This window comes from Aedes aegypti, chromosome 3, assembly GCF_002204515.2.
Source record: "Aedes aegypti strain LVP_AGWG chromosome 3, AaegL5.0 Primary Assembly, whole genome shotgun sequence".
Taxonomy (NCBI): domain Eukaryota; kingdom Metazoa; phylum Arthropoda; class Insecta; order Diptera; family Culicidae; genus Aedes; species Aedes aegypti.
The window spans coordinates 196,504,727-196,635,756 of record NC_035109.1 but is presented as its reverse complement, the minus strand read 5'-3'; the positions used below and the strand labels follow the sequence as shown (position 1 = coordinate 196,635,756).

At 38.5% G+C, this 131,030-nt stretch overlaps 2 protein-coding genes and 4 long non-coding RNA genes across 9 annotated transcripts; 3 read left to right on the top strand and 3 right to left on the bottom strand.

Annotated features, from left to right (window-relative positions):
• The first annotated feature begins 11,810 nt into the window (after nt 1–11,810).
• On the top strand, nt 11,811–13,333 carry LOC110679400. The gene is made up of 2 exons (XR_002502456.1): nt 11,811–12,229; nt 13,036–13,333. It is a non-coding gene; the product is annotated as an uncharacterized LOC110679400 (long non-coding RNA).
• LOC110679399 lies at nt 12,360–12,661 on the top strand. The gene is made up of 2 exons (XR_002502455.1): nt 12,360–12,530; nt 12,597–12,661. It is a non-coding gene; the product is annotated as an uncharacterized LOC110679399 (long non-coding RNA).
• Nucleotides 13,334–29,165: 15,832 nt separating the features above from the next.
• LOC5568996 lies at nt 29,166–96,454 on the bottom strand. Of its 4 annotated transcripts, none has more exons than XM_021853875.1 (12): nt 96,356–96,454; nt 89,981–90,027; nt 86,158–86,344; nt 85,848–86,048; nt 65,292–65,434; nt 65,150–65,234; nt 63,643–64,584; nt 61,864–62,500; nt 61,570–61,796; nt 58,159–58,820; nt 29,556–29,716; nt 29,166–29,481 (listed from the first exon to the last, which is right to left on the bottom strand). In XM_021853875.1, the coding sequence occupies exons 3-12, from the start codon at nt 86,257–86,259 to the stop codon at nt 29,294–29,296; spliced, it is 3,348 nt and encodes a 1,115-aa protein (XP_021709567.1). In that variant the 5' UTR covers nt 86,260–86,344; nt 89,981–90,027; nt 96,356–96,454; the 3' UTR covers nt 29,166–29,293. The 4 variants fall into 4 exon arrangements, 3 of the variants coding, with proteins under 3 accessions (XP_021709567.1, XP_021709569.1, XP_021709568.1); XM_021853877.1 differs by lacking the exon at nt 96,356–96,454 and adding an exon at nt 96,253–96,271; XM_021853876.1 differs by lacking the exon at nt 96,356–96,454 and adding an exon at nt 95,830–95,931.
• LOC110679398 lies at nt 62,633–63,329 on the bottom strand. The gene is made up of 2 exons (XR_002502454.1): nt 62,879–63,329; nt 62,633–62,820 (listed from the first exon to the last, which is right to left on the bottom strand). It is a non-coding gene; the product is annotated as an uncharacterized LOC110679398 (long non-coding RNA).
• Nucleotides 96,455–99,473: 3,019 nt separating the features above from the next.
• Nucleotides 99,474–130,682, top strand: LOC5568995 (C2 domain-containing protein 5). Its single transcript, XM_021849078.1, has 15 exons — nt 99,474–99,786; nt 112,488–112,603; nt 112,662–112,759; nt 112,817–112,903; nt 112,960–113,120; nt 113,182–113,366; nt 113,432–113,637; nt 118,154–118,312; nt 118,374–118,542; nt 125,236–125,637; nt 125,719–125,776; nt 125,861–126,411; nt 126,480–126,996; nt 129,921–130,193; nt 130,256–130,682. The coding sequence occupies exons 1-15, from the start codon at nt 99,610–99,612 to the stop codon at nt 130,316–130,318; spliced, it is 3,222 nt and encodes a 1,073-aa protein (XP_021704770.1). The 5' UTR covers nt 99,474–99,609; the 3' UTR covers nt 130,319–130,682.
• LOC110677758 lies at nt 109,039–110,557 on the bottom strand. The gene is made up of 2 exons (XR_002501172.1): nt 109,941–110,557; nt 109,039–109,885 (listed from the first exon to the last, which is right to left on the bottom strand). It is a non-coding gene; the product is annotated as an uncharacterized LOC110677758 (long non-coding RNA).
• Nucleotides 130,683–131,030: the final 348 nt, after the last annotated feature.

Below are 131,030 nucleotides of genomic sequence, written 5' to 3'. Positions count from 1 at the left end.
ATGGTCTAATCGCTTATCAAAGTGAATCCTTTGACCCAACGATCCTCCCCATTAACAAACATCCCTCCCAGTAACCTTTGTGGAGATGCAGAGGCAAACACGGTCTCCAAATAGCAAAGGTTACACACTAACATTCCTTCCCTCAATCCCACCTGACTGCAAGGACGTGGCCGGCGCCGTTATTGACCTTGTATAAATAGAGGCACTGAATTATGCACACTGATCCTATTTCTGTGGAAAAACAGCTTAGTAAATATACTTTCATAGCTGCCTGTTTCATTTTTTAATGCTGTGGGCAGCAAGTTAATTTGCTTCAAACTGACTTGCGGAAATTGACTCCAACGGCAGAATATGTGCTCTTCAGGATATTTCTCAATTCAATAATCTGATAGCCCTACTTGTTTTTTCCTTTTCTAGAAACCCTACTTCGATTGATTTAGTCTTAACTGATTCTAGTCACCTTTGTAGCCAACTGGTTACTCACGCTGATTTTGATTATCATCATGTCCCTGTTACATTTTAGACTGGCACACATATGAAACATATGTAATCTCGATGTTAATTTCATTGCAAACAAATCTTTCTATTGACAATGCTCTCGAAACTTTAACTAATACCATTGTTGAAGCAAGGGACATTGCAGTTCCCAAATGTGAAGTAAAATTCGATTATAGACGATGACCTTAAACTCTTGATTCGTCTTAAAAACGTGACGAGAAGGATATTTCAACGGACTCGCGATCCTGCTTTGAAAATCATATGCAAAAATATGCTGAAAACGGTTTTCTCAATTAAGAAACAAAAAATTTGAAAATAAAATTTTCATTTGAACTCTGGCTCTAATACCTTTGGGAAAATTTAATTATCAAAAATTTAAAAAAAAACCTCAGAAGCCAATTCCGGCATTGAAAGAGGAAAATAAATCATTACTTTAAGGACAATGGAAATTCGCTAAATTCTTGAAATTTCGCGCGTGACCATGACAATAAATTAAAAATTTCGCGGCCTTATCGTGGTCAAATAGTTTTGGCCTTTTTTACACAAAAATACACATTTTCAGTAAAAATAGCATTCAGGGAGCCGGATCCTATTCTTGACACTTTTAATTCACTGCGGCAGTGGTTTTTTTTTTAAAGCTACAGAGCCCATATTTGGCTCCAATATGCGACGGACTGAAGCGCTTCTTATTGCTAAGTTTCAGACAATTCGGACGAGAAAAACCCCCCCATGCCAAAGTGAATCATGGAAGTGCCTAAGTGGTTATGCACCCTATATGTGTAAATTCCACGGAATTTCATAAAATATAGTTTTCATTTATCGAATTCAGATGTTAAGTTGAATATCAGAGTGGTAAAGCAAAATTTAAAACGAATTTAGTAAGCCAGAAATACATCCAAGTAAAAACTAAACGATTATAAAACTTTTGATGGAACTTCGACTTGAAGATGAATAATCATTCTCTTAAGCAAAAAACTGGAATTCACTGTGATTTTGATATAAATTCTCCAAATTTAACTAATTTTGCGGGATTTCCTAAATTTTGCGACGAAGGCCAAATTTCGCGGATTTCGAGGCTTCCGCGAAATCGAGAATTTCCATTGTCCCTACTAATTACGTAAAAGCTCAAAAATTTGCTATGCAGTTTGAAACCGCGCATGATTTCAATTTAGGACTCACTAGTCCAATTCAAAAACAAGTTACTCAGGACTTCGAAAGCATTCTCAATCAGAGATCGTTTTTGAAAATTCCTGAGAAGAAGTGAGAACTATTATTAAAAAATTCAAAAGTTTGAAAACCCTGGCGATGATGGAATTTTCTACATCCTCATCAAGAAACTTCCAAAGCGAAGTTAATATATTAAGGTTGATATATTTAACAAATGTTTTCAATTCACGTACTTTCCTGGCAAATGGAAAAATGCCGAGGTTGTACCAGTTTTTAAACCAAACAAAAATCCTGCAGAAGCTTCTAGCTATCGTCCAATCAGCTTGCTTTTCTCTATCAGTAAACTTTTTGAAAACGTCATTTTGGACAGAATGATGGTCCACATCAACGAAAATTCAATTTTTGCCAATGACCAGTTCGGATTCCGACATGTTCATTCGACCACACATCAACTTTTGATTCGTTCCAACAAATCTGAAGGCTATTCTTGCTGGTCTTGCTCTTCTAGACATAGAACAAGCATTCGACAGTGTTTGGTTTCATGCATTGATTATAAAAAAACTTATATTTTCCAACATACATTGCTTGAATAATCCAAAGTTATTTATTAAATCGTACACTTCAGGTTAATTATCAGAACTCGAAGTCTGAATGACTTCCTGTAGGAGCTGATGTTCTTCAATGCAGCATTTTGGGGTCAATATTATATAATATTTTGACATCTGACTTACCTGAGTTACCTCAGGGATGTCAAAAATCTTTGTTTGCGGAAGACACAGGTCTCTCCGAAGGACGAATTCTGTAGGTCTTCTGTAGTTGATTGCCAAAAAGTTTGGATATTTTTTATTCATATGTACTTGCAAAAATGGAAGATTTCTCCTAATGCTTCCAAAACTCAACTTTTAATATTCCCACATAAACCAAAAGTTCTTTATTTGATACCTTTATGTAGACATGTTGTCACGATGGGAGGGGTTCCAATAAATTGGTCAGATGAAGTTAAGTATCTGGGGCTCATGTTAGATAAATATTTAACTTTCAAAAATCACATTGAGGGCATTCAAGCCAAATGTAACAAATATATAAAATGTCCTTATCCACTCAATAATATAAAATCAAAACTTTGTCTTAATATGTAATAAGCTCTTGATCTTCAAACAAATGTTTTTTTTTTTAATTTCCGCCGTATCCATAGGGACAAACGCTGAAAAACGTAGAGTAAAGTGGGGCAAGAGATTATTTTTTAGCATTTTTTAGATTTCTAGCACAATTCAAAACAAATGTTGTAAATGTCATGGTGGTTCTAATGCTATTCAAGTATAGAACTTTCACTCATCACTTCATTATATAATCTCACGGAAATAACTAAAATTACCTAATATCTACATATAGCATAGCATGCCATTAACGACTGTGCAAATCGTGAGTGTCTGTACAATTCTCAGCTCTATTGGTTTTAAGAAATCTATATGTAGTGTCGCAAAAAAAAAAACGTCTGGGATGAATGTCTTTTCCTACAGAAACAAAACAAGCATCACACCTGGCCACGTCCTTACAATCGCTGGGGGAAGGGAAGGAATGTTAGTTCAACGTCTACTTGAGACGATATAAGGAACCCACACTATCTTCATAGACGTCACGGGATAGGGACAATGTAGAGCATTATTGGTAACATTTGATAGGACATAAATATAAATTTTGAATTTACCTGGTATATCTGAACCGTTACTGAGAGAAAAGTTTTAATTAGTTAGATATAAAATAACATATAATTTCATTACACTACACAAACAACACACTATCACTATTGCACAGCACTATTTATGCGAACGACGCAACTGACACGATTAGTCCTGACCGCTTCACGCGTCCCCGCAGGAGCAAGCGTCGCGGTCAGAATCAAACACTACTGAATCACGCCACTTTAAAAATTTCACGGTTTTGCTTTGTTTTGCGAAATACTGCTATTTTGGGTATATTGCAATTGACCCTGTTTTTGGCATTTTTTTGATGAAAATTTAGTGTGTATCCTTCTTTAAATAAGTTTATGGCTGGTATTGACAATTCGAGTGACAATTAGAAGTTTGGCAGTCCAAACTTCGGCGAAGTTCGGCGTCGGCAATCTAATTTAGTGCTTCGCCGACGCATAAGAAATGCCTTTGTCGGAGTAGCATTTAGTTAGAATGCCGAGTCCAAAGTTCGACGAACTTTTGTTGGTGATATTTCATTTCTCTTATGAACTTCGGTCTAAAGTTAATCTACAGGGTGTCCGAAAATCATCCGTACAAACTTTGAAGGCATAGCTCTATGCAATCAAGCGGAATAAATTCAGTATTCTTGCATCCTATTATATTCTTAAGCAGTAAGTTCGACGCATTTCCGATTTCAAATATTTGTGAAACCAAGCTAAATGTGTTGAGTGGTCTTAGAAATAGCCATTTTTCGAGCTTTATGGCGGGAAAGAAATTTCCACAGAATTCACTGGATTTAAACCATATAATTTTATTTTTCCAGCCTAACTTGAAGCCAATGACCTGTAGGTTACTTCAAATAATAATGGGACATTCGGATTCATCTATTTTAAATTTTAGGGAAAAATTTCCGCTAATATGATCCTCAGGAAAATCGTCTCTGAAATACTTAAATTTGCCTATTTCTACAAGAAGCGATTATTATTTCGAAATTATTCTGAATTCTATTTTGTGTTAACATATAGATGTATTTGTGGGAAACGTGATTGCTGCTCTCGGATGATGATTGCACCGAACGTTGAGGTGCGTCCGATGCGTCCAATGGCTAACCGAAGAAAGAGGAAAAGTCATGGCCTGCCATGTGCTGATTGACAGTTTACGTTACGAGGATGCTAGTGTTATCTATCGTCCGTAACACATATGCTATGCACTCTAAATACCATATACAGGAACACAATAAAACATACTCCACACATTCCCCTTCTTCTCTCAGCAAAAACAGGAAAAAAAAACCTGCACTAAGGAGTTTATACTCTGTTTTTGAGTTCTATCTATTCATCATTCCATTATCGCGTAGTTAGGTAAACAAATGAGCAAAAAGCATTCCAATCCAAAATTTTGTTTAATCTTGTAGGGGCTAATTGCGCGACAGCCCGAGAGGTCATATAGGTATGCAATTTTTTCTGTTAATTCAGATGTAAATTCTATTTCACATGATATATTTGTCGATCGCATATTGCGGTTGAATAAGATCAAATATCTAAATAAATAAATTAAAAATAAATTTGGACAAGACATTCTCACCATTCTATAGATAGACCATGCATTTATTTATCTTTTATTTTTTCACTCGCTAGTATTCCACACAATTTTCTTACCAATATCTGATCTACTTAATCTTAAAAAAACTGCAATTTCAAATGGAAAATTCTCGAGACATCTTGTCTCCCACTATATTCACTCAGTTAACTTCATATCTGGGCTCAGACATGGCCGTTTACATTTTGTTATCTCTTGTGGATGGAAAAAGCTACCATTTTCGTGTGTAACGCGTTATTTTATCCTTATTAACGAGATTTTTGTAACTTACTTGAAATGAAAACAATTCAGAACATATATTGATTCGCCTTAGACCTTCAAGTTCAAGTTAAATGAATGAATACATTCCAGAACCTTACTTTTAAACAACCTAATCCATAGAAGCATTATTTTAGGTGGTGTTCTAGACGCGCCTGATTCATCTTTAATGCAGCTGAAACTAATTCACTTTATTGATCTTTGGTATATAAGGCACGTTTATGTTGCTTCCCAAGCCCACTCAGCCAAACTTCCAGCGGTCTTCTAGACACGCCACAATATCCAATTAAAACAAATACAGTCTAATTCCAAGAACTATTTGTTTTGGTATTTTCAGCCCAAAAGCGTGCATAGCGGTGGTTTTCTAAACACACCTTCTCAATCATCTAAAATCTCAGCTTGACATCCGACGGTCTTCTAGACGCGTCTTCGACATCCGAGTCGAAACCCATTCAGCGATGGTTTTCCAAACACACCTTTACTTTGACACCACAAGTCAACTAAGCATAAATTCCGGCGGTCATCTTAACACGCCTTCGACATCCAAGCCGAAACATATTCAAAGCGATGGTTTTCTAAACACACCTTATTTTGACACTTCGTGCTGCATGCTAACTCAGCTTGACTTCCGGCGGTCTTCAAGACGCGCCTTCGGCATTCGAGCCGAAACCAAGTGGTGTTCATCCAAATACCTTTTTCGAGTCTCCACCAGCAATAATTTCGACGGCCTTCACTGCTTCTGTGTTGAATTGGTTATCAATTTAGTTCCCGAACAAATCGGGACTAATTACTCACCATCAAAGATAATTTTCATCTGTACCGTTAGTTCTTGAATTTATTGCCAAAGCAACAAACCTGGCAAGGATCGCCATTGTGGGAAACGTGATTGCTGCTCTCGGATGATGATTGCACCGAACGTTGAGGTGCGTCCGATGCGTCCAATGGCTAACCGAAGAAAGAGGAAAAGTCATGGCCTGCCATGTGCTGATTGACAGTTTACGTTACGAGGATGCTAGTGTTATCTATCGTCCGTAACACATATGCTATGCACTCTAAATACCATATACAGGAACACAATAAAACATACTCCACACAGTATTGAAAAAGGTCAATGTCCATTTTTCTATTGTTTTTATTGTGAGATCATCTTTCGCATATTTTGCTGTTCGGATAATTTACGGACACCCTGTAAATGCACAATATAAAATATGTCAGTCATAAAAGTATCCATATTTTGTGTTTCAGCCAGCGAACTTCTGCCTCACACTTAATTCGAACTCTTGCCCTACCGGTGGGACAAAAGGAATGTCCACGAGACTGGTTGGTAAAACGTTTGACTCGAGCTAGACAAAAAGTTAGGCTTTTGCATGTTCAAATATTCACTATGATGAAATGGAGATACCATTGCTTTACAGTTATGAATCAATTAGTGTCGAATCTAATCTATTAAAAACATAAAATTTCAATATAAAAGCACGGATTGTATCGTTTCAAATTGGAACTTGAGTTAGTAAACTATTTTGTATTTAATATTTGCTCAGAATTGCATAAACATAAAAAATTCTAATAGTTTCTGAAAACACTATGAAATTGTGACATATTATGGATCAGTGTACAAAATCAAGAGATTTTCTACTCAATGCATTTGTATTGCAGTGATTTGGTGTTGGTGTTAACACAATGCGTCACATTTTATTGTAAATAGTAGAAGCGTTTGAGCTGGAAACAAGAATAAAACGTCTTTTTTATTAACAGTAGGAAAAAGAAATAGGAATGGATCTTTACAAAATATCTGAAGGCGCTTTTCAGATAGTTTACATTTTTGAGAAACCACGCTTTGACCGTTCTACCATGATAATTGTTATTGTTTTATAGTAATTATTCTCATTATAAGTTGCTGCATTGATTTTTGCTTGTGAATTGAAGTAACAGAAATATGAACCGTTTTCGCTCTAAACCAAGCTTCTCGCGCATTTGTATTTGTTTAAAATTGAAATTTACAACTCTTGATGGGGGCCCAGATAGCTGTAGCGGTAAACGCGCAGCTATTCTGCTTGACCATGTTGAGGGTCGTGGGTTCGAATCCCGCTGGTCGAGGTTTTTTTTGGGGTTGGAAATTTTCTCGACTTCCCAGGGCATAGAGTATCTTCGTACATGCCACACGATATACGCATGCAAAAATGGTCATTGGCACAGTAAGCTCTCGGTTAACCCGTATAGGCCTGAGTGAAAGCAAAAATTCTAAAACCCTCACCGCTCAGCGAATTCTTAATGGATTCAAATGAATTTTTGCCAGTATACTGGCACACATATCTACCCAAGAAACATTTGCCTATTCTATAAGCATTTATTAAGCATTTTTTCACAACTACATACTAAATAGTTGCTTTATTATATTACTTTGCAGCTGCTACGCACACATTGTTCAAGCAAATCTGGCGAAATTATTAGGCTACCTATCATTTAGTGACTGTAATAATATATTGAAATGATGTTTATTCAGGTTTCACTTAGCCTAATAAGGACTGATGATTTAACAACGCTAATTTAACAAACAACGTTATTGCAGTTTAATTCAGCATCATGTTTAACAACATTTTAATTATATCCATGTGAAACCTTTGTTCAGGCGTTGTTCACACAAATGTGGAGAAGTTATAAAGCGTGTCGTTGTATATTGACTTTATTCTACAACTTCAAAATCGCTTTATAAGCATTTATCTCAGCTTTTATTCAACTGCCACAAAATTAATTGAAAACAAATAAATGACTAAAAATCGCTAACACCGTATACATCAAATGCAGTGAACACTTTTACACCATGAATTAAAAATCACTTTCAATAATTACCTGGATACTGGATTCAAACTCGGGACCTTCCCATCGTCAGCGGTACACCTTGCCATCTGCGCCATCCTTGAATTCATATATCAGCCTTCCAGTGCCCAATATGAACCTCTTGTAGCTGAACATTGATCATGCTTGAGTTTCTGTTCAACAATGTCTAATCAACACGTGCTACGCTGATCAACAACTGAACAAGCGCATTACTTCTGCTGCTGTTCAGTACTGATGCGAGCTGAATTCAGTCGGCTATTTATAGCGCACAGTGAGAAAATTTATGTCAATGCTGGTCAAAAATAAAGTTTATTCACAAAGTAAAAACTTTCTGAAAAGATTAATCAAATTTCAAAATAATTTTTAACTTGTTAAAACTTTAATTTAATTGTTCATCTGTACTAAAATTCATTTATTTCATATATAATATTTTTATTAGATTAATATTTTGAGTATTTGTCGTGCTTTTCCATATATTAAGCATTATAGAAATATCCAGTACATTTCAACCATGTTAAATGTTAAATGTGCTCTTTTTGTTTTTCAAAATAATCCTATACCAGAAGACTGATTCAAAATATTTTCTGAACATAATTGAATAATTGTATTGAAAAACATTGCTTAGTAAATGATTATAAAATAGGCAAATGTTTCTTGGGTAGTAAGTTGATATTGTAATACATTAGGAATACAACGCAATTTTTAAATATTTTGTCCATTTTTCGAAAATTTGGCTATGGTGTGACCTCTTTTGTAAGGCTTATTTGATGCTGAACAATGCGTTTATTAATCATTATTTTGGCCTTCTTTGGATTAACTGCTCGGATGATATATCTATGTTGTATTAAGATTTAAAAAAATACCTATTCAGCTTCAAATTATGTTCATGTTAAGCATGGAAACAGCTGAAGTGCGAAGCAACCAAAACGTTAGTTCGTCTCCTGTATATCTGTTCACACAATTATATTTGTTTGGTGGAATATTGGCTCTTTAATAGAAGGAAAAATGACTTGTTCAACTCATTAGTAAAACAATCTTGACAAGTCGGCAGAGATTCTTTGGAGAAGTTTAATAAGTGCTGATACTACTGTTATTCATTCCAATGACAAATGTTGAACATTGTCTTAAATTTGGATCTAAATAGCATCTTCTCAGCTCTTTGTAGGGCATTTTTTTCTGCTGTCACCATTATTCAACAATAATTAAATATGTATGTTTATTTGTGACTCTGGACTGTAAGTTTGGTAACAACTTTCATGTGATTATTGTTAAATCATTATGTATACTTCGATTATCATTAAAAATGTTATGGTTAGCAACTTTTACTGATATCATTAACGTCGCAGATGATGATAACTACATTTGTAAAACTTAAATTATGGTGTTTTTAATCCAATTCGAACTTTACCCTCGTTGATCCATAGTCGCCTACATGTCTTAGATTTGATTTGAAAAACATTTGAAAAATTTGAAAATAACATAAAGAGATATGATATGTTTAGGTTGAATAAAAGCATACGCATATACTATTATTCGCATTGTTATTAAGTTTTACTAATCATGCTGGTCAACATTTTAAGTATAAGACACTGAAACTTTTGTACGATTTGTTGTTAATCAAATGTTCAATATTTTACTAAAGTGATGGCTACAACCTATAAAAGCTTTTAATCAGTCAATTGTTAAACTTAACTTATTTGTTGTTCTTATGTGTTGTAGAACAAAAGCTACTATATTTGCATTTTCGGAGGTTTATTCAGCTCTTATTCAAAACACAAACTTCAAGTGGAATAACAGCTTTTTTATAAGCAGAAATTAATTTTATTCAATTATTGATTCAACTAAAAATTTGTTCAGCAATGGTTGCTGCTATGCAGCTTGTATTAAACACGTAAGTATCTTAAGAGCTACCAATTGTTCCTTGGGTAGTTTCTAGAGGTGGACAGCGGAACGCGGAAATATTCTTGTGACCGGAGTTATTCCGGTGGATCACTGGGTCAGGTCGGGTGAGAAGGGTACCGTAATTTCGGGTGAAATTGATCATTTTTGACGGTTTTTCTTGTCCGTTTTCTATAATGTTCACAATGCCAAAAAATTGAATGTAGGAAAACAAGTACGAAGGTGAGTCTCATTGACTCATGTACCGAAATTTTCTAACGATTGTCATTTTAGTGCTAAGAAATATCTCTAAAATAAAAAATCGGGGAATCTCATTTCGGGGTGAAATTGATCACTTGTCAATGCGATTATTGTTAGTTTTCAAACCAACTCTATATAATAAATTTGGGGTCCCTGAATCCGAATATGGTTGCTGAATTCTTAACAATACAATAATTATAGAAATAATGAATACTTAAATTTCAAGAATTACGCGAAAAACGCCTAAATATATGCAATTTCCTAAGGAATATCTCGATATCTAACAGAAATTCAATTATTTCCACCGAATGACCAAATTGGTACGAGTTTTGGTTATGTAATCTGGTTTGGGGATATATCTCAAGCATCCTCACAAACTTTCAGGTTTATGCCATGTTAAAATTCTAGTTTAGAACTAGAAGTTTATGGATGTTTGTCAATATTGTACCGCACATGATTTTGGAATTTTACATTATTTTCATAGAAATAAACATTCTTTAACGCAAAAAACTTAACTACACACAATTCAACAGAAGTTACGACAAACAACGTTCATTCACTGCAGGTTACATTGATATTTGTGCTCCATTAGGAAGAAATAAAATCGAGTGACACGGTGATCAATTTCACCCTACTGATCAATTTCACCCGAATTTACGGTACTGTGCATTTGTGCCCCTGAATGTAGGCAAATTTCAAGTCACAGACAATTTCCAAAATCGGCTATAATGTGGCCACTAGAAGACGGAATTTTAGGAAAATTGCATCAGTGTAAAGATTTTGAGAAACGATTGAATTGGATAACTATGAGTTTTGCATGTGATTAATCCAATAAATGACCATTTTCGGGTCCCGGGACGCCTCAAACTTATGATAAAGTGGCCATAAAGTATCTGAACATCTGTGCCAAGCTTATGGGAACGCAGTTTTGTGCACAATTATGTTTGATTTTTACTTTTCGAGAATTTCAACGGTTTAGTATCCAACAAATCTACAGCCGGTTCTTCCGGGCATCACGTCTGAATGGCCACATCCAGTATATTTTAAATGCTGCAAAACTCTTCAATTATAATGTTGAATATCAGATCTTAATGATTCATGCAAATTAAAATGATTGTCAATGCAAATAAATAAAAGTGATTTGGCATGTCCCAAAAAATAGCCCTTTTTTACCCGACTTGACCCAGTGACCCACCGGAATAACTCCGGCCACAGAAATATTTACGAGTTCCTCTGGCCACTTCCAGAAACTAGATATGTGGGCCAATGAACTGACAAAAAATCATTTGAATCCGTTAATAATTTGCTGATCGGTGAGAGATTCAGTATTTTTGCTTTCACTCAGGCCTATACGGGTTAATAACTGTGGAAGTGCTCATTAGAACACTAAGCTGAGAAGCAGGCTCTGTCCCAGTGGGGACGTAATGCCAGAAAGAAGAAGAAGAAGAACCTATCTCAGAGGTAACACTGAGATAGGTCCCAATGTTTAATTTCTTCTTTTTCTTTTGTAAATATTTATTTTTCGTTTAGGTTTTGTCTTCTTCTTGTTAATACATATAAATAATTATCCCCTAACTATAAAATTTGTAAATATTTATATATAGCTATTCCCTAACTATAAAATTTGTATATACGAAATCTGTAAATAAAATTTGAATTCAAATCCCGTCCCATAAAACCCTACATCGTCATTCCTTCCTCTTGCACTAAACTAACATGGCGCACAATACCAACTGCGCAAAAACAAATCGCTCCCGGGAAATGTTCCGCGGACACAGATTTTGCAGCATCATGAAATTGCTTAAAAGCCAATGTTGGAGAAGGCAAAAGTCTCTTTTCGGTAACAAAGTTCGAATCGTTTAAACCGTACGTTGAATTTAAAAAGTTAATCCTCTTCGCAGGAACAAAGTTATAAGTTTTGTGCGACGCGAGTGGTCCCAAGTTGCTGCGGTTGTGATTGTGCCGATGAATCAGCCCTGGAATCCAGTGGGAACGTATCGAAGGAACTGCATACACTGAACCAATAAATATCATAAAAAGTATTAATAACGTCACATACATTTAGGATAATCGTAATCATATCAATGTTATGTTATTGCAATTCATTTAAAAAGTACATAAAGCTAATTATAATACCTCATCATATTTATGGGTTAATACTGTAAATTGTATATGAACAAAAGCCATGTAGGTTATCCGATAATGGTCATGTGATTAGCAGATGTGAAAATTAGTAGGTTTTCAAGATGGCGTATTTAGTTGGTTGATTGCATTTTAGCCGGTTGAGAGTTCAGTTTTCAGTGTATTTCTCCACAGTCATTGATTGAACAACAACGATAGGTAATTTCAATGTTTATATACAAAATAATCAAATATAAATTCGCTATTTCTATTTGAAATTTACAGAAAGATAAAGGAAATCCTTAGGATACCCAAGACTTCCGCAAGCCGCAGACGATGGATTATGGCAGGAAAACAGACTTTGAATCGCATATTTCAAAATCAATACATGCATTAAATAATTTTGGATAATAATTGAATAAATAATTTAGTACGCAAACTATGTGTTTGGGCCATTTTAGTAGAATAATCCCTAAACTATAAGATAATTCCGTTGAAAATGTATTAAACGATCATATAAGAATCATGAACAAAACCAATCATTTTCATCTTGATGTTGCATGGAATTCATTAAAAAGATCCAATAACTCATATATATCTTTCTGATCAAATGTATGTGTTTTATCTGATGAATGGAATCAAAATGAAATCGCAAACGTTCATGTTGTAAACCGATGAACCTTATGTGAAAAACTACATGGAAAAAAACTATATGTGTTTTCAGATAAACATGATATAATTACTTGGTTCAGTGTACCACCCCTCGACCCTTCGCGACGAAAGGCCGTTAGCTACCCCTCGCCCGGTACTCAGAGTCGACATCGAACCCGTACGTGATTCAGCGACAGGTCATCACGGAGTGTCCGAACTGCGATTCGCCCGACAAACCGACCAACCGGCGACCGACAAATGACCGCCAACCGGCGCCAGGTGATAAAAAGTGCAAATCCTTCCAAATAACCCTATTTCCCTTTCCTTAAGAAACCTAATAAACCTAACAAATGAATTTAAATTTTATATAATATTTAGAGTGTTTAATTATTTTGCAACGATTCCCTTTTTTCTATCTTTTGTTGAATTCCATTTTGCTGAATTAGAGTGGGAAGTGAGTCCGCCCAGAAGATAAACGATTCTCCCGGATAGACCCTGAGAGGGCTTAAATGTAAATAATTCTGTAAATTTCTTAGTGTTAATTTTTTATTAGTGTATGTTTTTATTTAAACTTTTTCCTTAGCTTTAATTGAATTTTTTTAATTGAATTAATTTGAAAAGTAATGTGTGAATTAGACAATTGTCTTACACCAGTCGATCAAGCTTACAGTGAACGATTGTCTAGTTTTCTAGATTTGTGCTTTTGAAAATCCGAGGTTTGGTTTTGTCAGACTTCATGCATATATTTGAGCGTCCAAAAATTTGGCCCGCCACACATTTTTTTTTCTGCGATTTGGCCCGCGGTTCAAAAAGGTTGGGCAAGCCTGGTTTATGACATAACATTTAAATTTAATTACATATGAGAGCTTATGAATGTTGATAACACTTCTTACAGAAAACGATGATATTTTGATAGCTCTGTAAGACCAACTCAACATTTGTCAAAAACATTATTATTTTGCAGTTGAATGTTATGCTTAACATTACAAATGATAGAAGACAAATAGTATTGTTATGTCTACCTATCTCGAGCGGTATTCTTTATTCTACCTTATGATTCTGGTACATTTACCATAGTCCTTATTTCGTTGCCAGGTCGGTTGCCGAAAATAACGTTCGTTTCTTCTTCTTTCTCCATTTTTCGTGGTGGATAATGAATTCGGTATGCTACCTTACCGGGGTCGCGCTACCTACATCACGTTGATGGGACTGCCATCTTAGGTGTAGCTGACGTGATACAGCGTTTCGTACTCAGCCGCTGGATACCAGAACAGACGCTATTTGAGCCGCACCTCCTGGTGTACAGACGCTCAGAACGCACCTCCTCACTCTAGCTGATGTCAGAAGGACAACAGTGCCCAGGCTGCACTACCAGCTAAGCGCGCAACCCTTAGCTGGCGGTCTTTGTCATCATTTGACCCGTGGAAGCGCGAGGTAGGAACTTGTGAGGACCAGAGCTGTGTTGGACGCTCCTTCCTGATTGTCGACTCACCATTTTGCGGCCCATTACTGAAAAAAGTTACGTCTTGAATGGAAACTCGTTAAATTAACGAAGCATATCTTGTCTTTAAATCCGGATACCTTGAGAAAATGTTGTCTTCAAATCCGGACACACTTGGTTCAAAAATCCGGACAACTGTATTTCATGGTCGAATATGTTAAAAATGTATACGCATGGTATTAAAACTTAATTGAATACCGTGACCTGCTGTAATTCCGTGTGTTGCATAATACCGTGTATTTGGGAATTATGTGGATTTTTAGCATATTATATTATTTATTTTTCTGAATGATTGTCACTCTTCGGAGAATCACCAAATCTTTAGAGCGAAACACGGAGCAGTTGGTTGTTAATCGCTTTAAGCTAGAACGAGTTCATTTTATTAGATGGGATCATTACAAAGAATAAGGCTAACTTACAGTTTTAGTGTTCTACCGCAAGGCTAGCTAGTTATAACGCACTAATGCAACGAAAGAGTCCTATTTAGGGCTATAATATATACAGTTATTTCAGTTATACAATGGCATTATATCAGAGAAACAATAAAAGAACTTACTTGTTTTCATGAAAAGGTAATTAACAGTGAATCTGATCGAATTGACAGCGCCAATATAATCGCTCGGTGCAACTAGTCCTAAGTTCAAATCAACGCAAATAATAAGTAAATATTTAGGTACAGACACATTATTTCTTACCGTGGGGGAATATAGTATAAAAATATAATTCAACTTTTAGAAAAAATGATTTTAACAATCCAAATCCACTAAAGAAAACAGCTCAATTATTCAACTTCTCAATTCTGCCAATCATCGCATTTGACATATCAAATTCTCCTCATCTCCGTTTGTGATAGGTACGTTATGGCCTACTCCCTATCCTATACAGATGCCCTGTTGTAACCACTTTGATCCGTTCGGCCGAGGGGCTTGCTGTGCGTCGCAACATCCTCCCGCCCGTAAAGCCTGGTCAGTTGATCCGAACAATCTTGACCTGCTTTACCAGTTATTCCGACGTCTAGCAACGCCAGTTTCACAGCCGGCCTTCTATAAGTCCCGTTGGCTGTGCGTACCAAAGCTTGACGCACGCGTCCATCTCGTCCCGGAAATACCTGGTTCGATTCTACCTTTCACATACTGGTTTCTTATCGCAGTGTCGACAATAAGCACCAAATCGCCTACTTGGACATCGCGTACTTCTTCAAACCATCTGCCACGCCTAGTGATAACCGGCAGATACTCTTTGATCCACCTTTTCCATATGATGTCAGTTAGATGTTGAGCTAAATTCCAGTAGCCCCGTAAATTTGTACGGCATGCTTCTATTTCCGACGGTGGCTGCTTTACTCCGGAAGAGCTACCCATCAAAAAGTGGTTGGGGGTCAATGATTCTTCATCGGCGGTCTCCAACGGTATATACGTTAAAGGGCGTGAATTTATCATCGACTCTGCGTCCAATAGTACAGTTTCGAGCACCTCATCCGTCGGTCGCGAGGAGTGTCGATGAGAGTTCCAACGGCATCTTTAACCGAACGCACTAAGCGCTCCCACACCCCACCCATATGTGGAGCACCCGGTGGATTGAAATTCCATCGGGTATTGGTGTTGGTAAACGTGCTAGCTAGTACTCCGTTCCTAGTCGCAATTTCTCGCCGCAACTGAGTGTTAGCGCCCACAAAACTGGTTCCATTATCGCTAAAAAACTCAGCAAGGTGTTCCTCTACGGGCGATAAATCGGCGAATGGCTAGAATACACGACTCGCTAGATAGGCTGTGCACTACTTCGAGGTGTATAGCACGCACCGTAAGGCACGTGAAGAGTGCTACCCAGCGCTTGACTTCGGATCGGCCAACCTTCACCGTCAACGGCCCGAAATAGTCCAGACCGACAAATGTGAATGGCCTCACGAAAGGAGTGACACGTTCTTCTGGAAGTGGAGCCATTGGTGGAGGTCTTGGGACAGCATGATCTATACGGCATTTGAGGCATTTTCGTGCCGTCTGTTTAACAATCGAGCGTAGGTTTGGAATTTTGAAAGCGCTGCCGTATTTCATTCACGACTGTCTCATGGTTTGGCATGATGATAGCGTCTATGGTACGAATCCACTAGAAGCGACGTTATTGATGAGTTTTTGGTAGTATAATTGGGTACCTTGCATCAAGAGCAGAGTACCAAGCGGCACCTATTCTTCCTCGCATCCGGACCACGCCATCGAAGTCAATGTAGGGCCACAATTTGTAGATTGGGCTGGATTTCGGTACTGAGTTATGACGAGCGTCTGGTGTACCTCGAGTTTCCAGCAAAATTTTTCGCTCTTGACCGTACGCTTCCATTTGAGCCTGTTTCCAGAGTTCTTGTTCTGCTCGCTTCAGTTCGTCCCGATTGAGGATTCCAGTCTCCGTCATTTGCCCGTTCTGCGACAACGAAGATTGTTGATGAATCTGCATACGTACGCTTGTGTTCTTAATTAGTCGCTCCCATTTATGAAAACGTGCAGTATCGATTAGTGGAGGAATAGTTATTTGGTGTGAGTTGAGCGAATGGATTAGTTCGTCGCTGGTGACGACACCCTTTCGTTTTTTGCGGCCACTCTGTTTCAGACCGGACGAGAAAGGGCGGTCCGCTGAACCAACGACTGCCAGGATCAAATTTCGGACCGTTACCCCACTTTGTCGCATCATCTGCTGGATTCTCCTTGCTGGGCACCCATCTCCATTGATTCATTTTTGTAGAGCTAGGATTTCTCCGACTCTGACACCTACAAACTTATGGTATCTCCTGTGGTCCGAGTTAATCCAAGCCTAGGACAGTGGCAGAATCCGTCCAAAGGGAAAGTTTCTGCTACATTGAAAGAATGGGCGGTAACCACAGACTCCGCCAGACGAGCACCCAACACAGCAGACATGAGCTCTAATCGAGGGACGGACAAGACTTTTAGCGGCGCCACTTTACTCTTAGCACCCACAAGGGCTAACTCTATTTCTTGCGTTCCAGACGACCGTAGGTACGCCCACACAAGCGTAGGCTGTGTCGCTGGCATCCACGAAAACGTGGCAATTGTTTAGTTCGTCCATTTGGCCTCGAAAATAGCATCGAGGGATTTTTAGATCGTTCAACAACGGTAGGAAGCTGATCCATTGTCGCCATCTTTGACACAATTCATCGTTGACCGGTTCGTCCCAATTAACTCCTGATGCCCAAACGTCCTTGAATGAGAGTTCTCCCATGGATTAGGTAGAACGTCACGAATCCTAGAGGGTCAAAAGACTCATGACGAGTTTGAGCATTTCTCGTTTAGTTGGAGTGTGTGAAGACTCAATTAATTTTTACGAGGTCTTGGCGAGGAGTTAAGGTATAGACGAAAACATCCCTGGAGGGGATTCCATTTCATTCCAAGCACGGATTGACTTTCTCAGCTCTGGAAAGACTCAACTGCTTGGCATCTTCTTGTGAGACACCGTCAATTGCTAACAAAACGGCGTCGGAGTTTGGACAGAAAGTTGCGTAAATTGAAACCTCCCGTTGAATGGATGAACTTTACTTGATTGACTTACCCGATTGCCTCTTTCTTCCGTCTCAAAGCTGTCCAAGTAATCATCTACATAGTGATGCTTGATGATCGCAGTCGCTGCTCTAGGGAACGTTCCATGTGTTCTTTGCGTTTGTGTTCTTCACGAATTGGGCCGAACTTGGGGAGCAAGTTGATCCAAAGGTTTGCAAACGTCAATTACGTATACTGACGCGCGTCTCTAGAATTTTCTCTCCACAAGAAACGTTGCGATTGGCTATCCTGGGGTCGAATGAGGAGCCTGAGAAACATCTCTTCTATATCACCGGTCACCGCTATTCTTGTGTTCTCGGAAGTGGTACAGGACGAAAAACAAGATTAGGAAAGCAAATCTGGCCCCTTAAGCAAGGCCGAATTGAACGATACTTTGTTGACTTCAGCCGCCGCATCCCAGACGATCCGCACCTTGTGCGGCTTTTTTGGGTTGACCACTACGCTCAAAGGGAAGATACCACACCCGTTTAACGTCGACAGAGTTTAGTTCTTCCGGGCTTGCTCGATGACAGTATCCTTTAGCCAAATATTCTTTCATTTTTTGATGCACTCGATCTCGTAATTCGGAATCTTTGGATAATTTCCTTTCCAACGATTCGAGTCTTCTGACTGCCATGGGAAAACTGTCTGGAAATTCTATGTTGTCGAGTTTCCACAGAAGAACCGGTTTCAAATCTTTCAGAACTCTGCGCGTCGTTTCTGCTATATTTTGCGAGCTCTTTGGTCCGCTACCGACTCCGGGACATCGAAGGAAGGCTTGGATCCTAGCTGATCCAGCGAGAAAAAATCGTTCAGTTGTTCGTTTAATTCATGGTCCACATCTCGAGCAGCTGGTACATGAAAAGTTTACTGAGACCGTTGGTGATGGCGCACGCTCGCCATATCCATAAACCGCCAAGCCCAGCCTACATTTTGCGGCGATGGGGTTCGTTGCCTGTCCTTCACGAACTTTCAGTGGAATGCACAATCTTAAGTTGTCAATTCCGATGAGAATTTTTAGGCTCGGCACGTTCATAGTCGGCGATCGGAAGTCCACGCAAGTGAGGATATCGCTCAGCTAGTGCTCGGATACGGGAGTGATTGCTTCGGCAGCAGAAGTCGTTCGACGGTGTGGGCATCGTGAACCTGAAACGCACTAGTTTCTTCCCGATTCCAGTGATATGGGAAATGTACCCGTTTGGACTTTGCTTCTTGACGTTCGACATTTCCGGTCCACTGCAGAGTTAAGGGTTCTATTGGGCCCGTCCAAGCCTAACTGTTCTGCAACTGACTTATCTAAAAGGGTGGAAGAGGACCCCTCGTCGATGAACGCAAATAACGTTTGCTGCTTGTTGGCAACGGATACAATCACTGGAAGTATTGCGGAAATTATGGTAGCGTCCAAGTTCTCACCGACGATTGTATTATGAGTGGATGATAATGCGTCGAATTGGCTTAGATGTAGGCGGGTGTAAGGGGAAGTGATGTTTTTCGCGGCATCCTTCGAAGATACATCCTTGCCAAGTTCGACATGGCCACTTTTGGTGGAAATTCAAGCAAGTACGGCATAGATTAAGTCGCCGCACTATTTCTACACGCTCATCGACACTTTTTTCCTTAAATTCCTGGCACTCCGCAATACGATGTCCCATAGTACCACATACCACACACGGTTTATGAGACTTTTTCACTGTACTGGGCGACCCTTGGCTTCCATTTCGAACGCGTCTATGGGCATGGACGTAACACCTTTTCGCCAGGTACCCTCGAATTTCTTCTGTCCTCGCCGTCAGGATTGAATCGGTCAGATCGAATGATACTTCACTGCGCCGCTTGGCATAAGTGCATTTCCATGAATTCCGACCAAATGCGACGTGAGAGCTCTGCAGGTACTTGACGAAGGATATTTGTACTTGGCCCAATCCAACTTTTCAACCTGGCCCGCCGAGCAATTTGAAACGAGCTCCTGTGCAACAATGCACCTGGATTCGTTAGATGGTTTTTCCTGTTTGGCTGGCTTGTACGAATGTACGATCCCAGGTTTATTCAACGGCTAGTCCGAAGTTTTCCCGATTAAGCGTGTCCAAGCGCTCAGGCTTAGGCGTCCTCGGATAACGCGAACGGAATCCGCTCAAGTAACCGAAGCGGATTGATGAGTCCCTGGTCGACCGAAACGCAGTTTGCAGCGTTTTTAATTTAACCGGTGCGGGGTACACCTGGGCTGGCATTCAATGGAGACGAATCCTGGCTACTGGTTTCCAGGGCAGTGTGCCCACGCAGCACATTTTGGAGCCGGACTAAATCTCCACGATCTGTAAAGTCCACAAGCGATCGTATGTTTCCTCATATGTCCGAATAAACATCGGCTCAGTCCTCCGGATTACCGCGTCTAAACATCAGGCAGATCCTTGCCCGTAACTTGACGGGTCCAGCGATTTGCCGATGTACGTTGGTAATGGCCTTGATATCATGACTCGATTGTCATCGTATCGCGTAACGAGAAGGTTCGCCCAATTGGAGATGCGGGTAATGCTGGCGTGGCTACCGATCTATTCATTTGACTGTGAAGCAAAGCAGGGTTTACTGGACGACTTTTCGACGTGGTAGATCCGTGGGGCATGGCTAACCAAATTGTCTCCCTCTGTCTGTTTGTGCCGAAGAGATCCCAATTCTGAATTCGTTCAGATTTTGAAATGTGGGATGATGAAGAAGATTCGCTTAACTCGGGCTTGCTGGCGCATCAATTCCTTTTTCTTCTCCATCGATTCTCGTTTTAGTAGCATCATCTTCTCCTGCAACGCCTTTTGCTTCAACAGTTCCGATTCTCGTAGTTTTGCTTCTTCCTCCATGGAGTGTTTTCTTCATCTCTAGCTTACGCTGCTCCTCAGCGAACTCCTGACGCCTGAAGCTCTTCTTTTTGTTTTAACTCTGCCTCATTCAAACGTTCCTCTTCTTCGATTAAGCGCATCTGGGCTTCTAAGGCAGCGGCGCGCGCACTAGAGGTCATACTGACTTTTGAGCCGATTGTCTTCCCGGTCCTTTTGCTACGAGACTTTGACGTTTTGCTACCACCAACTTTTGCCATCTTGCCTTTCAGCTGCGGGGGGTTAAGCAGCCCAGAAGATGTTCCAGATTTCACATTCTTGGCAGATCCAGCGGCGATCCTTCACCGTATGATCTACACCGGCGCACTTGAAATGGTGCCAGTTATTGCAAGCATCGCAGGCCACCATCGAATCCCACGACATCATGTTCGTTACATGAGTGGCAATTGTATCCCAGAAGTATTTTCTGCCATCCTTGTTGATAAACTCTTAAAGGTTTTTCTTCGAGAAATCACCAAATCTTTAGAGCGAAACACGGAGCAGTTGGTGTTAATCGCTTTAGCTAGAACGAGTTCATTTTATTAGATGGGATCATTACAAAGAATAAGGCTAACTTACAGTTTTAGTGTTCTACCGCAAGGCTAGCTAGTTATAACGCACTAATGCAACGAAAGAGTCCTATTTAGGGCCTTATATATACAGTTTATTTCAGTTATACAATGGCAATTATATCAGAGAAACCATTAAAAGAACTTACTTGTTTCATGAAAAAGTGTAATTAACAGTGAATCTGATCGAATTGACAGCGCCAATATAATCGCTCGGTGCAACTAGTCCTAAGTTCAAATCAACGCAATAATAAGTAAATATTTAGCGTAACAAGGACACATTATTTTCATTACCGTGGGGGAATATAGTATAAAAAATAGTAATTCAACTTTTAGAAAAGAGATCGCATTTTTAACAAGTCCAGAAATCACTACAGGAAAACAGCTCAATTAATTCCAACTCTCACATCCTGCCAATCATCGCATTATGATCCATATCCACAATTCTCCTCATCTCCGTTTGTGATAGGTACTTTATGGCCTCTCCTCATCCTATAACAGATCGCCCTGTTGTAACCACTTTTGATCCGATCTCGGCCCGCGGGGCTTGGCTTGCGTCGCAAACAAGTCACAAACGTTTAGCATCCATTAAGTAAGTCTTTAGAAAGCCATGAAAATTGAACTAAAAGTTGCACACACAAACAAACGAAAATAATGTTCGAATTCAAGCGCCTGGTGAAAACACACGGTATTAGGGCGTGGTTTGCTTCGGAGTTCCAAATACCGTGTTTCAGTTACCATTCCACAATGGCTGAGTAAAATAAATATTTATTTCCCGAATCAACAATACCAACCTCAAAGCGTTGTTTGATACAAAACTTTTGGTTATGATGCGTTTTGTCCGTTCATCGAGAGATGTTCAAAATGTCACCGGCAGTCGTGGTCAGATGCACGGTATTTGGAACAATGGTAATGTTCAACAACAAAACTGTAACTATGGTTAAAATTTTCTAATGGTGCGAATCATATTTTTTGTGCAAAATATATAAAACAATCTACCATGTGATACTTAAAAAACTTGAAAATAATCATACATTATTTTTTTCTAATTGATAGACATTTGAGTTTTTGTTAACCTCACGGTAATAGAGCATGTCACGGTATCACATTTAAATCAATTAACACAAATTTGTGCCATACAACGTTCTAGAGAGTTGCGCGTACGTAATAATTGTCATTTATTTATTTATGAACTAAAGCGACTTTTTGCTCGCACAGCATATTCGACAGTTTGAGCATGGAGCAATCCGGCATTGAGCAATATTCTGCTCACTTATAATGTTCTTAGTAGCAATGTTTGGATTCTTTGTACACACATTTACACGAGTTGTAGGTTTAACTTTCCAATTATTAACACAAACACGTAAAACATAGGACTTTTCTGTTATCTCCGGATTTCTAATCACTTCCCAAGCAACCAATAGTTCGGATTATACTTAAGCAGTGAACTCCAAAGATCACTTTTGGTGTAAATCTAGTTTCAGCGAAACTTTTTCGCTGGTTAGGAGAACACTACGGAACTTGAATCTCGAAGAATAGGCTGACCATACGTACCGTATTTAACGGGACAGTACCGTTTTCACGACCTAATCGGGCTGTCCCTCGTATTTGTGAAAATGCCAAATTTGTCCCGTATTTTCGGAAAAAGGTACATATCTTTGTTTTTAATACTTTTCAATTTGTCAATCAGAGCCATATTTGAGTAGTATCAAACACAATTATTTTATTAAAATGTTGCGTAATCCCTCTTAACATGACAATTGTTATGCTCATTATTATTATTATTTGCTTCATCTAAGTGGTTTTTAGTCTTAGGCGAGTGCTCCATTATGTTCTGTGCTCATATTTATGACATTTTTAATGAAATTTGGGTCTCATAATAATTCGACAAGCAGATATGAACATTTCCTAAATTTGGCCTAAAGCTTGAAGTTAGTTTCCTACAACTTGAGTATCATTTTCTTAGATGTGTTTAATAATAGATATTTGTTCGTATTCCAAACGTTTGTTGTTAATTACGAAACTTGATTCTAAACGAACTTGTTTCTGCGTTTTCAGATTTTCGGAAATTCAGAAACTCAGAATTGATGTTATTCTCCAATATAATGTATCACCAAGGCAAAAATAATTTATTGGGTTTCAAAAAATCCCCAGAGATAAAAATTGAGTGAAGAATGACGTGGACGTGAAAAAAACTTTCAAATCAAAGAGAAATTATCTAATAAATTCTTAACATTATATTAACAAACAAATCTTTTTTCATCATTGATTCATCATTCATAACAATAAATTCTGAAAAATAAATTGTTGGGTTCGTGAAACAATTAGGTTTCTTTTAAATTTTCAATCAAAATCATCATCAAAAAATTGTCTCAATTTTTTACGAATCGGCCCTGCTCTTTATGAAAATCAGGAGCATTTTTTTTATTTAAAATTCGAGAATTGTTACTCATTTTCTTACGGCTATACAGGGTGATAACTTTTTCCTGTTAGAAAAATAAATGATTATAGAAAATATATGCTTTAATGAATTCAATTTCCAATGTAGTTTCAGTTTTGTACACTTTTAACATCTGCCTTGAATGTTTAAAGGTTATAAACTTGTTTTTGACCTTGATTTCTAACTATATGTATTAAGCGGCGTTCCAATAAAATTTCATATTTGTGGTAAACGTGCGTGCCAGCCTTCGGAACACAACATGCGATCAAAAATTAAGATATATGAAAAAAAATCAATCTATATATTTTCGACAACTTTATAAATGTACAAAGCAGAATAGGTATATACATGAAAATTAAATTCATTCATGCATCTTTTTCATATCATCATTTACTTTACTGACAGGAAATAGTATTCACCCCGTAATTCTTGAAGAAGGCTGTTTCACATATTCTATTTCACCATTCTCCCAGCAACATAAACGAACTTTATGTTAAACTGTGAAGTTTGATTAACTACTTAAGAAGTAAGCTGATTAAGCCAAAACATGCCCTTTTATCCGAACTTTTGGTTCCTTGGGTTGTCTGTAAATCCGGACAGTCACTTTAAAACACAATTAAAATATATATTTTCTGCATACTACATGACTATAGTATCGTCAAACTGATTAGATATTAATTAATATTAACATAATGAAAATATACTTCAAGCACATTATCGTAAAACAAACTTTGTTCGTGTGTGCCTCGACTTTTTGACTGAAAGCACTAGTACAACGAAGACGTGACAATCTAATTGGAACATCGAATTTGTTATATTTTTAATAATTGTTTGCCATTGGTAACTAGATTACAAATGATACTTAAATGGTCAAGTTAAACTTTATGAATAAAAACCAAAGTTATAAGCTTTTATTATAACCTAATGAATTTCGTTGGAGTGTCCGGATTTTGATTCACCACGGTATGTTTTGAGCGTGTTATTCGATGTTGAGCGCCAAAGTGATCCATTGCTGTGGGTGATTCGTAACTGTGTACCGTGCTGCATCAATACCCGGACGCCTAAGGTGTATTTTCAGTAATTTCTTCAAACAATTGAATTTACCAAGAAAAGCATAGCATAGCATAGACTGACTGTACATGTCAATGGTTGCTACTCCGTGATTGATCGGAACTGGTAAGAATTGCACTACAATCCAAATGAATAAGGGATGGGAGTTTCCGTTTACTCTCGAAGTGCAATTTTAGCAGATCTAATATTATTGATCAATAACGGCGCCGGCCAAGTCCTTACAGTCAGTTGGGATGGGGAAGGAATGTTAGGGTTTAATGATTGTCGCTGCTAGAGACCGAGAATACCTCTGCATCTCCACAATCACCACGGGAAGGGTGTTTATTAGTGAGAGAGGAAAAGATCTGGGAGTCACCTCTGGTCGGTAATGCGATCCATGGACAAGGGGGAAAATATACGACTTATATTTAAAGCTAGTTTTGTATTTTTGTCTCGAGAAGTTTTTGGTAGAAGATTTAAAAAAAATACGTCAACATCTATAATGTCGAACAATTCAAAAGACGTTTTTATTAACGGCGAAAACTGAAAATTACATGTATATATTTTAAATTATATGAACAGAAATAATGCCGACACTTGTAGTGACGAACCATACAAAGTTTGTTTGAAAATTACATATGAGTATTACTGTGCATTTTGTCTCGATATGGTAGAAGTTTTAAAAAATACGTCAACATTCATAATGTCGAACGATTCAAAGGTTATTTTTTAATAATGTCAAAAAGAGAAAAATATGTGTATATTGAAATTGTATAAAAAGCACAATGCCGACACTTATAGTGACGAACCATACAAAGTTTGTTTTAATATTACATAAAAGTAACGCTTTCAAGAAAAAATGTGTTATCATAAGCATGAAACGAACTCACCAGTTGGTAATCCATCCTCGACTGAACACAAAACTGACACTGACAGCAAAACTTCTTGACGTCCCGAAAACAAACCGTCTTGCTTGGGCCTTCCCAAATACCTACCCAGCAAGACGCTCCGAAACAGGAAAAAAAGAGTTCTCCGGCGACGAAAAAACGCGCGAAACCGTGCAAAACCTATCCGACGACGCAAAACCGAACTGTCCTGCTTGGGCTTCACGAAGCACTACCCAGCAAGACGCTCCGAAACAGGAAAAAAAGAGTTCTCCAGCGACGAAAAAACGCGCGAAACCGTGAGCAAAACCTTTCCGACGACGCAGAACCGAACTGTCCTGCTTGGGCTTCTCGAAGCACTACCCAGCAAGACGCTCCAAAACAGGAAAATAAGAGTTCTCCGGCGACGAAAAAAATGCGCGAAACCGTGAGCAAAACCTATCCGACGATGCGAAACCGAACTGTCCTGCTTGGGCTTCACGAAGCACTACCCAGCAAGACGCTCCGAAACAGGAAAAAAAAGAGTTCTCCGGCGACGAAAAAATGCGCGAAACCGTGAGCAAAACCTATCCGACGATGCAAAACCGAACTGTCCTGCTTGGGCTTCACGAAGCACTACCCACCCCATTAAACATTAGACAGTTGAACAGCCGACTAAATTGGTTGAAAAATCGGTCGATTGTTGCACCGACGCTTATGGAAGATTAACACAGGGAACAACCGAATATCACCCGATTTAATAGGGTGGGCCGACATAATCCTACTAAATAGGTGGATAAATCGGTATTTTAAGTAAAATCCCAACAAGTTGACCTACTAAACACCAGATTTCCTCGGTCACCCGATTTAATCTAGCGATTAGTCAGTTGATCGCTGTGTTAAACTTCCATAAGCGTCGGTGCAACAATCGACCGATGTTTCAACCAATTTAGTCGGCTGTTAAAACTGTCAAATGTTTAATGGGGCAGCAAGACGCTCCGAAACAGGAAAAAAAAAGAGTGCGACGAAAAAACGCGCGAAACTGTGAGCAAAACCTATCCGACGACGCAAAACCGAACTGTCCTGCTTGGGCTTCTCGAAGCACTACCAGCAAGACGCTCCAAAACAGGAAAAAAAAGAGTTCTCCGGCGACGAAAAAACGCGCGAAACTGTGAGCAAAACCTATCCGACGACGCAAAACCGAACTGTCCTGCTTGGGCTTCTCGAAGCACTACCTCTTCAAAACAATTGAATTTACAAAGAAAAGACACAAAAAATGACTAGGACGTAACAAACACGCGATGAATTGTCGAATTTCATTGAGTAGAATCATCGTATTGTTGACTACGATGAGGTGTTCGCGCCAGTGATAAAGCTTGCGGACACTTCTGGCCATCGCTTCGAAATGGAATCTGGTGATGAAGCATTTTGATGTGAATACTGCATATATGTACGGAAAGCTGGAAGAAGAGCTCGATATGCGGCAACTAAGTACTTTCTTGCCATGGGGAATGCCTGCGATGATGTCGTGCGCATCGGAAATTGCTTCATTTAGCGAGACCCGGAATGTCCTTGCTGACAGATAGTTATGCACTATTTTCACCAGGTAGCTGGGAAGATTGTACTGGTGAAGCTTAAACACCAGGTCATCATGCCAGACATTGTCGAATGCTTTTTCAACATCGAGCAGAGCCATGGCAGAGGTTTTGGATAAGGACTTGTTCCGTCTGACGATGTTGGTGACTCGGGATAGTTGGTGCACGGTTGATCGACCGCGTCGGAAACCAAACTGATCCTCGAGTAGGATGTTATTTTGCTCAACAGAAGCAAGAAGTCAGCGATAAACTGCCCTTTCGAAAAGCTTTGATAACGCTGAGAAAAGGCTGATGGGGCGATAGCTTTTAGGAGAGGAAGGATCTTTGCCAGGTTTCCTGATAGAGACAACTTTAGATTACTACCAAGACGATGGGAAGTAGCTAAGCCGGAGACACTGGTTGAATATCACTGCGAGGGGATCGTAGAACTGGACACTCAAGTGTTTGAGTTCAAAGTTCATGATGCTGTCGAAACCTGGGGCCTTCATATTTTTGGAGGATTTTAAATAGGTCGAGAGCAGGGATGAGAAATGTACTGTAGCAAACATTTACCACCACGGCATTCACATTTTTCTACACGACCATCAAAATCCAAAGCAATCCATGACCGTTCAAAACAAAAAAATGTCACGGCTCTTCAAAACTGTAATCTTCTTCTTCGCAACGTTTTTTCAAACCCGAATGCGAAATGACTCGAGCGTGACGAGTGACGCGATTTTTCCGGTTTTCGGGGTTTTGCATTTTTGCTCGATAAAGGCAGCATGAAATTGAACTTGTTTATATGTATTGTGTATTTCTTTCACTACTGGACTGCGAAGTGCGGTCCCATAAGTGCGAAAGTGCGAATAAAAGTGCGGGATTGCAATGAATCCTGTTGGTGTCTTCAGAGCACTTATTCTTCGATTTACGAAGAATAAGTTCCCCAAAGACACCTACCCGATTTGACGCAATTGCGCACTTTTATTAGCGTTTCCGCACTTGTAAAAACTTCTGCGATAGTCCAGTAGTGAAAAAAATGCGCAATATCGCAACGGAATGATTGTGCTCTTGCTGTTAGAGCTAATAGATTTCAATTATTTGAAAACACAAGCGAAATATTAGCGATTGAATTATTTAACATTTTTTTCAATCATTCACCTAGAGATGGCTGCCCGAAAACGGTCATAGTGGAGAGACAAAAACAGTCAAGCAGTGTGTGAACCGTTGGCAGCGCAACACTTGATGGTATTGATGCTGCTGATGCTTTGTGTTTTGGTTGACTGGCAGAATCGATGAACTGTGGCAAATTGTGATCACAGTTCTCAAGTCTGGCTGCATCAAACTCGTCAGTTCGGAACGGACAACGAAGCGCTCGAGGCACATCGATACTCGTCAGTGTTTTGTGAAGAAGTGTGCGAAGCAAGAATTTTGGAGATGCTATACTGTTCCAAGGAACTCGGGCAGTTCGCTGATATGTTTATCCGGCGGAGATCGTTGAGGAGGAGTATTGGAAGTAGTCACGATCAAGATGCTCTTACCGACAAAGCTGTAGGGGAAAAGCATTAGTTTTCGACCTACAAGAATTTTGTGCCAATTTTCGGATTTTCCCATTGAAGTGTGAATATCGTTTCTAATTCATTCTTGTTATTTAGTTAATAAAGTCATTTAGTTGTTCTGCCAAGGGTTCTACAGTATTTCTCGTGTAAGTTTCCATTATTGAAAGACATTCCAATACTTTATCACCTTGAACACGAGCGAATTCATTACCGGGAATTTGGATATAAAAAAGACACATCATTGGACTGTAATGTATTTTTTTGGTATTTTTATTGTTATAAATAAAATATCATAAACATATAAAATAACAATTTTTAACGGAAATGACGATGTTTAAATTAAACTATATGTACAACAATTGCAAGTAACGCTTTTTATACACAACTAAACTTGATGCCATCTTCACTCGAAAAGCAGTTTTGACAGTGTAATTTATATTTCCGAACACGGACATCTGTACCGGAGAATCCATCGCCGAGACGAATGTGACAAACACAACACTTGAAGCAATCGATGTGATATAATAAACCTAAACTTTCGATAACCATTGCAGCTCCACGCCCTAAGAATAAAAAAAAAAAACAAAGAATAAATATGTACTAAAGAAACATACCTAAATAGTAAAATTATATTCACCTAATTCACTATTGCAGTGAGAACATTTCTTCTTTCCGCTTACACTAAGAACTTTTTCATCCTGATCGGATGAGCGTTGATGACTTTGTGAGTTGAATTTTTCAGGTTTTAACCCATTATCATTAGTCGCTTTGCGTGCTAGACAAGGTCCTTCGGGATGCCTGAAATTTAAATTAAATTAGGAAAAATCAAGAACGTTATTTTAAGCGAATTATTATGATTATCATCACAGTTATTAATACATAAACGTTTGATCACACGCAATCGAAGCCCAATTATTATTACATTGATTTTCTATTTTACCTCTAGAGCACAGAAACATATAAAGCGCAATGATCGTAGATGTTTGAAATAATATCTATCAACAATTTTTACCCAATTTAGGGTTGGTAGCAACTGAATGCCTTCTAAATAGGAACTTCAGAGACCTTATGCTTGAATAAAATAGACCAAACAGAACAAAAAAGAGACCGAACGGTTACCAACAATAAAGGATCATATAGAAAGCAAAAAGAAAAATAATCCAAACAGAAATCAGGAGATAAAGAGATAACGTTCTTTTAGAAAATCAGGTGAACATTTTTTTTTTGAATTACCAACTAGTGTTGCAGCTCGTATTATTGTATGTATTTTTCAAGGAGTTTCATCAGAAGCTAATGCAAGCAGTGCTGTTAAATGTCATTTTTTTTGTAGACATTTAAATGCATATAGCGTTCTCTCATGCGAAATCTAGCATCAGCAAATATGGCCAACCGATAGTAATTCAGAAATGGTCACCAGGAATAACATTTTCCGATGACTTTTTCCAAGAGGATGGAAGATATTCGCAATTATCAATTGTCAGAGTCACATGGCATTCGTGACATTTAACAAAACTGAATGCAGGTGTCTACTGAAAAAAATTATTTGATGATTCTTTAACGGCCCTCTTAAGGAATATTTCCATGGAATTAGTTTAAGATACCTTCAAGAATTCAATCTGGATTTTTTAAAGATAATCCCAGAAATTACTCTATAGACTCCACTATGAATTATTTTAGGAATTCCTCTAAATAGACTTTCACAAATTTCACAAGAAAATCCTGAAGCTCATCCAGTGATTTTTCAACCGATTTCGCTAGGAATTCGTCCAAAATTTCTGTGTTGGAAATTTTCAAGAACTACAGCAATAATTTCTCCAGAGATATCTCCACTGATTGCTTACGATTTTCTTCAGAATTATTGGTCGTTGCTCAGATAGACCGGACTAGATAATATTTTGCTTTGCTCATTTTTACAGTTGATTAGCAAAACATAAATAATTTCATTTGTATGGGGAAAGCAGGGCTGGTAGTGGTCAGACAGCAAAACAATACTGACTTTAGAGACTTTAATGAACATAAAGTGACTGAAATGTGACTTCATAACTACAAACGTCAGTTTAAAATAAAAGCTCAGAAGCTATAACTTGGTCTATATAATCAAAAGAAATTAACAAGCCTACACATTATGTAATATTGAAAATAAATTTATCTATAGTAATTTCGAAATATGCCTTAAGACGAAAATTACCGTATTCATTTTACAAATTTTCAAAACCGGGTTTTTCATTCAAAATTGCAACAGTGCTTAAATTTATGTGGTTTTGAAGTGATTTATAAACTATGTGTGAATATCGACAGCCGATAAATTGCGATGAGCGTAAAGTGGGTTTCAGCGTTTAGCAATCAGTCATCACTTTACTTGAAAGCCTTGGTGTATTAGCAATAGTCTAAATCATGTTGAGATGACCATTCAATTACTTTCAGAGCAACACTGCTTTTTTGCTGCAGAACATAGTAGCCTGGATTACTTTAGTAGGTGCACGGTGTACTAGATTAAGAAGGTGATATATTCCGGAAACTGACAGCTACTTGACGACGTAGGAATGACAAATTTGCGAAAAAATTGATCTAGTCGCCCGGGTGGTATATGGTACGATAGGAGTGACGTCACATGTTTACAGTCAAACTTGATGTTTACATCAGTAAAGAGCCTGCCTTGTCACTTTGTATGCCGTGAGTAGGTGAAGCAAACCCACTTTATGATGGCGAGTAATAATTTATCCTGACGTCAAATCAAAATGTAGTCTTCGGCAAAGTTGTAGCTGAAAGAATTTCATATGAGAAGAGTTTGTTCACTTTTCCATAAAATGTTATGACAAAGACATAGAGGGCTGAACATAAAATATTGGCGTTTTCCAGTGTTCTCCATATAAACTTCAAATGGCGTGTATACAGTCAAATTTCTTACGAGTCATTTCAAACTTTGGAAGATGCTATTAATCATAATAAAAATCGTTTGACACTTCAGTCGTCACGCTGTTGTATTTTGTACAACACTGTTGAAAAAAAAACTCGTTTTTCGTTCACAACAGCATAACTCTAGTGTACAACGATATGTCCCAGCGCTGTAACAAGCTGTAAATTACAAAAAATATCATTTAGAACAACATCGTTAGAGATAATGGAAATTCGTAATTTCGCGGGAGCCTCGAAATCCACGAAATTTGGCCTTCATTGCTAAATGAGTCGAGGTTTTATCAAAAATGTTCTAATCGTTTAGTATTAAGTTGGACGTCTTTCTGGCTCGCATCGTATTAAACATGTTCCAAAGTTGTGGACTTTGTGGACGTTAGTCGTTTAGTTGGATTGTGCCACGATGTGTGGGTTCGATTCCCGCTCGGTGGAAACTTTTCGTCAAACGGAAAGTCCATCACTGGACTACTGGGTGTTTTCGTGTTGTCCGTTGCCTCATGCTAGTAATCGTTCAGTCTGTGCGGCCTTTGGCTGAAGACGGTGTAAATTGTCTTTTAAAATGTTTAAAGAGGAAAATTAGTAGTTAAAACGAAGAAAATAAAACTGTTCAATGAGCAACAACAATAATAACTTCGAGACATTTGAACATTGCGTCCAGAATGTGGAATAACATTTTATGCGTGGTAAAGGTGGATCACATTTTTTGCGGTTTGTGCGAATCGGTGCACAGGTAATCAAATTCCTCACGCGACGCCTTTGCACTTTACGATATACTGGTGTATAAGCTATCATGGTTGCGTGTTTTATAATAAATAAAATATTACGCGTTGCAAGAAAAATTATGATTCCTGTAAATTCCTGAGAGATCAGGAAAATTTTCCTCCAAAATCATCATATTCACCGATGTTTAACTGTCACCGTGAAATGCATGATTTCAATGGATTTCGATGGATTCCTCTGTTTTCACATGAACCTTGCCTGAAAAATAGTAGGCCATGGGGATCCTGGTAGTTAAAATACCTTAAGATTATTTAATACACCATTACGCCATTCAGCTAAATTTGCTTAATGTATCTAAAACGAATGTTTAGCTCTCATTTTGGTCTGTCTTCGATAAACATGTGAGACGTTTATTGATACCACGTAGATGGAAATTATGTACAATCTGGAAGCGCTCTGATAAAGTACACACTTAAAAAATATTCGCGTGCTCGGCATTTCAAATTGCTGAACTCTCTCGGCATCTAGACTCTTTGCTGATAAATCAGCTAAAAAATAATCGTAACCGAGTTTCGGGAATCCATAAAACTGGTATCTCGGTTAACTTAATTTTTAACCCGTAACTCGGCATCTCCGCGTCCCGAGTACCAACGTTTATTACCTTTTTACCGAATTCAGTTATCTGAAATGCCGACATATCGATTTATCAATAAGATTACTGAGATTCTCAGTATTTTGTTCTACCGCCATATTGTTTTGCTTGTAAACGAAAACATTCGCCGGTCTTATGTATACCATTTAAAAGTGTGAAAATACTGTTATTTTTTGCGAAACCATGGAAAGTTCTAATACGGGATTTTAGTGGCTTGCACGATATTATCCGTAAGTATATTTTTAGCTAATATTTTAGTAATCAAAGTCGGCAACAATTAGGTCTTCTGTCGCATCCGGAACAGGCAATTCCCTTGGGTATCAAAGTGCAGATGCATCATTTCAAGCCAAGACATATTAACAAACTACATCATTAACTACTTTCTTTTGAATAACCGAAGACGAATATTTAAGTAGGATACTTAAGATACTGTTACTTAAAAAAATAAATGATGTAATAAATAATAAATACCTCAGAAATGATTGTTTTGATTTATTTGCTGATATTTCAGTTTTGAAAATACCGAGATTGTCAGTTTTTATCAGTAGTTGAATATTGAAACGCAAACCGAGTTTATCAGTTTCAACTAATAAACCGAAATCAATGCCGAGCGGTCGGCTGTGCGGATCTCGGTTTCAGAAAGCCGAGATTCGGCATTTAGTTCTAAGTGTGTAATAATGACACAATCCCTCATGTTAAGTGCGGTTGCTAACTGTGTACGTTGGTCTCGAATATTTTTGTAAATTACGATACGGCATGTACATGGTTTAACCATGGGTAAACCATATACATGCCGTATCGTAATTTACAAGACTCAAACATAATTCATATCCATCAAAAGTTTTAATTTTGTAGAATCTGTTAGAAAATGCTGTTGAAAAATGTTGGTCTAACGACATTCCACACTTCACACACCATTTGGTGCAAATTGTCAATGGTTTGAATTGTGCTCCAAACCGCAATGCTTACTATGGTTCATTTCGGGTCTACCACAAAAGGTCGAATCACATAAGGCCGAATCACAACAGGCCGAAAACACAAAAGGCCGAATCACAGAAAGGCCGAATCACAAAAGGCCGAATCACAAAAGGCCGAATCACAAAAGACCAAATCACAAAAGACCGAATCGCAAAAGGCCGAATCACAAAAGGCCGAATCACAAAAGGCCGAATCACAGAAGGCCGAAATTTTAAACTAAATTTTGGTGAAAGCCAAAGATGGTTAGAAGGAAAAAGATAACCGACTTCCATCTTTTCTGGGCGACATGAATAGCGCCGCTCTGGTGAGTCAAAAGCCAACGAATATGCAACGTTCTCCTAGTGACCACCAGATGTTGAGGTGTTCGTTTATGACATTGACGCTTGAAAAAAGCTACACAGCTCAAACGGGGATGTTCGATATTGCCAATTATCTCTAAATGGCATAAAATGTGAGAGAAAGAAGAAAAAACCAGCACATGAACATTTTTAGTACGCGTAAAAATTACTCAAATTTTGTGTTGTCCATAAAAGCCTGATATTATGTGAGTCGAACTCACTTCTGTGTAACCATTTTTAAGCGTGGTTGTTTTGATTTCTTCCACTTTTTGTTTTTTGGTTGCACGATGATTTAAACTTAGCTGAATATAATGTTTACGCGCTTTTGACTCAACAGATGGCAGTAGTGTTAATTGAATAACGTGTCGTCGGCAAAATATATGGCAAAATAAAGAGTCGGTCATCTTTTTCCTTTTAACCATCTTTGGTGAAAGCCACATTTTTCTACAATGGGGCTCTGCACAACAATGTACCTCTTCCATTCACTCCTTCGTGAAATTTGTAAACAATAAGGCCAGTAAAAGTCAAAATCCCATACAAAATTAAAACAGTGCAGAGGCCTATATTATGGACATTTTTACAGATGCACAAGTAACATTACTAGCTGAATAAAAGTTTATCCAGCTGAAAAATGGTTAATGTTAGCTAAGAATAGACCAGCTGACACACCCAAAAAATCTTTTATAATTGGAGCTTAAGTAGTCACGCTGTTGTATTTTGTACAACATAAGTGTAAAAACTTCGCGAAAACAGGAAGGGTATAAAGGGCCTGTTTGATTTTGGCAACATGCTAAAAAAATTCATGTTGTCTAAATTGAACCGTTCCAAAATTTAACGGTTGTTTTTATTAAAACTTTTATTATCGTAATAATGACCACGAATTAAATTTACCTATTATGAATATGGTAAGCCTTAAGAAGGCCCACAAAAACATTGAGATTGACAGGATTTGTGACTGACCATGATCCATTTTTTCGTGTACATGAACTTCTGTGTTGCCAAATTCAAATCGAGTCAAAATCGAACGGGCACTGTACGATGAAAAGTATTCTTAGTAAACTTAGTATTCTTATGATCACTTAAACACTTGTTATACCCTATCTCAGCAATCATTCTTCTGCTTGTTGCGTAAAAGACTATGTTGGCAATATACCGGGCAAACGCTTGATGTCCGAACTCGCTGTCGCTCGTCGGACCTAAAAGTAAAAAAACATCCTCTATTTGCATTAGGGCAAACGCTCCCTTAGTGGAGGTAGCTCCAATAGTGGAGGTAGTGTGTTATGGTATGTTTCGTACTAATAAATGATTATGTGATATTTTTCTATGATGCACGATGCAAAATTGATACAAGTAATCGAATAATATTCATGAATTTTAACCGTAAAACTATTTAAAACAATTATTTTGCTTAATTTGTTTTGCTCCTTTGCACCTATAGTGGTGCATCAGTAGTACTGACCGGTAGATTTCCAGACTTTTTTTCAAATATGAACTGATTCAGTACCCATAGTGGAGGGTCCCATAAGAAATCAATGGTTTGCGTCACTAAAGGAACCATTCTTAAAACATACCTCCACTAAAGGAACAGTGTTCCAATTATTGGTGCAAGGCTTTTGGAAGGGAAATTTAAAATGAATTGTGATTTTTATACATTTGAGTGATAGAAGGATTTGAGATCTATCGAATGATACATTGAAATCATATATTTCATGGTTTTATCACCATGTTTTAGCAGTTTTCCCTTAGGTGCACCACTAATGGTACACCTGCCCTATACCGAGCAAACGCCTGGATTTGCTGTTGGCATGACACCGAATGGATGCTACCCGGGTAGAGGTAAAGGTAAAGCCACAGATAACAGATGTTTATGCTAGAACAAAAATTTTATGAAAGCCTGTGTAAATATTCAAATTGAAACTCCTTGCAATCACTAGCGCCGCCACACAGCGAATTGCGTCAATCAGTGGTGAGTATCAGTGTCTTGAAATATTTCATATTCACCACTGACATCGTCATGGGAACTTAGTGATGACAACGCCACCACTAAGTTGCTACTTGTGTTGCCATTCAAAATGATCGTTAATTGTCTTACACAGTTTTACAATCGGACTTCAACACCTGTTATCTGTGGTAAAGCTTTCAAATATCAAAATAATGACATATTTTACTGTGATGGCGATGTTTGTTATTCTTTAGATATTTAATGTTTTTTTTTGCAAATAACAAATTTTACCATGATAGTATATTTTGTCATTGATTAGTTATTACACGACTTTCAAGTATAACATACCAATGAAAAATTTTGCTATGATTGTATGTTTTGCTATTGATGAGATATTTATGTCATATATTTAAAACATAATAGCATAGCACTGCCCATAACTGCATATTTGTAACATTCGACAAAAGTAGGCATTGAGTAAATAAGATACCAAGTTTGCATTTTACTGCAGTATGGGTGAAAACTAAAATTTCAAAAAATCGCTAAGAATTCAAAAGAGCTTATTTGAGGCTGAAATTTTGTACAACTCATATCGCATATTGGGTAAATGGTCAGAAAAAAATTCTGATAAAAATTTCGTTGCTACTACATTATGAGGCTCATGTATAATCTCAGTGTGACTGTTATGCGGTTACAATTGCTAATGTGACAAAACAACTTGGTATTTTTTTCGAATTTTCTAGAACAATCTCACAGATTTTAGTAAGTTGGTCGAAAGTATTTATCATTTGATGACTCTCCATGGTATTAACTCCAATTTGTCAAAAATGTCGAATGTGACTGTTATGCAGTTATGGGCAGAGCATAGCATAGACTGACTGCACATGTCAACGGTTGATTGATCGGAACTGGTAAGAATTGCACTACGATCCAAATGAATAAGGGATGGGAGTTTCCGCTTACTCTCGAAGCGCAATTTTAGCAGATCTAATATTATTGATCAATAACGGCGCCGGCCAAGTCCTTACAGTCAGTTGGGATGGGGAAGGAATGTTAGGGTGTAATGATTGTTGCTTCTAGAGACCGAAAATACCTCTGCATCTCCACAATCACCACGGGAAGGGTGTTTATTAGTGAGAGAGGAAAAGATCTGGGAGTCACCTTTGGTCGGTGATGCGATCCATGGACAAGGGGGAAAAATACAACTTATACTTAAAGCTAGTTTTGTATTTTTGTCGCGAAAAGTTTTTGGTAGAAGATTTAAAAAATACGTCAACATCTGCAGTGTCGAACCATTCAAACGAATTTTTATTAATGGCAAAAACAGAAAAATATATGTATATATTTTAAATTACATGAAAAAGGAATTATGCCGACACTTGTAGTGACGAACCATACATAGTTTGTTTGAAAATTACATATGAGTAGTACTGTGCATTTTTGTCTCGTGATGAAAAGTTTTTGGTAGAAGGTAGAAGTTTTTTTTAATTACGTCAACATTCATAATGTCGAACAATTCAAAAGATATTTTTAGTTATGTCAAAAACAGGAAAATATATGTATCTTGATACCGACACTTGTAATGACGAACCATACAAAGTTTGTTTGAATATTACATAAAAGTAATCCAAATGCGATCAAAATGAATAATGGATGGGAGTTTCCGCTTACTCTCGAAGTGCAATTTTAGCAGATCTAATATTATTTATAAATAACGGCGCCGGCCAAGTCCTTACAGTCAGTTGGGATGGGGAAGGAATGTTAGGGTGTAATAATTGTTGCTTCTAGAGACCGAGAATAACTCTGCATCTCCACAATCACCACGGGAAGGGTGTTTATTAGTGAGAGAGGAAAAGATCTGGGAGTCACCTTTGGTCGGTGATGCGATCCATGGACAAGGGGGAAAAATACAACTTATACTTAAAGCTAGTTTTGTATTTTTGTCGCGAAAAGTTTTTTGGTAGAAGATTTAAAAAATACGTCAACATCTGCAGTGTCGAACTATTCAAACGAATTTTTATTAATGGCAAAAACAGAAAAATATATGTATGTATTTTAAATTAGATGAAAAAGGAATTATGCCGACATAGTTTGTTTGAAAATTACATATGAGTATTACTGTGCATTTTTGTCTCGTGATGAAAAGTTTTTGGTAGAAGGTAGAAGTTTTTTTTAATTACGTCAACATTCATAATGTCGAACAATTCAAAAGATATTTTTAGTTATGTCAAAAACAGAAAAATATATGTATCTTGATGCCGACACTTGTAATGACGAACCATACAAAGTTTGTTTGAATATTACATAAAAGTAATGCTTTCTTGAAAAAATGTGTTATCATAAGCATGAAACAAGCTCACCAGTTGGTAATCCGTCCTCGACTGAACAAGAATATATTTTCGCACTCACACAGCGCGAACAGCAAAACTTCCCGGCGTCCCGAAAACGAACCGTCTTACTTGGGCTTATCGAAGCACTGCCCAGCAAAACGCGCGAAACGAAAAGCAAATTCCCGGCGACCCGAAAACGAACCGTCTTGCTTGGGCTTTCCAAAACACTACCCGAGAGAAAAAAAAATCATTCCGGCGACGCACAAACTGAACTCGCTTGCTTGGGCCTTCGGAAGCACACTCCGTACAGTGCTACTTTTTCAAGCCAATATAAACTATCAAGATTGAGTTTTATTACTTTGAAATGGGTTACATGCATGCCCTGATTCGCTACTCGCCACATAGTAACGCACATGCGCTAGTGTCTATGCACGAAAAATCGCTAAAAGGTAACACGAACAATATTTGTATGGCGAAAAGCATCTAACGAATTATTTCTCAAAATTATTAACTATTTTCGAAAAAAATTATTTGGCACCTGTTGTACGTGATGATAATGAGTATCACGCCTACCAAATATTTTTCCGATTAATGCTTTCATCTACGAGAAATTTGAAGTTAGATGCCTTTCTCCATACAAAATGAAACGAAATACTGATCAACTGTGGACGAGAGCAAAGCAGGTAATCCATTGCAAGCAGCAAAGTCATCATCAGTGTTGTGAAAAACTCAATTTCTCACAACTCACGCTTGAGATTTTTCATGCGTGAGTTGTCAATCACGCAACTCAGCAGTCAAAAAATCATGGATGAGTTGGATCACTTTTTTAACTCATTGTCTCGTATTTCCATAGTTTACTCACACACGGCAATAATTTCTTGTTAGTGTGGTAAAATTTAGTGATCCTTTATAGAGAGATAAGCGGAAATAAAATGGAATGATTTGGCAACAGACCAACAGTGCTGATTTTGCTCGGCGTCAAGAATAATATTTTAACACGGACATGACTTCTTCATTGCTAAAAAGTGTATTTTGTTTCGTTATAGATCTTTGAGCTACATATCCAAACTAATAAACAGCCGAAAACATCAACAACTAATAATCGCATTGACAAAAAATTTAAAAATCAAAAATATTTCATTTTTTGCTTCATGCAAAATTACTGTTACCAAAATAATTTCAAGCGGATTACATTACTCTTCAAGAAAAGTTCAAAACAAACATAACGCATGTTCGTCTGGCTCACACTTTGACAGCTCTCGCTGCTCGATTGGCTCACACTTTGACAGAAATGTCAGCTTCCGCGAATCTCTCTTATAAAGGATTACTAGTAAAATTATAGTAATCCTTTCTAACGTAAACAACAACATTCGGGTTTCACGAGAATTTGCCGGGTTTTGCGACTGAATCATTTTTTACGGTTTGAGTTGATTGAGTTGATTTTGCATCAAAATCTCAAGCGTGAGATTTGCGAAGCAGAGCTCTAATGAGTTTGCACTCACGGGAGAGCGTATTGATTGAGATTTGAGTGTGAGTCTATCAACACTGGTCATCATTGCTGCTAAAACGAATCTCGCTGTCGCTCGTCGGACCTAAAAATAGGAAAACATTCTCTGTTTGCATTATACAGAGCAAACGCCTGGATTTGCTGTTTGTATGACACCGACTGTGCATTCGGCCTTTTGTGGTAGGCTAGAATGTATTCGGCCTTTCGTGATTCGGCCTTCTGTGATAATCTCTTCATTTCCTCTATGCGGGGATTGCTCACTGCGCGTTATTTCCGCGAAGAAATCCAAATTTTTAAATTTCCCAGCATTACTGCTCCCTATAGTGTTTTAATTGGTGAATTCTAGTAAATTTGTAGAAGTGGAACGGCCTTTAAAAAATCCATGTTGTGCATTTGTAATTCTGTTCCTTAATTGCCCAAACAATTTTCTATTAACAATGGATTCAAAGAGCTTTGGAATACAGGAAATTATAGCAATTCCACGATAATTACGAATATCAGTTTTCTTCCCTGATTTGTAAATAGGTACTAAGAATGATTTCTTCCAAATTTTAGGAAATTTGCCGGATTTTAGTGACATATTGAACAGCCAAAACAAAGGAGATGTTAATTCAACAGCAAGCTTCTTCATAAATACTGGAGGGATTTCATCAGGTCCTGCACTTTTTGTGGCATCCAATCCTTTCAAGCCTGATAAGATGTCTTGTACACTTATCTGGTGCACACTAATGTCATTTGAGGAAGCAGGGAAGAATGAAAAATAATTTAGGTCCCGATCCTCTTCTGAAAATGTTGTATAGATTTCTTGGAAAAACGTTGAAAAGAGGTGGCAAATTTCTTCCGGGTTGTTAGCGTCTTTATCGTCAAGTTGCATTTTTGATGGTAGATTGTTTGATTTTAATTTTGTTTTAGTATAGTTAAAGAAACTTCTTGGGCATGACTTTATATCGCTCTCAATTTTTCTATTGTACTCTTCAAGTGCAGAATTTATAGCAATGTTCAACTGTTCACATAAGTCCAGGTATTTCTGCATATTATCATCACTTTCATGCTTTTTATAAATTTTGTGAGCCTTTTGCTTTCGATTTTTTAAATTTCTGATATTTCTATTGAACCAGATGGGATTTTTTGAATTACCAAAAAGTTTTTTCCTTTTGAGAGGTACCTCTTCACGAATAATTTCCATTAGTAAACTATAAAAGATATCAACAGCTTTTTCGACAGTATTTTCTTCTCTGATCAGTGATTGCCAGTCAATTAAATTTATTCTATTTTTTATGTTTTCATAATTTGCATTATCGTATTCATAGATATCCTCATATTCGCACACTGTGGGTCTGCAGTTATTGTGAATAAATAATGAGTATTCTAGTGCTGTATGAAATGCTTCATTTTTCCACAAGGGTGCAATACTTTCATTAACGTAGAAATCTTCTTGGATGTTTGTCAATAGATCATGATCATGTCATGATCAGGTGGAAAGTACACTGATGCAAATACATGTTTTTCGTTTTCTATATTTACTTTCACCCAAACATGTTCAAACTCTTTAAATTTCGAGGAACAAATAATTTCAGAATTAAATTTTGAAGAAACTGCAATGAGAACCCCTCCTCCTGATTTTCTTTGTGACATAAGAAAATCACGATCGTCTCTAAAAACGTTATAATCACATCCGAAAACTTCTTCGCTTTTTATAGATTCGTCCCAACTTGTTTCTGTGCCTAATATGATCGGAAAAGATGACGCTAATATGTTTTTATGGATTTGCTTGATTTTTGAAGATCCTCTCATACGATTGAAATTTTGACAATAAACAAGAGCCTCGGAAGCTTTTGGAAGGTCTACATCATGCCTTGCATTATCAGATTCATTTAAGTGTTCATCATTTAAATTTACACAATTCATATCACAACTCGAATGGTTGCCGCAGTCATTTGAGCCTTCGTCATAGCCTAAATTATTAGCAATACATTCATTGCTTGTTAAGGTACTAATATTACCTTCCTCTGTGAAGTGCGTCAATTCTGGCAAAAACACTGGCAGGAGCACCTTCCATTCAAACGTGCTGGTGCGGTAAAATGTGATTCCGAAAAATGATCAACACACTTAGCCTTCCTTATGAATCATAGCCATTTATGGGCAATTTCACACGGGTAACATAAGAGACTTTAGTCTTATGTATTAGGAAGGTGAAATTTGGAACATATTTTGATAGGAGGATATCCGAGAATACAACATCTGACATCTCGATGTAGTTATTTGCTGAATTACACAGCAAAAAATAATGTAATTTGCATCGACGTAATTCACCCGATGTATTGTAAATTTTGCACCCTATCGGACGCGACGATTTGTAATCGTCGCCGGTGAAACCATCGCCAAAATCGTCGCCAGCCAAGCAACCGCTGTGAATTTGACGTTTCACCAGTCTTACCAACACAAAGGCAAATCACCTCCTTTGATTGGTTTGCTGGCGACGATTTTTTCAGTCTGATCGAAAGTTGGCGGCGCGTTTTGTTGTGAAAGAAACAGACAATAATGAAAATCCGATGTAACAGCAAAAATCAGATGCATAATAACATCTTTTTGATGTCATATTACATCGCCCTGAAATTACACGAAAACAAGATTACCATATCCCCATTACATGATACTTGTGTAATATTCACATCAAAAATGTAGAAATATTACACAGAAACCGCTGCAACCAAGTCATTCCGACCAACGTTGTTATATTACACAGATTGAATTGCTATTTTGTATCAATAACTGGTGCGATAATAAGTCTCGCAACACTGCCCATGTTGTTTGTATCAACGAAGTTGCTGTGCAGTCCGCGTGTTTTACTCTCATTTTTCCGATTTTTCCGGCGCCATTAATGGAATGAGCCTATGCATGCTATAAAACGTTTGACTTTTACTGTGCGCTCTGTTTTCAAGTTGCCCGTGAGAGAGAGCGAGACAGCACCAACACACGGCGCACAGTAAAAGTCATGAGAACAAAAGAATTTATGGCACGTACAGAGGCTCATGAAATTCCGTCGCGAAAATAACTAAGAAAGTGAGCGTTTTGATAGTTTAGTGGTGCGATTTGTCTGCAAGACGGCCGCTGAGGTGTCCACAGGTGATTTTTCTTTTACTCCTCCGAATGCGGCCAAGAAAAATGCAGCAGAAGACACATCAACGGAATTGCTCGTACGTACGCGCCCCAACGGATGCTGTCATCTTCCTGGGGAATCAGGAATCCAGCCGAAATTTGTATTATGCCCATTCCGAGGCCTCAAGAACATCTTGCCGTATGGTTCCGGCGAACAGAATCCGCTACAACACGAGCTGTTCCAAAAGTTCTAGCACACCAGCCGGACAAAGACCCGCTGTTCAGCGCTCAGGCTGCCGAAGGAAACCGAACCGAGAATCAGGAACCACCGAAGGTATACGGATTTGATTCTACATGGGTTGTCGCGAGACGCCAGCTGCTTCGGTGTGTTGGGTAAGTGACGATTCTATAACATTCCCCCCGAATTCCAACCCCCGGATACTCAGAAAACTATATGAGGGTTGGTTGCGCCTGAGTTCAGAGACCGGATGCTTAAAAAAAAGGGAGACCACCATCCATCCGGGATAATCGAGAAAACCCGAGGAATGGCCGGGAAATTGTAGGACACCAGGAAAAAGTACTATGTGCAAAACTAGAAAAACTGGCATAAATCGTTGGTTTCCTGTTAGTGTTACTTGAAAGTTCCTTGTAAATCCGGATTCCTGGCGGTAGGCATAAGGCAGAGCTAAGGGGTGGTCCACTAATTACGTAAGATAATTTTGGCGGGTTTTCGAGCCCCCTCTCTCTCATGGTAAGATTTTTTGTACAAAATTTCAAAATGCTTTGGATGGCGCGTAAGATATACCAGGGGCTTGTTCATAAATTTCATAACGCTGAAGGGGGTGGGTGGGTATCCTAAAATTGTTACAGCTCATACAAAATGTGAAGAGTATCAATACAAAAAGCGTTACAAGGGGGTGGGTGGGTGTCAAAAATGGCCATTTTCAGCGTTATGAAATTTGTGAATAAGCCCACCAAACCTCCCTCCCACCAAAACTCCTTACGTAATTAATGGACGGCCCCTAACAGATTTTATAAAAATGTCTTGGGAGATCTAAGTGGATATATGATGATACTTTTGCTTGAAAAAGCTTTGTTTGCAATAAAAACGCAACAATAAAATGATCCACGACAAAGCCCATATGTGATCCCTGACAAGATTTTGTAAGAATTTCGTCATATTTATAGCAAATTCTTCTAGCCATTCGCTGAGATCTTTAACGGATGAATAAATGGCAATGTCCCTCAGGCATTCTTAGGCAGATTGTTGTTCTTGGTAAAATCTTCGAATACTTAGGAAGATACTTATTTGGATTTATGTCAAATATTTTGGCAAGCGAGTGTTCATATTTTCTTTGGTGAGATATCGTTTCAATCCTTGATTCCAAGAAGTGCTTGACCAGATCAAGAATTTCTTCAAGCACCATGTCTATCGTATTCTTAGAAGACATGGGTTATCTTTATCACAGTTTTTCTTGTTATGGAACTATACTATCAGTTCTTCGTGTATCTGAAGAAATAAAATATACCCCTTTGTGTGGTCCTTAGCCTTAGCGGTTATAGATCGACTTATGGAACGATACTAAAATAGAAATTCCATGGTTACTATGATGGTCCCGAGGGTGTCTACTACCTACTACTTTTATCGACATACCAAAACATGATTGATGTTTCTAATATCTCTTTATTGAATATGTAAGGATTGACATATCTAGGGCTGGTAGCAGGTTTCTTTTTAGAGATCACTTTTTTTTCAGGTCTTAAAAAAGTCTCTATTTTTGATGAATGGTCTATGAATTCTCTATTTTAGCCAAAATGGTCTCCAAAGTAACTTTCTTCCATATCTTGCTTGCAGATAATTATGATGCAAATGTCTTCTCGCATTTCTCGAGAACAGCTTCAGAAATTATCCTAGTGGTTTCTCCAGAGGTTTCATCTGGAACAATATCAGGAACTAATACAGGCTCTGTAGAGAAGCCTTCAACAAGAAATTCATCTACCTATTCTTTCAGCAATTTTTCAAAGGAAGCTTTAGGAATTTCTCTAGAATTTGCTTCTGGAAATCCTTGAACCCTTCAACGTTACTACCTCCTGTAATGTTCTCAGAGATTACTTTACAATTTATCCAAAGACTACCCTAGAACTTCTCCACATATTTTTTCACTTACTTTTCAACCGAATTCTCCGGTTGTGAGATCTTCCAAACATTTCCACAGAATTTATTTCAATAAAACCCGCAAGGTAGGCGTAATAATTATTATCAATAACGTACAACCGGTACCAAATATTTTTTCAAAAAAAAGTTCTAAATTTTGAGAAATAATTCGTTAGATACATTCTCCATACAAATATTTTTCGCGTTAAATTTTAGCGATTTTTCGTGCATATACACTAGCGCATGTGCGTTACTATGCGGTGAGTAGCAAATCTGGCCATGCATGTAACCCATTCCAGAATTTTTGGTAAAATTTATTCAAGAATTTTTTTTTCAAGAAACCCGACAAGAATTTCTACGATTATTAAAAAAAAAGCTCCAAAAATTCATTCGAGTGAATCTATTAAGAACATTTCAAATAATTGCTTCAATTCGACCTGTGTTTCATTTTTAAGTTTCTCTAGAATTTTTTTCAGCATTCCATTCAAGAATAACTGGAGTTCTTCCAAATTTTTATCAATGAATTTCTCAAATTATTCCCATGAAATATTTTTTCAAGAAATCATACGATCATTCCTACACATTTTTTTTAGGGATTTCGTCCTTTGTTTTTCCTAGGAGTTCCTTCACATAATCCTGCAAGATATTCTGAGATTCAACTGATTTTTTTTTTCAAATAATTTAGAAATAATCTTGAGAATCTTCTAAAAGTTCTTCAAGAGTGAGTCCTTCTAGAAATCCTTATTAATCAAGGGTGACTTAAGAACATACACTATATTTAACAGAAGTTGCCCTAAGATTTGTGTTAGGAATAAGTCACAAATTTTTCAACGATTTTTCGGCTTTCTGGAAAATTTCATTCACCTTTTCTTGGAGCAATACATGGAAAACTACTGGAAGAATGCTTTAAAAAAATTGAAAACTTCCTTGAGAAATCTCTTAGAACTATAGAAGGAATTCCCAACGAAATCTTAGGCACAATCTCTGGATTAATTCCTGGAGGTATCCTTAGAGAAATCATAAAGGAATTCTGAAGGACAATCTTGTAGAAAATCCGGAGAAATCCTTGAAGACATCTGGAGGATTATTCCAACATGTTTTAAACGGGAGTCTTGGAGGATGTCATAGAAAAACTGAATGAAATTCTGGAGGACTACGCTGCCCATTATCGCATAACAGTCCCATGTCGACTTTTGACCGATTTGCGATTTTTGCATAAATCAACTCAACATCGTCAGAAGATCGATAAAACCTGTTAAAAAAGTAGCCTTTGTTCCTAACTTGTACAAAAACAAACCCCATTTGTGTTGTCCCATCTTGAAAATATTCGCATAACAGTCACATCAAAGTCCGTACAGTGTTCGGGCTCAGAATGGGTACCATTTCCATTACTACATACGGTCTCTCGGTACTACTAGTTATTTACTGATGTGTAGAGAAGTAAAGAGAAATCAATTATACAGTGAAACCTCCATGAGTCGATGTTCTATGTCCTAATATCGACTCATGGAACCATACTTAACAAAATTTCATGGTAACTTTGATGATTCGCTCAAACAGCTTTCCAAAGCAGTTCTGTTTCATGGCTCGATGTTTCCATGAGTCTATGGTCCCTTCAGATATCGACTCATGGAGGTTTGACTGTATTTAATACACACTTGCTTACGGCATTGTAAATGTCATGTATTCACGTTGTTGTGGAGGTTTTATGTTTTGGTGAAACTGGCAACACTGATGAAGTTATATACGATTTCTATTATGATTTACGAGCAGTGTGAATTGAGAGAAAATCAAGTAAAACCTAAGTTGATAGTTGGAGAGTTGTTCTTCGGAATGTAAGAAAATACTATAATGTAAGTCCAATTGTAAATTTAGTTAACTTAATGTAAATAATTATTGAAATAAATTTCCAGCATTGAAGCTGATCAAACAGAATCTGCTGTCAATAAGTGTTGAAACGTTCCGAAGCTGAGACTACCCAACACACGTTGTTACGAAAATATTTTCAAATTAGTGGGTATCACACATAAGTATGTATTTTCAATTACGATGCATTAGAGATTTTTATTTTAGATGAGGTTTATACAAATATAAATCTTCTTTTATGTCCGTAGGTTATCATTTGGGTGGTACGAGAGGAATAAAAATAAATTAGCAACAAAAAAAAATATTTTCATTTTACATTTTTTTATTTGAATTTTTTAATGATTCTTTGCTGGTGCTTAGGAATATCGAACTAAAACTTATTTTTACGTTTTTCGATAACTGGTAAAATTGACTTAAGGAGTACTTGCTTGTAAGTGTGAAAAATGAAAACTTTTCAACGCGAAAGCAAGATTTCCATATAAACACCATTAGCAATTATCGTCTTCTTCATCTGCTTATTGGGAAAATACAGAAAGACTTTGGCTCGGCACATCCCACGAGCCAATGTATTTTAGATCTGCGGTCAAGGCTTACAGAAGTTGCCTGAAAAATTTGTTTCGTCATTCTGGATTTCCCACATAACAGATTAGCTAGATTCGTCCTGAATCAGGTTGTTCTGGAACATCTCGAATCACTTCCATCGGATTCCATTTCCGCATTATCCAAAAGAAGATCATCTGGGTCTCTCATGACTGGGATTCATGACTGTAAGCGCATTTCACATCATGACGTGTGTTTTGAGAAATCATTCAATCCGATGTTTTTTTTTATCTATCTGGTGATTTATCCATTGACATAAAGTATACTATCCGTAACTCGCTATTTCGTATCTCGATATCGAGTTATAGAATGTGTAGTAAATGTGGGTTTTCATGAATACCTCGATGGTCCCTTGACCCAAAATAACCCAGATTTTGTGTTCTTTAACACGATATTTCCCTGACTCGATAGTCGCCTTAATATCGAGTTACGGAGAGTTGACTGTACTATAACAAAATTTTTATGACCAAAGAACATAAATAGAAAATGAAACAACCAGTGCATTAATAACAATGAGTGTTTTAGTAGCTGTCGAACGAGCCGATGAACATGATGGGACTGGTATGCAAATACATTGGTATATTGCGCATTTCTTTCACCACTGGACTATCGCAGAAGTTTTTACAAGTGCGGGAAAGCTAATAAAAGTGCGCGATTGCATCAAATCGAGTCGGTGTCTTTAGCGGGGTTATTCACCGCAGTCCAAAGAATAAGTGCTCTGAAGACACCAACATGATTCAATGCAATCTCGCACTTTAATTCGCATTTTCGCACTTATGAAGCCGCACTTCGCAGTCCAGTAGTGAAAGAAATACACAATATTATATTGCATATAATCGCATAACAGTCTCGCTACGATTTTTGTGCACTTTAAGGCAAATTTTCAACTTAAATTCAAAAGAAATTTATTAGGTTTGTTCGTGTACTCAACAAACAGTGATATGTAGAAATTTAACACATTTTAGGCCAAATAGAGACTCAAAATGGAGCGAAAATGTTTCCACATTTCAATCGTCTTTTTCTCAGTTTGTCGTTTTCCAACATGGGACTGTTGTGCAAAGAGGGGCAGTAAGGTACTTCTAGAGAAAAATCCGATATAATATATGAAGGAATTCCTGATGTACAGGTTTTTATGGAATTTTTGAAGTACAGGTTTTTTTAACGTTCAACGCTCCGTCATCGTAATCATCGTCATCATCGAAACTTCAAAAGCAGTTTTTCTGATCAAAACTGAAAATTATTCGATGAAAATGTGTTCACTGTGTTTTGGTTGGAGAATCGAATACAGTGAAAACATTTTCCTGTAAATATTCTTGATTTTGAAAATTCCGAAATCAATGACGGATCCTGCCCCCTTAAATATCCATAACCAAATTTTTGGAAAAATTGTTTAAAAAATGTTTTGGAGAGTTTCCATAGGAAATAATCACTTAATGAACACCTGAAGAAACATGAAAATCTCTCTATCCATCCATCTAACATGGAAAAATTATTTATCGAAATTTCACGAGAAATTATAAAAAGAAAAAGTTTTAGAGATATTCTTAGAGAAATATCTGGTTTGATCGTTCTCTTTTCTCCTGACCCCTGTTAGGTTTCGTTTTGTTTTTTGATTACAATTTGATCTCTATTCGGTCTATTTTTGGTTCCTATTTAATTTCTTTTTTCAGGAAAATTCAGGGTTTTAAATTTCCTATTTTCACATTTTACACTCAGCCCTACAAGCCCTGCTCAATGCACAATTTTAAAAATATTTGATTGAAAAAAGATTTTCGAAACATAATCTGCAATTTGAAAAACTGTAAGCTAAAAATTTCGTAATAATTATGATTAATTTAGAATTTTTGAATGGTTTCGAATGAAATGCAAGAATTCATCATTTATCTAAATTACCATATTACAATGTTCAAGACGGAAGCGATTAACCGGGTGCTTGATAATCCAATTTGGCTTTTTTGCAGGTCAGAATTGTATGATACATACAAATACATCGGTAAAATTAGTTTTGGTTTTAAAATATTTCACAAATCCAAATAAAGTTTTATTTTAGCGCCCATAAAGTTGTTAGGTGTACAAAAAAAAAAACAATTAATTTGAATAAAAATTAAGCTTTGGTATTGTTAGCACTTTCATATTGGAATATTGGATATTGGAATTGATGATTTTACGAAGGAACAACAACCAGATGGCACTGCTGAATGAATGATGATGTTTTGTTCTCAATTTGTCAAAATACAAGTGTTTCGCAGAAAGTTGTCAAAAAATTGTCTTTCTTGGTGTAATTATTTGATTAAATTCTAAAACTATTTCTTGTATACGTTAGATTTTTGTTGCTCTTTGTAAATTTTTATGCGGATTGAATTACCAACGTTTGCAAGAGGTTTTTTTTTGCAATTTTGTGCTTCGTTTCTATGGCGGCTGACCGTGTTGGTGAAATGTATCGTGCCGTCTTGTCTCAATGTTTTTGCCGGATCTGTGAACTGCGGAACCCTCTCTGATCGGTCGGACGGAACCTCCTACATAATCGATTATATCGATCAGTTTCACATCCACTGGGAAATCATCCACCGATGCAGTTTAATTTGCTCCAGCCATTGAGTGGTCGGCTGGAATGAATAAAAAAAAACACAAACAAACCACCATAACCTCCTGCAAACTCTGATTTTTCGAAAATTTCCCGTAATTCTTGACCGTTTGAAATGCGATAAAACCGTAACGTTGAAGTAAAAATAAATTCTTATCTGCTTCAGAACTCATTTTACTGGTTATTGATTAATTTTGCGAAAAAACGCGATTTTTCCAGCTGTTCAGATCAGTTAAGTTATCAAACCAAACAACTATCATCATTTTTCGTTTCAATCCGCCACAACTAGGCGTCGCATGGACTGTTTAAGTTTTGCGACAAAACGTCAATAGCTTCAGCATACTTACAAATACAAATGTCTAGAAGTATATTAAAATTAAAAACACTTGGTCATTAGTTTTTTTAGCCATATAAAATTAGAGTATTTCTTGAACCTGGAATTATTTGTAAAACCTGGAAAAATCTGGAAATATCAGGGAATTACATATCGGTAAACGGGTGAACACCCTAGTCCACGGTTTCCCAACCGGTGGTCAACGGAGCCCTAGGGAGTCGTGACGACTTTTCAGGGGGTCCGCTAAGCCATTGATAATAAGTGACGTTTTTCTGATTGATAAAGAAATGAAAGATATCTCATACAGTTAAACCTCAATGAGTCGATGTTCCATGACTCGATATCGACTCATGGAACCAAACTAAAAATCAAATTTCATGGTTGCTATGATGGTCCCCTCAAACAGCTTTCCATAGCATTGCTGGTCCATGACTCAATATTTCCATGAGTCGATGGTCACTTCAGTATCGACTCATGGAGGGTTGACTGTAGTAAGTTTGTTACAAGAAAGCATATGATGTATTGAAATTTAACTTTTTTCCTTTTATAACTACGAAAATATTGATAAACTACTTTCGATGTCATTATCAATTGCAAAGATTGCACATGAGAATTAATTATTCAGCACAGTCGTTCTAATTCTATTTCTTAGGCGTCGCTCAATGTTTCTGCAGTGTGAGCTTGAGAAGAACACTGGGATCATTTCTAGGTGTATCCGCAGATAATTTTTGAAATATTTGCTGCCTAACCCTTGTCAGTTATAATTTTACAAGATTACTAATGAGATCCTCGAAAAATTATAATAGAACCTTTACATTATCTGTAGTGAATTTTAAACGTGATATTTGGTATGCCTGGCAAATGACAAGTACTTACATCTGACAAATCATTCTGAGATCTTTGAGAGGTTTGCATGAACATTGATTTCAAAAGCATTCATTTTTGGGGGTCCGTGGGTTGTTTCTAAAACTTCAAAGGGGGCCGCATCTTCGAAAAGGTTGAGAACCACTGCCCTAGTCCCTTCAGATATCGACCCATGCAGGTTTGACTGCATGTGACTCTGATTTCTCCATTTGAGATCATTCCTACAGGAGTTCTTCCAAGAAAATCCGTAAAGATTCAAAAATTGCTTTAAGGATTTTTTTCCAGGAAACCCAAACATTCTTTGAGGGGGCGGGCCTGGTGTAGTGGTTAGAACTCTCGCCTCTCACGCCGAGGACTGGGATCGAATCGCTTCCCCGAGATAGTCACTTATGACGCAAAACAATATAGTGACGGCTTCCTATGGAAGGTAAGTGAAGCCGTTGTTCCCGAGATGAACTGGCCAAAAACTAAAAATCTTGTTAATGAAGAAAGAAGAAAAAAAAAAGATTTTTTTGAGGTGATTCAGCCTTGTGCTAACAATATATCTCTCTAATTAAGATAATAATAATAACTTTTAAATAAGAATTTGTTTAGGAGATCCTAACCCCATTCTTTCTGTTATTCTTTCTGCCATTTTCTTAGGGATTCTTTGAAATAAAAAAACATATATACAGTTTATTCCCTGAATATAAGGAGATGAACCATCCATAGGGCTGAAAATCTCCTCAACAAAGATAATACCAATAATAATAACTTCTTCTTTGGAAGACAACAAAACACCTCCGGGGATTATTCAAGGAAATATATTACATACCTAAAGAGGTTCCTCCTGATCTTTATCTAGGAATTTATCCAGCTTTTCATGCAGGAATCACTGCTGCTGTTCTTCCAAATATTTATCGTTCAATGTCTCTAGTAAAGCCTCCATGGATTCTTCAAAAAGTTTTTCACCCGAATCCAATAATTCCTCGGAACATTCTTTAGAGATTCAATTCGATGTTTTTCAAAAAGTTAATTAAAAAAAATGGCGAGATATTATTTAGAAATTCCATTGATTGATTATTTTCAATAATTATATAATTTATTTAGAAAATCCTCCAAGTCTTCTTCAAACAGAAATATTTCCTAATTTTTTTCAACAATATTTTTAGTAATTTCTAAAATATTTCGGAGCCATCCCCGGAATGATTCCTTCATGAATCATTTGGACAAATCTCTGTAGAAATTCCTGAAGGTTCTCCTAAAGAAATATTTGTTTGTACAGCTAAGAAATCGTAGAAATTTAATTTGCGAAAACGGCCTTACAGTTGAGGTCAAAATACGCGTATCAATCAAATACTTCGTGTACAAATACAAGAGGTTTGGTTCCGGAGAGTTTACGGAATTCAATTCGTTTTTTTGGCAGAATTTTAAAACGAATTCTCACAAAATGTATACATGATCTTCTCATGAATTTGTCCAAATGTTAACGCTCAACGCTTCGTCATCGTAATCATCGTCATCATCGAAACTTCAAAAGCAGTTTTTCTGTTCAAAACTGAAAATTATTCATTGAAAATGTGTTCACTGTGTTTCAATTGGAGAATACAATACAGTGAACACATTTTCCTGAAAATTTTCTTGATTTAAAACGAAAAAAAAACTGCTTTTGAAAATTCCAAAATCAATTACGGATCCTGCCCCCTTAAGCAATTGCATAAGGTATTATAAAAATCAGAAGGAAATCTTGGGGAATGTTCTTGAATATGTCCTCGAGAAATTTTATAAAAAACATTGAAATGGAAATGGAAAAAAAATCCAGGAGTTACTCAAAGAATTTCTCATATTTTGAAATGAATGGAATTTATGGATGGATTCATTTAGGAACGCCTCAGGATAATCATGGAAAACAAACTCCTGATGTAAAATCTGAAAAAGAAAAACAAATACATTGCTAGAGAATTTCTAAAAGCTGATTGAAGAATTCATGGAGGGTCTCCTGGAGCAACATTATAAAGTACTTTAGGAGGAAATCTAGAAGAAATTCCTGCAGGAATCACAAAAAAAAACTAGTGAGGACCTTATGTGAAAATTTAACAAAGTTTGCTTGGATGAATTAATTTAAAATTTGAACTGAAACTTTTGAATGAAATGTTTTTTCTTGTAGTAAACTAAGAGGGAACTTCTGGGGCAATTTTATAAGTTATGGGAAGTATGCACTTCAACAGAAAAGTAATCGCCTATCTCGATGCACGGGAAATTTCTTGCGAGGAATGCTCAAGAAAAGCACTTTTCTTTGATCTCAGTATGCAGTTGAAAAGAAATGTCAATTCAAATGGAGCTCACTGTAGAAAATTTCTTGAGCATTTCTTCCGCAGAAACTTTTACTTGAGCGGAACAGCATACCTAGCTTTGCCCAAGAATGTTATTATATAAATCTTGGGGAAATTCCAGTAATAAGTCCAGAAGCAATTCCTTAAGAAACACCAAATAACAACGTTTTGACAAATTCATCAAAAGATCCTATGGAAATTCTAGTAGTAATCATGCGAAAATAAAAAAATATATATAAATTTGATTAAGTCCGGAAGCAATGTCACATAGAGCTAAAAAAAACTCTAAATCTGAGGAGAAATAAAAAATGAGGGATTTCAGAATAAAAACCTATTGCGAAAATCGTACAAGAACTGTTGAAGAAATCCTAAAAAAAAAACTGGATCAATTTTCTAAGAACGCTTAGAAGCATTCCACTTCTACTCCTTGAGAAATCCTAAGAGCCTCTTAGTAAAAGGAAATCTTGAGGGAGCGAACACATCCCGACCAACCAGTCTTCATAATTCTTTATAGCTCTTTGTCCAACGATGGCGATAACTAACGATGCAAAACGAATCGGTATCAATCGCTCTCGAAAATCCCTAAGTGGTAGACAGGGATACAGTAGATTAAATCCAAAAAGAAACTAGAGCAATGACAGAACTTATAAATAAATTAATGTGAAAGTTCCAGTGAAATTTCATAAAGTAACTTTGGCAATATTCAGAAGAAATCATTAAATAAAAGTATGCTAAAAATATATTAAGGAATTCATGAAGCAATACATGATAAACTTCTCGAATAATTAAAGAGATTTTCTAAAGGAGGAATCAAAAAGGAGTTCCTGACAAAACAGCTAGAAGGTAATAAATCTTCGAGCTGTTTAGTGGAATATCTATAAATAAATACAAAACCCGAATTTTGTACTATACTATTTAATTCAACAAATAGACTCGAACACTCGAGTCTAGTACACGACACTGAAGACGGCCTTACCTCGAAATACGTGTATCGGTTAAAGGATACAAACTCTAGTGGAGTTAAGCGGTATAGTACTAAATTGTTTTTTTTTTATTTCTTCTGGAAGGTTTTTTGAATGAATTACAGAAAGAACTCAAAAGCAACTCTTGTAGAGAAAAATAATTTGAAGGAATTCCAGGAAGGCAAAAAAGTAAATTTATAGATTTACAAATGAGGCTTCAAAAATAACACATTTAGATATTTTTTAAATATTTGAAAACAGTTAATTAAGCTTAGAAGTTCCGTTATAGATAATTAAAATAGTTTTTTAATAAACCTTTTGAGAAGACTGAATGTTTCTGGACAAACATTTGCGTCATCCAAAAACATTATAAACTTTTAGAAACTGCTGATGAAAGCTGAAAATTTTTGATAATGTGAATATAAAAAAAATCCTATTTATCATGAAGTGATGCAAATATGTCAAAGGCTACTTCTTGCACTCATAGTTGAGCGGGTTAGAAGCAAAGGAGTGTATACAATGTTTAGACAATTTACACCATCTTAAGTCAAAGACTGCACAGACTGATCGATTACAAACCCAGTAGCCCAGCGATGAATTTTTCGCTTGACGAAAAATTTCCACCGACTGGAGCGGGAAGCGAACCCACACCCCGTGGAACAATACGACTGACTCCGCTAACCGCACGGTTACAATGCCACGAGTGTAAGTGGCAGAAACTTAGTTTTGATAAAATAGATTTAGTTTTATATTCATTATATAATTATATTATATTTATTATATTTTTTTATTTTATCTTTATTAGAGAGATTTTCAGCCAAAGGCTGGTTCATCTCTGTATATTTATTATAGAATAGAAAGGTTTTTCATAAATTTTTCATTGCATACAAATTGTATGAGAGCTCAAAAACAAGCCAGTTCATTTGTAGTGGAATTTCCGAATCCCTCCTCAAAAGAAAATATACATAAAAACCTTGGCTTGGATTTCAACGGTATGACTAAAAGAAAAATAACTTGCGAAGTATCTGCATTTCTAGACGAGGAAACTGACAGTAGAATTCCGAAAATTTCAGGTGAAAGATTACCGGAAACGGGTTTGTTGAAATCTTTGCATCTAAGAATTTCCCAAAATCAAAGAAAGAATTTAAGATCTCGAAAACTGGTAATTCTGTATAATATTTGAACACAACTTTAGTTAATGTAGAAAACTAAAATCCTATTCAATAATATATTCTTTTCTTTTTCTAGATCAGCACGCAATACTTGAACGGGCTTTGCAGAGCACATGTGAATCATTCCGCTGCGGTTCGTCGTATTTATCTCCTGAAACATCCCAACCGTTATACTTCATCAGTCTGATAATGCAATAAAAAATGAAATAAATTATTTCAAGATGATACGTACAATAAAAAATTGTAATTCATATTTAATTGATTCTATATTGTGTCTATTAATAAATTTTATAACGCTAAAGGGGGTGGATGGGTGTTCCCAAAATGTTACAGCTCTTACGATATTTGAAGAATGTTCATGTAAAAAGCATTGCGAGATGGTAGAAGACAGTTCAAAACGTGCATTTTTGGCGTTATAAAATTTGTAAATAAACCTTATGTATTATTTTATTTATTTGAAACCTATTTAATCTTTTTATCATCAAATTATTTTCAATGGTTGATTAAATTGCTTTTATCATTTCAAGTTAAAAGATTCAATAATTCAATATGTGGGTAAACCCTTATTTTACATCATAAATATTATTGAAAAGCAAAACATGATAAAAAAGCAATTTAATCAACCATTGAGCAGAATTAGTGATCACTGTTTTTGCTAAAATCGCTTAGATTACATAGTTTTCATATTACATCGCATCGATTACATCGTATTGTGTACGTTGAATCTATTACATCGGAGCCATTACATCGGTCGCATTTATTACACCAATAACCCGCGTGTACGTCGGGCTGTGTAATATCACACAACCGAGGGAACGACTTGGTTGCAGCAGTTTCGATGTAATATTCAACAACTTTTTTTGCTGTGTACACGACAATACACGACAATAGACAATCAAGACATGCCATTTTTGTAGTATCATTACAATATCGTCGCCGTGTAATTTTACAACTGATCAAAATTATTCAAATGTCAGTATTCGAAAAGCGAAGCTCTGAGAATCATGATTTCTTGAATTATCAGCAAACCATACCAATTCATGATTGAAATCAGGCTTTAACCCATTTTTCGTGCAAATATCAACCTTATTACACTGAAAAAAATCCACACGTCAAGATCGTGTGTTTTACTTACATATTTGCTCAAAAAGGAAAATCACATGGCTCGAGTCGAATGTGATATCCATATAAAATTCACGCTATAATAACATGTGTATCAACATTAGATTGTCGTGTGAAACAAACATGAATGTCTAAAGTTTGAATAATGAAAACCGACAGCTTTACTTATTGAATATGAAATGTAGTGGCTTTAGATAGCCATGTGTGACAGAACATGAATATCGTGAGATTAAAAGAAGAAATTTGATTTGCACGCAAAATATGGATTCGAGGCACCTCTGTTTGTCGCAAACTCTCTGGAATGGTTTTTAGATGTTCAAATTAAAAATGAACCCCGATGGTTTGCATGAGGTACCGTTCATATTAGCAAATTAGCACATCCTGCACGTAAGCACAGAAGGTGATATTTTTTCAATTCAATGTTTATTATAAGGGCTGAGTAAAGCGAAAATTGCGAACCGGAAACCATATGGCTTCCAAAATGAATGATGGGCTACTTAGCCTTACATTTTTATGGTTTCATACCTCATAATCAGAGGCGAGCGCATCGTTTTCCTATGTGTTTGACGTTTCTCACTAGCGCCATCTGCAGACCAAGTTGCATATAATCGTATTTCGTGCAACATGGCCACCAGATGACGATTGTGTGAAGTGGGCGAAGGATTTAAAAGGAAATTGTTCTAAGTGTTACGTCTGTTTGTCCGCTGTGCTGTCTAAATGTTTTTATTGCTTCTTGAAAGTAATATTTGTACGTGCAAATAATGTAATACGTTGAAATGAATTAGCTTACCATCGTCGGTCGGAACCTATTCCCAGATTTTGCACTCGCTGTGTTATCGTCTGAATGACTGATTCTGGAAGGGATTTTCTGTTTTTGTTTTGAGAGTAACCTGACGCATAGTTGCCCCTTACTGCTTGCTGTTGTTGTTCGATTCTGCGCTGTTCAGCTTCCTGTACGAACCAGTGACGAGTGTATGAGTCACTGTTTCGATTGGCCGGTCTACTTGCCTTAACGTTCCATTGTGGCGAGCATTCCGTATAACTCCGCTGCCTTAGCATACTGTCGTGTAACGGATGTTCGTCCGTAGTGATGTCATTAGACTCGTGCGAATCTCGGTATTGTTCCCAGTGGATTGGTGATTTGCTTTTCGGCACACAGCTTGTTAAATCTAAGCCACTCTCAGTCACATGGTGGTTATTGTAAAGGCGGGTTTGATCACATATAGATAAAATTTCATTAGATGTGTTAATGTTATTGCATGCGCTGTGGAAAGCTATTTGGGATTCGCTTGAAGATACTGTGCTGCTAATCATATCGCCGTAGTCTAAGTTTGATACATTCGACAAAGATTTACTATGCTCGATGTATGCATTGTACTGATTGTGCAAGTATTGCGGAGAACGCAAAGGCTTCGTCGGTGGAATTGGTGGTGGAATAGGGAATCGTAAGTCCTGTCGAAGAGTATCAAATATGTAATACAATAATGGAATGAATCATATAATAAACAACTTCAGCTTTGAATTAGTTCTACTTCTTTTTCATAAAATAAACCAAAATAATTCCATGACAACCGATAATCCAACTATTAATGAATACAGCTTAAGAATTATCCTGCAGTGATCTTTTTTTCCTAACGATTTTTTTTATTATTGATAAATAAGTAAAGTTTCGTAAGATTTGTAGCTGAGCGCGGTTTGAACTGGAACAACAAAAGTCGAAAACATGTTTTCGATAAAGTTATCAATAAAACAGAAAATCTATGAAATAACGAACTGTTAAAAATTTTGCCTAACTTTGTTAGTATCATAATCTAAACAGTCGATGGATCTAACTTTAGGATGTGAAATAATCTACAGTATTACAGTACCATACCAAAATGAATGATGATCATGACAGTAATGCGGTAAAAATCCAATGAGTTGAGTACAATGAAAAATAAAAATAAATTAAATTTTAATACAGCTGAAACGAAATATGGTAAATGAACAATTGGCTAAAAGACGAACTTTATGGTCGGAAACAGACGTGATCTCTGACATGTCAGCAAGCTCAATTTTCAAGTCTTTTAATTAAAATACAACAACATGAACGCAAAAATGAGTGTTCCTTTTCGGGCGAAGGGAATGCCGTATCAAAAACAGAACTACACACTTAGAATTTGATACCAAGTTCGGTTAAATTTCTTACAGAACCATATCGGTCTCCAGCGCTAAACCGAATAAATCGTTTTCTGTCACATGTTTTCAAATAAAACCATTTTTTTTCGGTTGTGTTTATATGATATATAGTTACTTTTCTTTATATTCGGCAGCCTAGTTCTCTTCGTCATGGATGGTTTTCTGAAACCTCTTATGATCAAAATATGCATCAATGCTTTTAGCATGAAAGCGCATCTTACTGCCAAATTTCAGATTTGGCCGACTAAACCCACCATGACGAAGAGAACAAAACCATTGAAAATACGTAAGTTCCCCTATGCAAAAATACGAACTCGGTTCGCAAGGACCGAAAAAAATGGAACGCCAAACCGTAGTTCGTTAAACTTTGACGTTTAGCTGTTCAACTCTTTAACTCACTCAACTGGTAAAAATCAAAAAAACTTTACAGTTCCTAGCGTTATAAAAAGTAAATCGAAAAATCGTTCAACAAAATGAAAATAATGTTGTATTATATAATAATAGTAGAGACGAGCTTCGCTTCGGACTGAAAGTCTCTCTAAAGAATGGTAATAATAATAACTTGATTAAACAATCGAAAATTTAAAAAAAATCAATCATTTTATTTAACTGATTTCCCTATGCATAATCATCAGATTAAGTAGCATCATATTGCCCCGTATAGTGTAAAACGGCACACAAAATACTTTAACTACACTTAAAACTACAAATCAGCCTTATGGGGTGATCCATTTGTAATGCTTTTCTAAGCTTTTAAAGACATTTTCCTTAGGAGGCCCATACTGCCTCTAGCGACTCCAACAGAGCGGTGGAAGTTGTGGTTAGGTGGCGAAAGTTAAAAATCTTACTAGCTTCGTTTTGTGATTCCATAAATTAAACGTTATAGAAGTGAATATCTAGTTGGTTCAAATTGGAACGTGTAGAATTTCGTCTGCAGAACACGTAGGATCGATAAACTAAGTGTGTTTACTCCTCTGACTTACGGCTGTTTGAATAACTTTTCGAGTATTAATTGAATGTGTTCGTTGGAAAACCACCGCCCCATGACTAACAATTGTAAATATGCATGCGTTGCTTGAGCAGTTGTTGATCTATCAGGCATGATATGATCCCGAGCAAAGTCCAACAAAACAATGAAATCATTGCAGACATAGTTATCAATTTGCTTTCACAGATGGCAAACAAAAAATAAAATTGATTTTACAACACAATTAAAACAACAACAGACTGATTTATCGAAATCGCGACATCACAACATCATATATATAAAATCCCAGAGTTGTCTGTCTGTCAGTAACGCTTTGGAATGTTTCGTTGAGCATTACAATAGCAATTTAAGAGCACTACAACGGTCAATTTCAATATTAGAACATTACCATTGCAAATTGTGGAGCACTACAATAGCTCTTTGACAGAATATTCTGGAGTTCTGGAGTCTGTTCCAAGACTCAATGTTTCCCTGAGTCGTTGGTCTTTTCACCACATCAGCTATTCGGTAGAATATGCTAGAATTTTGGGTAAGATTCTACTCTCTAATTCATAGAATCTTCTAGAACTTTTGAAATATTTCACAACAGAAAGAACACTACAACAGCATATAAGGCTACAATTATTTCAGTTCAGAACAATACAACAGTATTGAGGACACGTGCTTCGTGAAGTATGGTCAGAGCATAAATTTAGGCGATTTTGGGGTCATCAGAATCAAACGATTTGGAAGATCTATGTATAATCTTTTCGCTTTAAAATTTCGTTGGAACGTGGCTAGCCACGTCGGGTAAGCTAGTTACAACATAGTTTTCAATGTGATCAACAAACTTTGATCGGGAAGTAAATGATCAAACTAATCAGTGTTAAAAAATAACAACTATAATTAGATACTCCATCTGATTTTAGTTTTAATGAACGAAATTAAGCTGTTTTATCACATGCACATTATGCGAATTACAACACCTACATATAAAAATATGCACATGCAATAGTTACTGAGAGTGCAAAGGAGTTGCTTTGCTGTATATCATACCTCAGGTTGAAGTAACTGGCTTTCTCTCGTTTGAAACCCAAATTCATCATCAGCATGCGGGAAACAATTATTCTTTGACGGATTCCTATCATAATCTCTATAGCTCAGGGCTTTTGGTTCTCCTATTTTTGGTTTTATGAGTTCCTCTGGATCATCTGAAGAAGTAGTAAATATGTCGCTGCTTTGGCGGGAGTGATTTTCCGATACTCCTGAATCTCGGCTTTCAGCTTAAATCGTCAATGGTATCTGTTAACTAGAGTCAAGAAGATCATTAATTTTCAAATCTGTACATACCTGCATCCGAATGATCGTACAGCCCGGTCTTCAAAAGATATTGCTTTTCGAGCCGTTTCCCTTCCTGTAGGATAGACGCCGCCGCCCTCGGCGGAATAGCTATCGAAAGGTTTGAAAATCCATCCTCATCTACGTAGTCTGTATCAATTCCAAGAAAGCTCGATCGCTTGTTGTGGAGCTCTTTTTTAATACGTTTGGTAGAATTAATGCGTTTAAAGTTTTCACTATTAGTATTACAAGTAAATTCACTGCAAACACCAACATCTGGTTTACTTTCTATGGGAGGAGGAGGCGGTTTCTCTTTCGGTGGTTGTTGATGATTCAAGCTGACGGTAAAATTAGTATCTGAGCCACCGTCGGAAATAATGGCAACCGATTGCATCATATCCACATTTTCGTATAGTGGGATCGGTTTCGTCTTTGGTACTTCATAGTATGGCTCTTGGGATTTTGGAACCTGGTAATAGGGTTCGTTTTCGGCATTGGTTTTATCTTCCGAGTTCTGTGACGCGATGTCTTCAATGTCGGCGATATTTTGGTAAATTGGCTCCTGAATGCTGGAGTTTATTGGCTGCAGGGCAGTCGTTTCCATGCAATCAATTTCTTGGAATGCCATTTCCAATGCATCGTCTAATATCTATGCAAATTCGAATGAGTATCAGTAAAAATTCTAGTGATCGTTTCAAAAAATGCATGCACTATTTACGATTAATCAGTGGACGAAGCGTTGTGTAGGTACGATGGAAGTGTATTTTGTGCGTAGTTTCAAATAAGCGAGATAAGCAAGTAAGTGTTATGCATGCAATTATAGAATGCGATAGGACGATTGATATTTGATCTAATGCAAACATTGAACTCTTCAATCCGTAACATTAAAATGATCTGTAGTTTTTTTCAGATATTTGGGCAGATTTCTTGTATTCTGCACACGAAGTCGAGCCACACTGAAGCGTTTTCCTGCGAAGGCAACACTAAATAACATTATTCGATACATGCTGCAGAAGAGAAGGCATACCAGGGATGAATACGTAGCGAAAAGGCGCATAATTTGTGTTGATGGATGTTTTTGTTCTCCTTAAGATATATGATAATATAACATTCCTTGAATAAAAGAGTTCGATTGCTGTAAAAGATTGCCTGTGTTGCAATAACTTCAAACAATTCAACTGACTTTTTGGTAAATATTGATTGCCAACGGATAATAAAGATTTGGACAGTATAAAACTTGTATTTTATCATCTGGGTATGTATATGATAAGATTGGACATTTTTCCAAATGCTGTTTTTTTTTTGTTTTTTTTTTTCAGATAATAGGTTCTTATATAGTATGCACATGATGTGAAGCTGCTGGAAATAAACGCACAATGGCATAACCGAAAGTATCTAATAAATTACAACGCAAACTACTTATATGTACATGGGTGTATTACTACTGATCATGCATATCTTTGCCAAACCACCCCTATACATACATCATATGGAATTTTATGCTGGTGCTAGCATCTACCTAACCGGAAGTAGTTGGTTTACTTTCAACCCCAAAGATAACCGATCCAATGGTATAGTAAGCCTGCGAGTAAGTAGTAGCAGAAGACATTAGTATAAATTTTGGCTTTTGTAAAGTAAAATTTCATGATTAGTTAGTTAACCATGTAAAGACGATCACCATTAGATATAGATAGAAATAAGCATAGAACGTGTATCAAAGATATTAGACCTAGCCAACCATCAGAACTAGCTTATTCCTTGTTACTTTCAAAAGATTGCAAAGATACTTACACTTATGTCGTTTGCTTCATCATATTCCATTTGATTTGAATCTTCTGCAGCATTCGATGGGTGTGGTTTAGCTTCAATCGGATTCGATTTATTGTTGGAATCATCGTTTGCAAGATGTTCAACTTCTTCATTTTGATCATCAGCTTGAGAGACAGAACAGGAAACGTCTGTAGTATGAATACCACTGTCTTCTCGATCTGTGTCGATATTCTCGTTTTCATCGAGAGTTTGTTTCTGCGTCAATATATTACTGTAGACATTAGGAAAGTAATGTGATTTTTCTAGTAGATCATCTTCTGGTTTTGGTTCATCCTTTGGCGTGGGAGCCATAGGCTCTACCGAACTTTCGTGTGTATTGGGTGGCGATGAGCTTGAAAGATCATCTTTGTCATTTGCAAGTGTTCTTATTTCCCTCTCAAAAATTTCCAAGCGATTTTTCAAATCCGTAAACGAAACGTCTGGAATAGTACGTTGACGTTTTTCTGACTCGCTCGTTTCTTGTGCTTGGTTTAGTTGTAATACTGATAGGCGTTCTTTTATGCTTAATGTATTAACAAAATCCGAAGACTGGCGTCTGGACTCGCTTGCATTTGCCTGTTCTTGTTCCTTTTCGAACAGTTCTTTTCGTTTTAGAAAATCAATCTTGGGAATATCAGCTACCGACACATCGGAAGGTTTTTTCTCTTCTAAAGTATATAGTGAAGCCTCTTTGCTTGAGTGTACAACTTGCACAGTGCCCGTCTGAGTTTTCTGATGTGCATTATTGTCAAACCGTTGGTTTTCATAATTAGCTGTATGTGTTGTCGTTCGGGAAATCCGACTCTTATAACCTTCGATTGCTCCTTCGTATGTATATTCGTTCAAATCCCTTTCAGCTGATCTTTCCGGGATAGTTTCATCCCCTGAATTTTCCACATTCGCATCGATTTCTTTGCTGGATACCTGTTTAAAACATATTACGTATTACAGTCATCTCTCCCTTACTCGATATTCTGTATCTCGATATTTCCCCTAACTCGATGGAATGCGCGGTCCTTTCAATTTAGCATGCTTTGATACCTCTGTAAGTCGATACCTCTCTAACTCGATGTTCCCTAACTCGATGCTATCTGTTCCAGTTTCCCAAGTGAGTTTACCTCTCTAACTCGATATTTTCATGAAAAGTTCCAAATGTCCTCTAAATGTTAAAAAAAATCAAGAATTTGAATATTATGACTAAATTGATAGTAAAATTGAGGTTTACTGGCTATTCCTGGGTGATAAAATTTTCAATTTTTGCCGACCGGTAAAAAAGGTTCAAATAGGTAAATGTGGTAAAATTGTATTATATTTCACATTTAAATTACTATTTTGAATGTGTTTTGTCAAAATAATTAAATGTTTAAAATTTGAAAAATATGTGTTCTGTATCTCGATACCTCCCTAACTCGATGGTCCCTTCAATATCGAGTAAGGGAGAGTTAACTGTATAAACAAAACTTTAAATTTTTATGTTTTCGATACTTACATCAGAACTATTTATTCCAAGATCACTCAAATCGTTGTTATCATCATCCGTGTAAATTGGCAGATATTTTAGCCGTCTCGAACCCCTAAAATATTAATTTATTTGCGTAAAAGAGAGAGATTTTAACATTTCCCACACTGACCTTTCTTCCATCATTTCATTGAATGTTTTGGATTTCCGTCTGTTACGATCATGTTCTTCTAGTTCGAATTTTTTCACCTCGACTACCCTATCTATTATGTGTTCAACTCGTTTCCTTCTCGATGATTTCCAATTATCTAGATTCTGCAAAAATAAGTTGAATACAATTAGTACTGACTATTTTTCATTAGAACTACTCATAATGTAGCAAAATAGCTTCAACGATGCCATACAGCTTTAACTTATAGAAACTAAATATGTGTACCAGTATAGCGCCAAAAAATATTTGAATCCGTTAAGTATTCGCTGAGCAGTGAGGGTTATAGTATGTTCGGTTTCACTTAGGGCTATTAAACCAAAATAAAACAAAAATCGTACAAGACCAAATGAAATTTAATAGCACAGAGCAACACCCAAAATGTGAACAGCATTTTGACTGCACTTCTTGAAAGAAAAAAAAAGAAGCCATACCATCCCTTTTTAGGTTTTGAAAGATTAAATAGTTAGAAATTTTTTTTTTTTTTTGTATGGTATTTAGTTGGAGCTGCCTGACAGCTTAACTTGTCAAGGCTGAACCCTCGGTCTGGCTTTTGCCAAGTTTCCCCTCTACCAGGACCAATACTCAGACGGACTAGGCAATGGCGCCCACATGAACACTGCTTTTTTATTAGTATTGTGACGTGATAGTTTTTGAAAAGTACCCATTGTTAATCGACGGAGCAACACGCAAAAGCGGACGAAGCCAACGACGAACGAAAACCGACGAAATTATAGCGAAAAACTGAATAATTCTCGGAATAAAGCAAGTTTGGAAAAATGGCGTGCTTTTCGTTTCGTATATTTTTACTTATAAAATTACATGAGGTTGATCATAGCGGAAGGCGACGTTTTTTTCTCTGCTCGATTCTCTTGATTGTTTTCTCTTCGTTCGTTGTTTTCTTGCACATAGTTTTTCGGGTTTGGCCAATAAGGTCAAGGGATCATATAAAGAATCAGCAACAAACACCCCGCCTTGAGGCGGATGCCTCAATTACTCGGCAACACCACCAACTTGTGAATAGGTCGTTGATATGTAGTTTGGCCTCTCTGTAGAGTCACGTTACGCACCACTCCGCTTCGATCTGGATGAACAGCAGTAACGCGAGCAAGTTCCCAATATGCTGGCGGAGTACAATCGTTTTTTACCAGCACCAAGTCAGTTACCTTCACATTTTCTACAGATGCTTGCCACTTATTCCTGGATTGCAGTGACGACACGTACTCAGTCTTGAAACGGTCCCACAGATCCTCAACTACTTTTCTTATACGTTGATATTTATCGAGGCGGTTCTCCGGGAGCAATGCCACGCCAGGTTCAGGAACAAGGTTCAGTGGTTGTCCAATGACGAAATGACCAGGAGTCAGCGCTTCGCATGAATCAGTAGATGAGGACAAAGCACAGAGTGGGCGTGAGTTCAAGCACGCTTCTATTTGTGTTAATATAGTGGTCATATCTTCGTAGGTTATCATTTGCTTGCCAAGGACGATTCGAAGATGCTTTTTCATACTCTTCACAGAACTCTCCCATATTCCGCCCATATGGGGAGCAGACGGTGTTATGAAGGTCCACTTTACTCCGAGACCACTCAAATAACGATTAATTTCGGAATTAAAGTTGACAGACTGCAGAAGATCTTTCAGTTGATGGTCAGCACCAACAAAATTCGTCCCATTGTCTGACCATATTTGGCTGGGCAATCCACGACGACTGCAAAATCGCTTCAATGCAGAAATGAAAGCACCTGAGGACAAGTCCATAACTGCTTCCAAATGAATAGCCTTTGTGCCAAGACAAACAAATACTGCAATATACCCTTTGATTGTCTTGGTAGTTCTCAGAGCACTAGCCTTCAAAACAATGGGACCGGCATAGTCGACACCTATGTTTTCGAAGGCACGCCTTCCTACGATCCTCACAGTCGGCAAACTTCCCATTAGCTGCTTTGCGGTTTTAGCTTTCCATCGAAGACATCGGACGCAGTTATTGATGATATTGCGGACGATTGTTTGACACCCAAGGATCCAATATTTTTGACTAAGTGTAGCCACTACCAGTGTCGGTCCGGCATGTAGGTTTTCAAGGTGCAGATTGATGATTAGGAGCTCCGTGTAACGATGTAGCTTAGGCAAGATTATGGGATGTTTCATCTCAAATGATTGGTCTGAGTTTTGTAGTCGTCCTCCTACACGAAGCGTTCCATTCGCATCCAGAAACGGAAACAAAGATCTGATCTGACTTTTAAGCGCTAATTGATCTCCCTTTTGCAGGCACTGTATATCTCGTTGAAACACAGCATGTTGAGCACATCGAGCAAGTTGAACGTTTGCTTCATGTAATTCCACCGGATCCAACTCGCCACCAATATGTTGACCACCACGTCGGCTCGCTAACAAATTGGATTTAAATCTGTTGATGTACGCCAGCACTCTTTGAGCACGATTGAGTGACGAAAAACGTGCTAACAGGTAGTTCTCCACGTCGTAGGAAGAAAACGACCCAGAACTTGCAACCATCAAACATTGCGTTGAGCACTCTTGATCCGTGAGGAAAGGATCTGGAACCATTACTGCGGGATGACGATTCCATATTTCGTCGGACTGATACAACCACGATGGACCTTTCCACCACAAGCTAAAGTTCACCAGATCTGCTGGATACAAACCTCTTGATGCGCAATCAGCCGGGTTATCAGCCGATGCTACGTGGTTCCAGGAGCTACGTGGGAGAAATTCCAAAATCATTGATGTGCGATTGGCGATGTACGTTTTCCACTTTCTTGGATGCGACGATAGCCACCCCAGAACGATCTCCGAATCCGTCAACGCGTAGCACGTAACGTCCAAATGCGATAGAGACTGCATAAGTTGCTTCATGAGGTCAGTAAGTAGTACCGCAGCGTTGAGCTCCAAGCGGGGAAGAGATACTTGCTGGATTGGTGCCACTTTCGTTTTACTTGCTACCAGAGAGACGAAAATCTTACCGTTTTGGTCGGTTGACCGAGCGTATACCACTGCCGCGTATGCAGCCTCCGAAGCATCAGCAAATCCAAACAGCTGTACTTTGTCTCCATGGTGGGGAATCCATCTGGGAATACGAATCTTCTCGATTGCTTGCAAGTCGTTCTTGATCTTGTTCCACTCGTCATCTATTGCCGCCGGTAATGAATCATCCCACAGCAAATCCTGCAACCACAGCGATTGAAAAAGGATCTTAATACGAACGATGATCGGAGCGACCCAGCCCAAAGGATCAAATAGTCGAGCTGAGTCTGATAACATTTGACGTTTCGTATTTCGCTTGTTGAAATCCATCTTTAACTGGTATCCGAAAGTGTCAGTGGCAGGACACCACTGTATTCCCAATGCCTTCACCGAGTCAGCATCTGGCGCCAAATGAAGTGGGACTGCAGCGTCGGTCTCAGTACTTTCATCGAATAAGCGAGGGTCGTTTGATGACCATTTCCGTAGGGTGAACCCGGCCGTCGATGTTACCTGGATGATGTCATTTCTTAGCTTGATTGCTTCTTCGAGCGTGTTGGCACCGGAGAGTAGGTCATCCACATAAAAGTTCTTCGAAACATGCTCTGCTGCTTCCGGGTACTGCGATTGGCAATCTCGTGCTGCTTGTCGGAGTGATTCAATTGCCAAGTACGGAGCACATGAGCTGCCATACGTGACGGTTAGTAGCCTATAATGCTCGAAAGGTTTTCCGGGCTCAGGAGACCAAATAATGCGTTGGTAATTGGTATCTTCCTTGCGCACCTTGACCTGTCGATACATTTTCTCGACATCAGCTGTAAAAGCGACGACGTAGGTCCTGAAACGGGTGAAAACCACCGGGACATCTTCGGTGACTTTTGGTCCAACTAACAAACGATCATTCAACGACACGCCGGTTGCTGTTTCACAGGAGCCGTCAAAAACAACTCGCAGTTTGGTTGTCAAACTTTCGCTTCGAAGGACTGCGTGATGCGGAAAATAATATCGTTGATCCGATGGCATCTCGATCTCTGCATCAGGAATTCGTTCCATGTGGCCCAGCTGCAAATACTCTGCCATAAAATCACAGTACAGCTTCTTGAAAACAGGATCGTTTGCAAATTTTCGGTGCATTGACTTGAGTCGATGAATGGCTGCTGGAAGTGACTCCCCTAGCGGTGCTGTAGTTTCATCGAATGGGAGACTTACGATGAATCGGCCAGATTCGTCACGTTGATAGGTGGCTTGGAATACTTCGACAGCTTTTTGTTCCTGCGGTGTTATCGGCTTCGGCTTGTTCACCTCCTCGACTTCCCAAAACTATCGTAGCGTATTATCAACGTTGAATTCGGCGCACATAGTGACAATAGCAGTGTTACATGTTAGATCAGTTGTAGCCCCGACTTGACCAGCAACAATCCAACCGAACGCGGAATTCAATGCCACTGGAAGCCCCATCTCATCTTTCACTTTTCCATCTTGAACTACGGACAAAAAAACATCCACTCCTAGAATCACGTCAATCTTTCTTGGTTTCTCGAAATGGGGATCGGCTAGTCGCAACGACTCAAGGCATTTCAAACGGCTAGCATCGATTTGTCGGCTTGGTAGATTCGTTGCAAGCTTGCTCAGCACGAATGCCTTCGTTCGGCATATCGGATTGTCGTCGAAGCGAGAAGAGATTTCCAAATTCACCACCCCTCTGGTGGTCTCCGTTGCACCGCTGCCAACACCTGACACTATCAGCTTCGCATTTTCTCTTTCCAAACCAAGGACAGTGACACAATGCTCTGAGATTAGGGACGATTGAGAACCGCTGTCAATCATGGCTCGCACTTCATGAAACTGCTTGTCTTTCCCTCTCACACGAACAACTGCAGTTGGCAACGTAGCTATGAAGACCGAAGTAGTTGCTTTCACATTTGCCGAACAAGAAACGAGTTCAGTGTTGTCTTCAGTTTCACTGGTTGTAGTCGCACCTTATCTTCAATCGTTGAGACGTTGCTGTTGACTTGCGCTTTGTCGGACTGACACAGCAGAGTATGGTGTCGTTGCTGGCAATCAGATGTGCGGCATACAGATTTTGACGGACACGATTTTGCGCAGTGGTTTGAACGCAAACAGTTGTAGCAAAGTCGCATTTGCAGTGCCATGTCTCGTCGTTCCTTCACTGTAGCCTCCTTGAAAGTGGCGCACTGGTAAATTACATGATCTCCTGATGAACATATTGGACACGACTGCTGAGTGACGCCAAAATTGCTGACTTCTCTCTTTACTGCTGGATTTTTCCGTTCTTCTTTGAAGATTTCTTTCTTGACGTAATCCGATTGCTTGCCGCTAAAAGCTGCACAGGTTTCGAAGGTGTCACATTTTCGCTTGAGGAATTTGAGCAGTTCTTCGAAAGTAGGGTTGTCGATATCCACGATGTGCGCTGCCCATTGCGATCTTACGTTGTCATCCAGTTTTTTCACAACGATATGGATGAGCCAAGGGTCTCTGGTCTCGTACGCAGCTCCCATGGCTTTCAGCTGACGAATCACCTCGTCGGAGGTCGATACGAGCTTCCGTAGATTCACGAGATTCGCTGTCTTGATTACTGGCTGGTCACAAAACTCCTGGACAAGCGCCGAAACGGCAAATTTCGGCTTGTCATACTGTTCGACCAGAGTATCCCATACCTCTTTATAGTTCACATCGGTAATTGCATAACTACTAACGAGGCTTTTTGCTTCTCCCTCCAAGTGAGACATAAGAAGCTGCAGTTTGAGCGCATTCGTAAGGTTTTTCTTATCCACACTGCTGACAAAGATGTCCTTGAACGATGCCCACTGTTTCCTGTCGCCCTTGAACGTCGGAAGATTGAATGATGGTAGTTGTGTGTCGATTGGATTTTCGCGCATATTACGAAACTGGCCAGCTAACTCCTCCACGGTAGTTGAAGCTGCAGCTTGTCTTGTTAACAACGCACTTTGCGTTTCCAAAAGCACACGAACAGCTTCCTTCAGTCCGCTATCTGGTTCAATGCACGTACCGTCGCTACTTCCGCAGTAGGATCCTCTCGGCCGCTCTACCTCCAGCATACGAGTAAACATTCCTTTGGTAATGTAGAACAGTTTCTCGTAATCCTCTCGCACATTCAGCACCGACGGCAGTTCCTCCTCTGTTGCTGCGTCTTCGATTTCGCACTGGATTTTGTCGAAATTCTCCTGCATTTCCACTAACTTTTGCAGCCGATCATTTATCTCGAAGGTTGGTGTTTCCTGTGTCACTTGTCTCGCACCTGCGTGTTCCCGTTTCAGCCGTTCGAACGCAACATTTCGCTTCTTCAAAAGCGCTTCCATTGTCCCGGACCGGTCGCGGATTCTCTGCTATCCGGAGCAGAAGGACCAAAATGTTACATGAGGTTGATCATAGCGGAAGGCGACGTTTTTTTTTTTTTTTTGGCCAATAAGGTCAAGGGATCATATAAAGAATCAGCAACACCCATATTCCCTTGCTTCTGAGAAAAGAAAGCATTGTAAAAATCAGCAGCTCCATCAGAATTTGTTTGAAATAGTAGTGTAGTAGTGTCATTACTAATACTGTCTAGTCGAAATGGTTTTGAATAATTTGTCATTCAAGTGCTATTCTGATTACTCCTGTCTTTTACGTAAGATTAGAGTCTTAAATGTCAATTGTCGTCAAGTCTTAACAAAATTAGGCTGTTTAGTAGTAGTTCTAGTAAATTTCATTTTTTGTTGTTAAAAGTATTTATTGGTCATAACGTTCATATGTCGTTAAAGAAAAAAGTCGCTTTCCTTGTCTGTTCAACAATTTTTCGGAACTAGCAAGTGTACCCTAATAATCGATCTCAGCGTCTTACTTTCCATAGTCATTTTTATAGTGAATATTAAAGAGTAAAGTTACCTTAGGCTTCTATTACAGTCTCCTACAAGATTCACTTTTCGGTGGCAAATGCAATGCTTCACAACGCCTACTTTCTACTTGTAAATTTTGCGAAAATGAAGCTGGAATTAGATTAATTATACCGCTGTTTTTTTTTTTTTTTTTTTTCCTCATCTGTAGAGCCTTTTAACCACCGCTGTTACAAAAGAGGTATTTCTTATTATGGCTATGTAAAAACCATATTAAAATAAGATTGTCGCCACTTATTTCTACTCAGTGAATCTACTAGTCATTTTCCTAAGAGTTCCTAAGTATTCCCTACGTCGTATATGATAACGATGTATCTAGCTAGCTAATAGTAAGAGTGGCTACGGATCATTCTGGTTAGCAAAAGGCAAACTGAACGTCACCAATAGTATTAATGTCCACTTCGAATAGATATGAATCATATGGGCTAATGTATTATGCCCTCCCATCGCGGCAAGGTCGCATAACCAAGGGGAAGGAGATAGTTAGAAATTTGGAGTTATTCTCTTTTCAATTTTTCATTGATATGGCTACATCTCATAATAAACTATTGGGAATTTCTCACTGCAACCTTCGGACAAATTCTTCGCACAAAAATGCACAACCTCTGTGAAAAAAAAAATCGTAGTGTTTTGGTATGAAAACTCAGAAAAATAGCATTTTTTCACTTACTTTAGTCATTATTCATAAACTGGTGATATTTTAACATGACTGTCTTCCACAAAAATGTGCTCTTATTTAATACAAGCTCAACATATTAACACTTCAGTATTCGTGTTGTTGTATTTTGTATATAAACAGGTAGAAACCCCTCGCTCTCCATCATACTCAGGCATCAGTGCGATAGAATGAGAGTTAACGAATTTTATATTCAATTTATGCAATTCAAAGCTTTTTAACGAATTGGCAGCGTGAATTCATTACGTAGCGATAAATTTGACAATTGAATATTCTTTGTTCTCTTCAACGGCAAGTATGGGACATCTATGACTTTTGTATGTGACAGATGCAGGAGGGTTGTCCTTAATTTGTATTGGATCCTTAACACATCCATGTTATTCCCGAATTGACGTTGAAAGATCCAACATATGATTTCCATAGGATTCTGGTTAGGCTAGGTATCAATTCGACTTTATTATAATTAATATTGCATGAATGTCTGTTTGTCAAAAAGATTTGTTCGTGTTGGATATCTCATAATTTGAAAAAAAAACAAAAAAAAACGACGAAAACCTGCTCATATTGATTGGGGTATGTAACTGTTTAGAAGTTCCACTTTTGTTAAGATTTATAGGTATATCAAAAGTAATTCATTTATTTTGTTAATGTCTACACAGATAACACTGAATCAAAAATTTCACGCCACAATACTAGGTTCGTGGCCGCATTTCTCTATCCTCGGTTCTGCCTACCTAGCTCGCTGCGCTCCACGTCTCTTGTGCCAACCGGACCCGATGCGATTACCATCTTTGTAGGGTTACTGTCCGGTGTTCTTGTAACATGCCCTGCCCATCTTATCCTTCCAGCTTTGGACACCTTCTTGATACTGGGTTCACCGTAGATTTGGGCGATCTCGTGGTTAATTATTCGCCGCCACACACCGTTCTCCTGCGGTGTGCCTAGATGCTTACGATAATCGACCTGATGTTCGAAGATTCCAAGTGCTTGCTGGTCCTTCTCGAGCATCGTTCACGTTTCATGCCCGTAGAGGACTACCGGTCTTCATGAGCGTTTTGTACATGGATTGGATGGATGTTTTTTGAGCGCAGATTCTTGTGGAGGCCATAGTAAGCCCGAATACCACTGATGATACGCCTCAGTTTTTCTCGGCTAAAGTTATTATCAGCCGTCAGTAATAATCATGGACTTCTGTTGTTGCTATTGCTACGATTCCCGCGTTGTACTTAGGAGTATAGGAGTTTTCTCCCTTGTCCGTCCCTCTTCCGGCCACCAAAGACTGCCAATACCGGGGTGGGGTAGACGACCGCACTGACGGGGCCTGGACTACTCGGTGGTTCCACCGGGGATGTTTGCTGATTCTTGAAGAGCTGTGGTTTGCTATTTACTGGATTATTTAGCTTGGATGAGGGTTTGCTAGTTTTCCTGCACTGGGTTGAGGTTTAGGATCGATAGTGGCTGGATGCGAAGACATTGGACTGGTTAATGTTCGTTATTTTTTGAGCGGAGGAACAAGAGAGGACTGGAAAAGTGCTTTTCTTTAAGAATCTGATATGTAACCGGATGCATTCAGCATCGACTCATCTCCAGAGGAGATTTCGATATCACTGCTTTCCGCCGAATAGTTAATCGACGTATTCATAGGTTCTGAAGCATCTATTGGAGAGACACAGTTTTTCGAGCGCTTTTTTAGTAGCCCGTAGTCATCAGTTTTAACGACATTCTTTTTAGTGCTGTTTTTTTTTGCTCATTGGGTTGGTTTTATTAGCACAGGGTTCAGAAACTGCCGCAGGGGTTTTTGAGTTATTGTTCGCTGTGATATTGAGGAATTTCTTGGGAACGTAACCGTCTCTCATTACTGCAACTTCTTTCTCTTTTTTTGGGCCAGCTTAGATTCCAGGGTGCGTATCTTTTGGACCATATCCTTTATTGTCCCGTGTTCCTTTACCATGGTCAGTCTTTCTTGAGGAGTTAGTTTCAGTGCTGCTTCTAGCCTTTCAATATGGGCATTTTTGTTTCTAATTTCGTTTAGTAGAATTTCTACCCTGTCATCCTTGCTCTTAACTTTCTGTACGAGGTTATCCACTTTGGCGGAGAGTTCAGCGAAACGCTGATCATTGCCAGCCGCCACAACGTATGCCATTGACTGTGGGTTGTGCCTTAAGTCGTGTTGTCTTTTAGCTGCTGGGTATAAAATTCTCATGTCGACACGTATGGGTTGAATTTCTTCTTCCTTGATGTAGGCGGAAAAAGATTCACAACCGCACCAAATGTACCATGTACAAAACGCTCATAAGGCCGGTTGTCCTCTACGGGCATGGACGAAGCTCGAGGAGGACTTGTAACATTTGGAGTCTTCGGTCGTGGTGTTTTGCTTAGGACGATCTTTTCGTTACGGCGAACCCAGTATTCAGAAGGTGGCCAAAGCTGGAAGGATACGATGGGCAGGGCATGTTGCAAGAATGCCGGACAGCAACCCTGCAAAGTTGGTGTATCGGATCGGATCCGGTTGGTACAAGAAGGCGTGGAGCGCAGAGAGCTAGGTGGGCGGATCAACTGCGTATGGATTTGGCGAGCGTGGGGCAGAACCGAGGATGGAGAGATGCGGCCACGAACCAAGTATTGTGGCGTGGAATTGTTGATTCAGTGTTATCTGTTTAAATGTTAACTAAATAAATGAAAAATGAAATGCATTACTTTTGACTTTGGACCTTCTGCTAGGTGTGTTCCGAGTGGCTTGCCAGTAGAAGCGCAGACAGACGTTCAAGTTAGACTCAGCCACTTGTGTAAAAACATGGCCGCCACAAATCGCCAAGTGGCAATAAGCTAACAGATGGCGTTAGTGGCGTATGCGTCCCGCCACCATCCTGATCACATTTCGTTGACAGCATGACACACAACCGCTCCTACAGTCCACGTGCTTTGCCGTGTAGTTCCGGCGTCCAGAATAGAACTACGGACAACCCGTTCCGGTGGTAAGAGTCCACCAAACGGGGTAACCCCAATTCAAGGTGTGATGCGAAAAACCGTGCTGAGGAATGAATGGTCGAAGGGGTGAAAAAGACGTTCGGCCATTAACGGAGCCTGTGGGGCACCTGGGCACCCCTCACAGTATTTTGTCCCTTACCGCGTTAATGCAGGGCTCTGGCGTGGTGGACCTCTTTTCCCGTGCTACTCGTGGGATTCAAAAATGAGTACAATATCTAATCAAAACAATAGTAGTAGTGCAGGTAGTAGCAGTAGTAGGGAAGCGAACCCCTTCGCAAGAAGTGGGCTAGCTAGATCTCCGTTGAGGAGAGTAGAAGCAGGAGGAGGCAGCAGTGCACGTAGTGCCAGTGCTGGAACCCATATTTCATCCCCGGCTAACGCATCGGGTGAAGTTATGGATGGAGCGTGGTTGATGAGGGCCATCAATAAAAGTAGAGATGGGCTCTCTGCGATGGAAGTGGCTGCACAGCAGCTCGACTCCATAATTGACTTTGCGTCCTCGAAGTCTAACATCAGCAAGGACCTCAAGCAGGCCTTGCTTAGACTTCGTAAGTCAATGTTGGCGGCCAAGCAGAACCATGCTGAACCCATGGTGACTGTGGCTGCGGCAGAACCCGTGGAACTGAAGGTGCCGAAGTCTACCCAGACGGAACCCTTCGTTTTCGCGGGCAGCCCCAAAAGCGTGGAAGCGAATGCTTACAGCAAGCAATCGCAGAAGCGCGCGAGGCAGCCGTCAGGGGAGGAGCTACCCGGCGGCGCTCGTAAGGCCAGGCGGATACTGACCCCGAAAACCGGCAGAAGCGCCGGAAAATCGGACCCCAGCCAGGCGTCCCGGAAAGCCGAGAAGGGTGGGCCCGAAAAGGCTGGCCCCTCACGGAGTGATGGGAACAGGGGGTTGCGACCTTTGAGAGGTCCTCCATCACCACAGGTCAGGGCGGAGCAGGGGGGGGGACGCCCCCTGGACAACCGTAGTGAGGAAGAAGAAGAAGAAGAAGAAGAAACAGGAGAAACAGGAGCGCAGGGATACCAGACCTAAGAAAGGTAGGAGGGTAGGTGCCAAGCGCGAAAAGGGTGATGCGATCATCATCAAGACGGAAGAGTCCAAGTACTCGGAAGTCCCGAAGGCGATGCGCAGTGACGCGAAGCTTGCGGATCTAGGAGCCGACGTACGCAGTGTCAGACGCACTCGTACAGGTGAAATGATCCTCGAGCTTAAGCGCGACAAGGAGCGCAAGGGCGCCGCCTACAAAAGTTTGGCGGAAGAGGTCCTTGGCGCTGGTGTTGAAGTGAGGGCTCTGACGCAGTCAGTGACTCTGAAGGTGATGAACCTTGACGAGATCACTAACGCAGAAGAGCTCGTCACGGCACTGCGGCAACAGTGCGAAGTGCAGGTGCCCACCACCGCCGTTCAGCTACGGAAAGGTCCGGCAGGTACTCAGGTGGCCTTAGTACACCTACCTGTGGCAGACGCAAATAAGTCCGCTAAGGTAGGTAAGATCAAGGTTGGTTGGTCAGTATGTTCACTGAACATACATGAGCAACCAGTGATCTGCTTTAGGTGCAGGGAACCTGGACACAAGTCCTGGGGCTGTAAAGGCCCTGATAGGACTAAGTTGTGCAGGCGTTGTGGTGAGGAAGGTCATAAGGCACTAGGCTGCAAGAACCCTCCCAAGTGCTTGATTTGTTCCGGCAAGTCCGTGAACAACAATCACCCAACGGGAGGCTCAAGGTGCCCGACCTTCAAACGAGCCATCAACGAAAAATCACAGTGCAGGTAACGCAGCTGAACCTGAACCACTGTGACGCAGCTCAGCAACTGCTGTACCAGTCAGTTGCTGAGTGGGGGACGGACATCGCCATCATATCGGACCCATACCGAGTACCCGCCGGCAACGGCAACTGGGTCGTGGATGGAAAAATGGCGGCGATATGGACAACGGGTAAATACCCTGTCCAGCAGTTGGTGTCTACTACCTACGAGGGCTTCGTGATCGCCAAAGTAAACGGGGTCCTCTTCTGTAGCTGCTATGCGCCTCCGAGTTGGTCGACCGAGCGGTTCACGCAGATGCTGGACTGTATAACGACCGCGCTGACAGGGCGAAGGCCAGTTGTAATAGCGGGTGACTTCAATGCCTGGGCCGTGGAATGGGGAAGCCGTAACACGAACCAGCGAGGTCAAATCCTGCTAGAGGCACTGGCCGTGCTAGATGTCGATCTGGCTAATGTTGGTGCCAAAAGTACCTTCAGCCGTAACGGAGCGGAGTCGATTATCGACGTTACTTTTTGTAGTCCTGGCCTAACGAGTAGTTCGAACTGGAGGGTAGACGATGCCTACACTCACAGCGACCACCTGGCGGTTCGCTACAGTATCGACTACAACAACAGCAGGCAGCGGGTTGAGGAAGCGGCTAGGTCAAGGCCAAGCCCTCGTAGGTGGAAGACATCGTACTTCAATGATGAAGTACTTAGGGAGGCGCTCCGCCGTGAGCGTAACCTACTCGGCCTAAGCGGGGACGAACTGGTAGCGGTGCTTACGCGTGCATGCGATGCGACCATGCCTACACGCAGAAGAATTTCCGTATGTTAAGATTACAATCCTGTCAATTACTTTTACCTACGCACAAATAGTTGTTTCGAAATAAAATTAACTTACGCCAACACTAAATTAACGTCAAATCAAATAAACACACTTCTTTGATTGAGCTATCCACTTGTACTTAAAACAATTATAATTTTGATAATTATCACTATTCGGAAACATTCACCTCCCTAGAATTCAAGTCATGCTCACAAATCTACTTACTTCTAACTTGCAAGGAATAGTGTAGGTGCTAAGATGACCACCTCTCACGCAGGAGACCACATATCAAGTTTGTCGACTCGTTCTTTGTTTTCATTTTTGCAATGTTTTTTTTAGATTGATAAAGCAGCACCGAATCTTTTCAGATATGTTGATAAAGCAGAACAAAATGCTGAGTAAACATTGCAAAATATTGTAAACTCAATAAAATTCACTTTGAGTCAATAAAAATATAGTTAAATTTTGACGTTTGACGTTTGTAAATTCAATCAAAAATATAGTTATCAACAACTATATGGTATAGTTATGTTTAACAATATAGTGTCAATTCAACTATATTTTTAGTTATCTCCAAATTAACCTTAAAATATAGTTAAATTGACCGGAAAAATGATTACGAACACTATATTTTGTTCTCCGTGTAGAAAAGTCCACCCTAGGAATGGGAGACCACCGACATACTGGTGGACTCAAGCTATTGCGAACCTGCGCCGTGCCTGCCTACGGGCCAGGAGACGGATGCAGCGAGCACGTACCGAGCAGGAGCGTGAAGAACGACGGGCGGTGTTCACCGCTGCCAAAGTCGCGCTGAAGTCTGAGATAAGGGCAAGCAAAAAGGCCTGCTTCGAGGGACTCTGTCAGAGTGCCAACGCGAACCCGTGGGGTGATGCCTACAGGATCGTAATGGCGAAGACAAGAGGTGCAATTGCTCCTACGGAGCAGTCTCCACAGATGCTGGAGGGGATCATCGAGGGGCTCTTCCCGCGCCACAACCCTAGCCCATAGCCTCCTTTTGTAGGACAGCCGGGGATTGGGGCTGGTGATGAGGATAGAGTAACTGATGAGGAACTTGTAGGGATTGCAAAATCCCTAAGCATGGGGAAGGCACCAGGTCCGGACGGAGTTCCAAACCTGGCCCTCAAAGTCGCAATCTTGGAGGCTCCCGGTATGTTCAGATCTGCTATGCAGATATGCCTGGACGAGGGAGTATTTCCAGATGCGTGGAAGAGGCAGAGCCTGGTACTATTGCCAAAGGCGGGGAAACCACCCGGTGACCCGTCGGCGTATAGACCAATATGCTTGATTGACACGGTGGGGAAAGTGCTCGAGAAGATCATCCTCAACAGACTGTCGAGGTACACCGAGGGTGTAAATGGTCTCTCAGGCAACCAGTTCGGCTTCCGGAAAGGGAGGTCCACTGTAGACGCTATTCTGACGGTTAAGAAAACCGCTGAGATAGCACTCCAGCGTAAGAGGAGGGGTATTCGCTACTGCGCAGTAGTGACTCTGGATGTAAGGAATGCATTTAATAGTGCCAGTTGGGCGGCTATTGCTGATGCGCTCCTGCGTCTGGGGATACCCGAGTACCTGTACAAGATTCTCGGAAGTTACTTCCAGAATCGGGTATTAGTCTATGACACGGAGGTGAGTCGGAAGTGCTTTCACATAACCTCAGGAGTCCCGCAAGGTTCCATCCTGGGTCCGGTGTTATGGAATGTCATGTACGACGAGGTGTTGAGATTAAAATTCCCGGCGGGTGTGGTCATCGTTGGCTTTGCCGACGATATTACGCTGGAGGTCTACGGTGAATCGATCGAAGAAGTGGAATTGACTGCAGCCCACTCGATCGCAATTGTGGAGGAGTGGATGAGCTCCAGGAAACTGGAATTGGCTCACCACAAAACTGAGGCTGTTGTTGTCAACAACCGAAAGTCGGTGCAGCAAGCGGTGATCAGTGTAGGCGACTGCACAATCACTTCGAAGCGCTCCGTCAAACACTTGGGGGTGATGATCGACGACAAGCTTACCTTCGGTAGCCATGTCGATTATGCCTGCAAGAGAGCCTCCACAGCTATTGTGGCACTGTCCCGGATGATGTCCAATAGCTCTGCGGTGTACGCCAGCAAGCGTAAGCTTCTGGCCAGTGTCGCTTCGTCCATACTGAGGTATGGTGGCCCGGCTTGGGGCACGGCTTTGAGTACCGATAGCTACCGTAGCAAGCTAGAGAGTACTTATAGGCTAATGTGCCTGAGGGTTGCGAGCGCGTACCGTACCGTGTCACACGATGCACTTTGTGTCATCACCGGTATGATGCCTATTGGTATCCTTATCATGGAAGACATAGAGTGCTTCGAAATGCGCGGCACAAGAGGCATACGCAGGACTGCCAGACTGGCCTCCATGGTCAAATGGCAGCGTGCGTGGGACAGTTCCACCAAGGGAGTGTGGACTCACAGGTTGATTCCGAGGTTAGATATCTGGGTCAATAGGCGCCATGGGGAACTAACATTCCACCTAACACAGGTCCTTTCGGGTCATGGATGCTTTAGACAATATCTACACCGTTTCGGTCATGCGGGTTCTCCCGAATGTCCAGTTTGTGCAGGTTTAGAGGAAACGGCGGAACACGTTTTGTTCGTGTGCTCGCGTTTCCGCACAATGCGTGACCGCATGTTTGCCACATGCGGTCGGGACACGACTCCGGACAATTTGGTCCAGAGGATGTGTGCAGACGAGTTTGGCTGGAATGCCGTTTCATCGGCTATCACCCACATCGTCTCGGAACTCCAAAGGAGGTGGCGTGTGGACTCGAGGAGTGACTAGTGCAGACGCTAATCAACAGGTGGTCCAAGGGTTCGCAGTCGGCTACGTAGGTCATACCGGTGCCCTACGGTCGAAATCGACCCTTACAGCGATTAAGTGGCCGCGGGGAGAACATCCTGGTAGCGCTGCTGTCGTGGCGCCGGCCTACTGGGTGGATACGAGCTTTTGGTTGTTCGGGGCAGGTGGAGGCCCCTTCGTCAGCAATCCCAGCTCGTGCTAGCTGATAGGGCCTGAGCCTTCAGTAGGTCAAATTGCGAAGCCCGCAGTATCAGTTCTTGATACCTGCGGTGCAGCTGGGCGCGGGCTTAGTGGTCGACCCTGCCCGCCTTCAGCGGACAACGGGAGGTGAGGACCACCCGGGAAGCTGGCAATGCGCCAGCATGCTACCTTGGTGGACCCCTATAAGCGTGTCATCGATGTTCGTTGCTGCATGGCTACGCAGCTAACCTGGAGGATGCGATGTGCAATAGCCCCTCTCCGAAGCAATGCCTTCTAGGTGGTCCCGGAGAGACGAAGGGTTTGGCGGCAATGGAAATGGTTTAGTGGGTCAGGGGTTTAGTCCTGTTTACTGCTTGTACGTAGTAAATGGTCCCCAACCCCACACTCCCGGACCTCGGTCCGGAGTCTGTTGAGCAGATTATCCCCCCATTGCTTAGAAGGAAAAAAAAAAAAAAAACAGTCCACGTGCTCAACGCTAAAAACTATGCACTTTTTTTTCGCGCTGGGTGGGTGATGTTCCCTTTTGGTTCTAATTTCTCATGTAAAAGTTAATTAAATCCATTGTAATTTTTACCACAAGTTGGCATTTAATTTACTCACAGATTCATGCTAGTATAACACCCTTGAATGATCGTAACTCATGTAAAATAAATTGGCGTGAAAATATCACAATTGTGTGAATCATTTTTAACCCTCTAATACCCAAATTTTTGTTTTCGATCTAAATATTATTTTTCGTTATCTAAAATCATTCTAAACACGGTTTGGGCAATGATTTATTTTTCTTCGCAAATTTATGAATTTTGGTTTTTGATTTTTATTATTTTTATTTTTGAACATCCCTATCCTTTTCAATTTTTTCTTGAAGCCTCTTCTGGTTACTGATTTTTGACAATAATAAAAATTTGAGTTTTTACTATACTTTTGAAAATATGAATTTTTCATTTTTTTTCTGGAACATTTTTTATTTCCCGTGTAACTAACGGAAAAAACAGATTTGAAATCATTTCAATACCATCAGGCTCTTCTTCTGTGATAGGTTGATCGTAGAAAAATATAAAAGGTACGATTTTTTATAATACACGTTAAATGAATCCCAGGCATTTGTAGGTTATATAAGAATACACTTTTTCAAACAATTTTCAATAATACAAAAAAGTTTCAAAAATCATAAAAAACTTTTCTTATATGCGTGTTATGAGTCAAGGTTTAAGCCAAAAATAAAATCATTTTAATTTCCGAGCTACGAAAAAATACACAAAATTCCAAAGTGTACCCCGTCTAAAGGCGGGGTTGGGTATTAGAGGGTTAAAGTGATTGTTTTGATATTTTTGTTCAGTGGGTGGTGGACTGGGTGGTAAGCGAGAAGATAAAGCCACGTGCTTTTACGAACTGTCACTGTACTGCAGCAATTTGCTCCCTAGGTGACACCACGGTAGAATTTACACAGGAATTTTGAATAAATTTGTTCCTGCTTGAACGTCTGTCTGCGGTAGAAGCATTAACCTAAGAATGATAATGTCGCTACTGTTCGTGTTACCAACATCTAGTTTGCCACGCGCTGACAGCTTGAGTACCGATCCTCAAAGTGTCAAATAAATGTTTAAATCATCCACTACAACATGGCATCGAACAAACAATGAAAAGATAAGTTAAAGGTGATAATAAACTAATTCAGTTTTGTGAGAACAGCACCATTAGCGTTCTACTACTAATATTTCTATTGGCTTGCCCCACATTACTTTCTAAAGCAAAGTACAGATCACGTAGTCCGTATGTCGGAAGACCCTGCAGAAGGAACACTTAAAGCGGAAGTAAAATTAAATCAAATTAAAAAAAAAAATGAAAGAAGTTCAACACATTGCTCGACAGAAGGAGGAATTAAGGGCACCTAACGTTCAGGGCGATTGGGACAGATTGGTTATGGACCGAGTAATCAGTAATCCATCCAGCATAGACTTAACGTAGCGCATTGTGACTCATAAGTATCAAGTAAGTAGGCCGAAACCAAGAATTGAGCAAAGCGATCACGAATCAAGTATTCTGACGTTGATTCGATAAAACAGTGGTTTTCAATCTTTTTAAAGCTTAATTACAAAACCATTTAGCAAGAAATCTGGTCAAAGTTCACACCATAAACTTAACAAGGGTCTGAGAAAGAATCTACCGATAATTTCACTCGACGTTCCACAAGTGTTTTGCAACGACCCTAAAAAAATAAGATGAATCTACGGAACCGTAATGCATTTAGGAGTGCAACATGGAGCTTCTTCATACCTTACTAAAATCTAGTCGTTTAGAATCATGGTAAAATTCAAATAAGAATTCAAATTACCAATGTTATAAACCCCCAAAGATTTCCACAAAAACAGTGAGATAAAATATTTGACAGAACTTACCCATGTTTCACCCTGATTGTGTAAGAAATTTTCTATAATACCTTAGATAGATAGAAAAAAAAACCTATAACTTCGAAATAAAAAATCCAAGAACTCCGAAGAAAAAAATGTTTTGAAAGCGAGCCTTTGGCATGGAACCGTTTGGCATAGGTTATGGACAATTAACATAAGCATAATTGTATCCTTCCTTTCAAAAGATGCCTGCTCTTGATAAAACAATGTTATGCCAAATATCTTTGATGCAAAATGACCGAGACACAAATATATTTTTACACATTTAAGGGTACCGGGGGCAGTATGAATACCCGGGGCAGAATGGACACCCCCTGTATCTTTGCATATGCGAATAATTTTACACTTTTAATGCAAACAATATATCAGTTGCCTGCCAGAAGAGCAAATTATCCACTAAAATTTCAGAAAAAAATGTTTAAAACATTGATTTTGAACCGAAAAATTGAGCATGATTTTATTAGGTTCAAAAATTATAACATTCACACCTCACCAAATAAGGTTTCGGAGGCAAATGAGTGCAAGTTGACCGATAATGTAGCCCGTGATTGAATATTCAACTATTTATGCTATATTCAAAAATATAGTGGATTTTTTTTCTGCTACTTTAAGACATCAAAAAACTTATATGAAAATTTCTTATACTGTTGGGGCAATATGGACACCGGGTGACAACGTACAGCTGACACTTTTAAAGATAAAGAAATATAACTTCAAACACAAAATAATCCAAAAACATTTATCATTAACGCAATGATTATGATGCGGAACCACAAATCGGTTGAAAATAATCAATTTTCTGGATTAAAACTAACCTGGAGGGAAAATTCAAAACATTTCTACGAAAAATGTCGTAAATTGGTTTCAATCATGTTTTCAGTGGCACAGTAATCACTATGGTTTCTGAATATGTTCATTTTTTTGAGGTTCTGGGAACGATCGCGGGACAATTTTCCTATAAACGTTAAGGTGTCCATACTGCCCCGCTGTGGGTGTCCACTTTGCCCCGCTAGCTTGAAGGTGACTACCAAATATAAGTTTTTTTTTAACCTTTTTTTAGAACCACAAACTGGACTATTATGATTGAAAATCAAAATTTCATCAATAGAACATTTCAATTTGGGGCCTTCCTTAGCCGAGTGGTTAGAGTCCGCGGCTACAAAGCAAAGCCATGCTTAAGGTGTCTCGGTTCGATTCCCGGTCGGTCCAGGATCTTTTCGTAATGGAAATTTCCTTGACTTCTTCTTCTTCTTCTTCTTTATGGCGTTACGTCCCCATTGGGACAGAGCCTGCTTCTCAGCTTAGTGTTCTTATGAGCACTTCCACAGTTATTAACTGAGAGCTTACTATGCCAATGACCATTTTTGCATGCGCATATCGTGTGGCAGGTACGAAGATACTCTATGCCCTGGGAAGTCGAGAAAATTTCCAATCCGAAAAGATCCCGACCGGTGGGATTCGAACCCACGACCCTCAGCTTGGTCTTGCTGAATAGCTGCGCGTTTACCGCTACGACTATCTGGGCCCCTCCTTGACTTCCCTGGGCATAAAGTATCGTCGTACATGCCACACGATGTACGAATGCGAAAATGGCAAATTTGGCAAAGTAAGCTCTTAGTTAATAACTGTGGAAGTGCTCATAAGAACACTAAGCTGAGAAGCAGGATCTGTCCCAGTGAGGACATTAATGCCAAGAAGAAGAGAAGAACATTTCAAAACTTTTCAATAACTGAATAGAGCAGTACATTCGATTTTTGCTGCTTTGCTGATTCTGCTGCTTCAGATATAGGTAGCGTGCATCATAATTTTAATTATCCAATTGTAGAAGTTTTGTAAAAATATTGATAGCGCAGATTGATAGCATCTAATTTTTCCTTCTTTATATAAGATTTAAAAAAGCCGAACCATGTTTCGGTATCATACTTACACATTGCCATTCTTCAGGTTCTTCCTTCTTTTCATCTTTCACCTTCTTCACTTCATCTGCTTTCTGCATCTGAGCTTGGGCGGTCTTTACCAAGCTGCATGGTTTCAATTGCACAAATTGGAGCGGATCATACGCCGGTTTGGGAGGTTGTGCTCTGGTCACACGTGCTTTTTGTATATATTCAGTGGGATCGTATGACATCTAGAAACGAGTTAAAGTACGATGGTTAATGAATTTATTATAATATTATTTAGTATATAACTTTGAACTGTAGTTAACAGCCTTTCAACAGCTTCTTGTTTTCAATTACCGTAATATTAGCATTCCGTGTGTCTTCATAGCTATTGATTGAATAAGCGACGTCGTTTCGTTTGGATGGAGGAGAAACTATTCCTTCTTTATCGGTAGACATATCACGTGCTTTAGTACAGATTTCTGTATGATGATGAGACTCGTTGAAAATAAAATCACATTTTGTGACGCTCCAGCTACTAATACTGGAAATGAAAAGATAGAAGAGAAAAAAGTGTTCAATAATATTATTATTAGTATTGACAATATTGGATTGATTTGTTGGAGTAGGCAGAGCTTTAAATACACAGCGTAACAAAAATGACATTTGTGTGTGTCTCGAGGATTAAATTGTGTGTATCTAATAGATTTGGAGTTGCTGAATCTGATGCCATTCTCAGAAATGTCCCAGCACGTCACAATTTTTAGCTACAGGTCGCCAAAGTTGTATGGAACACTGGTTTTATTGATGTTTACATGAAATTTAAAGTATAATTTATCTAACTTTTTTGTAATCTAATACATTAAACATGCAAAATGGAACTTAAACTTTCATTTCAGATATAATTTGATTGAAATTGCTCGATCAAATTTCGATTAAACCGATTTTTTCAACATGCTTGCAGTCTCCATAGAAAATTCTACGTTTCTCTTATATGGTAAAATACAACAATATTCTAAACCATCAAAAAATAACTTTTCCGCATCGAAAATATAATAAATTTTGATGAAAAGTATTGTTATACACATAAATTTTGAATTCGGTGGCAAATTAAGCAAATAAATTGCCGTACAAGCTGGCAAACTTGCATGCAAGTTGGCTGAAATAGCCAATTTTCCCATTTTCAACAGTCAATATCTTAAAAACTAGACGTGCTATGATATTTTTGAAAACGGCAATGGATGCAGCAAGGCTTAATTAAGTGAATAGCGGTATTTTGGTGCTGGAGACAAAAACGTGTTCCGCAGTGATATTAGAGTAAGCAATAAAAAGCGTCAAGTTAAGAAGCTGTATGTATTTTTAAGGTGAAGATGAATCGAAGCCAAACCTCAAATTTTCAAGAGCACGAATCTGGAGAAGCGAACACCCGTTTGAGCTGAAAATTTAATCGATTGGTCACTACCAGCGAGTGACCAAAATATGCAAAATAGCTGGTATGAAATATAAGATTGAATAAGGCCGGATCCTATTCTTGGCACTTTCGATTCACTTCGGCAGTGGGGTTTTTTGACAGCTAGGGGAGACGGGGCAGTATGAACACCTCAAAGAGTTTGTCTATTTTGACTGGCAAGACATAAATATAATACTATTTATTATGTGCAGTATGCTTTTTAGAGGAAATGAGCATTTGGTAAACGTGGTTCTATATTATATTATTGTAAAACAAAAAAAAGCTTATATTTGGTAGTCACCATCAAGCTAGCGCGGCAAAGTGGACCCCCCTATGGGGCAGTATGGACACCTTAACATTGATAGCAAAATTATCCCGCAATCATTCGCAGGTCCTCATAAAATGAAGTACACATTCAGGAAATCATAGTGATAGGTCACTATGCCACTAAAAAAATAAATTGAAGTCGATTTTCGACTTTTTTTGTGATGCATTCAATGTTGCCTCCAAACAGTTTTGTGGTTCCACATCATAATCATTGCATTCAAATCTGAATATTTTTAAATAGTTTTGTATTTGAAGATATATGTTCTTCTCTTTGAAGAGTCAACTTTACTCTGTCATCTAGTGGCCATTTTGCCCCAACCGGGAAATAACCGGGAAATCAACTAAGGGAAAGTGGGGCAGTTTGGCCACCTTAAGGAAAAGTCGATAAACGTGCTGAAAATATTATGAATTTTTCGAATGCTTGCATGATTTTCAACAATTTGTAGATGAATACACTAGGTCCGTATGATTTCCTTCGACTTATAAAGTTCACTGATGAATGATGGATTTTTCAAAATTTGTCATTTTCGCGTCGATTTTATACTTTTTTAAATTTAAGTATGTTGTTACTACACTTGAAAGTTACTAGTATTTATAAACACTCCGTGTAAGAAGATATAATTTTTAAGAACATTCTAACAGTCAAACATCACCATTCTGAAATGATGAAATTTAAAAGAGCCATTCGGGGCAATATGGGCAGTTTTTTCGAACATTATTTATTTATTTTTCTTTGAGTTTTGAACACTGACTTATAACATGCCTATTGCTTCATATCCTCATCAGCTTCGGGGTTGCATGTTGTTTCAGATGAAATTTCAACGGTATGTATGCAGTTTTCAAGAGGTGCTCATTCCACCCCATTGACCAAACCGCCCCGACTACCCCTATATGCTTGAATACAGCGGAAATAATTGAAGATTCAATCCAAAACTACGTTATCGGACAATTTGCAGTCATTTGCCTCAGAAACCTTCCAGCATGGTCCATGCTTGATGTCCATAGAGAACCACCGGTCTTATACGCGTTTTGTACATGGTACATTTGGTGCGGGGGTGAATCTTTCTCGACCGCAGCTTCTTCTGGAGCTCATAATAGGCGCGACTTCCACTGATGATGCGTCTCCGTATTTCACGACTAACGTTGTTATCAGCCGTTAACAAGGATCAGAGGTAGACGAACTCATCAACCACCTCAAAAGTATCCCCGTCTATCGTAACACTGCTTCCCAGGCGGGCTCTGTCATGCTCGGTTCCGCCTATTCCGACTTTTGTCGCTTCACGTTTCAGGCGGGTGTACAGGTCAATGTTCTGCCGACAATATCCATATCATCTGCGAAGCAAACAGATTGGCTGGATCTTGTGAATATCGTACCTCGGTGATTGAACCCGGCTCTCCGCATGACACCTTCTAGCGCGATGTTGAATATTTGGTGAGGTGTGAATATTATATTTTTTGAACAAAATAAAATCATGCTCAATTTTTCGGTACAAAATCATGGTTTAAAACATGTTTTTCTGAAATTTTAGTGGATAACTTAATCTTACAACAGGCAACTTAAATATTGTTTACATTTAAAGTGTAAAATTGTGAATGTTCACTCTGCCCCGGGTGTTCATACTGCCCCCAGTACCTCTACTGAGCTCATATTTGGCTACAATGTGCGTCGTATTGAAGTATTTCCTATTGCAAAATTTCAGACAATTCGGACGAGAAAAAAACCCATGCCAAAGCGAATCATTGAAGTGCCCAAGTAGCTCTGCACCCTACCTAAAAATTCTAAAAATGGCCTTTTTTTCACATATTTCTAGAATTTTTTGGAAAATTCCGTGATATTACAAATTTATTCCCGTTCATATTATCTGATTTGTGCAGCTAAAAGAGTTTTAGAAGATATGTTGAAAACTGAACTCAACTCAATTTTGTCGAAAATGCAGAAGTGACTGACTTGCGATTCACGGCAGCATAGGTATTTCGAATTGAAAATATATTAATCTAATTCAGTGGCGACTCGTAACCTCACTTTCTACCTGTTCTACGACTCTAAAACTGACTATTTCGGCAAATTTAGATTATAAATCAAAAAAAATAATTATTAAAATCGTCCTTTGTAACAAATCTCTATTGATTACATGCAAATTTGTTGCTGAAATTCAAGAATTTCTATTCGTGGAACAGGTAGATTTGAGGTTAGGGAATCGCCACTGATCTAATTCTATATGTGAAGTGCACAACCTAATAAATTTTTAGCTTCATCGTTAAATTTTTCATGATACTTGTTAGAATGAGACAAAATATAGGAAAATTATATGGCCTCCGTTTTTACCTTGACTTTTTGTTTTAACATCCTTTCGAAGCCTACTTTTCTCATGTTCTATATGTAAATCATAGAGAAATACTTACCACTGATTGATGCCGTTGTTATCCCTCTACCGTAGTAAAAGTTGTACCTGAAATAAAATTTGTTTTTAATAATTATTGTGTGACATGTTTAATCTATCAAACATTTAATAAACAATATACTGCTCATAAAAGCATAACTTCCATATGGAAAAAGTAGGCATTAAGAAAATGTTGCTCAAAGTTTTACATTCCTACAAGCCACATTCATTCATTATTCGGATTACTTATTCCGAAAATTTACGAGATTAAATTTCAAATTTTTGCTTATGAAAATGGTTTATTTATTTGTGAGTCGAGATTTTATCAAAAATGTTCCAACCGTTTAGTTCCAAGTTTGACGTCTTTCTGATTTGCTTTCAATTTTGCATTGATAATATCGTGACACTTGAAGAATGCGTTCAGTGTTTGGAATTACATTTTAAGGTAGATCATTTTTTTATTGAAATATTTACATTTTGAAACTCAATTGAATAATTCGTATTTATAATTAAATTTAACAGTTTGTGCGAAATAGTGCACAGATAATCAAATTCCTCACGCGACGCCTCTGCATAAGACAAAATAACCAAAATTGTACGCTAGGTTTAGAAAACACCAATAATAAACCCACCCAAAAGGTTCCTGAACCGATCCTTTATTCGAAATCTGCTATTTTCAATATGGTCTCGCTGTACATTTGCACTCTAGAACAATCGCAAATGGCCACTGAAAGTAATACCACGCTTGTAATGTTTACAGGTGTGCTTTCCAGGGAGTGTATATAATCAGTATATGATGTCGCAGCTTTTGGGTTAAAGCTGAACTGAAGAAGGACTCTAGAAATATTTCACATCATTCGTAGCAATTGCCATGCATTATCTGATGCTTTTAAATATTTGAATGATAAAAACATAAGCGTTTCAAAATTCCCGAATTTGGCAACATCCCCATTTTGACAACATAAAAATCACGCCTTGTTGACAAAATTTTTGCAGTAGCTGTTGAAAGTTTCACTCTGATACAATCTACCAAAAAAATGTGAAACGATTAAATTTCATACAAGTGTAGCCACAAATGTTTCTTATAATTTAAGCTGAATTATCTCCGTACATTGACTTCAGTAAGTTTTGCATCAATCACAATGCAAAATTTATTAGAAAATGTCGAATTTCAAAGAAAAGCAACCTTTTTTGTAAACCATTGCAAGTCCTCTATGACCGGACAGTGAAAATGTTAACTTAAAAACTGGGATCTAGCGCACGAGAAGCAGCCACAAGATATGATGTACAGCAACTCTCCATAACTCGATAATGAAGGGACCATCGGTTAGGGAGATATTGTGTTACAGAATAAATACTAAACCAGTGCAAATATGCGATTCAAGGGACCATCGAGGTAGCCATGAACACCAATTTTTACTATGGTTCTCTAACAAGATATTGAGATACGAAGGTCGAGTAAGGGAGAGTTGACTGTACCTAAGAGCACACTTCAACCAGGTCCGTCCCACTCGGGCTCAGATTGGGTACCACTTCTAGTACTGCATTTGGTCCCTCGATAGTGCAAAAGGTACCCAAGTTTGACAGATCGAAGTACACTTTTCACTTATTCTAGATTACCTTATGAGCCATAAAATGTTGGGCAACTGCAAGGAACATGGAGGTCTTTAATTTGTCTTTGCTTCAACCTTCGAACTGACAAAGAAATTGTGAAGAACTATAAACGCGTTGAATTCCCGAAGACATTTTCATCTGAATTTACAAACAACCGCTAATGCAACATAGACGGCGACATAGGCGGCATCAATTTATTACGTAACGCTAAAATTGGAAATTTTTGATCCCCTCCCCCCCCCCCTCCGTAACGCTTTTTGTATGAAAATTTTAAAAATTTTGTATGAGTCGTAACGCTTGGGCTTACCCCCTCCCCCCCCCCCCCTTCGAGCGTTACGTAATTTGTGGATGCCGCCATATGGCGAATCGATCTATGGCGCTGATCAAGAAGGAGTTTATGGAACTGACCTATGATCTGGCTACATCATGCAAAGATTGAACCCACAAGGCATGTGCTGACATACGAAGCACCCCTTGGCCTTTCTGTGGGGTTGGTGTAAACTTTTGATGGTGAAAATCATAGTGTCCGGCCATAGAGGACACTTTTCAGTGCACACCATTTTTGATACATAGTGTAATCCACCATGAAAATGAGTTGTAAAGGTTTATTTTTGTTATGTGAGTTTTTACTTAAAATAATATGATTTTTTTATACTGTACACAAATTAACGGTAAAACAAATGTAGATTTTGAAATACTACGAAAAAAAAAAGTGTCCGGGCTTAGAGGACTTCCCCCTACTAGTGCATCTTTTCCCACCTTACCCCACTGTAAAAATGTCCATAATATTGTAGAAAAATAAGCTGAATGTTTGTGGCCTTCACTATTTTTTTTATTTTAGCCTTCTGTGATTCCACCCTTTGTGATTCGGCCTTTTGTGGTTCGGCCTCTTGTGATTCGGTATTCTGTGATTCGGCCTTTTGCGATTCGGGCTTCTGTGGTTCGGTCTTTTGTATGTTTCGACCTTTTGTGTATTCGGCATTATGTGATTCGGCCTTTTGTGATTCGGCGTTTTGTGGTAGACCTGCGTGCTAGTATAGTGCTATTGTTCAGATCTGAGAGAGACTCGCGAAGAGGAAAAATATCAACGTCATATGCAGCCCAGATTCCGCTATCACGAAACGTCAAATGTAGCCCGTGGCTGAAAAAGTGAAAACTATTGTATTCAAAATAAACTATTTAAAAAAAACCTCAGTCAGCGGAGCAGTTATTCCAAACAGGCGGATAAAACTAAACACAATACTAGTTATTTCCTGGGAGGGAGGCACCGATACTACACACGAAATTGGAAACAATTGTTTTCCAAACTGCAAGATAACTCCAGTTTGCCAACGACAATCGAGGCAGGCTTAGAGAAAATCGCTAGTTTTCATTTGTTGTGTACCTTCGATCTTTCTGGACAAACATTTAAAAAGGGTCACAGTTTTCTATGCGTTTAATTTTCAGTTTTAATGAAAACAGTAAAAAGAGCCTCATTCCAATACGTTACATTCAATAAGAATAAACGGTGCTCTCGTGACGTTACTTTTGAATGTGCATGAATTGATTCTAATTCGATTTTTGCTACTTTTGATGAAATATATACTTAGGCTAATTGGGTCCTAAAGCCCTGTCCCAATTTTAGTGCCAAACGCTTAAGTTTAGGCCAAAAACACATGTTTACTCAATTTTCTAATGTTTTCCGTTGGTTTAAGCCCAAAAACATTTTTATTAGATTTTGTCGCATCCTTTGGCTTGAACTCAAATTATGGGTGTATTTTGTTTTCCGTGTCCCTTACGAAATGTCAGATAGGAACAACCCCAGTGGTCGAACTAAAACCCCTGTGGTGTTTTTGTCGACTAAGCGAACGTCAAACATGGTCAAAAGTGTCAAGGTTCATTTATGGACCAAATTTTTAAATTAAGTTTAAACATGATATAGCCATTATTTGAGCGGGAAAAATTGCTAAAGTAATTACAGTAACATGCTTTTTCGTGTTATTAAATAAAAACAAGACTTCATTACAAATTTTAGGACCCAATTACGCGCTTTTATCATGTTTGTCCATTGTTTAAGATCCGGGCTCACAGTGACAGTTCGTGACAGCAAAATCTCGGCTCACTGTGACGTAGAGAAATTTTGTATTGGTTTCTCCCTCCCAGGTTATTTCTAATGTCTGCTATGTTTGCTGGCATGAAATTTCACTCAAAAGGCTTTTTATACTTCGGGCTGAGATGTCCATGTGAGTGTTTGAACGGCTTGCGCATGATTGATATAAACACAGAGTGGAATAAGAAAAAAAAAACTCAGCAATCAAAGAAGACCGTCTTCGCGAGTCTCGTCTCAGGTTCAGATGACATGTTCTGCATTAGCCTTCTTCTTCTTCTTTCTGGCGTTACGTCCCAACTGGGACAGAGCCTGCTTCTCAGCTTAGTGTTCTTATGAGCACTTCCACAGTTATTAACTGAGAGCTTTCTATGCCAATTGACCATTTTTGCATGTGTATATCGTGTGGCAGGTACGAAGATACTCTATGCCCTGGGAAGTCGAGAAAATTTCCAACCCGAAAAGATCCTCGACCGGTGGGATTCGAACCCACGACCCTCAGCTTGGTCTTGCTGAATAACTGCGCGTTTACCGCTACGGCTATCTGGGCCCCTGCATTAGCCTATAATAGCTTTATAAGCCTTAAAAGGCGAATACTTGGGCATTACCGTTTTTAAACATATAAATTATACATTTTGAACCAAACTATTTTTTCGTAGATAGAGCTAATCTTTAAACAAATTCTATTACTTAAAGAAAGTATTAGTTTCCACCTGCGAGGGAAAAATCGATACAAAATTTATGTAGGTACGTCAAGGCGAGCCAAGATTCTGTTGTCACGAATTGTTACAGTAAGCCGGGATCTCAAACAATGGACAAACATGATGAAAGCGCGTAATTGATCAAAACATATCTTTGCAATTTATGAAAGGTGACAAATATCGAATGAGAATCAATTCACGCACATTAAAAAGTATTATCACGGGAGCATCACTGATTGAATATAAAGTATTCAAATACGCATCATTTCACTTTTTCAAATAAAAATGAAAATTGAATGCATAATAAACGGTGGCCCTATTACCATGTTTGTTAGGAAAGGTCAGAAATGCACATGAAATGAAAACTAGCGATTGTCATTGATTGTCGTTGGCAAGCTGGAGTTATCTTGCAGTTTCAAACAACTTTGCTTCATATTTCGTGTGTAGTATCTGTACCTCCCTCCCTCCTATCATCGCCATCCTTTCTTGGCCTATTTTGATGCTAGAGAACTTTTCTAATCATAGTAATCAATTAGAACCGAAAATGACATTTCAAGCGATAGTCAAAGCGGTAGAGCTTAATAGATATCTGCAAGGAATCGACGAGAAAGTTCTCTAGCGGCACCTTTTGAATAGCAAACCAGCTTTTGGATAGAGGCGCGTTGCGGTGAGTATGTGATAGCCAGCCAATTCACCTGTTGCATTTCAAAAACAATGTTACGCCCAAGGTTACGCCACATTCCAACTTTTATCTTCGTGGTGTCACTCGCACGCTTACTGTGACTAGCTCGACATCCCTTCGACCTTTCTCTAACAGTTGCGCAATCCAAAATCAAAAGCCTTTCGATTACCATCGCAACGTCTCGGTAATTTTTATTGTTATTACCTAGTTATATTTTTTTTTCATTTTTTATCTATTTAAAATTCAATGCAAATATAAAACTAATGCATAACAAAGAATTACTTTATATTTGTTTCACTAGAAGACTGAATTTTTTGAAAAGCTGTTTGGATGATTTTTCAATTTAACATCTATAGAAACCATGGATACGTCGTATTTGCACCTATTTTTCAATCATAGAGCTCCACGGATATTTTTAACGCCGAACGCGTATTGTAATTCAAGCTCCCCCAGTCTAATATTGCAACACGCATTGCATTTACATTGTTTTAGCTACTTCAAGAGCACGTCAAACAATGGCACAAGATCAAGTGAATGTTCACGGTGCAAAAACAAAATAAAAATTTTCTGAATCATTATGCCTGCATAAAACAAAAAAAAAGGTTTGTATTTTTAGCCTACTTCCTGCATATTTGTTCAGAAATAAATAATGATGTCAACAAAAATGGAACCTTCTTCACTCTACCCACAAATTCACTAATCAAAGCAAGCCATTGCGCTGCACAGCTGACCAATTCTGTTTTCTCTAGTAGGCTTTGAATAAAATACGCTACTGTATATTTAATTACCCTTCTGTACCGTTTACCACTCCTGTGGTGTAAAAAAAAAGAAAAACTAAAAAAATAGCGATACACAAGTTCACTTCTTTCGCTGCACTCTTTGCCGTGGTGATACACTTGTGTGTACTTATAAAACGGAACGAAAAAACTTGCATCCAACAGTCACCATAGGCCAGGGGAAGTGGTTCACCTAGAGTGAATTTCTGTCAAAGAAAAAGTAGATTTTGTATGAGATTTGACAGAAAAATGAATGACAAGTTCATCCACTTCTCCTGGCCTATTTTGATGGAATCCGCTGTCCATTTTTAGTTATACCATAAAAATAATTACGTCAACGTGTGCTAGCCACCGAAGATCCCTAAATGTTGATTAGATTTCGCGTATGACTTCTCGCAGTAGGCGGGGAGCAGGCCTACTTGGTTCAAAAGTTACCGTTAAGTGAAGTAAACACGAAAAATGCAACAATCCGTTCACATCAGAGTTGACACAGTTTTGGCTAGAGGTTTAACATTTTCACTTATAGTAATTAACATACCACGAAACGAGCACAATCAACCGATTCACAACTCAATCCACACCGTACGAAGGTCGAAATAAAACTGATGGCAAAATGTGGCAGCAAAAGGAGAGTAGACAAAACAAAACACACAAAAACTGACTTAAGTCGACTTCATATCGGTAAAGCAGAATCCGTTGCGATCGGCCAAGGTTCATAGTTTTTATACACTCCTATAAAACAAATCACGCAGCACTAATCACAGCAATGTGTTTTTCAGCCAACAATAAATAATATTTTCTGCTCAGCAACGCTTTGATAATTCCAGCAATGTTTTTGATACGCGAGTTCGGTGGCTTGTTTTGTTTTTGAATAATTTAGATGTGAAAAATAACAAATTTTCAACAAGCTTCCAACATGCAATGAGCTTCTGCATGCTATAAAACGTTTTACTGTGCGCCCTGTTTTCAAGTTGCCCGTAATACTTATGACACACTTGTGGTATACGTACCATGGTACAATTATCTTGAAATGGCTTTCATACTGATAATTGTCTTCATTCAAGATAGCCTTGGAATAATTTTCTTGACAACTTGTACCATGGTATATGTATCAGATGTCTGTCCAAGATATAAGAGAGAGTGGGACAACATCAAACACGACACACAGTAAAAGTTAAAAGAATTTATGGTACGTACAGAGGCTCATCATGTCATACGGAAAATGGCTATTTTATGTCGTTTTCGTTATTAGGAACTGGGCGCGTCAAGCAAATTGTAGTTCGGTCGAACCTGAATCGGGTTGGGCTTGAAACTGTGATTCAGAACGGGTTGCGCCAGTTCCAACCTACGTTCAAATTCGACATTATCCAACTAGTGGATCCCCGCTGTAGGGCTTTTCATGTGACAGGTCCGTGTTTGAATCCAATGAGAATATATACCGAGTTGTGGAAATGATATATATTCTCATTGGTTTGCATCTGTTTATATATCGGTGGAGGGACTGTCATTTCCATAGAAGAGCTGCCAAAGTGCTTTTTCACTTAGGGAAATGGACTATTGGTGATCTAAAGCAAAGCTAAAATGCATAGATGGCGCTCTTCTAGAATAGGGATTAGTGCATCTCTATCAAAATTTCTTGTGATAACTTTGGAAGAAAAATCACTACAATCATTTAACTGACAAGATTTTTGCAATTTAAGGCAAATGAAACCGTAAATATTCATTTCAATTTGAAAATTTCTCGCAAACTTTCCTCACTTTTGATCGTCAATCGAAATACATAGGAACCACTTATGAAAATTCGCCACAATAAATCGAGTTGAAATTCATAACTTTGCCTTACACTCAGGCAAAAGTACTTCGAATATCCATTGTTTCCCCTTATGTTTATTTGCCACAAGAAATCGGTTTGTATTTCATTGATTCACCTTATGAATTGATCTGAATCATGCCAATGTGGTGTTTTGATTATTTCATAAAACAGCCTTATGAATATTGATATGATATTTTAAGAATTTCTTCTTTCAGTAGTATAAACTACATTACTTTCTATAACACTAATTATTATTTCTTCATTCATTTTGTATACCTCGTGGACTATACATTCCATTCTGAATATGTACAGAATTTCCAATGCGGTAATTTACTTAATATTAGGTTATTGATTGCCTAACGTGAAGAAATCGAATTTCCACCTATTTTGTCATGTTGCTGCTCGAATAATAATGCAGTATTATGCAGTAAAGTACTATATGGTACTATTGAATATCGAGCAGTGATGCGGCGAAAAATGAAAATTCGATTTCTAAACGTTGGTTAAGCCATTTTCCAAGGCAAAATAGATATTAATGTAATATGCAATTGAATTGAACCATTACTCTCTTTTTAATAATCTGTATATTTGTTTCTTTGTTTTTTTATTATTATTTTCACTATCATCTTGTGGGCTTCGTAGCCGTGTGGTTAGTGTCACCAGGCATTTAGCCACATCGTGCTAAGGAGTGTGGGTTCGATTCCCACCTCGGGTGGAAAACTTTTCGTGAGAAATGGTTTCGACTGTGCCACTGGGCGTTGCATGCTAGCCCGTTGTCTAGTGTGGTGCTTTCTTCAAAGGGCAAAATGCCCACTGAAAGCATTAACGTATCGGTGTCTTTTTTTATCCATTGCCGTAGTTCCTTCCTCATAACTAGAAATTCCGTATTAATTTCAAATCATCTTAAAAATAACCAACATATTACCTTTTAGTATATTCTAAAAAAAATATGATGCTTCAGTAAATGAATCAGCGTCCAATTATGCTTCCATTTGCAAATTTTCATAATAACAACCTTATGAGTTTTTCACACTGATGAGAGCTATGAGCTTCATAAGGTGGCTTAATGAAATTGATATACGTTAATGAGGTATAACATGCTTCGCAATTATGGTTTTCATTGGACTAATATGAAATCTATAATAGCCTTATGAAAGATGGTATCATTAAGGAAATGACTAATGGCAGCAATGGAAATCATAAGGCGCGCAATGAAATTTGTGAACGTTCATTATAATTAACTATGTTATCAATTATGGTTATCATTTCAAAGGTATGAAATCCATAATAGCCTTTTGAAATAGGTTTTTATACATTTTTCAATGCTTCATAAGGGAAAATTTATGAAATTCGTTAATTTATTTGCCTGAGTGTATGAGACCAAAATTTGAAAACAACAAATGTTTTCGTGGCAACCTGGAATCGAACCAAGATCCTTGCGATCGATAGGTGCGTGCGTACACCAGGCGTCTATCAACGCCTTGATATGAGGTGATGCTGAAACGATGCATAAAGCGTTCGTATTGCAATAATCGTTCCATCATTCGTAAGGCAAATGTATGAATTTCGATAGTCTAGTTCACAGCGTGTTGAGCAGCTGATTCCCGGTCAACCAGTTAGCGATATTTTATAGCGATCGATATCGATTCGGTTTGCATCGTTGACGATCGCCATCGTTGGACAAAGAAGGAATTATAAAGACTGCAGTGAAGTCAGTGCAGACCATGGTTGGTTGGGTTTGAACGACTTGAAATGTCTCGTAAAATTACATACCCTGATAGTGTACGCACTGAAAACATAGTCTACCTCACTTTTTACAAATACCTTGCAACGAATCTCGCACTCGCACACAAGGGACGCCACCCACGAAACGTCCAGACGAAGAAGATGCAAAAGCAGCAATCCAAACAAAAATAATCGATTCTTCAAAAAGACATCACAGCATTAGTGTTCATTGTGCACGAAATTTTATTTACAAAATGCCTGGTAAAGTAAAAGTTAAAGTGCTTGCGGGGCGAAACTTACCGGTGATGGACAGGGGCAGTGATACTACTGATGCATTCGTTGAAATCAAGTTTGGCTCGATCACTCACAAAACGGATGTTTGCCGAAAAAGTCTCAATCCGGTTTGGAACTCCGATTGGTATCGTTTCGAGGTGAGAGAAATAAATTATGTTACAGAGGTTTATTTTTTATAATTTGATTAGAAATATGATTACAGTTCAAGGCTGTTGACTGGATGAAAGTGCGTGGGGTCGCCAGCCTTTTGTCATGAGAAAACAGCCTTAGTGTTGTCTTCCAAAGGTCTTCAAAGATATTAACTAGCCCTGCTACAACAAACCATCAGGTAGATCATACCATCCCGGTATGATTCTGCAGCCATAGGTAATCCTTGCGCTGATGGTGGCTAAATAATCATCATCATCATCATCATCATAAAGAAATATGATTACAGTTCAAGGATCCACTATCCATCATCAGTTATTTTACTCAACATTATCGAATCTATTCACTTTATGAAAGGAATAGGTAAAACTCAAGTTATAGGTTTGAAAAAGGAGCAACTGTTGCCGTAGGGTAGAAGCACTGATTTCGTCCCTTAATGCATATAATCGCAAGCTAAAAATATAATTATTAATTTTTGAACATCCATCTATCAATGTGCAGAGTTATCAGAAATACTGTTTTCCTTGAAAAAAAAAGTATGTATAACTTGTACTTGTTAAGTTTATAAGCTAATTTTATTTGAGACTGGCTGGTTTCGAGCAGAACGGCGTTGTTCACGGAGCCCTTTCGCTCAATTACAATTTGATTACGTTGCGGCTGTAGACCTGTACTTAGACCAGGTCTTCGGGATCAAAGTTCCTCTTCACTGGACCGTATCATCTGTTGAGTTGTGTATTCTGCTTCTGGTTTACCAAGGTTGGACTCGGATAGCATGGCTTCAGCAGGTGTGCAGGTGTCAATAGATGTGCAGGATTCTACCCCATTACTCCGATTGCCATTACCCCGAATTCCAAATCCGAACGACACATCACCCCGAATGACATTACCTCGAATTCCAATATCATGGGGAAATGTCATCAATATCATCATATCAAGATAATTGTAAATTCGAGGAAATCGCATTCGGGGTGATGTCATTCAGGGAAATGGCATTCGGGGTAATGGGGAGAATCGAGGTGCAGGTGTCTTACCATCAGGAGCGCTTCTATTTGATGTTGACCGATAAACGGAGAGAAACATCTGTAGGTAGATGCTGGAACATCAACGTCTTTTCCCCTTCGACTAAAGAAACTATTCTTCAACCCTTTTTTAAGGTGAAACAGTTTGGAATCAATTTCTAAGATTGCACTGAAACTTCAAAGGCACAAATCACGTGAAGGAAGCATCCAACAACAGTGAACTTTTTATTTTGGCTTTGTGCACTAGCAGAAAGCTTAAAATAAGAAGATCAGAAACGTTTACCAACTATTTCTCCAGTTTTGTGCCTTTGAAAACGTGAGTAGGGGCACAAGTCGGCCATTGTGACGGCCATCTTTGGATTCCGAGATGTTGCACCTTAAAAGTGTCGACGAAACGTTCAGCTTGTCCGTTGACTGCTGGTGGTACGGTACTGTCGTCAGATACCGTTTTCTTTACAGAAGTGTTTAAGGTGATTATAAAACGAAGCCACACTGAGTTTTCAAGAGCACAAGACTAGAGAATCTGTCAACAGTTGGCGTTAAAAATCAATCAAATTACTTGCTTGCTGGTGGTGAACAATGGGATAAATTTTCAACGCGGAGCGATGTTTGGTTCTCATATCTTGTGCTTTTAAAAATTTAAGGTGTGGCTTCGTTTTATAATCACCTTAAAGCGGTCGCTGATGAACTGAGTATCATTGTCTGACACAAGAGTACGCGGGTTGCCATACCTTGCGAATGTTTCTTGCAGAATCTCCAACGTCGCTGTAGTAGGGTGCGGTGCCATTTTCATCCACCGCTAAGGCATCTCCCTCAATTGAGGCGAGACTTTTCTTTTTCCCTCGAGTCTGATCCGATGAGATTCTATCTTTCGGAAAATCAGACGTTTATAGTTACCCTTTATAGATGTCTTGAGATCTATTCTGATCCAACTTCCGACTGGTTTATCCGCTGTTATTGGGTTCTTGCTCGTCGCCAATGTGGTACTTGTGCACTTGACAGATTGAATGATAATCCTCATTTTTTGTAGCATGGCCTACTCAGCTATATACATAACTACCACACCTGCAATAATGCTGTCGATGATACGTTGTAATGCTCCAGGTGCAGATTTGGTGCCGGGTGGCAGTCGATTGTACTGGAGTTTCCAAGATGCTTCTTCAACTTTGACAGAAAGGAACTAAACTACTTGTTAGGTTTAGAAGCTAATTTTATTTGCGACTGATTTATTTGGTGGCTGTAACAGAACTGAGTGAGTGACGACGAAGGTTAACTTCTCAGCTTTTGTATTCCTTCTCAGCTTTTGTTTCGTTTGTTTAGCATCAGGATCAAAGACTTACGCTGTAGCGCAGACAGACGTTCAAGTTAGACTCAGCCACTTGTGTAAAAACATGGCCGCCACAAATCGCCAAGTGGCAATAAGCTAACAGATGGCGTTAGTGGCGTATGCGTCCCGCCACCATCCTGATCACATTTCGTTGACAGCATGACACACAACCGCTCCTACAGTCCACGTGCTCAACGCTAAAAACTATGCACTTTTTTTTCGCGCTGGGTGGGTGATGTTCCCTTTTGGTTCTAATTTCTCATGTAAAAGTTAATTAAATCCATTGTAATTTTTACCACAAGTTGGCATTTAATTTACTCACAGATTCATGCTAGTATAACACCCTTGAATGATCGTAACTCATGTAAAATAAATTGGCGTGAAAATATCACAATTGTGTGAATCATTTTTAAAGTGATTGTTTTGATATTTTTGTTCAGTGGGTGGTGGACTGGGTGGTAAGCGAGAAGATAAAGCCACGTGCTTTTACGAACTGTCACTGTACTGCAGCAATTTGCTCCCTAGGTGACACCACGGTAGAATTTAAACAGGAATTTTGAATAAATTTGTTCCTGCTTGAACGTCTGTCTGCGGCTGTAGTCTCGAAGACTTGCAACTTCGAAACATCCGGTTTGGCTCCATGGCTAATTTCTTAGGGTACCAACTCAATCGCTTTCGTTGGCTGCATATTTTGAAGATGATTCGCCCAGGGGGGATAAGGAAACAGGTACGCCTACCTTTCATGTTTTGTGAGTGTGTTAGTGTGGCTCACAACGCTGCTAGACATCCCGTTGTTTGAGTGTTGAAAAGCATCAGCGTTTGCTGCCTGGCTTGGACCGCGTTTTCGACCTGTGCTGTTTGGGCCGGCCCGCGTGAGAGATGATTGTTAGGCGAGCTTTGTTCGTTGTTTACAGCCGTAAACCTACCCTGGGTTCGCCGTGTGGATTGATTCGTCCCAGTAGCTGTTGGACAATTTCGCCTCCAGTAACCAGAGATGCATTCTGAACGCTCATGTTCTGTGAGCGTTCGCGAATGATCCTCTTATTGCTCTCGTGTTCGTGTTCAGCTCTTTGATCAAACACACGGCCACTAGATTGAACACGAAGTTGTGTTCTGCAAAATCGCAAACCGTGTTTTCGTATTTCGACCTTAGCGTTCCATACAACATTCCAAGTTTTGAGTAGCTAGGCGCGGATACTTCGGTTGGGTCCCGACTGCACTCAAACAAGCGAGTGTTATTCGCTAGTTCTAGCGTAACATTTGAAAAGGGCCTATCTGCAAAACGTAAACATTGAGAAATTCTCAATTGAAGATTCCGTACCATATTTATAATTCCTATTTTAAACCCATTCGCATTTTTACTAGTTTCATACCTGTGTTCGACACCCATTAAAGTCTGTTGCGTGGCCCATTATGTTTCTAATCTCAAATAACACAACAACTCGTAAAAATTGTTGAATTCAAACATCATCGGCAGATAGGCCCTTCTATGAATCTTCAAACCAGTTAGGCCCTTTCAGTTAGGCCCTTTCATTGAACATGGTTTCAGTTAGGCCCTTTTATAATTTGCTAATTTTATTGATTTTTGAAGTGGTTTGCACAAATCTTGAATAAAATTTAGCGATTATGTGAAAAAACACTATATAATAGCTAAATATTGGAAATTTTCGGTTGAAGATTCAGTACCATATTGATTATTCCTATTTAAAACCCATTTGCTTTTTACTAGTTTCATACTTGGGGAAGATCCAAAAATGACGTCCATCGTTTTTCGGGATTTCTAGAACCTTTCTACCCCCTCTGTCACGCTTTTTCCAATACCCAATCCATGCACTATCACATTTTCGTACATCCCCCCATTGGAGGAGGCCCCAATTGATGGACTTTTTTTTTGGGATAATCCCTTGTGTTCGACACTTATAATGGTCTTTTACGTGGCTCACAACGACTTGAATTTCAAATAGCACAACAACATGTAAAAATAGTTCAATTCAAACATCATCCGCAGATAGGCCCTTTTACGAATTTTCAAACCAGTTAGGCCCTTTTTGAATTTGTTAATTTTATTGATTATTGAAGTGATTTGCATAATTCTTCAACAACATTTAATGATTATGTGAGAAAACAACACAATATCATACAAGCTATATATTGGAAACTATTCTATACAAAATCAGCAACATATTGATTATTGATATTTCAAACCCATTCACTTTTTTTACTAGTTTTATACTTGTGTTAGACACTCATTATGGTTTATTACGTGGCCCAGAACGTTAGAAATCTCAAATAGCAAAACGACTCGTGAAAATGGTTGCATTCAAATATCATCAGCAGTTAGGCCCCTTAATGAATCTTCAAACCAGTTAGGCCCTTTCAGTTAGGCCCTTGGATTGGACATGGTTTCAGTTAGGCCCCTCCAGTTAGGCCCTTTTATTAAACAGAATTCCAGTTAGGCCCATTTGGAATTTGTTGATTTTATTGCTTATTGTGATTTTCATAGTTCTTAAATAAAATAAAGCGAGAGAAAAACAATGTAATAGCTAAATGTTGGATATTCTCGATTGAAGGTTCAGTACCTTATTGATTATATCTATTTCAAACCCATTCACTTTTTAACTTGTTTTATACTTGAGGGCCTTCCTCAGCCGAGCAGTTTAAGTCCGCGGCTACAAAGCAAAGCCATTCTAAAGGTATCTAAGTGGGAATGGAATTCAGATACCTTCAGAATAGCTCGGTCCAGGTTTTTTCGTAATGGAAAATTCCTTTACTTTCCTGAATATAGAGTACCTTCGTACTTGTCACACGATATACGAATGCGAAAATGACAACTTGTCAAAGAAAGCTCTCAGTTTATAACGAATTTGTTTTTGTGAAAATCGCGACTTTTGGAAATTACCAAATAAAAATTATTCAATTTTTTTAATGTAATTGATTTTTTTTTCAGGATAAAAAATCAGTTTTTCAACTAACTTTGCATTAAGATTATGATAAAACTAGTAAAAAAGAGAATGGGCTTGAAATAGGAATCAATATAGTACTGAATCTTCAATAAAGAATTTTTATTAATCAATGTTGATTTTCTCACATAATCGATTGATTTTGTTCTAAAACTTTGAAAATCACTTCAATAATCAATAAAATTAACAAATTCCAAAAGGGCCTAACTGGAACTAAGTTTAATAAAAGGGCCTAACTGGAGGGGCCTAACTGAAACCATGTTCAAGCAAAGGGCCTAACTGGTTTGCAGTCTCGTAAAAGGGCCTATCTGCCGATGATGTTTGAATTCAACCATTTTCACGAGTTGTTTTGTTATTTAAGATTTAAATCGTTATGGGCCACCTAGTAGACTATTATTGGTGTCGAACACAAGTATAAAACTAGTAAATAGGAGAAAGGGTTTGAAATATGAATAATCAATATAGTACTGAATCTTCAATAAAGAATTTTCAATATTCAATGTTGATTTTCTCACATAATCGATTGTTTTTGTTCTAAAACTTTGAAAATCTATTCAATATTCAATAAAATTAACAAATTCCAAGAGGGCCTAACTGGAACTATGTTAAATAAAAGGGCCTAGCTGGAGGGGCCTAACTGAAACCATGTCCAATCCAAGGGCCTAACTGAAAGGGCCTAACTGGTTTGAAGATTCATTAAGGGGCCTAACTGCTGATGATATTTGAATGCAACCATTTTCACGAGTCGTTTTGCTATTTGAGATTACTAACGTTCTAGGCTACGTAATAAACCATAATGAGTGTCTAACACAAGTATAAAACTAGTAAAAAAAGTGAATGGGTTTGAAATATCAATAATCAATATGTTGCTGATTTTGTATAGAATAGTTTCCAATATTTAGCTTGTATGATATTGTGTTGTTTTCTCACATAATCATTAAATGTTGTTGAAGAGTTATGCAAATCACTTCAATAATCAATAAAATTAACAAATTCAAAAAGGGCCTAACTGGTTTGAAAATTCGTAAAAGGGCCTATCTGCGGATGATGTTTGAATTGAACTATTTTTACAAGTTGTTGTGCTATTTGAAATTCAAATCGTTGTGAGCCACGTAATAGACCATTATAAGTGTTGAATACAAGGGATTATCCCAAAAAAAGTCCATCAATTGGGGCCTCCTCCAATGGGGGGATGTACGAAAATGTGATAGTGCATGGATTGGGTATTGGAAAAAGCGTGACAGAGGGGGTAGAAAGGTTCTAGAAATCCCGAAAAACGATGTACGTCATTTTTGGATCTTCCCAAGTATGAAACTAGTAAAAAGCGAATGGGTTTGAAATAGGAATAATCAATATGGTACTGAATATTCAACCGAAAATTTCCAATATTTAGCTATTATATAGTGTTTTTTCACATAATCGCTAAATTTTTTTCAAGATTTCTCGCGTAACTTTTCAAAACGTCCTAAGTAACAAATGTAAACAAATCGAGATTATCATTGCAAATCATTTGCGTTGCACCACTTAGCAGCACACTAGAACACTCGTTCTGATATATTAACAACAAATTAATCTATTCAAAGCTTAACAAAATGACCAATGTTCAAAACTGCATCGCTTTTAATCAATTGTTACATTGGACCTTTGATCAGAGAACCAACCACATGTCCTATGTAACATTTATGAATAAACACGATTCTAATGTTACATTGGACATTCCTGAATAAAGCTTTGGAATGGTGTTTAAAAGGTAAAATGATTTGTAGAAGCGTGTCTGAGACACTACTTAGATGCATAGAATGCCATAATAACTGCTTCTCAATCATTTCAGTCGATATTTTCAGAGTCGCCTTGCCTCGCAAAATTGAAAAAGCTCAAGTGACAAAAAGAGAATGAGTTACACAAAACTGTATTTTGGTCTTTTTGCCAAACCATGTTTTACCGTTTCGCTGGATTGGATCAGCTGCAACATCTCTTTTCATATTATTAGCGCATTGCGTGCATATAGGGGAATGATATTGAGCACAAGATTGAGCATCATGATGTCATTGTATCAATCTGATTCAGATGCATGGTCGATCAAGCATATAAATATGCTTCCCGGCAGCAACACGAGCAACGTACATGCGCGACTTGCTCACACATATTTGCAGATCGATAAATCACCGAAGAGAGGAGAAGCTGTATGTATTTGTTAGACGTGGGCTCCTTTCTCGAGTTACTACAACAAGATGGACGGCGTCGTCATCGTCATAATTCCCCACCGCAATTTCTTGTTTCAACCGACGGCTGGTGCTGATTGCAACACAGCCGTCACCACCACCACGTCATGCAGTGGGAAACTCACACATGATCATGTGGGCGAAACCGTCATAAAAACGGGGGGAAAATTGAGGGAGAATCAGTGAGAGAGCAAAATGTCCTACATACAGCTCAACGTTTCCCCTCCTTCTGTTGTTACATAGGACAAATAGACGGATGGGAAGAAGTGACGTCGTGGGATTGAATGAATCAAAACAAAGCACAGCTGGTGTCTCCGATTAGCACACCGCAACAAAATGTCGATTATCAGCGTATTGAGTGCATGTAGGGAAATGATAATTCAGCATCATGATCTTATTGTATCAATCCGATTCAGATCCATGGTCGATGAAGCATATACATATGCTTCACGGCAGCAACACGAGCAACGTGCATGCGCGACTTGCGCACATATATTTTCAGAGCAATCATTCACCGAAGAGCGGAGAAGCTGTATGTATTTGTTTGGCATTGGTTTCCTACAACACAATCGACGGCGCCGTCATCGTCATCATTTCCCACCGCTATTTCTTGTTTGCGCCGACGGCTGGTGCCGAATGCAACACAGTCGTCACCACCCGTCGTGCAGTGGGTAACTCACACACGAACAAGTGTTGGCGAAACCAGCATTGAAACGGGGGGAATATTGAGAGAGAAACAGTGAGAAAGCAAAAAGTCCCAAATACAGCTCAACGTTTCCCCTCCTTCTGTTGTTACATAGGACACATAGACGGGGGGGGGGGGGGGGGGAGTGACGGCGTGGCATTGAATGAATCAAATTGTTGTTGTTCGTGAGAGACTTTAACCCGAATGTCATTCGTCTCTTCTTCAAATGAATAAAAACAAAGCACAGCTGGTGCTTGCGATTATCACACCGCAACAAAATGAACAGTTCAACTTGAATGATGAAGCAGTTCAACGCACGTGGATACAAAATGAAATAAAACGTGATTGTTGTGTGCTCAATTCAAAATATCCGATGTTACTATAACTGAAACAAAATGACAGAAATGAATGTCCAATGTAACAATTGTTGAAACAGAACGACCTATGTGATTTATCCTATGTACATATTTTTGGTCAAAACGTCCTATCTGATGTTTTTATAGATTTCAGTGTAATTTCCAAATAAATTGACAAAATTTCATTTCATACGTTGAACTCTATTATACTGCTTCCCTCTATAAGCAACACAGTGGGGAAAAATTGTTTCATTTTGATACAGTTTCAAAATATATTTTCACAACCTTCAAGCTCGATTTACTCGAAATGTGTGAATTGTTAGATAGGCCGTTTTGAAAAGTTACGCGAGATTTGTGCAAACCAATTCAAAAATCAATAAAATTAGCAAATTATAAAAGGGCCTAACTGAAACCATGTTCAATCAAAGGGCCTAACTGAAAGGACCTAACTGGTTTGAAGACTCGTAAAAGGGCCTATCTGCCGATGATGTTTGAATTCAACATTTTTTACTAGTTTTTATGTTATGTTAGATTTAAAACGTTACGTGGCCCAGTAATAGACTATGAGTGTCGAACAAAAGTTTAAAACTATTAGATAGCAATGAGTTTAAAATAGTAACAATCAATATGTTACAGAATCTTCAATCGAGAATTTCTCAATTTTTACGTTATGCTGATAGACCCTTTTCAAATATTTCACTAGGTTCCATTATTCGAGAGAAACACTATACAATGGCTAAATATTGAAAAATATGGAGGAAAATTAAAAACGCATGGAAGGGCCAATCTGATTTTGATGGAAATTTTCAGTTAGGCCCTTTTATGACCAGTTAGGCCCTCTTAGTTTTATCATTTTCAGATAGGCCCTTGTAAATTTGAATAAAATTACCATTAATAATGCATTTTTCATGCCCGTAAGAGTATGTAGGAGTAATTCACGTAAAAAATTATACGAATAATGAATAATCAAGTTTGTTTACATTTTGCAGTTAGGCCCTTTTCAAATGTTACGCTAGAGTTGTCAAATGATGGGACAAATTCTGAAAAACAACGCAATGTGCACATTAACAACTCTTGCCCTTCGACAAAACTCTGCCGAAAATCGAATGACTCTACATGGGTGGATCGTAATAATTCGAAAGAAGTGAACGAACGGATGTAAGTTAATCGGCAGCAGGGCAAATTGACATTCGTATAGTAAGAGTAAACCTTCCAAAATATCATGATTGTCGATCGATTTTCAAATAACACTTGTAACAGACAAAACGAGCATTGTTAGATGTATTGTATACAATTTATTTTAGAAAATATATTGAAATTATCCGAACATTCAAAAACAACACCATTTTTTTATGAACTTTCAGGAGAAAGGTTCACAAGGCTGTAAACGTTTGTTGAACAGAACTCATCGTGCGGTCCCTGTTTGGAATGACAACAGATATCGTCTCCAAGACGCTACTGTTGGGCCACTTTTGTATCGTCGGGTTTCAACAGCATTTTGGTGGATTAGATCTATGATCCTGAAACAGAAATGTTATTAAAAAATAGCAAATTATTTATATATTTGATACAAACAATTCTAACTTGCCTAATTGGCCAGTATTTGCTATACCCGGCGGAGAAACCATGACTGATAGAAATGGTTGCCAGGCGATGAACAGTGCACTGTGTTCAAACGACGCTAATTGTTTGAACTTGATCACCGCTCTCGTGAGCACATGCTTTGAACAGATCATGAACAGAACGCGTTCAAATGCATCTCTGCCAGTAACATACACCTAGCCATCTCCACCAGCGAACGGTTCTTTTTCTCGGCGATTCCGTTTTGTTGCTGCGAGTATGCTGTTCTGCATACAAATTGTTGAACGGGAGGGAAGAAGTTCATCGTTTTTTTTTTCTCATCACCGACATGTTGGTTTAACCATTCCCATTTTGTGCCAACATGATGTCCAACTGAATGTGAAGACGATCGGTGGATATGTTTTTGATCCCTCTTGGATTGGCTTTTCGGTCAGTAATAAATTCAAAAGCGGAATTACTTAATATCATCCGACGTTTCAATTTTGTAAAGATCGAAACGTCCTACATTTGTGGGGCGATAGTGCATGTATTGGGGGTAGACCTGGGAGGGAGGCACCGATACTACACACGAAATAAGACACAAAGTAATTCAAAACTGCAAGAAAACTCCAGCATGCCAACGACAATCAAGGCAGACTTGATGAAAATCGCTAGTTTTCTTTTGTTGTGTACCTCCGATCGTTCTGGACAAACATGGAAAAATGGCTAAAGTTTTCAATGCATTTCATTTTCGTTTTTATTGGAAAAAGTAAAATGATGCGTATTTGAATACTTTATATTCAATCAGAATAAAAGGTGCTATCGTGACATTACTTTTGAATAAGCATGAATAGCTTTTCAATCGGTTTTTTGTCACATTTGATAAAATGGAAAAATATGTTTTGATCAATTACACGCTTTTATCATGTTTGTCCATTGTTTAAGATCTGGGCTCACAGTGACAGTTCGTGACAGCAGAATCTCGGCTCACCTTGACGTACATAAATTTCGTATCGGTTTCTCCCTCCCAGGGGTAGACTATAAATTTTATTACGTTTTGTTGATACGCCTCTGTGAACGCAACATAACGAAAGCAATAATTCGAACAAGTAAAACGGTCAAGAATCGCTGCGGTCGATCTTAAAGGGTCCTCTAAATGTCCAGTTCATTTAGTTATTCACTTATTTCTTCCAGTAGAAGTTCAAATGAAGAAAATGGCGCATATGTATTCTATGGATAGATCATTTGCACTTATATTTGAACTCCATAGCACTACTGATGGTAATGCCACATTTTTTCCAGCATCCATCTGGACCATTACCTCTGTTTCTTATATTTGCCAACCTAAAATAATCAGAACATTAGAATAAAATATTAAATTTAAAGTTTATAGATACCCATTTCCTGAAAACAAGACTGCACTTTTTGACATTGCTAAATCAACATGAAAAGTTTTGAAGTTCAATAAGCTTACTTAGATTGAACCATAAAAAAACTAGTGTAGCCAATAAATGTCGAAAAGGGGTAAGTCAAAGTTTATAGCAAGGCAGCGTAAAAAGCTGGATAGCCGTGTTGAGACCTGATTAACACCAGCCCGATGGTCGCACGTGCTTTCTGGTTACCAGCCACGTTCGCTTCGTTTTCAGCTTCTTCCGGCTTAACCAAAGACGAAAAAAGACCTCCATGTTCCTTGCAGTTGCCCAAAATGTTATGGCACATAAGGTAATAGAGCAAAATCTAGAATGTCGTGAAAAATGTACTGCTATCCGTCAAACTTGAGTACTTTTTGCAGTACCAAGGGACCAAATGCAGTGCTAGAAGTGGTACCCATTCTGAACCCGCCTACTATGTTTCTATTCGTCTCTGGTTTAACTCCGGGAACGATATATTTCCAAAGGCTTTCTCGCACCAGCAGAAACTCAACTTTAAGCTTCCAGGTTTCGTAGTTTTCGTTCGTCATCTTCGCGATTCCAGACCTTTCCATCTTGCACTTTTTCAGGGACCAAAACCTCTTGGATGGTTGATGGTCGTATTCTACTCTTAGTTAAAATAAATCTGATTCTGATCTTGACAAGAGACAAACTTGGAATAAAATTTATTAAACAGCATTAACTTATCTATGTTTGCTATGATTGAAAGTCGCCAACTAGATCTCAACGCCTACACTTTATACAGGTCCGTCCCATTCGGGCTCAGATTGGGTACCACTTCTAGTACTGCATTTTGATTTCTTGGTACTGCAAAAGGTATCCAAGTTTGACAGACCACAGACCGGCTTTCTAGATTTTGCTCTATTTCCTTATGTGCCATAAAATTTCGGGCAACTGCAAGGAACATGGCGGATTTAAAAATCCGGAATACTGGAAATAAGACTTTCTAATTGAAAGATGATGAATCCTTCATACTTGCCAAAGGTAGAAGTTCGGAAAACCCCGGAGGATAAGTGGTTTCCATGAGGTTTGCCGGCGGGCATCCCGGTGATTTGAATGAACATAGCAAAGATGGTATTAATAATAAATAATTATATATGTTTATAACAGTTATGTATCTCTCATATTTTAGGTAGACGATGCCGATCTTCAGGATGAGCCGCTACAAATTCGCCTCATGGACTATGACACGTATTCCGCCAACGATGCCATTGGAAAAGTCTACATAAATTTAAGTCCATTATTGCAGTAAGCTCCATGAAGGATTGACACACATTGGATTTATAATAGCCGCATTTCATTTCAGTTCCTTTACTTTAGAAAAACCTACACAAAGTAATACGGGGAAAGGTTCGGTTATGTCCGGTTGGATTCCGGTTTATGATACTATGAATGGCGTGCGGGGTAGATATTGTTTATTTTTTAAGTTGGTCCATCAATTAACAATATTTTATTTTACAGGAGAAGTGAATGTTATTGTCAAAGTTGATTTGTTCACTGATTTCAACAAATTTCGACAAAGCTCTTGCGGTGTTCGCTTCTTTCATTGTGAGTTGAAATTTTATGCCATTTTTTTTTGATTTAAATAAGTCCTTTCTTCTTAGCCCCTGTTATTCCTCATGGATATAATGCACATGTAATACATGGTTTTGTAGAAGAACTTGTAGTTAATGATGATCCAGAATATCAGTGGATTGATAAAATTCGGACACCACGGGCTTCCAATGAAGCTAGACAGATAGTTTTCATGAAATTATCAGGACAAGTATATTTCCTATGTTCACTAGTTTGGGTACCCGTTGACTGACACAAGTTACAAATTTTAGGTTCAAAGGAAAATCGGATTGAAAGCTATTGAATTGGGTGCGAATGCAGTAATAGGATATGCCCAATGTTTCGATTTGGAAGGAGACGTGGGCGTGGTTGCACGTGGCATTGGTACAGCAGTTACCTTAGTAAAAATACATGACAGTTATTCTCATCAAGTCGTCGACACTACCCTCGTTGAAGAGTAAGTTCAAAGAATACAAAAATTGTGTAAAACGTGGCGTTTTAACTTTCATTTTTATAATTTAGGAACGAGCAAGGAAGTCAGAACGTACCAATAGTAAATGGAGTAAAACATACTCGTGAAACGGCAGATACCGCTGGAAGTCGTGTGTCGCAAAGCCCTGCGAAAGCGGGAACCCCGGGTTCTGCGGTAGTGATCATCAAAGATCACAACTCGAGCAGTGCAATTCACAGAAGGTCTTCTGATTCCGATCTAAGTATTACGCCTAAAGGTATGTAACACGAAAAATAACAAAAAAGTCGCTTAAATTTTGTTACATAGTGAAGGTATCAACCGTGACTGTTTTTAGGATCGATAAACTAAGTTTGTTTACTCTTCTGATCTACGGCTGTTTGAATAAGTTTTCGAGAGAATATATCTCACATTTTTTATTGCCGTTCCTCTTTCGCCCCTAGTTGGTCATCACGAACACAAAAAGAATAAAAAAAAAAATAACCGACAGACAAGAGAGACACTCTCTTCTTCTTTTTCTTTTCTGGCATTACGTCCCAACTGGGACAAAGCCTGCTTCTCAGATTAGTGTTCTTATGAGCACTCCCACAGTTATCAACTGAGAGTTTTCTTTGCCGAATGAGCATTTTTGCATGTGTATACCATCAATGCTCCAGATTCCGCTCATTTAAGGGAAGCTATGTGTCCAAATGTTTATTATAAAATAAATATTGTATCGATCAAAACTATTTTCATGTCACAATGTAGCTCCAAGTATAGGTAATCAGTGGCAAAATAAAAAGAATTTGAAAAACTTTCATAAAAAAATATTGAATTGCATTTGTTACTGCATCTAAGTGTTCCTATTTCCGCTCACGTTAAACAGATTTCGGGACGAATTTACTAAAACATGCGTTACTTCGAATTTCGTTATTTATCCTGATATTTTTTATGATCAAACCATAGCTACTACTGCAATAAAGAAAGCTGTATACTAAAATCGACATTTCTTTAAAATTTTATTTGATTTTCTGCATGAGCGGTTATTGGAACACATAAAAATACCTAGTGGTCCAATAACCGCTCACGAGGTCTTGTGTTTTCAATATAAAGAAATATTTTATCAAATGAAAATAATGTCAGACGACTTCATTTAAAAGTTGTTAGTATTGCTAGAATATATCCGTGCGAAAAATGTTGGTTTTTGACTCGAAAAATCGATTTTTACACTAGTGAGCGGAAATAGGGGCATGAGCGGATACTGGTACACTGATGGTATCGTGTGGCAGGTACGAAGATACTCTATGCCCTGGGAATCGAGAAAATTTCCTTTAAGGAAAGATCCTCGACCAGCAGGATTCGAACCCACGACCCTCAGCATGGTCATGCTGAATAGCTGCGCGTTTACCGCTCCGACCATCTGGGCCCCACACTCTCATAAATGTATTTTACGATGGTTGTTCAGACGGTTTGGGGTTTTCAAAGACTTATGTTTAAAATTTTATTGAAACCACATGTGATTAATTTTCAGATAACAGGACTACCACAAAAGGCCAAGATCAAACAGGGGCGGCATCTTAAATTTTACCTGAAACCCCTTTTCAAAATTAGTGCACCGCTTTTATAGCAATGCAAAAAATGATTGCAGATTGTTAGAAATTCCAATCATTTGTAAGAAGTTACAAATTCACAGTTTATGCTGGAACAAGCAAATTGAAAGAATCATAATCACACAATTTTTATACGTCCGGATAACATTAATTGTTACAATTTTTTGTTACCATAAATGCAAATGGTTGAATGTTGGTCCATTTGCGTTAAATCACTAAATAATGTGTAATAGGCCCTAAGCTAAATTGACTGGAACCTTACAAAGGTATAACAATTAAATGCTCCAAGAAGGCACATGGTTTGTGACATGTTCAAGTAGCCCAAAAGAAGGTATATTTAGGACTTGATTAATTTGTGCCACTACATGTTTGTGCATTTACTTGTTATTTCAAAGGGGTCGATTCACCCGGTGCTTCTACTCTAACGCCTGGTGAAGATGTATCGAAGTCAAATCTCGAATATTCAAGAGAACAAATCTAGAAAATCAGACAACCGTTTGTGCTGAGAATTTGACTCATTAGTCACTTGCTGGTGGTAACCAGTGAGTTAAATTTTCAGCGCAAGCGGTTGTCTGGTTTTAATATGCCGTAGCAGTTCAGAATTTTTGCAGATAAGTCGATTTCACCTGCTTATAACGAAGTTGTAGACGATAAATCAACGGAAATCGTTAACGTTAAATTTACTGATCAGGGAAAAAACGGAAAATTCGCTAATCGTTACGATTAACGTCAACGAATTAACAAAACGGCGTTCACCTGCTTATAACGAAGTTGTAGACGATAAATCAACGGAAATCGTTAACGTTAAATTTACTGATCAGGGAAAAAACGGAAAATTCGCTAATCGTTACGATTAACGTCAACGAATTAACAAAACGGCGTTAAACATTGATTAACGTCAACAACCCTGATCTTGACCTTAAGTTCTTTTTTTTTAATCCTTATTAGTATCATTCCAAACATTACATTCATTTCTTATATCTAGGTGTTCTGTGTTATTAGACAACACTATCATCCTAAATTGGTAAAACAAATTTAAGATTTTATTAACATTTTGTTAACAACATATTACATTTCATTTGCCGTAGCAGTTCAGATTTTTTACAGGTGAGTTGATTTCACCTGCTTATAAGAGAAAAAAAAACGTTTTCAATTTACTTAACCTAACTTAACCTAAACATATAACGCATTAATCGTGTCAATAGAAGATTGTAACGATTTTTGCCTGAAATTATTTATTATTTTATTTGACATTTGTTCCAATGTTTCAACATTGGATATTCTATGTAACTCATTGGTACTATACCAGGGAGGAAGCTTCAGAATCATTTTCAAAATTGTATTTTGAATTCTCTGCTGAGCTTTCTTCCTGGTATTACAACAGCTAGTCCATATTGGTACAGCATACAACATGGCTGGCCTGAAAATTTGTTTGAATATCAGAAGCTTGTTCTTAAGACAAAGTTTTGATTTTCTATTAATTAGGGGATAGAGACATTTTACATATTTATTACATTTGGCTTGAATGCCCTCAATGTGATTTTTGAAAGTTAAATTCTTATCTAGCATGAGCCCTAGATACTTAACTTCATCTGACCAATTTATTGGAACCCCTCTCATCGTGACAACATGTCTACTTGAAGGTTTCAAATAAAGAGCTTTTGGTTTATGTTTATGGAATATTATTAGTTGAGTTTTGGAAGCATTATGAGAAATCTTCCATTTTTGCAAGTATGAAGAAAAAATATCCAAACTTTTTAGTCGATTGACACGCAGGCTTCGTCCTTTGGCGGAGAGGCTTGTGTCATCCGCAAACAAAGACTTTTGACATCCCTGAGGTTACTCAGGTAAGTCAGATGTGAAAATATTGTATAATATTGGTCCCAAAATGCTGCCTTGAGGAACACCAGCTCTTACAGGAAGTCTTTCAGATCTGGAGTTCTGAACCTGAAGTTTACGATTTGACAGATAACTTTGAATTATTCTAACAATGTATGTTGTAAAATTAAAGTTTTTTTTTAATTTTACGATCAAACCTTCATGCCAAACACTGTCGAATGCTTTTTCTATGTCTAGAAGAGCAAGACCAGTAGAATATCCTTCAGATTTGTTGGAACGGATCAAATTTGTTACACGTAAAAGTTGATGAGTGGTCGAATGTCCATGGCGGAATCCGAACTGTTCATTGGCAAAAATTGAATTTTCGTTGATGTGGGCCATCGTTCTGTTCAAAATGACCTTTTCAAAAAGTTTTCTGATGGAGGAAAGCAAACTGATTGGACGATAGCTAGAAGCTTCTGCAGGATTTGTCTGGTTTTAAAATTGGAACAACCTTAGCATTTTTCCATTTGTCAGGAAAATATGCTAATTGAAAACATTTGTTAAATATATCAACTAAAAATGATAAGCTACTTTCTGGAAGTTTCTTGATGAGGATGTAGAAAATTCCATCATCACCAGGAGCTTTCATATTTTTTAATAATAGTTCTCACTTCTTCCAAATCAGTCTCCCAGGCATTTTCGAAAACGTTCTCTTGATTGACAATATTTTCGAAGTCCTGAGTAACTTGATTTTCAATTGGACTAGTAAGTCCTAAATTGAAATTGTGTGCGCTTTCAAACTGCATAGCAAGTTTTTGAGCTTTTTCGCAATTAGTTAGTAATAATTTGTTTTCCTCTTCCAATGCCGGTATTGGCTTCTGGTTTTTTTTTTCAAAATTTTAGATAATTTTCAAAAGGGCTTAGAGCCAGTGTCCAATTGAGAAATCTTATTTTCAAAATGTTTGTTTCTTAATTACCTTCAGTTCTTATAGTAGTGGTTCACATTGACTTACCATAAGCTGACTATTATAGGAACGTTTTAAATACTATTACTGATGTAAAGGAACAACAATGGTTTTCAACTGTTACCTCAATAAATTCATTTTTTTTCAACAAGGACCATGTAAGAAAAATACACACAAAAATAAAATTGTCCTATTACACGCTATTAACCGCACTACCACTATTATTGAACACACACTACCCTGGATCAGCCACCCTACTAAAGCGAGAAAGTCGCGTTTGTAGTAAACCGACAAGGATAACAAATATTTACTAAAGCTAAATGATATTGCAACGTATCAGAATAGAGTTCATTTTCAAAAGGTATATCAACCGAACGTCACATCTACCGTTCATTTGCAGGTAACTCTCTAACGTCCAGCGACCGTTACTTTGGCATCGGTTCTCGAGGGCAACCAACTAGTATATTGATAAAACCACTGAACCAAGACGCACTAGAGCTACTAGAATATCCTTTCCTAACTATTACAAAGGTACCTCCGGGATTTGTGCTGCATTTAGGTAATCAGTTACAACGACTTAGTTTACGATTCTATGTGTTACCCATATTGAATGATTGCAGGTGCTACCGTCTCAGCTCGATCAGTGAAGCTATTAGCACGTGTGCCTAATCCTGACGATCCAGAAACTCGCGATATGTGGTGGAATGAACTTCGAATGGAAATCCGCTCTCATGCACGTGCTATTGGTTGTAACATGGTGTTGGGATACACGGAAACCACAACGATATCGTAAGTACCTGTAATAAAACAATAGTTTGGCTCCAAAACGTGTAAATGGATGATCTAAGTTTATATTCTAAGTCATTAAAGCTGATAAAACGGAGAACAAAACGTTCTAGATTTTTGTGGCACAATCATATGCGTTGGACGGCATCCAACGACGCACGCCTTCATGCCAAGATCGGACAAAATCTGAAAATTATAATTTACCAACTGTACTTGATGTTAAACGTAACATTCATGGAAATAAAAAAAAAAATTTCGGTGTTGTTTGTCCAAGCTACTTATCATTTTAGATAAAAATGGTGTGTTTAAATGAAATACAAAAATGGGTATAAAATGAAATCAGAAATATAGATATTTTCGAACCACCAAAACCGTAAACGTGAAGAGTGTAGGCAATTTTCAAAATTTTAATACCAAATTTTACGAAACCTTTGTTGTTACAATTATGGAAATTATCTGTCATCTATGATTTCGGTAATAAGTTGATGGCATGCAATCTCATTTTGATATTTTTGGTGGGAAAATGTTGCAGAAAATATTTTTCCTTAGGGTAACAAACTAACTATATACGGTTCGAGTAGACCACAATTTGAAATCGGTATATCTCAAAATCCAGATACTAATTCAACTAAACTTGGGATCTTCATTAAATTTGTTCTGGAGGTAGAGCGCTTTCTGATGGTACCTCATTCAATTCAGAAATTTGACCGCTAGGTGGCATAGTGGCTAGCATACAATTTTTACTTTTGTTTTGCAGATAGTGGAAAGTGAGGCAGTTTGGCCTCCTTAAGAAAAAGTCGATAAAAGTGCTGAAAATATTAAGAAAATTTGGATTTTTGCGTGATTTCCAACAATTTTTAGATCAATACACTAGATCTATATGATTTTCGTTGTCTTGTAAAATTATCGAACGAATGAAAATTTTTTCAAAATTTGTCATTTTTTGAGTCGATATTTTACCAATGATGTGAAATGAGCACCCTATTTTGGTTGTAAAATTATCTCATATAATCTAAAAATTCAATTATTTTTTCACTACACTTGAAAGTTATTAGTATTTATAAACACTTCGTGCAAAAAGATTAAATTTTAAAAAAAACATTCTAACCGTCAAATTTCATCATTCTGAAACAATGAAATTTGAAAGAGCTATTCGGGGCAATATGGGCAGTTTTTTCGAACTTCATTTATTTCTTTTTCTTTGAGTTTAGAACACTGACTTGTAGCATATCTATTGTAAAATTATTTGTTGTTGTATCGCTGTGTTAGATACTTTATCACCTCCGCATTTTTACGTCGTTTATGCCTGTTTTTCTAGTGAATTTATTGCTGTAATTGTTTTAAATTCTTGGATTTTTGCATATTCTTTCGTATTCCTGTGGATAAATTGAAAATCTCGAGAAATTTTGCCGATAAAATGACCGATAAAAAATCGAAAGTTTGCGAAGATTTAGTGAAATGCTCGAAGTGTGCGATCGTCATATACACAGAGCTTGTTCTGTATGCTGTGTGCAGCGGAATGTGTGGTCATTCGTTCCACATTGCGTGCGTCGGTATGGGTAGAGATCATCTGCGAGCTCTAAAGAACGGTCTAATGTGGATGTGCGAAGAATGTTTAGTAACTTTCAATGACTGGAAAAACTCTCAACAAAAGTCAACGCCACCTACAGTCTTGGGCCAATTACATTGCGAAATTGCTGAAATGAAAAGTCAGATCTCTTTGATCGTGGAAACACTGCAACGAACCGCTTCGAATGAGATCTCTTCCGATAGTCTACAGTTCCGTCATTCTACTCCTACCACCTCTACAAAGATGTGTACTTCAAATGATATCTACGAGCGTGATACGAAGAGGGATAATCGATCCGAACCGAACGTTGACATGCGACCTACAGTGAACGATGCCCACTTCTCGCTGCTGCTGACTAACATCAGCAATGACGCTCTGGAAAGTGATGTGGAGTCAATGGTTTGTCGATGTCTAGGTGCCCCAATGGAAGATTGCCTGAACGTGGTGAAATTAGTTTCAAGAAGAACGGATTGTCGACTGTTGGATTATATTTCATTTAAAGTCATATTGAAAGACAGGTGGAAGGATTTGGCTTTGTCTAATTCAACATGGCCTAATGGAATTGAATTCCGTGAATTTGAATGCCGTAGGAAAAACGCTTGGAAACCATAAATATGTACTTTAGCGATATTTTCGCAGTATAATTGTCGTCGATTGCTTACTCTTTGATCTAGTTGATATTGTCGTTAATTTGATGCGTGTTACTTTTGGTATTTGTTAGTTCTATTCTTATATTATTAGGCCCTTTTAACACAACAGTCTGTACAACTAACAAGTTGAAGATGTGGAAATAAATAAATAAATAAATAAATTCTACCCCATTGGCCAAATCGCCCCGACTACCCCTATATCAGGAGCCTGTCCATTTAGAAAGATAACGTCTTCGGCAAAGTTGTTCCGTAAGTCAAGCGATATCATTATTTGAGTCAAGAAATTCGAGATTTTGACACTAGGCGGTTCTAGCGAGCATGAAACTATTGGTTTGTGAATACTTCAGTTGTTCAGTAGCTCAAGGACTTTCATTATTTTATCTGACAAAAAAAATGCTCACGAGCGCTGCCTGGTGGCAAAATTTTGAATCAACTAGCTCCAACAATGATAGTTCTCGAATTACTGAACAACTTTGACGAAGACGCCATCTTTCTAGGTGATCAGGCTCCTGAGATATTTGCAAAACAATAGTTTCATGGACTCCAGCGCCGCCTGGTGGCGGGATTCCGTATCTTAATGACCACCGCATATCAGTTTTTGATCTCCTAAATAACTTTGTTTAAAATGGTTTTTCTATATTCAATCTAGATCGCGAGGTATTTCATGTTGAACGTGATAAACCAAGGGTGTTGTAGGGGCGATCGGGACAATATGGGCCACCTAAGGAAAACGTTATAGAATGCATAGAAAAACAGCAAAAAAATGGTTTAAATGCAAGTGGCTTGTACTATAAAATGTTATCTTCTATGTTACGTCGATAATTAATATTAACATCAACTTAAAAATTATTTTAGGAACATTTTGGAAAACCATGTTTTTTACGTAGTCACCAGCCATATGGGGCATTATAAGCCACCCTACGGGACAGTATGAGCCACCTCATTCAATCGAATGATTTTTATTGTAAGTGTTTGATTTGTCAATTGATAGTGTTAAGGTGATTTTGTATTTTGCTTGTACGTTAAACCGACAGGAAATATTCGTAGTAGTTGTGTAGGTTTTTTCCCAGTAGCACTAGGCATACAGCTAGGGCAAGCATATGTCAGCTAACCGTAACCATGCAGGCTACCACCCACCGAGCTCCCAAAACCCACCACCAGATGTCTGGTAGCATAACGTTCGGACGGCCATGAGGGGTGGCGAAATGGGGGCCATCGTTGAAAAACTCGAATGGAAAAGGGTAATGACCGACGACGTAGGTCAAGAACCTCTACGGTTGAAAATTTAATTACTGGTCGTTCACTTGCCCGGATACTGCTGAAGAAGCTAGTCGCAAAAACCCAAATTTAATATTTGAAAAGTGAAGTTAAGAGAGAACCAACAAAGAGTTGTGTGAGGAAGAAGTGAGTGGAAAGTGGACGCCAGGTAACCATCAAAAGCCACAATTTCTATTACCGTGGTTTAAACCCTTTTCCATTCTACCAGGACCCCGCCGTTTGTGGTATAGAAACCACCATTTTTCTATTACCGCCCTACGACGTCCTAGAGCCCAATTCCGGGTACTTTCCGGCATCGTATTAGCCGAAGACCGATCCGTCACCAAAGCGGTAGCCTAGGACGCGTAGGAGGGTCCCAGCAAGCTGCAGCCGAAGTCCCCAAGCCAACCCGAGAAGAGCGAGGCCAGACGTGGCCGAAGCAGGAGAGCGCCGAAGGCCAATACCAGGCCGACAGGTGGTAGTCGGAAGAAGAAGGGGCCCCAAAAGTGAACAGGTCAGATTAGTCTGTAAGAAAGTATAGCAAAGAAGTGGATAGCGAGGAGTAGATGGTAGAAGAAATACAGCCTGTGGAGGAAAATAAAGTTCGAGGTTTTAGTGAAGTGCTTGGGTTTTCCTAAATTACTAGTGCGAAGATTCCCTGTCCGCGGTAGACTTAGGTGAGCGTGCCGACCCTGAGGCAGTTGAGTCGGGGAGTCTCCAAGACGCTCCCGATTGGCTGACCGAAACTTATATTATTTAAAACAGTATAGAGAAAAGTTAGTGGTGACGAGTACATTACTAGAAAGGAAACTGTATTAGCTTTGCTTGAAATTATTGATTTAGCGGCTTATGATGCATAACACATAGTAAACAGATCATGTTATTCTAGCACTAAATTGCGATACTTGCGGTTCAACGTATTTTCTAGGAAAGTGTTCCACTTGTAATGGTGCATAAAGATGACTATGCAGTAATAAAATAATCTGGTATATTTAGGCAACACTTTTTTTTTTTTTTCAAAACACCGTTTGTTTTGCTTAGATCTAGGTGGCTCATTTTGCCCCGCCCCTTCACCTTGAAAATAATATAAGGTACCGCGGGGCAAGTGGGTAAATGGGGTAAGTGAAAACAATTGATATATTTTACTGAATATGTGAATTAACGTTTTAAACTCTTGCGTAAACCTTTGAGGCCATTGAGAACATTACTATAGGTAAGAGATTTCTGAGATTTTTCAGCCATTATTGCATAATAGAGCGAAAAAATTTTAACCTGTCGACTGTTACTCCGTAACAAGTTGGCGGCGTACAATCTTATTTTAATATTTTCAGTGGAAAAAAGTTGCGGAAAATAATTTCCTGTACCACTTCTTAGTTGTCCTCTGTGACAGTTTCAAACAGCAATAAAAAAAGTTTTAGAATGTATTCGACGTAGACCTAAAAATAACTAAATTTAAACACCGTTATCATTAGATATTGAATTTGTGTTTTCTCTTTAAGTAGCCATAAGTGAACATGGTTCGCAATTATCATAGAAAAACATAACGTGCTGATAATTAAAGAAACACTATACTCAAGCGTTAAAAGCTATTAGAAACCATGGAACTTCTCTAAAAGATGTTGCCAAACATTACAATATTAATATGTCTACTGTCTACTAGCCAATTGAAAGGAAGACGTTGACTGAAAAGTTGCTATTTTAGAGAACACACGGAAATCTCGTGGAATGTCTATGTAAAGCTAGTTCAAAACATAAAAATGGGGTATAGGTCTATCCACATAAAAAAAGATTCTAAATACGTTATCGAAGGATTCCGTTTGATTTCTCCCGAAGAGTAATCCGACGTCATATCCGACTTTCTCAAAAACAAATAACGAGCGGTGGAAATTCTACAGAGCAGAAATCCAATTGCTGTCCTATAATGTAAGAACTAACATTGGAAATGTTGCAGTTATAATGTTGTCGAATCATTTCAACTAACATAACTGAACAGAAGAAAATTCAAGTGAAACGAATAACATTTTCTTTGTTTACATGTTACTTATGTTATTGTTCATTGGGAAGCCTTAACAAATGTTAAAGCTAATAGAAATCGTGAATATAACTGTTTGTTTTTGAATTTATTGTTCAAAACGGTAAACTTTTTGTAGCGGTAAAAGTAAGGAGACATTTTTCAAAAACTTTTTGTACTTTTTTCTTCAATTTTTCTTAAATATCAATTTCAGCATGCTGCTTATATTTGGTGGGAGTCAAGCTAAAAAATATACACGACCTCATTTGTTTCAATTTAAAGTCTCTTGAATTTAAAGAATCTCAACTATGCGAATTTCATTACCCACTTGCCCCACGGTACCTTATTGTTATTCGATAATTTTGTTTACGAATAAATCTAATTTGGCGCACGAATTGTTCAGTATGATCAGAAGTTTCAATGGACTGCTAAAATTTACCAGAATGATAAATAATTATCTTGTAGGCTTAATTGGGAAACTATCAAAATTATAAGCTTTTCATGACAAATTTGTACATTTTCGTAGATATCTTATGTGTTCAAACGAATATTCTTATGGTTTTTATTGTGGTGGCTATTTAAAGCATCCTTTAGCAGATCATAATGACACTAGACATTAAAACACTGTTTTTGAGGTCCAAACTAGGGTGGCTCATATTGCCCCGTATGCTCATATTGCTCCCATTGCCCCTACAAAGTACAACGTGCGACTACTCCCGTTACGAAAATTCGCGCGACAACCGAAAGGGTAACAAGTGTTAAAGTTGATATAAATCGTATGTGTTAGTTTTTGATTTTTTTTTTTTGAAATGACAATATTTTCACTTGCCCAGGATACTGCATATAATTGGTCGAAATCAATCTAAAAATGTACATGACATCATTCATTTCAATTTAAAGTCTTTATGATTTGAAGAACCTTTTACTATACTATTGCCTTTACTCACTTGCCCCACGGAATTTTATAATAAAATTTTAGGTTTCTCATAAAGTGAATTTGGTTAAATACTAATGTGATATAATATTCGTTTGGTATACCATCAAACAGTCTCTTGTCACGGTCGCCATATAGTATTATTTCTAGAAATAAACTTTTTTTATCCTGGATTATCACACAGCTATACGATTATTTACCAATGGCCTTTGAAGTGTTATCATAAAGTGTGCAACAATTAAGTGTAACCACATTTGCTGTTTTTATTTTCTAGCGAGGACGTATGCGTATTGTCCGCCATCGGAACTGCTGCTGTGATAAATTTACAGCACGGCGAACCATCTGCAGCTGATAGCACTAGGCTGCATGGATCATCTCTAAATAAGGAAATCATGACGTCATCTTTGGATGGCCAGGAGTTCGAAAAAGACCTAAATCCTACTTCAGAACTGAGCTCTTCAACGAAATGCGCCGACATTTCTGACAATCAAAAATGTTTCGAAACAGACGGTATGGATGCTAGTGCAGATGCTAGGGTGCTGAAAGACACATTGGATTCTACGACCAAAACTGCTTCGTCACAAACAACTGGCAATCTTTGTGGGATATGCCATATTCCGTACTCACGCACATCGATCCCGTTTAGGATTAATACAATGAAATGTGCTGTATGCAAGTATGTTTCTTTTAGAATATCTCTATTATATGTTTCTAACAATACATTTATGTTTAACATTTTTTTTATTTCAATGATCAGAAATGGCAGTGTTCCGGATGTTTTGTTGTGTACTATTGAAATTCCTGAGGGACTACAGGTAAGCGGTTTGTTGAAATAATAATTAACATAGAACTTCGTTAACATATAATACTCATGCTAAATAGATATTTTATCCAATCAGGTTGATGGTCACGGAATACTCATTCAAGCACACGCTTGCAGATCAAAACGCGATCTTAAGGGTGAATCGAACGCCAAGGAAATGTCTGATGCTTTACCTTTCCTCGAAATCGAACTGCATAAGTTACTGATTAACAAGTTAAAAATGAAAGGTATGAACGCCATTTTCGGTTTGAAAACATCAGTAGCAGTTGGGGAGCGAATGATGGCACTAGTTGCAACAGGTACTGCAGTTTATCTCTCTGCCCTGTCACAGCCAGCATTACCGAAAATTGTGGCTGGCAATTCATGGGCAGATTCTGAAAAACTTGTGGAATTGCAGAAATCAATTCATGAGACGGTAGAGCGAAACAGAGAGTTTTGTCAGTTGAAGCCTCTCAATGATTTCATCAACAATAAATCTTTGGCGCAACCAGATGATTCTGATGACTCCGAGGAAGAAATGATGGATCTCGACTTGACCCATGGCAACAAAGAGACATGTGTTTTAGAAGTGGATGACATTCACGATTTGGAAATTATATCACTGCTTATGGAACCATGTCCTCCAGAGTAAGTATACGTACTAAGGTAATATTTAAATTACAACATGGTTCTGAATGAACTGTTTTTTATCCTAGGGGTTTTCATGTAGTTAATACACAAGTTGTGCCGGGTCTACATGATGTAGAAGTAGTTCGAAATCTACAAATGTTCACACAAGTATGGCGAGCTAAACTACCCACTAGTCAACCCAATATTAGTTTCTCGAAACACTACCAGCGGTTGTTACAAGCCATATACTTCAAACTACGTGCAATGGTACCATGTGCAATATGCGATTTACGCTTTAAACTAGATCTTCCAGAGAATGACGAGATTCAACTACTTGTGACGGGAATGGCACTTGGGTTGGGCGAACCATTCAAGCATACTACGCTCAAATCAAAACATATGACAAATGCCATTGCAAAGGATCAGATAAAACGTGTTGATGATGATTTAATCTTTAACTTAGATGAGGATAATACCCCTCAACAAACAAATAATGCACAACAGAATACAGTGACATCACAGTTTGGACAATCTGGTTCCATCAAATATCGCCGAAGATCTCCTTGTCGTGGGCGATATGGTTCTGGACGACTAGTTAGACATGTAAGTAATCCGTTCGTTTATTTAGATGATATATCGTTATATGTTTTACTTGATACTTGATGGGCCACAATTCTACACACGACGTTGGTCTAAGGTAGAAAAACTTATCGACTACCTCGAACATATCCACACACTGCTTTCTAGCCGAATACTTCTTCTCGCTCAGCTCTGCCTACAATCATATACTCATACGGCCGAATATGTCCATATCATCCGCGAAGCAAACAAACCGACAGGATCTGTATTGAAGCTCTCTACACAACACCTTCAAGCGGAATATTAAACAACAGGCGTGAAAGTCCATCACCCTACCGAAGTTGTCGGAAATAAAACGGGAATGTTCGCCTGATATCCTCACACAATTTTGCAAACCATCCATGATTTTCCATAGCTCTATGCGGTCGATACTAAGCCGTCTTTTTCCTTTTTTTACATGAGGGAAATCGACAATCAGACCCCTGAGAAGGTAACTCAGGGAGTGTGGGGATGTCGCACCATCGATGACCCACTAAAACCAGCCCATTCACTCCCAGCCCAGTCCAGCAATCCTCGCAGAGTTGCTAAAGTGCCAGACATTACCCTTGGCTTCAGACCCTTTTCTCCCCGGAACCACCTTACGGTATTTCTTCGGGGAGGGGCCAGTGCATATAGCATTTAACGCATGTAGCAAAAGTAGCCTAGCTGACTTGAACAATGTTACAGTGGACCAGCCACGGCAGGGCTAATCCTCTGCTGCCGGCTCTTGGTCGGCACGCCATAGGCGCTGCAAATCCAGCATAATGTGACTGACAGCCGTAATTACTGCATTCCAGGACTCGGCATCCGCACACATTCTCTGGATTATATTGTTCGGGGACATGTCACCTCCGCATGTACCGAGCATGCGTTCTCTTACAATAATGAATCACGGGCTATCGAATACGACATGCTCGCTGTTTCCTCCACTCCAGCACAATTAGGGTACACAGGAGATTCTGAATGACCGAACCTATGCAGGTACTTCCTATAGCAACCATGTCCGGACAAAAACTGTAATAGGTTCAGGGGAAGTTCACTTCCCCATGGATTCTGCTATACCAATCCATTTGGTATTAGCCGATGGGTCCATCTACCTTTAGTGGAGTTATCCCATTCCTGCTGCCAAACTCTGAGCGTTGTCTCTTTACCCGTGTTGCGGTCTCCTCTGGTACCTCTTTGGTTGAAGCACTGAACATCTTCCTTGTTGATGAGCTCGATGTGCGCCATCTCGGTTATTATGCACACGGCCTCTTCAGAATCCGTTCGTATGCGCTTGCTACTCTCAAGCACATGATCCTATACGTGCTTGCCAACCGCTTCAGGTTTATCAAAACTCTTCGATGTGGTGAGTTCAAGTACATTGTATCCAAGATGTTCCTCAAGATTTTTTGTTTAAAATTTTCTTTGGCCTTGCTAGAAAATGTTTGATAAAATGGTAAAATTCCAAAAAATCGCTTGTGTTTATCTCCACATAAGATAGTTTCACGAAATCATAGCTTATTTAGTATTTTCAATATAAATAAAAAAAAATCATTTTAAATTTAATTATGTCAATTAACTATACTTTTGGATAGGCAACAAAAATTTTAGATTTTAACATGTTTTAACGAATTTACAAGGAACTGGTTTTGACCCTTTTAAAAATCGACCACAGCTGAAATCGGATTTTAAGTTTCTATTGAAATTTCATATAATTAAGTTTATAATTTTCAATCAAATAAGTGATGGTCTGATCATTTCTCGTATCGGCAATGATACATTTTTTTCAGATTTTTATTGTACGTACTTTAATTTCATACAACAAAGTCATTCAAATATAACGCTATTTTTGCAAAGCTGATAAGAGGAGCTTCAAGAAATGTAACACTATCAACAAATAGCTAGCGATAAAAACGCTCAAAATTCAAATTCTGCTCTTGATAAGTGCAAGAATGAAATGTGTGAAAATCAGATTTTTATCTGCACTAGTCTTGAAATAGCAGTATGGCGAAGTCGTGTCCATACTTTCTGGGACCCCCTATATGAGGCACTACTCCGGTAGTTGTTCAGTTTGCTAGATTGTGACTATCAGCCGGTGAAGACAAAGGGCCAGCTTATCCGGACCCACCAGCTCGGATACCATCCTTACCAGTAACTTTATTGCTCTTGAGCTGTTGAATAGCATCCTTAACCTAGGTTGGATTACATCGTCTGCACTGGAACTAATTTCTTCGGTTGTTTTGACTTTTATTTTCTACGCTCTTAGCACGATTCAGGTGTTCAAAGTGCTGCTTCCACTTTTCGATAACCTCACGATTGACCACCAACGTATTCTCATGGGATGCGTTGAGTTTGTAGTAGAACTTCCGCGTTTGTTATGGCAGGCGTGGTTACTCCATCTCCACGTATTCCGCTTCCTTCCGGTGGTGTTTTGCAAGGTCCCTTGCTGCAGCATGAGCGCCCACGTTGCATTATTTTCCTCCATGAACTGCCTACACTCCTCGTCGAACCAATCGTTCCGTCGGTCGCGTCCTGGCCAACCTTGATGATGATGATGATTTTGATATCGTGGCTTGGGCAGCTGGGTACTCGCGTTCAATTTGCGCGTGGGAAGCGTCTTGTTTCCTAAATGTGGGCTGTGCACGTCTACTACGCTGAATTTGAAAAACCGACCTGTGATTCTCAACATGCATATTCTTTCGTTTTCGGCTACCATTCAATCACACGCCTCTGCATGTCGCCCATCACTATAAAAGCTGTTTCCAGTTCGTGTGTGTTGCCGCAGGTAGATGATATGGTTACCCCTACTAAACGTTTGCACCATCGATCCCTTCCAACAAATTTCCCCTAACATTTCGGAAGGCCATAGTGTACAGCATAGAAGTTATTCTTAAATTAGTTATTCTTTGTTTCTGCTAATGTTCAAGATGCCATTGAAGGAACGCTATGGAGTTGACATCACACCTCTTAGCTACGTACCGGGTGGACGGATAGAAAAATATTTAGGAAATTTGGACTTTTTCTTCATAAGAGAGTGCACTGCGGTGAAAGAAAATGGCGGACTGAGTGGATTCGTACACAGCTTCATAACGGAGGTTTTGGCGGTGGTGAGAGCACATGTGACATCCCTTGGTGGCAATGCAATGGTATCATTCTACATGACAGAACTAGTATTAGTGGACAATTTACATAAAAATCAGGTTTGACGACAGTAAATTGACGATGTTTTTTGTAGAAATTAATAATTCTTTTTTTATTTTAGGGCCAATGTTTAATGAGTGCCGGTGGAGATGTAGTATTCGTGTCTTACTATAGAGATGATTGATAGCGCCAACTGCAAGTGATGAGTATGATAGAGATATAAAAGTGCAATAAAATGACATTTCAAAATTTTGAAAACTAGCGAACTTGTATGAGTGTGATTAAAATATGTGCATATAATCGTTGACAAAGAGGTTAATTGCATTTTCAACTTAATCGCTTCCAAAATGCGAAAATGGCTACAATTAAGGTTCGATTTATCGTTGTTTCGGCAGATTTGCAATAGGCACTTGTTCCGCTAGCGGTAATATAATTGTATATACATTACTTTAGAAAATATAACAAGACATCATCACATTGCACTTTTAATACTAATGCCAAATGAAGGGCGAGTTGCAAAACAATAAACATACCTACGCTTAAAATAATTTATTAGTATTTTTTTCTGAGAGAATTATTATCCTACTGACTACCTTTTTAGCAGTGCTTGCGTTCTCCGTACCATGAAAGTCCTACTTCCGTTTTCGTCATATATTGTTTTTTTTTTCATGGTGCTCTTCTAGGCTGCAGCGAGAGACCTGTTGTTAAGGTCGTTGGAATGTTACAAATGCTACTCTAATGTTGAATTCGTTTTTGAACCAAGGTTGGATTTTGCAGTGTTGGTTTGAGCAGTGGATGGCAGCCATCGAGGAAAAACTTCAATCGCTGAGAGAGAATGGCACCTGAGATGAAGTCGACCTACCAACCGGAGTGAAACCCGTAGGTTGTCGGTGGAT

Excerpts from the sequence above, each read along its gene's own strand:
- LOC5568996 (XM_021853875.1), bottom strand. The coding sequence starts at position 86,259 with ATGTCTACCGATAAAGAAGGAATAGTTTCTCCTCCATCCAAACGAAAC. Across the intron at positions 86,049-86,157 it reads CACGGAATGCTAATATTACG|ATGTCATACGATCCCACTGA; the intron begins GTAATTGAAAAC and ends ACTCGTTTCTAG. Across the intron at positions 62,501-63,642 it reads ATGAAGCAAACGACATAAGT|ATATTAGACGATGCATTGGA; the intron begins GTAAGTATCTTT and ends GAATTTGCATAG.
- LOC5568995 (XM_021849078.1), top strand. The coding sequence starts at position 99,610 with ATGCCTGGTAAAGTAAAAGTTAAAGTGCTTGCGGGGCGAAACTTACCG. Across the intron at positions 126,412-126,479 it reads ATGGAACCATGTCCTCCAGA|GGGTTTTCATGTAGTTAATA; the intron begins GTAAGTATACGT and ends TTTTTATCCTAG. Across the intron at positions 126,997-129,920 it reads CTGGACGACTAGTTAGACAT|ATGCCATTGAAGGAACGCTA; the intron begins GTAAGTAATCCG and ends CTAATGTTCAAG.